General features: G+C 42.7%; 2 protein-coding genes and 1 long non-coding RNA gene across 10 annotated transcripts; 2 read left to right on the top strand and 1 right to left on the bottom strand.

Annotated features, from left to right (window-relative positions):
- The first annotated feature begins 9,577 nt into the window (after positions 1-9,577).
- Positions 9,578-16,982, top strand: LOC309639057. The gene is made up of 2 exons (XR_014251435.1): positions 9,578-15,460; positions 15,736-16,982. It is a non-coding gene; the product is annotated as an uncharacterized lncRNA (long non-coding RNA).
- A 25,257-nt stretch (positions 16,983-42,239) lies between these two features.
- Positions 42,240-113,840, top strand: RAF1 (Raf-1 proto-oncogene, serine/threonine kinase). 8 transcript variants are annotated; one of them, XM_082415700.1, is made up of 19 exons: positions 42,240-42,604; positions 76,865-76,949; positions 84,240-84,472; positions 91,545-91,657; positions 94,382-94,484; positions 94,776-94,933; positions 96,635-96,733; positions 98,390-98,543; positions 99,135-99,194; positions 101,660-101,687; positions 101,798-101,925; positions 102,277-102,394; positions 108,202-108,286; positions 109,058-109,234; positions 110,441-110,487; positions 111,668-111,786; positions 112,172-112,303; positions 112,439-112,573; positions 112,801-113,840. In XM_082415700.1, exons 3-19 carry the CDS (start codon positions 84,266-84,268, stop codon positions 112,942-112,944), a joined length of 2,007 nt encoding a protein of 668 aa, XP_082271826.1. In that variant the 5' UTR covers positions 42,240-42,604; positions 76,865-76,949; positions 84,240-84,265; the 3' UTR covers positions 112,945-113,840. The 8 variants fall into 8 exon arrangements, with proteins under 8 accessions (XP_082271826.1, XP_082271828.1, XP_082271825.1 ...); XM_082415699.1 differs by lacking the exon at positions 76,865-76,949 and having other exon boundaries at positions 42,241-42,604; XM_082415702.1 differs by lacking the exons at positions 76,865-76,949; positions 96,635-96,733.
- A 187-nt stretch (positions 113,841-114,027) lies between these two features.
- On the bottom strand, positions 114,028-142,218 carry MKRN2 (makorin ring finger protein 2). Its single transcript, XM_082415777.1, has 8 exons — positions 142,064-142,218; positions 128,288-128,416; positions 127,211-127,392; positions 126,061-126,365; positions 124,942-125,156; positions 123,161-123,271; positions 115,209-115,353; positions 114,028-115,030 (listed from the first exon to the last, which is right to left on the bottom strand). Exons 1-8 carry the CDS (start codon positions 142,087-142,089, stop codon positions 114,893-114,895), a joined length of 1,251 nt encoding a protein of 416 aa, XP_082271903.1. The 5' UTR covers positions 142,090-142,218; the 3' UTR covers positions 114,028-114,892.
- Positions 142,219-144,179: the final 1,961 nt, after the last annotated feature.

Raw genomic sequence — 144,179 nt, 5'->3', positions numbered from 1 at the left:
CCCACACCTCAAGGGATGAAAGGCTTGCTACCTCCCAAAGCACCTTGTACTGCAAGAATTTTTCTGCTCTGTGCTAAGACGCCTCTGTCAGTGAAGCTTAAGGCCTTCTTTCAGGAGAATAAATGACCCACGAGTAGGGAATGTTCCTGATAGTCCTGGCTATGTTATCTCAACATTCAGCTCTCAGCTCAGCCCTGACAGTAGCACCTGGGGCCCAGCCCTCCAACTTTGTCCCTCGTTTTCAAGATTGTTTTGGCTGTTCTGGGGTCCCTGGCATTTCCACACAAGTTTTAGGATCAGCTTGTCCACTTCTGCAAAGAAGCCGGTGGGAACTCTGCCGGGATTGCGTTGCACCTGAAGACCAGTGTGAGGAGGACTGTGCTTCTTCTTAGTGATGTATTACCTTCTTTTACATTTCGTTAGAAAAAAAATTGCCCCAAATCCCAGAACCAAAATCAACCACAGATGGTATTTTGGTGTGTTTCCTGTGAGTCTTTTTAGTGCATGAGTTCATTTATTATTATTTTGGGCCCTTTTCTCTTTCATATATAATAAGCATTTTTCCGTTACTACATACTCTCCCTAAGCATCATTTCCAGCCACTGGGTATTTCATGCTTTACGGAATAATCCCTCTATACTTAGATGATAATATCAGCAGCTAACATTTGTTCAGTACCTGTTCTGTGCTGGATGTGGAGCCAAGCACTTTGCATACACCGTGTCATTTCATCCTCATCACAACCCTGAGAGGCAGCACCTGTCCACGATCCCCATTGTACAGACAGGAAAACGAAGACACGGAAAGTTAGTTTCTGAGGTTTGGATTTCAAGCACTTGTGTATAACTTACTTTCCTCAAAAGGGAGCCTGGAGTGCACAGATAAGATAGTTATCAAATGAACAAACAGCATGCAGGGTTTCACAATAGAAACATGAACTTGTTGACTTGAGGGCAGTGTGGTTAGCCTTCCCTGTCGCAGCCTCAGTTTCCTCATCTGTACAATGGGGATCACAGCAGCGCCCACCTCACAGTGTGTGGCGAGGGTTATGTGAGATGATTGCATTTCTGGCACAGAGTAGAGGTACTTGATTCGGGCAGAGGCACATATTAGGGCCCTCAGGGGCAGGCAGGCAAACTCAGCCCGGTGTAGAACAGTGGGGAGCAGGGGAGAGAGGGGGCCGAGGGAGCCGATACCTGACCTAAGGGTGACTGCCTTGTGAAGATGTGAGTTCGAACTGCTGCTGGTGTCCTTGGGCTTTCTGGGCCCAGGTGTCAAAGGAGGGGCTCAGGTGGGTCAGGTTGTAGGGGTCCCTCGTGCCCTGGGAGAGAAAGCCCCCCACCTCCAGATCTCAGTGGAGGGTCTGCCTGCCCTAGTGTGCTGCCTCCCTGGGGCCCCAGCCCCCAGCCCTGCCCTTGGAACCCCTCACTGCTTCTCTGCCGAGCTACAGCTCAAGGCCAGTGCCTGTGGGGTCTGGTTACACCTCAGGCGTCAGGCAGATTCCCGGAGCCCCAGTCCAACAAGTGGTTTAAAAATAAAGCATTGAATCCTGAGTCCAGGAAGGCAGGGTTGCAAAGTGGGACAGTGGAGAAGGGCTTGGATGGGGTGGGCTTCTATCTCTGGTTGCCCTGGACACTGTACACTGGGTTTCTGCTGTGACCACAGCAGAGGAGGACACAGGTATGAGGGTATTTCGAGGCCATCCAAGCCAGCTTGCACTGGGAGGAAAAGAGGGAAGCCCAGCAGTGCTGTGGCAGTTGTCTCCTCCTGACACGGCCCCAGGAATCCTCCGTCTACTCCAGAGGACCCAGGCAGGACCAGAGATGGAGCCAGGGGATGCTGTTGACTGAGCCTGGGAAGCTGGGGAAAGTGCTTGACGTGGAGGCTGGGCTTTGCAGGGAAGATGTAGGGAAGGGCTTTGCAGGCAGAGGGCCCAGGGTGGGCAAAGGCATGGTGGAGTGAAAGGACAGCATGTCTGGGGGGCAACAGGTATCAGTCCAGCATGGCTGGGTAGGAGTGAGAATTAGTGGGCAAGATACCACACAGGGCAAATGGCCTGCTTTCCCCCAGAGAACCTTGAGAGCCGGAGTAAGGAGCTGGGCTTTAGCCTGAGGACAGTGGGGAGCCATTGAAGGTGTTTGAGCAGAGGAGTGGCATGGTGAGATTGCATTTTAGAAAGATCACTCTGGTGGCCCTGTGGGGGCCATGCGAATGAGCATGACCTCCAACTACGGGGAACATAATTGACCAAGGGCTGCTGTGCTCTGTGTTTGCACCGAGGCCATGCTTCCCGTGGGATGCTCCTCGCCATTGACTCAGAAGGCATACTAAGCAGGCCCTTTCCTGGGAGACACAGGATCCTCTGACAGTTCACTTTGGCTTGAGGACTCCCTGACACCTGCCGAACTCTCCTTAGAGTCTCCAGCAGACAAAACCCTTCCACCTGACCCTCCTTCCCTGTCTTCTTCCCCTGGGGCTAGATTTGCATCATCCCAGCCTTCCCCTCCCTCCCCTTTTTCTCTCCCATAGGCGTTTTCCCTAAGGACATCCTTCCATATTTCATCTCATCCTGTGCTAGCTTCTCAGAGGGCCCAGACTGATGAGATGAAACTAGAGGTGGGGCGATAGGAGCAGAAAAGAAGGGTAAATTTGGAGACATTAAGGTCTAATCCACAGTATGGCTGGAAGTGTGCGCCCACCGCAGCCCCCTGGCCTTTCCCCATGGCTGGCGTTCTTAACATGCAGCACGGCAGTCCTCTATGTCCATATTGGTCTTCTCAACTAGGCTCTGAGTTTGTTCGATAAATGAATGAATGATTAAGCAAGTGAATGAATGAATGAAGTGAAGGGAAAAAAGGAGTCTAGGATGATCCGGAGCTCCAGTTTGGGTCACTTGGTTGTAGCCAGTATTTGGTATTTGCCCGGTGTTTTTTCTGCCACTGCAATTTACCTTTGAAGAATAAACCTCTTTTGTGTGTCAGAGGAGACTATCAAGAGTGAAAAGACAACCCGTAGGACAGAAAGTTTTTGCAAGTCATCTGATAAGGGTTTAACATCCAGACTATATATATATATATATATATATATATATATATATATAGAACCTCCTACAACTCAACAACAAAATAAACCACCCAATTCAAAAATGAGAGAAAAAAAAGCAATGGAATTGAATGGACATTTCTCCAAAGAAGATGTTTTTAAAATAGCCAATAAGCCCAAGAAGGCAGGTTTTCAGTGGATTGGATGAGGCCCACTCACATTAGGGAGGGCAATCTGCTTTGCTCAGTATCATTTGTCATTAGGGAAACGAAAATCAAAACCACAATGAGGGGGCTTCCCTGGTGGCGCAGTGGTTAGGAGTCCACCTGCCAATGCAGGGGACACGGGTTCGAGCCCTGGTCCGGGAAGATCCCACATGCCACGGAACAACTAAGCCCGTGCGCCACAACTACTGAGCCTGCACTCTAGAGCCTGTGAGCCACAACTACTGAGCCCGCGTGCCACACACAAAAAAAAAAACCACAATGACATACCACTTCACACCCATTAGAATGGCTATTACGTTAAAAAAAAAAAGGGAAAATAACAAGTATTGGTGAGGCTGTGGAGAAATTGAAACACCTGTGCCCTGCTGGTGGGAATATAAAAAAAAATGGTGCAACCACTCTGGAAAACAGTTTATCAGTTTCTCGAAAAGTTACACATAGAACCCAGCAATCCCACTCCTAGATAGATACTCAAAAGAATTGAAAACAGGGACTCAAACAGGTATTTACACACCCCTGTTCACAGCAGCATTATTCACAGCAGCTAAAATGTGGAAGCAACTCAAGTGTCCATCAACGGATGAGTGAATGGATAAACAAAATGTGCTCTACACACACAATGGAATATTGTTCAGCCATAAAAAGGAATGAAATTGTGACACCTGCTACAACATGGATGGACCTTAAGGACACTATGTCAAGTGAAATAAACCAGTCATAAAAGGACAAATATTGTATGAGATATGAGATCCACTTATATGAGATACTGGAATAGGCAAATTCATAGAGACAAAAAGTATCACGGAAGTTACCAGAGGCTGGGAGAGGGTGAGAGAGGCGGTTATTGAATAATGGGTACAGAGTTTGTTTAGAGTGATGAGAAAGTTCTGGAAATGGATAGTGGTGATGATTATAAGACACTGTGAATTTACAGATGCCACTGAATTATACATGTAAAAATGGTTAAATGGTAAATTTTATGTTATGTGTATTTTACCACCATAAAACCCCCCACAAAAACCTGCACCTAGTGGATTCTGGGAGGGTCAATGGCACACTTGCTCTGGCGGTGGGTTCTGAGGGGCTTTAGCCAGTCGGCACATCCCAGTCACTGATTCAGGGCTGGGCATGTGGCAGAGGCACTGGCTGTCCCCCAGCATCTTGTCTTCCTTTTTCCCTTTCTGGGTCTCTCTGACACAGCCACAGAGGCTGTAAACCAACTAATCCAGGCTCAGCACTCAACAGAACCCGGTCACAAGGTGACGAGTCTCCCCACATGGACCTCAACCATCTCTCCCCTCCTTTTGTGCATGTGCTGCTCCCGCCATGGGGGGTGGGGCGGGGCAGGGGGGTCTGTTTCCTCAACCCCTGACTCTCAGATGGAATTGTGACTTACCTTGACCAATGGAATGGAGCAGAAGTGACATGTGACTACCCCAGGCCAAACCTTTAAGAGGCCTGGCAGCTTCTGCTTTTCCTAGTGGAATTCAGCCTCCGTGTAAGAAGTCTGACTGTTGTAAGCCCCCCTGCAGTGAGAAAGCCCAAGCTGGCCATTGGGGGAAGCCAGGCAGAGAGAGGTCTGGCCAGTCCCCAGCTTTGCAGCCACCCCAGCTGAGGCGCCAGACAAGCAAGTGAAAAAGCGTCTTCGACTTTCCAACCCCAGCAGACACCATGAGAAGCAGAAGAACCACCCAGCTCAGCTCAGACCATCTTGGAAAATGATGAAAACAATAAATTGTGTTGTAAGCCACCGACTTTGCGATGGTTTGTTGCACTGCAACAGATCATTGAAACAGAGATCTTTGCTGGATCTATTAGTCAGGGTTCTTCAGAGAAACAGAACCAGTAGGAGATACGTAAAGAGATTTATTGTAAAGAATTGGCTTGTGTGATTATGGAGGTGGAGAAGTCCCGTGATGTGCAGTCTGCAAGCTGGAGCCCCAGGAGAGCTGGTGGTGTAGTTCCAGTCTAAGGGCAGGAGAGGACCGATGTTCAGCTCAAGCAGTCAGGCAGAGGGAGAGTGAATCCTCCCTTCCTCCACCTTTTTGTTCTATTCAGGCCTTCAGGGCATTGGATGAGGCCACACTCTTTTCCAAAGTGGTTGATGAATTAAACTCTGGCATGTCCAGTAGCACGGTCACCTCACTCACACTCACCTTTTAATTTGGGCCAATGTGTCAGGCATATAATGTTATCTTGTTGTGTTTTAATTTGCATTTCCCTGCTTACTTAATGATGGTGGGCACTTTTAAAAACATATTTAGTATCCATTTGAATCTCCTCATTTAGGAAGAACTAGATCAAGTCTTTAAGTCCATTTTTTTCCCTATTGGGTTGTCTGCCTTTTTTTCTATTGATTTGTAAGAATTTTGGATGCATTTTGGATACTATCCTCTGTTTAGTATTTGATGTCTAGTATGTTATGTTTTAATTTTCTTCTCTTACTCCATGGCTTGTCTTTTCACTTTTTATGACGTTAAAATCTCTAATCTTATACTCAACAATCTCTTGCCTCTGATGGGATAAATGAGCAATGTATTACACTGATCTTGGGATTTAAAATGATGTTTTGGGAGAAGCTGATTTGCGAACTAAGTTCCCACCTCTCCATTCTTTGGCCATTAAATAAAGCTTGTGCTGTTCCAGTCTAAAAAATAATAAAATGAAATGAAATGATGCTTTGGAACACAGTATCACTTCTGTGATATTCCTGCCTAAATGCATAAGCTGAATTTCATCATGAAGAAATATCTGACAAACCCAGATCAAGGGACATTTTACAAAATAACTGATTCAGACTCTTCAAAAGTGTCAATGTCATACAAAACAAAGACAGACAGAGGAGTTGTTACAGATTAATGGAGGCTAAAGAGATATCATAAATGAATGTAAACATGATCTTGAATTTTCTTTTTTTTTAAAATAAATTTATTTATTGATTTATTGATTTATGGCTGCATTGGGTCTTCGTTGTTGCGTGCGGGCTTTCTCTAGTTGTGGTGAGAGGGGGCTACTCTTCGTTGTGGTGCGCGGGCTTCTTATTGCTGTGGCTTCTCTTCTTGTGGAACACTAGGTGCACGGGCTCAGTAGTTGTGGCACGCAGGCTCAGTAGTTGTGGCACACGGGCTTAGTTGCTCCGCAGCATTTGGGATCTTCCTGCACCAGGGATTGAACCTGTGTCCCCTGCATTGGCAGGCGGATTCTTAATCACTGCGCCACCAGGGAAGTCCTGATCTTAAATTTTCTTCGGTTACAGAGGACATGACTGGGACAATTGGCAAAATCTGAATAAGGTCTGCAGCTAAAACATTATTACTGTGTCACTATTAAGACACTATTAATGTAGCAATGTTAGTTTTCTGGTTTTGATAATTGTACTGTGGTTATGTAAGAGAATGTCCTTGTTTTTAGTAAACACATACTGAAGGATGTCTCCAACTTGCTTTCAAATTCCGGGGGGGAAAAGGTACTTACGAGAGAAGAATAAACTAAATATGGTAAAATGTTAACATTTGGGAATACAGTGAAAGAGATATAGGATTTTTTTGTCCTATTCTAGCAATTTTTCTATAAGTCTGAAATTATGTCAAAATAAAAAGTTTTAAAAAAATCTGTTTACCATAATAGCTGCTGAGAGCAGAGATTGGCCACGTGCAGGAACTACAGATTTCTGCTACAAACACAAACAACCCAAAAGAAAATGGATACAAAATTTAATGACACTCCAAATAAGAGGAAATCCAACTGGGCAGTAAACATAGGGAAATGTGATTGATCTCATTAATTATCAGGAAATACAAATTAAAATGACAATGAGATACCACTACACGTTCACCAGATTGGAAAAATTCATGTCTGCCAATAACAACTGTAGCCCCATGGAGCACTGGGAACGAACATCCGATGTCGGGTGGGAACATTTATTTGTTCAACCACTTCAGAAAATCGTTTGGCATTATCTAGTAAAGTCAGAGGTACACATTCTGTTGCTGGGCAATTTCACTCTGAGACAGCAGCACTGTTCAAAATAGTCCCAAACTAGAAACAGCCCAACGTCCATCAACAGGAGAATAAACTGTAGCACAGTCACATAGTGGAATGTTACCCAGCAATGAGAATGAATGCACTCCACCTGTACACAGCAACACAGATGGAACTTATGATATTGAGTAAAACCATGCGGTTTTATTTATATAAAGTCCCCAGACAAACCCAGAGCTATATTGTTTAGGGTGCATGTACAGGTAATCAAACCATGAAGGAAAGCGAGAAAGGGATTCCCGAAGCATTGGGAGAGGTTTATCTGTAGAGGTTGGAGTGTGATGGGGGAAGGGTGTTTGAATGTGTCCCAGGTGCTGGCAATGCTGTTTCTTTACCTAGGTGGTGGCTACCCGGGGTTTACTTTATAACTGTTTTTCAAGCTGTGAGTATATCTTGTATACTTTTCTGCATATTATATTGCACAATAAAAATGACTGAAATCAAGTATTAAAAACAAAAAATCTTTGTTCTTTGCTCAACTGAAAGTGCTATTACAGGGCATGGACGCAAGAGGGGGCTCTAACTGGTGAGCCTCCGGAAAGCGAGGTTTCCTGGCAACGGAGAAAGACATTGAGCGGGTCGCTTCTTGAGAGTGGGTAAGCAGTGTGTTCTGGCTCCTGTACCTGCCAGGTGGGCCCGAGGTCCGCTTCTGGCACATGAAGCGTCTCTGTTGGTTCTGAGAGCGTCCTTGACCTTTCCTGATGAGAAGGGCTCTTCTTCCAAAGGCAAGGGAGGGTCGGCAGAGCCCGGGAGGCTGCGCCCTCGCCTCGCGGAGCTCTTTGCCTGCTAGAGTCAGGTAGTGATATCCGAGGGCCTCGACTGAGGGACCTTCTCCAGAAAACTCCAAACACGCCGTAGTGTTTCCCTCAAAAAGAAAGAAAGAAGAAGAAGAAGAAAAAAATAACACAACAAAATACCAAACTGAAAAAATTAAGAAGGGGCTTTGCCCACAGCCTTCTAAGGCACCACGTCACAAAAAAAGACGGCTTTTCAAGATTTGGGTTGCGGTTGGAGGTTTTCTGGATTGTTGACAAAGCAGAAAGTTGTTGGGGTTTTTTTTTTCAGAACGTTTTAAAATAAATTAGTAGATAGGTACATTTGAAGCCAAGTGGGGGTGGGTGATAGTAACACATACAGGCAGAATATATTGTTAAGAAGAGCTTTCCCATACTTTGTCTCACTTGATTTCACAGTCACTCTGGTATCCCTCCATTTTGTAGATGAAGAAACTGAAGCCCAAAGATGTTAAGTGGTGAGAAGTCCAGAACTTTCCTCCCAACCCAGTTTACAAAAGAATAAATATTTAGTAGTTTATTTTTCAAGGGGAGAGGCTGTTAATTGTCTCTAATAACGTAATTAAAATTAAAACAGCAGGAAGATAACTTATTTTCTCCGTTAAATTAGCAAAACTATTTTAAATCATAATGCCTCACACTGGGGAGGCTGTCTGGAAACTGGCAGTCTTTCTAATACTTAGTTGCAGTGGAAACCAGTGGCCACTCTTTGGAAGAGCAGCCTGGCAACACCTAGCAGGAGCCATAAAAATGTTTCTGCCCTTCGATCCAGCAGCCCCCCCTTCTGAGAACCTATCTGAATAACATAATTTGAAATTTGGGAAAAGTGTATGTGCAAATATTGGTGGCAGCATTATTTATGATGGCAAAAAATTGAAAACACAGGGGAAGAGTTAGGTGGCCAAGAGAACAATCATAATTAAGTAACATTAGTGCCTCCATTTTTAAAATGATAATTCTGAAGACTGATGAGCCAGCATGGGAAATGCTGCTATGTAATATTTAAAAAAAAAAACAAAAACGCAGCTACAAAATGGCCTGGACACTAGTCAAGTTTGTAAATATATAACATCCCATTGGTGTGGGGTAGAAGTAAAGTGGGGGAAAGAAAAGAACATTAGGGAGGTAGGATTGCTTTTTTCTTTTCTTTTTTTTTTTAATTTATTTTTTATTTTTTATTATTTATTTATTTATTTATTTTTGGCTATGTTGGGTCTTCGTTGCTGCGCGCGGGCTTTCTCTAGCTGGAGCGAGCGGGGGCTACTCTTCGTTGTGGTACGTGGGCTTCTCACTGCAGTGGCCCTTCTTGTTGCGGAGCATGGGCTCTAGGCGCGTGGGCCTCAGTGGTTGTGGCACACGGGCTCAGTAGCTGTGGCACCCGAGCTCTAGAGCGCAGGCTCAACAGTTGTGGCACACGGGCCTAGTTGCTCCCGCGGCATGTGGGATCCTCCTGGGCCAGAGCTCGAGCTGGCAGGCGGATTCCCAACCACTGCGCCACCCGGGAAGCCCTTCTTTTTTTTTTTAATTTAATTTATTGAAGTATAGTTGATTTACAATGTTGTGTTAGTTTCTGCTGTACAGCAAAGTGATTCAGTTATAGATGTATTCTTTTTCATATCTTTTCCATTATTGGAAAAGGATATTGAATATAGTTCGTGTGCTATCCAGTAGGACCTTGTTGTTTATCCATTCTGTATACAATAGTTTGCATCTGCTAATCCCAACCTCCCAATCCATCCCCCCACCCCTACCCCAGGGAATGCTTTTTTCCTGTTTTGTTTTTTTCATAACTTTTTTCTCCCCATTCACTTCCACTCAGAGTTTACTTTTTCTTTTCCATTTTTTTTATGGACTATTTTTCTCATATCAGTTGGCAATGTAATGCTTACTTACTCCAGGAAAGTCAGAAAATGGAAGAACCATTGAAATACTCCACTCACAAAGAAACAATCTCTAGAAACACTTTAGAGCTGTGGTTCTTAAACTTGTGGTTTTAACCCAGTTTGCTGAGCCCCACGGGGAATTTCTGATTCAGTAGCTGGGAGTGGGGCTCAAGAATTTACTTTTTTAACAAGTTTCCGGGTGCTGCTGACGTTGCTGGTCCCCAGATCACACTTCGAGGACCACTGCCTTAGTGTGTAGCCTTATAAAGTCTTTCTATGTGTCACACGTCTAGATGCCTCACCAAAAAACTATGAACATTTAGGTGGTTTTTCCAGGAGCATTCTTGCCGCTAAATCTTTGGTGCATCCTTAATTATTAATTACCTGATTAATTAAGATTGTCATCATTATGAATTCATTATCTTAATTATTAAAATTATTAGAATTGTTTCCAAATCCAGAAGTGGAATCATTGGGTCAAAAGACCTGTGTGTTTTTCATGGTTTTAATATACATTGTCAAACTGCCACCATAGAATCTAATGTTTGCCATGTGCTGTGCAAATGTGCCATTTCATTTAATCTCTAAAATTCATTAATTCATTCAGCATATATTCATTGAATGCTATTTTGTGCCGGGTATTTTAGGGACTCAGAGGTGAACAAGACACAGCAATCCTATGAGGTAGAGACTATTACTATTCCCATTGTATAGATGAGGAAACTGAGACCCATGAGATGACTCGCCTATGAAGACACAGAGGGTAGTCGTACCTTGGGGCTGCTTCATCATTTGCACAAAAGAGTCACTGTCGGCTCTAGGCAGCCTCATGCTGCCTTGTTCCTCATGGAAGGGAATATTTTAATTTGGGGTGGCAACTCTTTTTCTGTTTCTTTTTTTTTTCTTTCCATCATGCCCTGGAAAAATCAAATGAGGAAACATCCTGGCATACAGCTTAGGAAATAAAGCTCATCCAACAGCTGCCAGGAATAAAAGCTAACAAAACTTTCTCAACTGAGTTTGATTTTCTACTCTTAAGAAATTAGGTAGAATTTGCCCCCTCTGATTCCAAAATTAGACTTGTTAGGAAAACTAACAAAAAGCATGATGGATGAGTGTGGACATGTAGCAATTCAGTGAGATCTTGTTTTTCACTTTCCTAAATGAACTCTATTTACAGCTGTTGATTGGGTAGCTTAGTGGTTAAGTGCAAATGCTTTGGTTTGACAAAGCAGAAAGTTTTATAATAAGTAAACTATTTTTTTTTTAACTCTTTAAGCTTCAGGTTCCTCATGTGCCAAATACGTCTAAGAATACTTTCTTCAGAGATCTCTATGTAAGAGCCAAAGGATTCAGGGGTAGTGATCACCATCTGTCCCCCTTTTAATTCATGAATCTGACCCAGGCAAAAACCAGGTGTTTCCTGGAGGCTGATACTGAACTACTGCAAACCCAACCACATAGTAGCCCCAACTGCAGTTGCTGTGTTGGATGTGGTAGCTTTGCTAAACATTAGACATAGCTCCAAGTTCATGGTATCCAACCATTGATCTGGCTTATACATTCTTTTACATCCCTAACAGGAAAAAGGACCAGAAACTGTTCACTTTTATGTGGGGCAGACAACAGTACACATTTACTATCCAGCTCAGCCTATGTTAACTCTCCTGCCCTCTGTCCTAACACAGTCAGAAGGGACTGGACCATCTGAACATTCTGCAAAACAGCACATTGTTCCACTCTATTGGTGAAATAGCGTGAAGAGGACTTGAAGAACAAGACATGGTTCCAGAGGGTAGTAGATAAACCGTACAAGAAGTCAAGGACTCTAGAAGATGGTCAGTTAACACTTCTAAGTTTCAGGGGCTCATCACATCAATAGTTTGGGGGGTTCAGTGGTCTGGAGCATGCTGGGACAACCCCTCCAAAGTAAAGGACATCCGATTGCATCTTGTACCTCCCACCATCCAGAAGGAAGCACAGCGTGCTGGTAGACCTCTGCAGGCTGGGGTCGGCGTACCTGATACTTGGGAATTTTTTTTTTTTTTAATTTTATTTATTTTTGTCTGCATTGGGTCTTCGTTGCGGTGTGCGCGCTTCTCATTGCGGTGGCTTCTCTTGCTGCAGACCACAGGCTCTAGGCGCGCGGGCTCAGTAGTTGTGGCACACAGGCCTAGTAGTTCTGCAGCATGTGGGATCTTCCCAGACCAGGGATCGAACCCGCATCCCCTGCATCGGCAGGCGGATTCTTAACTACTGCGCCGCCAGGGAAGTCCTGATACTTGGAAATTTTGATCCAACCTATTTTCTGAGTGACGTGGAAGGCCGCCATCTTTGAGCAGGTCCCGGGCAGAAAAGAGCTCTGCAGAAGAGCCAGGCTGTCCTGCAAGCAGTTCTGCCTCTTGGGCCATAGAACCTGGGAGAACCTATGGTATTAGAGGGAAAAGACGCCACATTTTTATGGCAAGCCCCGATGGGAACATCACAACCCAGATCCCTAGAATTCTGGAGCAAGGCCATTCACTCTGCAGAAGAGAATTATCACCATTTGAGAAAGTCCTCCTGGGGTGGGCCCTGGCAGAGACGGAGCACCTGACCATGGAACATGAAGTGACCCTGCAGCCCCAACAGCCCCTCACAAGCTGGGATCTGTCAGACCTACCATGTCATGAGGTCAGGTGGGTGTGACAACAATCCAAAGTCAGATGGCACATCTTGGATGGGGCACAAGTAGGGCAGAGGGTACAAGTAAGCTGCACAGGCAGATGGCCGAGACCCCCATGTCATCCACCAGCACTGCACCAACACATCCCCTTCATCTCACACCTGTGGCTGCATGGGACCCCCATGGCCACCTGATAAGGAGGGAAAGGGCCAAGCTTAATCCACAGATGGATCTGTTTGGTATGTGGGTAGAAGCTGAAAATGGAGGATGGCCACACTGCAGCCTCATTCCGAAGTGACCCTGAAAGACAATAAATAAGGTGGAATCTTCCCAATGGGCAGGGCTTTGGGCAGTGTATGTGGGCATCCACTCCGTGGACAAGAGAAGTGGTCTGAGGTCAGAATAAATACAGACCTCATGGGCAGTGGGGGAAAGAAGGAAGGATAAATATTAGAAGACTGGGGACAATGAGGTCTGGGAAAGAGGGATGTGTGTGAACCCACAGGGATGGACACAAAGTGTGAAGGTCTTTGCACCACATGTTGGTGTCCATGGAAAGCATTCATCATTGAAGAGGTATTAATCAACCAAGCAGAAAGAGTGATTCAGTTAGGTCAGCAGTCAGCTTCTGTCACTGGCCGCCCCAGCTTTGGCACAATAGCCGCATGAATGGAGGTTATGTGGCAGGGGTAGAGGCTCTGCATTCACTAAGAATGATCTGGCTACTGTCACTGGTGAATGTCCACCTTTCCAGCAACAAAGATTAACATGGAGCTGCCAACATGGCACCACCCTTCAAGGAACCCACCAGTCACTTGGTAGCAGGTTGATTACATTGGACATCTTCTACCAAGAAGCAATTTGTCTTGGGTGGGACTGACACATATTTTGGGTATGGGGTTACCTTTCCTGGTTACACGTTCTCGGCCAATCTAAAGATTTGCAGAGTGTTTGATCCACTGCCATTTGGTCTCAGAAAACATCACATTGGACCAAGGGACTCACTTTACAGCAAAGAAGGTGCAGCGGTAGACGTATGACCATGGGACCCACTGGACTTATCAAACACCACATTGCCCAGGAACTGCTGGTTTGGGGGAGGCTTTGGACTTTTGAGGAATTTGGGGCTAAAACGTACATCCAAGCCGGTCAAACTGGGCCCCCAAAAGATAACAGGTTTGGGGTCTCTCCCCAGCCCAGAAGTATTATCTCATTTCTACCCCACAGACCTGTAAGAAGGAGGTACTTTGGTTCTTAATACTCTCTGACTTGAATCCTTTCTCTCTTCCACACATGCAATAAATTCTTCCTGAAAGCTAATGTACCACCAGGCTCCCTTGAGGACCATTGCCCCAAAGCTGCTTCCCGCAGACCTCCCTGGCCTGCCTGGAGGCTTTCTTGGTCAATACCTGGCAAGACTTCCAGCCCTGTTGGGCCAAAGTCTCTGTCATTCCTTCCCCTTCCAAACATCTGAGCAGACCAAGAGGCTAGCTTTCTAGAGTCACAGGCAAGACATCCTGGTAGGAGGTAGGCTCACATTCAATTTCTCTTCTTCTCCCAGGAGGATTTTAGCTCTTTTCAATCCAGCCGTCTCTAGAAAACTCTATTCTGTGCCCCAAAGGCATGATCCGCAGAATACTGAGGAATGATAAGGTTCCTCAGTAACAACCACTTTCCTCTCGTCTCCTAACTGGATCTGGCTTTCCCGAGAGGTGGTGATGATGTTATTTTGGAGGCGCCGGCTGCACTCAGGCCGCCTTAGAATGCACTGTGTGGCCCCTGGCCTCTGGCTGAACTGACTGGTCCTCTGTGAAGACCATGTTCTCGCAGGCAATAGGGGTGAGGGAAGCAGTCAGGAACCTGAAAACCTGCCCTCCCCCTTCATAACCCCTTTCCCACCCCCCAACCCCGTTCTGTGGATGCTGTTGTGAAGTTTGTATATTAAAGAATTGTTGGGCTTCCCTGGTGGCACACTGTTTAAGAATCCGCCTGCCAATGTAGGGGACACAGGTTTGAGCTCTGGTTCGGGAAGATCCCACATGCCATGGAGCAACAAAGCCCGTGCGCCACAACTACTGAGCCTGCGCTCTAGAGCCCGTGAGCCACAACCACTGAAGCCCGCGGGCCTAGAGCCTGTGCTCCGCAACAAGAGAAGCCACCACAATGAGAAGGCCACGCACCACAGTGAAGAGTAGCCCCTGCTCACCGCAACTAGAGAAAGCCTGTGCGCAGCAACAAAGACTCAACGCAGCCAAAAATAAATAAATAAAATAAATAAATTTATTTAAAAAAAAGAATTATATTAAAAATGTTTGATAGGTCTAAAAAGGAAACACTTTAGCTAGAAAAAAGAGATGCAACTGAGGCACGAACTTGTGAAAAGACACTCTGTGTGGATGGGGCATCCTCTTCCACGATTCACCTTAAACCAAAACTGTGAATGGGTGCTGCCTACAGTACACAGAAGAAGCAGACCTAGGGATCAGCAGGTAGAAGTTAGAGTTATTCCTTTCCTCGTACTCCGAATGAGCCACTGGGAGAATCTGGGCTTCCCATCCTCACAGCTCTAGGCTCTGTAGGTCTTGAGGTCTGGGTTCCCAGCAGGGGGATGCTTCCACCAGGATACACAAGAATCCCACTAAACTTTCAGCTATAGCGGCTACCTGATTGCTTCAGGCTCCTTGTGCCAAGAGAGCAGCAAGCAAGAAGAGGAGTCGCCCTCCTGGCAGGTGAATTGACTGTGACATCAGCAGGAGACAGGGCTGCTGTTACACAACAGGACAGAGACAAATACATTCGACACTCCAGGTGACCCTCTTGAGTGTTTCTTGGCTCTTCTTTGACCAGTTTTGATGGTAAATAGACAGATGCAGCAGCCATAACTAAGATGAGCATGGTGACCAGGGTCTCAGACGTCTCAGGGATGAAGGTCTGGGCTGTCTGGCCAGGTAAGCCACCTTGACCAGCAGAGGAACCAGCTGATGGTTAGGGGGTCTAGAACGGGTAGTAAGGAGGGAGATAATGACCATACCAGCTGGAGTGTGAGAGCTGTAGCTAATTCCACTAACTGTAAGTTTCCCCAGAAAAAGAGATGGATCAGAATCCTGGAGATGTTCTCAGATGGTGTTAACTTATGAAGCAGGAGATCCAGATGGTATGGAACTGTAGTGAATGCTGTGGTGTGCATCCTGACCTCCCGTGGGACCGAGGCACCAGCCATCAGGGGTCTTGACCTTTAACGGATGGGACTGTCGTTTTTTTTTTTTAATTAAAAAAAAATTTATTTATTTGTTTGTTTGTTTTGGCTGCTCTGGGTCTTAGTTGCGGCACATGGGATCTTCACTGCAGCATGCGGGCTCTTAGTTGCGGCATGTGGGATCTAGTTCCCCAAGCAGGGATCGAACCTGGGCCCTCTGCACTGGGAGTTCGGAGTCTTATGAATGGGGCTGCCTTGTCTACATTTAGGACCCCTGCTTGGGGGCAGCTCCAGCCAATGAGTAGCCTAATCAGGGGTACAAGGGCCTGACCCCCCACCATCAATTCAGGACAGTTCGGAAGGTCTAGCCCACTCCCTTGCAGGTGGTGTTCCTGAGAGCCCTCTCCAGTAAAGCTCCTGCATGCAAACCTCCCTTCTCAGAGTCTGTTTTCCAGGGAACCTGGCCCAACACACTATGCACATCCTCAGCCATACCAGTTAATATCAAACTGTCATCAAGATGGTTGTACCAACTTACATTCCTACCAACAACGCCTGAGAGTTCCATTTGCTCAACATCCTTGCCAGATCCTGGTATTGTTAGGCTTTTTATTTATAGCCAGTCTGGTGGGTGTGAAATGGAATTTCATTGTGGTTTGAATTTACATTTCCCTGATGACTAAGGAGGTTGAGCACCTTTTCATGGGTTTACCGGCCATTTGAATTTTCACTTTTTGGGAGCAGCCCCAGCTCCTTTGCCAGTTCTGGTTTCACAGACCCCCTCATTTAGTGCTACCTACTAAGGGAGGGAGTGCAGGATTAAGCCCAAGGAGGACTTAAATGGCTTTCCTGAAGGCCAGCAATCTCAATGGATCCTTCATCCTCCTCTGACTTGACATCTGAGCGGTGTGAGATTTGCTGGACCATTCCCTCCTCCCATCACCTTCTGCTCTTGCCTTCCCTGACAGTGAACAAACCTAGCGTTCTCTGCCTCTCTGGCTGCCCGCTCTCTGTCCCCTCTGCAGGCTCGACCTCTTGCAAAGGCTTAACTATGAATTGTTGGGGCTCCTCAGGGAGTAGTCCTTGGCCCTGTTTTCATCTTACTTTGACCTTCTCTCTCTTTTCCAAATCCCCTCTCCACCCTTCTCCACTCTGCTGTTTTTGGTTTTTTTTGGCCGCACCACGAGGCATCTGGGATCTCAGTTCCCCGACCAGGGATCAAACCTACACCCCCTGCATTGGAAGTGCGGAGTCTTAACCACTGGACTGCCAGGGAAGTCCCCTCCACCTGGCTCTCTGCCTCAGGAAGCCGATTATATGGATACCTTGAGTGGGCTTGCTTGTTCTTTAATATTGGATTGGGTTTTAGTTATTGCTGCATAGCAAGTTATGTCACAATTTAGAGGCTTAAAAATGCCACCATTTTATTATCTCTCATGATTCTGTGGGTTGACTGGGGTCATCTGGGGTCAGTTCTGCTCCACCTGACGTCACATGGGGTAGTCCACTGGGGACTCAACTGGAACATCCAAGATGGCGCTCTCATGTCTAGCAGCTTGGTGGGGATGGCTAGAAGTCTGGCCTCAGCAGGACTGGGAAGCCTGAAACTCTGTCTCTTTCCAAGGCATTTCAGGGCCTCCCCATCTCCCTAAGGCCTTTCCCTCCCACAGTCCTTCTGGTACAAGGGAGCCAGACTTCTTATATAGCAGCTCAGGGTTCCTCAAACTGCAAAAGCTGTAACTGCCAGGTCCCCTTAATTCATGGGCCCCTAGTTGGCACTGCATCACTCTGCTGCCTCTGTTGGTTAAATAGGTCACTGGACCAGGCCAAATATAGCATGGGAAGGGACTGCACAAAGGCATGAACACCGGGAAGCATGATTCCTTCGGGACCATCTTTGGAGACTAGCCACCACAGTCTCCTGTCTCGTCCCCAAGCTCCCTCTCCTGTGCAGAATGAATGTTTTCCCCCACTTTCCGTAACCCCCAAACTCTCATCCTATTTCAGCCTCAAGGGCAGGCCAGAAGTCTGGTTTCTCATCCAATTGTTGATGAGGCACTTGGGCAAGGCTCCTCTTGATCTGAAGACCTGTGGACTAGAGAGAAGTGATCTGCCCCCACGTACCCAACATATAAAGATGAGACAGGAACTGCAGCACCACAATGTACACTCCCATTCAAAAGGGAAAACAGAGCAGTCACAGGTCCATCACAATTCTGAAATTCTTCTGGGTACAATTCTCCATGCTCCATGCTAGGGAATGTATGTTGATTGGGGCCCCGGTCTGCTCCCTGGGAATGGTTCTATTTGGCTCTTGGCTCCACCCTCTGAGTCATCCTTGTTTTACTTAAGAAATGGTTCATGTTTGCCTGATTGCTGTCCTTAGGCAGTTGAGAGTCACGGAGGCTACATTTTGTTTTATAATGTCTCTGTTCCTTTCTTTTTAAATTTTTTTTTTTTTTACCTTTTGACACCCTTCACCCATAAAAGTACATATAATGTGTGTACATATGTATACGTACCTTATATGGTTTTTTTAAAAAAAATAATTAATTTATTTATTTTTGGCTGCGTTGGGTTTTTTTGTTGCTGAGCGTGGGCTTTCTCTAGCTGTGGCGAGCGGGGGCTGCTCTTCGTTGCAGTGCGAGGGCTTCTCATCGCGGTGGCTTCTCTTGTTGCGGAGCCCGGGCTCTAGGCGCACGGGCTTCAGTAGTTGTGGCTCGCATGCTCTAGAGCGCAGGCTCAGTAGTTGTGGCACACGGGCTTAGGTGCTCCGCGGCCTGTGGGATCTTCCCGGACCAGGGCTCGAACCTGTGTCCCCTGCATTGGCAGGCGGATTCTTAACCACTGCGCCACCAGGGAAGTTCCTGTATTTTTATTTGACATATACACACACATGCAGTTGGCCCTCCATATGCACATGCTCTGCATCTGCAGATTCAACCATCCACAAACCGAAAATATTTGGGAAAAAAATTCCAGGAAGTTCCAAAACGCAAAACTTGAATTTGCTGCACTCCAACAATTTTTTTTTTTTTTCCTGCAAAAAGCTTTATTGTTTCCATTTGGTCTGCGGTCTGGGAGAGGACTCCAGGCTGGTTAAAAAGCTGCCTAGTGGCGGCAGGCAGAAGCCCTGGCACCAGGGGGCTGTCAGAGGGGTCGTCAAAGGCCGCTGGGCTCCGCAGGCTCCTAGTCGTTGAGGAAGGTGATCCTTTCAAAGAGATACTCGTCCAGCCCGACCTGGGAGCCGGCCAGCCTGCGGAGGTTAGTCAGGTGGTCGCCCTTCTTCCTGATGAGTCTCACCTCCTCATCCAGGAAGTGGCTCTCCAGGAAGTCACAGAGATGGGGTCTGCGGGGGTAGAACTCAGAGCATGCAGATCCAAGAGGGCTCGGTTCAGGTTCTTCTCCAGGACTGTGGCGACTTCCACAGTGTTCAGGTTTTACCCCACTCATCTTGGGACGGCTTCTGCGTGTCCTGGAAGCGTGTACGGCAGCCACGCCGGTTTTGCATCTGCAAGAGACACTCTGCAGCCTCGCGTTTCTCCCCCACCAACTTGCCCAAGAAGTGGTCCACGCCCTCCAGAGCCACGTGGTCTCGGTGGAACTAGAAGCCCAGAGAGAGCTGGGTGTGGGAGGCGCGCAGGCGCGCGTTGACCGGGTGGGTTGATGGCGGCCTCCACCGCAGGGAAATAATCCTGAGGAACGTGGGAGCTCCGCTGATCCTCAACAAGGAGAGAAACTCCGAATATGGCGTTGGTTGTTCCCTGAAGCCGAGGCTGGCTGAGAGGTTGGTGCCTAAGGTTGTGGCTGGGAAAAAAGTTAGAGGGTGGTTGGAGGCTGGAAGAAGGGGTATCCCTGGCGGTGTTCTGTCCAAACACTGTAGAGGCTAGAGACAGATTCCCGGGACTGCCGGTGCACTGCCCCTCCAACAAGCATTTACACAGCATTTACGTTGTATTTACAGCTATTTACATAGCATTTACATTTTATTAGGTATCATAAGTAATCCAGAGAGGATTTAAAGTATACGGGAGGATGTGCCTAGGTTATATACAAATAGTAGGCCAACGCGTATGTAAGGGGCTTGAGTATCTGTGGATTTTGGTATCCACGGGGGTCCTAGAATGAATCCCCCATGGATACTTAGGTACAACTATATAGATATAATACCTCTGTTCCTCTCAGTCCAGATTAGTAAAATGCAAGCTTTTGTGCATTTCCTATGTATCAAATGACCTGCTCCATTAGGCAAAAGCCACACTTAACATTTCTTTCTGAAACAGACCCTTTGGGCCACATGCAAGCGCTAAGGGGACACGCCTTCAGAGATTCTTAGAAGCCTGTGGTCTAGCTGAGAGGCTGTACCTACGCCATACCCTGAAATGCATCTGAGGTCTCAAGAAAGTCTCTTGTATCTGCATCCTTGATCTCATCTTGACCCGAAGGCCACATTTCACGGGAAGCACCCTGTATTTGATCTTTGCCACCAGGTTCCTTCCCTCCCCCAGGTTCTTATTTCCTTTGAGACTCTTTATTGGGCTGTAGATGTTGGGAATGAGAAACGGTCTTATTTTCCAACCTAACAAGCTTGAGGCAAGAAGCATTTCCCATAGATTCCTCTGGAATATGGAACAGCTCTTTCTTTAGCTCATCCTCTGTCCATCCCTCAGCTGAAGTGAACCAGTTGATTCTTTCAACATTCTGCCTTGAAATCTCCTCAGCCAAAGCAACAAGGCTATGAACTGTATTTTCTGTTTTCCACGTTATTACAGGGAACAGTTTTACTAAATTTTTCTGTCAGTACGTAAGTCGTGTCCCCTTTGGTCAGGCTCCCGTAACAATTTCTCACATTCTTCCACATTCCAATAACAATCTCTTCAAGGCCCCCTAGCCTCTGCCCATTGCCCTGTTCCTAAGCCAATGTCCCATGTTTTCACTGCTGTTTATTGGAGCGCCCGCTTAGATAGCAATTCCTGTATGGGCTGTCTATGGCTGAATAGCAATCACTCCAAAGTCTAAAACAGCGACAGTTTATGATCTCCCAGTTCTGTGGATTGACCGGCTCAGCTCCACATGATGTTGGCTGGGGCAGTGATCCTCCGGAGCCTCCTGCAAGGCAGCTCACTCACGTGGCTGCACCTTGGTGGGGACAGCTCGGAACCTGGGCTCAGCTGGGGCCCTAGGACACTGGGCCTCTCTTCGGTCATTCCTTGGCTTTCCATGCGATCTCTCCTGGTGGTCTCTTCAACAGGGCAGACAATCCAGACAAGTTTCATAAACACTGTCCTAGCTGTGCCCACTCCTCATCTGCCCCTGTTCCCGCCAGAAGGCTCCGACTCTACATCCTTCTGACAGAGCAGCTGTCTTATATGAGCCACCATTGACTGACCACTTGGGATTCGTCTGTTCTCTCCTGGGCTGAGCCCTGTACTCGGGACTTGACATGTATTTTTTCTCTTAATCCTCAAGGCCGTCCCTGTTAGAGATTGCTTCTTCATTTCATGAAGCTGAGAAATGTTGAGTGACTTGCCCAAGGTCATGGGACTAGACAGGGGCAGAGCTGGACTGGAATCCAGGTCCACCTGACTCCACAGTCTGTGCCCTCTTCAGTCCACTGTGCAGACATCCAGGGTCAATCAGTGAACCCCAGAACAAGGTCACCATTGGCTGAGGAGCTTCTGGACTCCTTAGGTATAATGTACGTACACATGATGAAGTTCACGAAGCACATGAATCTTCCATGTATAACCCAGTGATCTTTACAGATGTGCACCCCCAATCAACAAATACCCAGATCAAGATGTATAACACCTCCAGCTCCCTAACAAGCTCCCTCGTGCCTCTTCCCAGTCTATGCTCCTCTGACTTCTATCATCATCCATTAGTTCTGCATATTCTTGAACTTCATAGGAATGAAATCATAGCGGATGGGCTCTTTTGTCTGGCTTCTTAATGCTCAGCATCATATCAGTGAGATTCATTTTTGTCTGGCAGGTTGCGGTAGGTAGTCCCTTTGTCGTGCTGTGTGGTATCCATCGTATGAATACAGCACAGTTTATTTATCTGTTCTCCTCGCTATGGATATTTGGGTTGCATCCAGTTTGGGGCTATTATGAACAAAGCTGCTAGGAACATTCTTTTTTTTTAAAAATAAATTTATTTATTTATTTATTTATTTTTGGCTGTGTTGGGTCTTCGTTTCTGTGCGAGGGCTTTCTCCAGTTGTGGTGAGCGGGGGCCACTCTTCATCACGGTGCGCGGGCCTCTCACTGTTGCGGCCTCTCGTTGCGGAGCACAGGCTCCAGACGCGCAGGCTCAGTAGTTGTGGCTCACGGGCCCAGTTGCTCCGCGGCATGTGGGATCCTCCCAGACCAGGGCTTGAACCCGTGTCTCCTGCATCGGCAGGCAGACTCTCAACCACTGCGCCACCAGGGAAGCCCTAAGAACATTCTTGTACGTGTCCTTGGATGGACTTAAGCACTCGTTTGTTTTGGGAATGTGTGCAGGAGTAGAACTGCTATATGATGTGGTAGGTGTAAGTTTAGCCTTACTAGAAACTTCCAGTTTTCAACAGTGTCTGCTCTATTTTACTTTCCCACCAGCTATGGATGAGAACTCCTGTTAGCAGATTGAGAGAGAATTCACATACCCTAAAATCCCCTCTTTTAAGGTGTATAATTCGGTAGTTTTAGGATACTCACATTTGTACAACCATCACACTGATTCCAGAACATTTCATCACCCCCAACAATGCCCCATGTTCATTAGCAATCTCTCCCATTCCTCCCTTCTCCCCTCCCCACCCTAGCCCCTGGCAACCACTAATCTACTTTTTTGTCTCTATTTGCCTATTCTGGACATTTATGTAAATGGAACCTTACAGTATGTGGCCTTCTGTGTCAGGCTTCTCTCACTTAGCATAATGTTTTCAAGGTTCATCCATGTTGTGGCATGTATCAGTACTTTTTATTGCCAAATAATATTCTATTATACAGTGATACCACATTTTATCCATTCATCAGTTGATGGATATTTGACTTGTTTCTACCTTTTGGCTATTATAAACAATGCTGCTATGAACGTTCTCTTGGGTAGGCACCGAGGAGTGGGATTGCTGGGTCTACCTGGGTTTTATAGGATTCAGGGGAAAGACTCCCTGGTGAAGGAATTTCCAGCATGAAAATAGTCCACCTGTACAGGTGGGCCTCATCTTCTACTCCGCAGCAGACCATTCTCAGCTGGGAGGCATCCAGAATCTCTTCATGATCAATGGCAAAGTTAAAATCTAGATATCTTAGAGGTAGTGTGTAGAACATCCTCTCGGGATTATAAAAGAAGACAGACCTGAAGTCACAGTTCACCATTTCCTAGTTGTGTGAACTTGGGTGAGATACTTCTCTCAGCCTCAGTGTTCTTATCTGCATAATGGACACAAATAACTCCTATTTCACAGGTAGCTCGGCTTCTGGCACTTGGGTGCTGACCAGCATGAGAGGCATGGACCCAGTAAGGGCGAGTCCCTTCCCCCTTTTCCTTCCTTCAGTCAGTTCTTCATGTTCCTGAAAAATGTGCTACTCAGAGCAAAAAAATAACTTTAGGCAGGAACAGTGGCTCTCGACCCTGGCTGTGCATTCAAAGCACATGGGGAGTCTTTTTTAACGTATCAGTGGCCAGACCTACCCGCAGAGGTTCTGATTTAATTCATCTGGGTTAGTGAGCGGGCATTTGTTTTTCTTCAAAACTCCCCAGGTGATTCTAAGGAACATCCAGGGCTGAGAACTACTATACGAAAGGAATTACCTGTGTTTGAGAGGCTGGGAATAGGGATATGGTGACCAGCCGTCCCAGTTTGCCAAGAACTGCCCCAGTTTTAACGCTGAAAATCCTGCATCCCAAGAAACTCCCTCAGTCCTGGGTAAACTGGGCTACCCGTCAAGGAAATGATGCACAAATGTTGATTTGTGGAACTTATATTTAGGATTTTCTTTCAAGTGTCAGGTTTGAAGTCAAAGTACTTTTGAACTTAGGGAATCAAGAGCAGAAAGCTGCCAACTGTACCCCAGCACAGAGTTTGAAATGCACAGGAGACGGAGGACTTGGGGGGGAAGGGGTTAGTTAGGGCAGCACCTCTCAAACCTTGGTGTGCGTGAGACTCATTGCAGTGTCCTGTAAAATGCAGCTTCTGACCAGCAGATCTGGGGTGGGCTTGATACTGTTTCTAACAAGCTCCCAGGTGATTCCCATGCTGCTGCCAGGGACCATGCATGGAGGAGCGAGAGTCTAGAGAGATGTAACTTCTCTCTTACAACGAACGTAACCTTGAGGGAATTCCTTCTTCTTTCAGACCTTTTGATCTATCAGCTATAAAATGGGGATAGTAATACCCACATCACAGGTAACAGCCAGGAGGTTTCACAATAATTTAGAAGTGTGTTGTTGGGAAGAGTCAGTGTGCCTGGCGTGCAGTGGGGGCTGACTGGATGTAAGTCCTCTTTGCATCCTCATCTCCACCCAGCTTTAGCCTCTCGTGCTTGCAGGGCTCTGACTGGTTTCTTAACGGTTAGCAGAGTCCTTCATGGAGAGTGGGCACCTCAAGAACGGTTGCTGACGTGTTCAGAGAGATGCTGAGTAGAGGCAGATGACTGCAAGCCAGCGCCAGGGTGTGCAGCCAGCTACACCTTTAATCTAACCATTTGTATGCCCTGTGGAGGAAAACCTCATTTCATTTAGAGATGATGTTGGAGTCAACAGTTTTTATATCAAGGCAAAAAAAAAAAAAAAAAAAATTAAGAGAAAAAATTGCTACAGGGAGAAATTTTTTTCTTTTTTCTTTTTTTAATTGAGCTGGTAGTGTGGGCAATACAATTCCCTCCTTTTTTAAAAAAATAATTAATTTATTTTTGGCTGCGTTGGGTCTTTGTTGCTGCGCGCAGGCTTTCTCCAGTTGCGGTGAGTGGGGGCTACTCTTCATTGCGGTGCACAGGCTCTAGGTGTGCGGGCTTCAGTAGTTGTGGCTCACAGGCTCAGTAGTTGTGACTCATGGGCTCTAGAGCGCAGGCTCAGTAGCTGTGGCGCACGGGCTTAGTTGCTCCGTGGCATGTGGGATCTTCCTGGACCAGGGCTCAAACCTGTGTCCCCTGCATTGGCAGGCGGATACTTAACCACTGCGCCACCGGGGAAGTCCCAAAATTTCTTTTCTTAATTACTCTTGTCAGAAAGCTGATGTTGGAGGAACTGTTAGAGAAGGAAAGGACGAGACTCATAAATAGCCCTAGAAGCAGAGGCTTTGGAATCAGAAGTTCCTGGGTTTGAATCCTGGCTGTATCAGACACTGTGCTGCATGACCTTGGGTAAATTGCTACCGCTCTCTGACCCTCAGTTACCTCACCTGTGAAATGGAGATGAGGATCCCTGCCTAGTTAGCTGGTGCTGCTTCCCTCCAAACACCGGTATCTGTTACTCATCGCGCCTCTCACTGTCAGCTGCTGGGTGTCAAGGTTCCTCTGGGGAGCCAGGACCATTGAAGCAGTAGACCCATGGGAGCAAGGCTGCAGGCTGGCAGCCTGGGGCCAAAGGGCTCTGCAGGTCCTTCTTTTTATTGTTCAATTTGAGCCAACATTAAACCTTAAGGGACTTTTAATAAAATCCTGGGGTTATAGCTTTTTCAGAAAATGCATTGGATCTTAAAACACTGCAGCCCCTTCCAGCCACGATTTTGCACTCTCCCGATTGCCACAAGCCTTACCCCTTGGAGTACTGACAGCTGCTGACCTCCCCATGCCTGCTGGGCCCCTGAGGACCTTTGCTTTTGCATCTCCTTGCCTTCCCTCTACAATCTGAGGTGCCGGATGGTGGCAAGCTCTTCTGGAGTCCTTATGGTGTGCCAGACGCTGCCTCGAGCACTTTTAACACATTTATCCTCCTGCCCGGCCTATGAGGTAGATGTTATTTTTAGCCTCCATTCCATGAGTGAGGAAACAGGCACAGAGATGCTAGGTGAATTACCCAAGGTCACACAGCTGGGAAGTGGCGGTGCTAGGGGCAGTGCTCCTGAGTGTGTGTGCTGTTAGCCCACTACACACGCTACCTCTACCAGAGACGCTGAGTGCTTGCTTCTATTTGTTCTTCTCAAACTATTGTTTGTTTTCCTGATAATATAACAGATACAGGCTCATAAAAAAATAAACAGGAACATTTAAAGAAACAAGTAAAAAATGTCTCAAACTTTCACTCCCTGCCCCTCCCCAGAAGTAGCATTTGGGGGTCATGTTAGCAGATGGTCACAAATACGTGTTATACAAAATGGGATAATATCGTCTGCATGTAATAAAAAGCTACAATGATGAGAGAATTATCTAGCGCTCACACCACTGGAAGCCATTCAGCTGGGTTCAGATCTCCCAGCCTGTCCTCTGCCTGTGTGACCCTGGGCAGTTCAGCGAAATTTCCGTTTTCCCTTCTGCAAAATGGGAACCTCACAGAACAGGCCTAAAAATTCAGTGAGATAATAGAGGAGAAATGCTTAGCATGGTTCCTGGCAGCCAGTGAGTGCTCCCTAAAAATTCAGTTGTGATTAGGATTATTCATGGCTGACGGATGCTCCTTAGGTCGTGAACCACAGGCCACAGAAGAGCCACATTCTGGCCACGGAGAGAAGCAAAGGGTGAAGGCTGCAGACAGTCTGAGGGTTGAGGGGAGGCAACCAGCGTGAAAGCAAGGCCTGTGGTCATGACCTGGAGGCCCAGGAGCAGTTTAGAAAGTGAGGTGCGTGGGGGCCAGGATATGGATTGTGTACTGGGGTGAGGGGTGAAGGCTGGAGAAGCCGCTGGACTGGCCCTGTGATGGGGAGGACCCTCTTCCGTGGACTGAGTGCACTGGGTCCCCGGGTCTGGATAATAACCGAAGCGCGGAAAGTCGCCCTGCAGTCTCCTCCCTCCAAGTAAATAGGTGTTGCTATTCTAAGCAGGCCTGTGATAAAAATATACTTGCTTTGCTTTGGAAGGTTTTTTTTTTTTTTTTTTTAAGCCGTGAAAATAACAGGGCAGTAGGCTGACTATTTTAGGTTGGGGCCTTTGGCTGGCTTTCAAAGTCACAGCCCAAATGAGATCTATTTACGAAACAGGTCGCACTGCACACTTTGCACGCGTTGATCGTCCGGTAGAACAAGCGCAACTGGAGGCATCTAAGAGACTCTCGGGCCCACACCCGAGCAGCAGAGTTGGAGGAAATCGCTGGCACTGTTTATGCCAGACTGTAACAGCGAGCCCAGCGTCTCTCTCTGGGCCTCTGAGCCCTTCCCCATATGCCCGCCCCACCCCTCCCCCTCCCCCTCCCCCTCCCCTCCCCCCCACCCGCGAGTTCTCAGGGGGCGGAGCCAGCAGTCTGCCCCTCTCTCCACTTGGAATATGGGGAATGCTCCCCACTTTCTCTGTAAATCAGCGGGGTAGGCGGCAGCGCTGGAGCCAGGGAGGAGCCTGCCATCCTGTTGGGGCCTGCCATCTGGAACTGGGCTGAAATTTTCCACCCTCAGTGGACCAAAGGGTGCCTCTGGACACTCTGTAGGGGATGGCCTGAGATGGAGTAGAAATAACCTGAGCAGACTTAAACTTGAATCCTGGCCCTGGCCCTTGCAGCTGTGTGACCCTGGAAAGGTAACTTTACCTCCGTGATCTCTTGTTTTCTTATTAGTGAGATGGAGAGAATAAAGCAAATCTTACAGGACTGTAGGGAAGATTAAAGAAGATAATGTATTTAAAAGTATCTAGCATATATAGAGTGGCCACAAAATCTGGAAACACATAGGAATTTTCAGAATAAGTGGTTATTGATTATACATAATAAAATTCTCTATATTTCCAGACTTTAGGGTCACCCCACGGTGATAATAATTGCTAACACTTACATGGTACTTACCATGTGCCAGACACTGTTCTAGATGCTTTACGTATGTCAACTCATTAATTCTTCAAAACAACCCTATGAAGTAGGCATTACATCATCCCCATTTTATAGATGAGGAAACCGAGGCTCAAAGTTAAACCACTTAGGTCATACAGCTAAAAAATGGCAGAACCAAGAATCAGACCCAGGCAGTTAACCATTACACTTTAGTTAACCATTTGCTAGAGTTGCTTTTTCAAGTACCACTGATGTCTTGACACTCAGATAATGCTAATAGGTAAAAATAATGACAAGGACAATTATGATAATCATAGAGTCCCAACACTGCAAAGAATCTTAAGAGGTCACCCAGAGACTGTGGTCTTAACCTTCTGCTTTTCTCAGTCAAGAATACACTGAATATGTTTGGGAGGTAATTAGCAAATGTTTTTTGACTTTGCCCAAGCTGATAGGTGAGAAGTGGTCTCTCAGTGTAGTTTCTCTTATTATGATGGTGGCTATATTTTTATATGTTTGATTTATTTGCATGTTCCCTCCTCTGAATTGTCTGTCCGTATCCTTTGACTATTTTTCTGTTGGGTACTTGGTCTTTTCTTACTGATTTTTGGAGCTCTCTTTATTAAAGAAATCAATCCTTTGTCTGTGAATTGAGTTGCAAATATTGTTTCCCAGTGTGCCATTTGATCCTTGATTTTGCTGAAGGTATTTATTACTGTGCTGAAAGTTGACTTTTACGTGGTCCAGTGTCAACTTTTTCTTTTACAGCTTCTGGCATTTGTATAATGCTTAGAAATGCCTTCCCTGCACTGAACAAACATTTTATTTCACATGTTTTCCTCTAGAATGCCTCTAGTTTCATTCCTTAAGTTTAAATCTTTCAGCCATTTGGGGTTTATTTCAGTGTAATTTAAGGTAAATTACAAGGTAGAGATCAAAATCCCCCCCCTTTTTTCCAGACGGTAGTAGGAAAACATCACTTTTCTTCTATATGTCTGGCACTTCCACATTTATCATGGGATAATTTCTGTCCAGTTCTCCTTGGGTCCAATTTTAATAGGAAAATTTGACCTTAATTTGGCGTAGTTTCTAGGGCTGCCATAACAAAGTACCACAAACTGGGGGGTTTAAAACAACAGAAATTTATTCTCTCACAGTTCTAGAGGCCAGAAGTGTGAAATCAAGGTGTCAGCAGGGCCGTGCTCCCTCTGAGACTCTGGGTAGCATCCTTCCTTGCCCTTCTCTTAGCTTCTGGTGGTGGTTGGCAATCCTTGGCTTGTAGCTGCATCACCCCAGTCTCTGCTCTTGTTGTCACATGGCCTTCTCTCTGTATGTCTCTGTCTTCTCTTCTCCTAAGGATACCTATCATATTGAGGTAGTGCCCACCCTACTCCAGTATAACCTCGTCTCAGCTTGATTATGTCTACAAAGACTCTATTGCCAAATAAAGCCACATTCGCAGGTTCTGGAAGGTTAGGGCTTCAACATCTCTTTTGGAGGGATACAGTTCAACCCGTAACATTTGATTCCTCAAGAATATCTAACTCCCAGATGGGGCAGCTTAAAATTTAAAGAATAAATTATAAAGAAAAACATCAGAATACAGATGAAACACTTCCGTGGCTTAAAAACCTCCAAAACTACCACAACAATAACTATAACAACAAAAATCACTAAAAATAAATGAAACATCTTCAAATAGAAAGACTTATTTTTATTTATTTATTTATTTTGGCCTCACCACACTGCTTGTGGCATCTTAGTTCCCTGACCAGGGATTGAACCCGGGCCCCGGCAGTGAAAGCACTGAGTCCTAACCACTGGACCGCCAGGGAATTCCCATCAGCTTCAAAATAAAAAGCAAACAAAAGACTAGGAACAAATGTTTGCAGTCAGTATATAAGAAGTTAATTTCTTTATTGTAAAAAATAATTCACACATATTGATAAGAAAAAAGTGCCAATACCCCAATAGTCAAAGGTCACAAACAAGCAAGTCAGAAAACAGGGAATGTAGATGTGGGGAAATATTCACCTGCCAATTAATGGAAGATATACAACTTAACACAGTGATACAATACTTTTCTTTTTCTAATAACCAAAAGGGGGAAAAAAAAATCTTAGGCTGGCAAAGAAATGGTGAAACTGGCAATCTCACATGCCACCAGTGGCAAGACCCTTTTTGGAAAAGAACTTGGCAATACAGATCAAGGGTCATATAAATGTTTCTTCCAGTTGACCCAGTATAATTCTACTTCTAGGACTCTATTGTAGAGAAATCATCTGAAGTATGAAAAAAGCTATTTGAAAAGGTAGAGGGAACTCCCTGGCAGTCCAGTGGTTAGGACTCAGTGCTTTCACAAGCCGCTTGGCCTGGCCAAAAAAAAAAAAAAGTAGAGAAAAGGGATATTTATTGGATCCCTGCTAAATGTCAAGCTCTTTGCAAGCTTATCTCATTTAATTCTCTCCATAACCTCCCGAGGTCAGCATTCTTAGCGCCATTTACTGGCAACGAATCCAAGGTTCTGTGAGGTTAGGCCTTGTCCAAGGTCACACAGCCTGTAAGTGACAGGGCGGGACTTCCATGTGAGGCGATCCAGTTCTAAAGGCCCTGGGCTCGCGGCTCCCCATGGCTGCTTGGGAAGCAGAGCACCCCAGCTGCTCCCTAAAGCCAGCTCACCCATCTGCTGAATGTGGGAGGTGGGAGAGGGGCTTGCACTGCAGGGTCTCTAAGATTTCTCAAAGCTCTAAGCTTTTGTGAATCTATCTATTGCTGTAAGTAAACCTCAGGAAGGATAAATACAGAAATGAGTAAGAATTGTGCAAAAAATATTAGACACCCTTCATTTCCCTCTTCAGCTTCGGGACTTGCAGCCAAGATTAATCTTTGTTTTGGATTTTCATTGTGGGTATATTGGTGTTTTCTTAATTAAGATTAGCTACTTGCTATGTTTGAGTACCTATTTATTCATTGAACAAATATAGTGTAATGATTAAAAATGCAGGTTCTATATATGCGAGTTCCTTATAGTTGTATTGTGAATTTTCTCTTTGTTTGAAATTATATCAAAATAAACAGTTATTTTCTTAAAAATAGACGGGGGTGGGGTTGGACTTCTTGGATTCTGCCCAGAGCTCACCCGCCGTTAGCAGCGTGTCCTTGCCTAAGTTCCCTTGCGTGGGAAACAGGATGATCCTGGTACCCATCTCAGATTCAGTCACACGATTTGCTGCCATATGCCTTACGGCATTATGCCTGAGAGATAGTTAGCTCTCAGTCACTGTTAGCTATTGCTGTTGCTATTAATTTCCTTTCTGTGTTGACCGACTCGCTTTGGAGTTGTTTGCCTTCCGAAATTGTTTCTGAAGAAAGGCATTGACTTTCCTGATAGAGCAAATGTAGACTGGACACCAACGTTACGAGGAGTGGTCCGAGGAGAAAGATAAAACCGAAGTTGCCCAGAACCAGAATGAGGAAATGAACTAAGAGAAAACAATATCTAGAATTTTAAGTGTGCAAACCATATTTGAGGCTGAGAAAAGGGCTGCACACACAGGCCTGATTTCTACGAATCTGGTGTCAGAAGCTTCTAGTTAAGGTTGACCTCTGGTACCATCTCTCAGTCTTTCCCTTCTGGAGAGGTAGGTGAAGGGGTACAGGTGGAAGCTGAATACCAGAGGATCCCAATAAAAAAAGCCCCTCAGTTCCCACCTACTCAAAGTTAGGAGGCCAATGCCTACTTATAAAGGATGCAGATAGTGCTAATAATGTAATAATAACAATAATTCCCAAGTTCTCACAACGTGCTGGACCTAGTCTGGTGAAGATGGCCATTTAGGCTCTCCAGTATCAAACTGTAAATCCACAAGAGCCTTGGGGGTTGGCCAGATGAAGCAGGCCGTCTGAGGGCACAGAGCTGCAGAGGGCCAAAAGATGCTGGGTGGCTTCTCCCTCAGTGGTCCTTCAGTTCACAGACCCTCTCCCTCTGGAAGTGTGTGCGTAGCCTCCAGTGATTTCCATGTTCTAGGAGATTTCTTTTCAGAAAAAGAAAGAGAAATGACCTTAACTGAATGTCAATATTGCCAGAGAGGAAATCAACAGGTAATCACATGAGCATCTATTAGGACTCTATTACAAGTAATGGGAAAACTAGCTCAATGGTTTTAAGTTCAAAAAAAGGGAATACCATGCTGCATGGAACTGAAAAGCGCAGGTTTGGCTGGTTTCAGTGCTCAACAGAGGTCAGCAGGACCCTGCAGGACTCCAGGCTCAGCTCTGTAAAGGTGTAAAGGTAGCTGAGGCATCCCCAGCCTTCCCTAGCCTCAGAGTTCAAATCCAGGGGAAAACTCAGAAGATGTATATGGGAGCTTCCTCAAAAATCCTGAGATTCACTTTGATAGGATCCAGTTGGGTCATATGTCCATCCCTGAACCAATCACAGTGGCCTGGCTGAATCAACTGCTCTGGGAAAGGTCAGGCCCCGTACATACTATCATGTTTGAGTTGCTTGCATGTGGCTGTATTTCATTTGTTCCTTCCCCTCCCCCAACTGCACAGTAAGCCCCTTGAGGGCATGGACCATGCTGGGCATCTCTACATCTCCAGTGGCTAGCTCAGCATGTGGCCCCCAGCATGCTCAGTAAACATTCATTGAATTAAACTTCACTGGAGGTAATGGAGAATGAACTGGAGAACTGAGATGATTGTCCACATGATTTATGCAAAACAAAGCAACACAAGCACACCCGTGGTCCTGATTATCTGGCTTTCATTCTCCCTTTAGAATCAGCCAACCCAAGCCAATGAAGAAATTGTACCCATTTTAGACTCTGGATAATGGTGACAATGAAACAACCTGAAATTAAAGTTTTAGTCATCCAGTAAGTCTTGTTCCTTTAGATTTGCCTCAAAGCTGGAGCCACAGTTTCTCTTCTGTCTTAATGAATAGTGAAATTAGTGAATATTAAGCACCAACTGTGTGCTCAGTGCTACACTCTGGGGGATCAGGGTAGTAGAATATTACAAAAATAAATAATTAGATCCTTGTTCTGGAGATTGAGAGAGACCCGAGACACTTCCATTTTTTGAAGCTCCTGTTATTTATAGTTTTAAATGTAGAAATGCCAAAGCAGATATTAAAAAATGGCAGTGATGCGTTTTTTGTTTTTTTTTTTAAATAAATTTATTTATTTATTTATTTAGTTTTGGCTGTGTTGGGTCTTCGTTTCTGTGCAAGGGCTTTCTCTAGTTGCGGCGAGCGGGGGCCACCCTTCATCGCGGTGCCCGGGCCCCTCACTTATCGCGGCCTCTCTTGTTGCGGAGCACAGGCTCCAGACGCGCAGGCTCAGTAGTTGTGGCTCACGGGCCCAGTTGCTCCGCGGTATGTGGGATCTTCCCAGACCAGGGCTCGAACCCGTGTCCCCTGCATCGGCAGGCAGACTCTCAACCACTGCGCCACCTGGGAAGCCCCAGTGATGCGTTTTAAATGCTCATATTTAACAAATTGCTTTGTTGAATATAATGAATACGATGCTTTTAAATCATAATCCCGTTACAAGCATAATGCAAACTAATGATGCTCTTCACAAGATAATCACAATTTATTTTAAAACTTAAATCATAGTTGTAGCTGATTGTACTTTTCAAAGATGGCTGCAACAATATTTCCCATCGCATATGAGTTTCTGTAACCTTGTCAGTCCGCCTTCAAGAGATGGAGTCTGTGTTCCCTGCTGTTGAATCTGGGAAGGCTTGTGAATACTTCAGCCAGTGCAGTACACCATACGTGACCCTGGGTGACCAGGTCATAAAAGATGGTGCAGCTTCTGCATCGATTGCTGGTGCTCTGAGCTGCCAGGTAGGAATTCCGACTACCCTCAGGCCGCCATGCTGGAAAGGCCAGGAGGTGCTCAGGCAGACTGTCCTGGCCAACATCCACCCCCCCTCCCCGCCACACACACACACACACACACACACACACACACACACACACACACACACACACACGCCTTCCAGACATCCCCATGGATGTACCAGACATAGGAGTAAGGAAACCATCTTGGAAGTGGACCCTCCAGCCCCAGCTGGTCCAGCCCTCAGCCATTCAGATCACCTCTAGCCACTGGAGTCCTTCCTCCTGAGGTCCCAGAAATTGTGGGACAAGCCATCCCTGCTAGGTCCTGTCTGCATTCCTACGCCACAGAATCTGTAAGCATAACAAAGTAGATCACGTTTACACCCCTAAGTTCACAGTGACTTGTTACACAGTGGGGCGACTGGAATGGTAAGGCCCCAGGTTAAACCTGCATGATGCACCGGCAATTTTTAAGACCCCTCCAGGGCCTTATAACCCTGCTGGCCTCTCTCCAGGGTCACCTACATAATTTCAGGGGCCCAGTGCAAAGTGAAGGTGTGGGGCTCTCGTTCTTGAAGCAGGAAAGGTTGCCATTAAAGGTACTAAAATGTAGAGCTTTTTCCTTTCTCTAGACCTGTCATAGCGTTCTGTATCTGCTATTAAACACCGGGCTCCCTGAGGTGCGGTGTTGCTCACAGCGTGAGTGCAGACCCCAAGAGGGGCCCGCGTGGGCCTCCTGGCTGCAGGAGTCCATCCCAGGGCTGGAGGACAAGGATGGCAAAGGTCGCTGGGTGGGGTTGGAGACCTGGAGGCTGGGCAGGAAGGAAGTGCCAGAAAGGAAGGGAGGCAGGCATCCGAGAACCCCTGGGAGGCAGGAGACACGACAATGTGTGAGCGGAGGCTACACAGTCCTGGGTGCAGGCTCCGTTGTCCCATCAGATTCACTTACCGAAACACAAATTCAGAGATGAAATTACCAAGAATTTCAAGATTAAAAAAAAAAAAAGAATTTCATGGTAGAGACCACAGAGCATTAAACCCCAAGTGCTGGGCCTTCTGAGTGCAAGGGGCCCTGTGTGACTTCCCCAATCTCATGCCCATGCCGCCCACCCTGCCCCTCATGAACACAAGATAAGATGCTTTAATAAGGATGTCAGCCTCGCCCAAGCCCTGTGAGGTGGGCCTTATTATCCCCGTGCACAGATAAGAAAACCTCTCAGAAAGGTGTATCGGCTTGTTTGCCTGGCGCAGAGTCACACAGCCAAAAGGATAAGGAGATGGAAATTCATTGTCTGGTTCCAGACCTCAGGCCTTTTCTGCCAGTTGAAGCAGTGAGAGCCTGAGAAAAGGCAGCCCGATGAGGTATGGGGCTGAAGCAGGAAATGCGTAAAAATGCAGAGAAAGGACAGAACACTGAAGGTTGCAGGTGCCAGGGCCGGCTCTGTGGAGACGGGGCCCTGGAGCTGGGATGGAGAGTAGGGAAGAGCATTTCTAGCAGAGGGAATAGCACGAGCTGCTTTGCCACGTGCTCTGGTTTCCACAGGCCTGAGAGGAGAATGGTGGCCGGTCCTGTGACAGGAGACGTCAGGCAGAGGCAGAATTTCAACAGGAAGGGGATGGTGCCCTTTACCAAACGTCATAAAGGGCACTGAGGCCTGGGCTTGGGAAAGCCTTCTGGAGGGCGCGCTCAGTGACAAGGAGACTGTGGGGCTTCGTGGAAGGACGGGTGAGAAAACTGAGCCTGAGTCTAGACCATTTTTGGATAAATTTGACCCTAAAAGGGAAGAAAGAATTACGGTGGTAACTGGAAGGGGGAAAGGGACATTTGAAAGTACGGGCATTTTTCTTTTCCAAGACCTGGCAGACTTGTCCGTTGAGGGCAGAAATCAGGAAGTCAGGAAGAGGTGTGGGAGAGGGGATGAGGGGCAGTGCTCCCTGATCACCCACTGTGTGCCAGGGCACCTACTGCGTGCCACCTTCCCATTTCCTTTCTTCCCAATAACCCGTGAAGGCAAGTGTTTCTACTCCTACATCACCTGAGGGAGAGGCCAAGAATCACAGCAGTGAGGGCAAGGCTGGGATTTGATCACATATTTGCCTGATTTCAGGGCCCATGCCTACTCCTCCGTGCAGAGAGAGGAGGGGCTGGCTGTGTTTACCAGGGAGAAAATATGTGTTCTCCTCATCGGCTGCTGAAATAGGAATATGGTGGAAAGGGGGTGGTGAACAGGGCCTCCTTTGGGAGGTGGGTCTTCATCCGCAAGATGTGGTCCAGGGCTGGGAAGAAGAAGGCAGACGTGAGCCTAGGAGGTGGTGGGGGAGGCCCTTGGAGGCTGTGCGATGGCCACGCTCAAAAGGCAGGTGGACCCCCCAGCAGACACTGTAGGTGTGGCTGTGTAGTCAGGGCACCTTTTATCTCCAGGGCCTGTAGCTGAGGAGCTAGAGTAGAAAAGGATGTGGTCCTGGGAAGTGTGGAGAAGCTGGTCAGGCATCCAGGGGCCCAGGCATCCCGGAGGGCACTGCCTCAGGCCTAGCCCTGGAGTCCTGGGTGGTTGGTGTCCTGGTGAGGGTCACGCTGAGTTTGTGGGTGGGGGGGAGTGTGAACAATGGAGAAGGTGGTGGGGCTGCTGGGCACACTGTTGACCCCCTCCATCTCTTATTCCCCCATTTCCAGTGTGGACCATTCCATTTGACCTCCAGGCCTGTTTTTTTAAATTAAATTTTTGAGTGGTAACATGCAGACATGGTTCAACAATTTGAAACTATAAAACATTTAAGCAAAAAGATAAGAAAACTAAACAAGTAAAAATAAGATATACAAAAGAGGGGCTTCCCTGGTGGCGCAGTGGTTAAGAATCCGTTTGCCAATGCAGGGGACACAGGTTTGAGCCCTGATCAGGGAAGATCCCACATGCCGCGGAGCAACTAAGCCCGTGTGCCACAACTACTGAGCCTGCGCTCTAGAGCCCGCGAGCCACAACTACTGAGCCCGCGTGCCCAGAGCCCATGCTCCACAACAAGAGAAGCCACCACAATGAGAAGCCCACGCACCGCAACGAAGAGTAGCCCCCGCTTGCCGCAGCTAGAGAAAGCCTGTGCACAGCAATGAAGACCCAACACGGCCAAAAATAAATGAAAAAAAAAAAAAAAAAAAAAAGATATACTAAAGAAACCAAAGATTAAATTAAAAAGAAAAAACAAAAAAGTAACAAAAAAAAAGAAAAAGAAGGAAGTAAAAATTATAAAAAGGCAGTGAAAACAATTTTTTCCACTCTGGTACTTCATCTACTGGGATCCCACCCTCCCCCTAGCCTGTGATCACCATTGGTAGTATTTTGTGTGTCCTTCCCAGTTAATTTAAGCCTTTACCAGCAAATGTTTTCCTTTTCACAAAAAGTGGCATACAGTTCATACTGTTTTGTCCCTTGGTTCTTTTTCGTTTTCTTTCATTCAACAGTATTTCTTGGACATCTTTCCATACACACATCATTTCACACGTTTACAAGTCCCTCTGTAGGATAAATTCCCGGAAGGAGAATTTCTGGGGCAAAAGGTTTACGCATTTGTAATTCTGATATTGCCAGATTGACTTATGTAGAGATTGTTGCAGTTTATAAGCCCCAAGTAATCTCCGAGGGTGCCCAGGCCTTAATTGTTGCTGGTTTCCAAGATGACTGCACTAGGCTTTCCTGCATGTGACTCCACGGCGTGTATTATGGTTGACCCCCGAGGAGGCAGCTCCTTACCTCCCCGTTACAGACTGCCCTGTTATGGCCTGAGGGAGGTTGACTCTGGCCAGACATCCTTTGCCCTCCAGGTCTCCCCTTCACCGTTCTCTCTGGGCACTCCGCCCCGCGGAGGTCATCTCCCACCCAAGGGCTGCTTGCGGTTTCCCAAACATAAGTCACACCTCTACGCTTTGGCCCACATTGTTCCCACCTCCTGCCCTGTCCACCCTCCATTCTCAGTCTGGAAAATTCTGACTCTTCCTTTAAGACTCAGCTTCAAGGTTGCCTCTGCAGAGGCCTCCCTGACCCTCCCAGGCAGAACCGGTCACTGCCCCCTTCCCCCGGGTGCCCTCCCACAGAACGCGGCAGCTTCTCGCCATTCGAGCACATTTGGACCAGCTGGTGGGGTAACTGTCTGTTTACATGGCTCTGTCTCTCCAGCACCCAGCCCAGGCCGGGCCCACACGTCAAACTCATCTGTGACTAAAATTAAACTCGCTGGAGAGGTAGGATGGCATGGAAAGGGCACAGGCGTGGGAGTCAGGCTGCTATGACTCCATCCTCTGTCCAGTCCCCACTGTGCCAGCCCCAGCTCCCCCTCCTTGGCTGTGTTCTGACCACACTGGCCTGCACTCCTTTCCCACTCATGGCCCTTCACGTGCTATTCCGGCTGCTTAGAATGCTCTTCTCCCGGCTCTTTCTCACCTCCAGTGCCCAGCTTAACTATCACCTCCTCCTGAGAAAGGCCTTCCTTGGCTCCTGAGTCTAAAGGCACACGGCCCCCCATTCCTTCGTTCTCTGGTCATTCCCTTCACGGATTTACTACAATCCTGAGTCTCACGTGGATGTGTTGGTTTACCTGTTCGCTGCTTGTCTGCCCCGCTGTGACCCTAAAGCCCTTGAGGGCAGAGACTGCGGCTTATTCGCTGCTATGGGCCCAGAGCTAACATGGGGCCTGGCACATACCAGGCACGACAGAAATCTTCAGCAACTGGATGAGGAATGAACAGAGGAACGGGTCCTGACCCCCACTCCACCACTTCCCAGCTTTGTCCGTAGGTTAATTACCCTCTCTGAGGGCCTCTTCATTTGAAGATCAGGCCTTTTAAGTTGTGATGTGTATTGAAGATTGTGAAAAATGCCTGATTACATGAAGAGGCTCCATAAATGGTAGCTGTTATTTGTGAAGTTTTTCTTTCTTCTGAAAAAATGCACCCATTTTGGCCAGGTTTGGAGAACGTATTGCCCATCTTTCAAAAGAATTCTTTACTGAGGTGTAACAAATGTATAGAAAACTACACACAGCCATTTCTACATACATATGTATATCTACACACTCATGTAACCACCTCCCAAATTAAGAAGTAGAACATTCCAACACCCAGGAAAGTTTCCAGGTTAGCCTCCCCTCATCCCCTTCCCCTACTAATGGACCCCTCCCATTCTTTCCCTCTTCTCTTTGACCTGAGCTCTTGGCATGTCCCTTCTTCAAGCCGTTTCTGACTCATTCCTTTCCCCACTTCTGTTCGTCTTCTGAGACCTTTCCTAGTAATTCTAGCTCTCCTGACTTCTCCTACCACCAAACCAGAGGTCTGCAAAGTAGGGGACATGCAACCCAGTGGAGTGCAAGATGGCCCAGCAATTCCACTCCTAGGTATATGCCTGAAAAAAACTGAACACAGGTACTCAAACAAGTACATGTACACGCATGCTCATAGCAGCACTATGCACAAGAGCTGAAAGACAGAAACAGCCCAAATGTCCATTGACAGATAATGGATAAACAAACTGTGGTATATACTTACATACTCAGCCATAAAAAGGAATGAAGTACTGCTATGTGCAACCACGGGGCTGAACTTTGAAAACATTATGCTAAGTGAAAGAAACCAGAGCAAAAGGTCACATGTTATATGATTCCATTTATATGAAATATCCAGAACAGAGAAATCCATAGTGATAGAACACATAGTGGTGGTGGTCAGGGGCTGGGTGGGGATGGGAGGGGGAGAAACTGTTTAAAGGGTAAGGGGCTTTACTTTGGAGTGATGGAAGTGTTTTGGAAGTAGAGGTGGTGGTTGTATAACATTGTGAATGTACTAAATGCCACTGAGTTGTTCACTTTAAAATGCCTGATTCCGGGACTTCCCTGGTGGTCCAGCGGTTAAGCATCTGCCTTCCAGTGCAGGGGACTCAGTTTCCATCCCTGGTTGGGGAACTAAACTCCCACATTGCTGTGGGGCAACTAAGCCTGAACGCCACAACTACTGAGCCCACACGCCACAACTACTGAGCCTGAGCGCCACAATGAAAGATTCCGCGTGCTGCAATGAAGATCCTGCATGCTGTAACTAAGACACGATGCAGCCAAATAAAATAAAATTTTAAAAAATGGCTAATTTCATGTTATGTGTACTTCACCTCAATAAGTTATTTTTGAAAAAATGAAGTAGCCACTCTTACTGGTGAGCTGGGAAGTTTGAATGAGGCACAGACTCCTTCAACCTTCTAAGCTGTGAAGTGCTGGGCAAATACCAGCTGGGGGTGGCTGAAGAAAGGAATGGCCTAGGGGTCGACAAGTGTGGTTTGCTGCTCTGCCCTAAGCAGTAATGATAGGATGATAAGAGTTAACTATAATAATTACAGCTAACACTTCTATAATGTTTAATGTGAACCAGGCACTGTTCCAAGTGCTTTACATCTTAAACTCACTAAATCCTTACAACTCTTAAGAGGTAAGTGCTATCGCTTTTTCATTACAGATGAGGAACTGAGGTTTAAATGACTTATCCAAGTCACAGATGAGGAAGGGGCAGAGTCCAAATTTGAACCTTGGCAGTCCGCCTCAACCCCCAGGCTCTGTGCTAAGTGCTTTTCATGTTTTATCTCATTTAATCCTGTGAGGTACGTATTATTGAGACAGGCTGGGACATGTGATCTGGGACCTGGGACCCTTTACTGCAGTGCTTACACCTGGACAAAATACAAAGAAACTGTAAGGGACTAAAAATAACTGCGTGCATGCAGTTGGGGCAAATTATAGAGAACAAGATACAAACGACCAAAAACCCAGCTGCCACTTCGGAGGTGTTGGGAGCAAAAGCAAGGTACTGCGCATGCCCCCTGCACACAGCACTACCAAAGGGGTGGGCAGACCACCTAAGCCGCCCCTCCAGCCTGACCCTCGACCCGCCCCTACTCTCATCCCTTATAAGGAAACAGCTCGCCACCCACCTGGGGAGCGAGCTTGTTTTCACTCCCCCTTGCTGCAGCAGGGGCCCCGATAAAGCCTTGCCTGAATTTCTTGTCTGGCCTCTGATCAATTTCTATTGATTAAGGAGGCCAAGAACCCTGGCAGGTAACATCATTATTCCTAATTAAAAAAAAAAAAAAAATCCCTTCATGGTCCCTACATGTTCAATGCCTTCCAGTCTTTCCCCTGCATTTATGTATATTTCTGTGTATTTACATATTTATGTATTTATATATTATTTTATTATGTATTTATATATTTATGTATTTATATATAGGTCCACATACTCCTGTCATTATCTCCTCTTCTTCATCTTCATTTACCTCTATTTTTTAAATATTTATTTATTTGGCTGTGTCGGGTCTTAGTTGCCACAGGTGGGAATTTTCCTTGCGGCACATGGGATCTTTCATTGCGGCGCAGGCTTCTCTCTAGTTGTGGCATGCAGGCTTAGTTGCCCCACTGCATGTGGGATCTTAGCTCCCTGACCAGGGATGGAACCTGCGTCACCTGCACTGGAAGGTGGATTCTTAACCACTGGACCACCAGGGAAGTCCCTTCATTTCCCTTTATACTGTACATATTACTACCTTCATTTATTATTTATGTTTTCTTTGGGTTTCCCATCTCTGCAAAACAGAGCTTTTGATTACTGTTGACTTCCCAGTACCCAGAACAATGTGTGGTACATAACAGGCTCGCAATAAAAATTTAAATGAATGACTTGTACATGGTATTGGGTAGCTTTGTGTGCCTGTATTTGAATGAATAAAATCATTCTGTACATGTTCTACTTTTTAAAATTTAATGTCCTGGATTAAAAAAAAATCAGTACATAGATCTAGCTCATTCTTTTTAACAGATGGATATCCTGTACTGTGGACCTAGCACCCTTTATTTAACCTGTTTCCTATTTAATTAATCCACATTTTTTCCAGTGTTATCTCTAACACAAACAACATGGTAATAAACATCTTAGCAGGTGCCTTTTTGTGCGTATGTGTACCTATTTCTCTAGCATGAGTGCCTAGAAGTGGACTTGCTGGGAGGAATAGTATATGCATTCAAATGTCCATAGATAACGCCAAATTGCCCTCCCGATATCCATTCCTGCCAGCGCTGGATGAAGGTACACAGCAGGTTTTCACATATCTTGCACCAGATTGGATATTATCAGTCTTTTAAACTTTCTGCCAGTCTGACGGGGGAAAAGGAACCCTCACTTTACAGATGAGGAAACTGAGACTCAGAAAACTTTAGGGACTTTCCCACGTGATGGGCTGCGATTTGCCACTTGATGTGTCCGACTCCAGGGAGGACGGGCCAAAGGTGGACACGGTCCTCTATGCTATGCGTCCTCGGGCACGTCTGGTTATCTCTGGGCCTCCAGATGCCGGCAAGCTGGCCTTCCTCCCCTCGCCAATTCTCAGGCCCCTTTGGGACAGCCAAACCCTGGCCCTTCCCGACTGCCAATCCGGGGCCAGAGAGGACCCGCCCTACTGCCTTCACGGCTCCGAAATGGCGACCAGCGAGATGGCGAGGCCACGCCCCCTGGGAGGCGGGGCCTGAGTTCAGGCCAGAGCGATGGATACCCGAGCCAAGTTTGAAGTCAGCCGGCAGGCGGGCTCGCGCAGAAGCAGAGAGCTGGTGGCGTCGCAGGTCGGGAGGAGGAGCACCGAGTGGAGGGCTCGCTTGCCGGGGCCGCCCGAAAGCGTCTTCAGTGCGGGCGCTGGGGCCGCCATCTTAGATGGCGGGAGTAAGACGAGAAAGAGCGTGAGAAGCGAAGGCTTCCCTGCCGCTCTTCTTGGGCCCCGAAGAGGGCCAGCTGGCCGGGCTTTGGGGTGTGTGCCCTGAGGCGCGGAGTGCGAGAGCGACGATGCGAGGGCTGCCCGGGGCCCCGTCCCCTGGGCTGGGGACGCGCCGAATGTGACCGCCTCCCGCTCCCTCACCCGCCGCGGGGAGGAGGAGCGGACCAGACGCCACAGCCGGACGACTGGACACAGAGGCGGCCGGGCTCCCTCAGGTAGGCTGCAGGGCCGGGCCCGGGATGCCGGGGGAGCCGGGCGGCGGCGGGGCTGAGAGGGCCGGGTTCCCCGGAGGCCCGGCCAAGGCGGCGCAGACGGAGCGGCCCCGCGGCTGCTGGGCGGAGGGCCCGGGCCAGGCCGCTGTCACCCCGGGTGGCGCTGGGCGGGCGGGGGCCCTGGGGCCCGGTGTCATGGCCGGCGAGCCGAGTTCCCGCATCCCCACTCAGGTTTCCTTGTGTTTTGGGGAAACGTGCCGGCACCACCCCTGTACCCGGTGCATATTCCTTATATTTTGGCCACGGGAAAAACCGCCCAGAGCTGTCTCGGATCTGTGTTGTCACTCAGATGGCCTAATGTCTTTTTGGCCGCGGAGTGGGGGACCCGGGCTTGCATTTTCTCTCAAGTAAGTGACACCCTTTTCCGGAAGATGAGAGCAGTCGGGGACGGGAGGAGGAAATAGGTCGGTGCCCCACCACAAAGGCATAGGGGCCTCCCCTTGGGTCTCAGGACTCTGCGGGTACTTAATGAGACATTTGCGATGCTTATACTGACGATTGGCCCCGGGATGCTTTGGAATGAAGATCCAGGGCTCTTGTGTGTGAAGTGAGAGCCTCCAGGACGCTTCAGTTCTGCAGCTGCAGAGGCTTTGCAGAGCTAGTCGATGCCCAGAGAGAGGAGTTTGGACATCAGGAGAGGCGAGGCGGCTGTGTTCATTCATTGTTCTCTTTCAAGGGCTCTGGGTGTGCCTCCTGGTATTCATTCTCTGGTGGGAAGAATGCTAGGGTCTCCTGTGTCTCCTCGAGATGTGACCGGGTTCTAGAGGATCACCCAGTCTAAGTAGGGAATGGATTCAGCGCACGTTCATCATTTCTGCCTGATTCGTCCTCTCCGGGCTGAGTGGAGGGAGTCTGCCCTCTGTTAGCTCCCGAGGCATGAACACAATGCGCTGTGATTAGGATGGATTTACCAAGTGTCTTGGGAATTTGGAACAACTAGTTTTGCCTGGGGGAGTTGAGGAAGCTTGTAGACTGGAGGGGACTTTTGTGCTGAGGTTTGGGCTGATGAGTAAGTGCTCATCAGGTGAGGAGGAGGGGAGAGCATGCTAAGTTGGGGGAACAGCTGGTACAAAGGCACGGAGACGTGCAGGAGTTTGGGGAGCAGCAAGCAGTCTGGGGTGCAGGAAGGAAGTGGTGGGAGATTAGGGTCTGAAACAAAAGTTGGCTAGCTTGTGGAGGATCTTTGTTGAAGATAGTGAACTAGTTGATTTAATTGGGATTATTTTAAACGAGTGTTGCTAATTCTCTTTTCTTGCTGATAACTTTATTTCCTCCTTCTCTTGATGTTAAAGCTGATAGTAATTGCACAGATTGACTTTGTTAAACCCAGTTAACATTTTGATAAGGGCTTTATGTCAAATGTTTTGTACTTGCACTGTGGTGAACGAACTGAACTCATATTCCTAGGGATTCTTGCAAACGTTTCTTCTAAAGTTACACTTGCTAACAAAAATGTTGATTTTATAAATGTAGTACACTCTACTGATACTACATTTTCAGTGGCTGTTGACAATGTAAACCATGCTCCCCAGTCATTTAGAAATTGGCAGATGATATGAAACATCTGAAAAATTGTAGAATGCAAGTGAGTATTTTCAGTTAAGTAAATGTTTTATTTAGTAAACTGTTTCTTTGGATTGATTCCGTGGATTCCAATTCTGTTATAAAGTCTTTAGCTCTATGAACATAATTTTCCCCAAAGATCTGTATTGTGATTAATGTTTATGCTAAAGTGATTATTATGGTATTAACAGACTTCATCTAGCAGTTCCTAAATCTTTCTTGGGTTGTGATGATTATATACCACTGAAGAACCTTTTGGCTTGTTTTCACCCTTATCGCTTCAAGGGATAAGCTGTTGAAAATGCAGCAGAGACGTTTGACCCAGTTGAACGCTGGATACTTGGGAAAATTAACCTGTTACTCTTTCTGTTGTAAAAACTTATCTTTTAGGTATGTGGTGTTTGTGATGGTAAGTTGTAGTGGAACTGCTTAGTCTTGTTAAACTCTTGTCAGATAGTTTAAAAGATGTATTTCACTCAAGCCTTCTACTTTGAAGGCATACACATTAGAACATATTTTATGGGATTTGGTTTAGCAGAAGAAAACAGTGAGAAGCAGGTTAAGCTGGTCACTTATGATGAAAAGTATCTAAAAGATGAAATGCAGAATGGTTAAACATTAAGTATTGTATTATAACTGCTTTGAGACTGGTTGCTTTTAGTTTAAAACATGCCGTTTGTGAAATCCAAAGTAGGAGTTTGCTCTGAAGTTGAAACAACTTCTTGGAAGTTGAATTTGACTTTTCCAGAAGCACCAGATTATTTATTAAATGGAAAATATAATTAATAACTTGAAATTACTATTTCAAATAGCCTGTTAGTAGTAGATGCATGATTCTATCACATTTTAATTCCAGATAAAACTTTGTTAATAACCTATTGCCTAAAAGTAGAAAAATGTTACATGGGAGAGTGCTTTTGTTTGCATGTTAACATAGTAGGCCATACATAATAATCCTGGTTTTGGGAGAAGCTTGTTAGCCAAACAGCATGCCTTAACGTTGACTTGCAGAAGAGAATTTTAAATATTGCCTTTGAAAGGCAGTGGACTAATGTGACAGCGGGACAGGAGTTAATGAAACCACAAAATCGAGCTTTGATTTATTTATTAAAAGGTCTTCTGTTTTTTAAATTGTGCGTGTCATGGAAGTCAGTTCTCCATAACAAATGTCTGTAGTTGGAAAATTGCTCACCTTGGCTAAATTAATTGGGAAATGAAAGAACACTTGGGTTCATTTAGGATAAGGTTGTTTAGGATTTAGGTTGGGGTGTGTGTGAGAGAGTGTGTTTATATTTATGTATGTGTCTGGATGTATAAGAATGCTTATTTGCTAAACTGACCAGGTTGAAAATGTGATACTAGATATTTGTGTTATAATTCAGTTAGTATTTCTGGTATAGGGCTTAACTACCTTGCCTATAATACTCAGGATAGTAATGTCTGGGTATTTTATTCTTGCCTTAAAGTTGTGAGTAAAAATTCCTTAATTACATATCAAAGTTTTCATCTTTAATTTTACAGTGGTTGAGTCATTCTGTTCCTCCTTTTCTCCGAGAATACTTGTGTAGCTCGCAATGATTTTAGTAGTTAACTTCAGATCTGTTAGCATTTCTTCTAAAACTACTCCTAGAATGTCAGTTTAACCAAGGAAAATGGCAGATGGGTGTTGTTCCTTTGTTACTGGTTTTGGCCCAAGCTATCTCAAGTCTCTTTGGCAAATCACTCAAGAAGTGTGTTAATTGCTTCACATTCCAATCAGTGTACATAGTTTTTCTTGAGGAATACTTGACACAGAGTTTTATTTTTAGATCAGATTCTAAGGGATTTTACTGGGTGGGGATTAACAGCCCTAAAACTAGTTTGGAATCAAAACCTTTGTGATTTAGAAATTGTTTACATTTTTGGTTAATGAATGGGAAGCTGCAGGCAATGACAGTGTTTTAGGGAACCAAATATGTCTAATTGCTTCTGAGGACCCTTGTAGACTATACCGATGACATCTTTCTACCTGTTGGGTTTCACTTACTATCATCCAGTAGCAAGAGTAAGTACATCTTTACTGTTGTAGTCAAGATGTTGTCTCCTGTTTATTTTCTTCCAACCTGCTAAGGAAGGCAAAAGTAGTCTGATTTCTTTGAAGCTACTTCTTTCTAGGCATCATATTTGGACAAAGTATTTACCTTTTTCCACCCATAAACATTTCTGATGGAAGAATCAGGCCAGTTAATGTTTAACTATGTTAATAGGTCTTTAAAGTTGTGACATTCTTAATCTGGGTTTTATGGAGGCATACTTTTCAATCTCAGATAGCTTTTAACATCTGTCCTTTAGCTAGGTTTGGGGTAGATGAAATACTGAGTTTTCCTTAGAAGAACATGATTCTTGTTCTCTGTGGCAAATCTCATTAGGAAGCTCAGAGCTTTTGGGAGAGGCATTTCCCTGGATCCAGATAGATCATTCAGAAAGGAACTCCCATTTGCATTTAAGAAAGTTTGTTTACAGTAGAAAAAACTAGAAAAAGTTCAAATGTACTACAATAATAAAATGATTAAGTAAACTGTGGTACAGCCACTTATGGAGCCCTATGCTTTTCATTAACTATGCCGTATATGAAGCATCTATGACACGGGAAATGCTATATCCGAATGATTACAGTTGTGTTAAAAAACAAAACATAATACAATGGAATATTATTACTCAGTAATAAAAAGAAATGATGTACTGATACATTCTCCAATATATATAAACCTTGCAAACATTATGTTAAATGAAAGAAGCTAGTCAGAAAAGACCACATATTGTATGATTCCTTTTATATGAAGTGTCCAGAATAGGCAAATCTGCAGAGAAAGTAGATTAGTGGTTGCCAGTGGCTGGAGGGAGTGGGCAATGGGCAGTGACTGTGACAGGGGTTTCATTTTTGAAGTATTGAAAATGTTCTAAAATTGATTGTGGAGGTGAATGCACAACTCTGTGAGTATAATAAAAGCCATTGAATTGTACACTTTAAATGGGTGAGTTGTATGGTATGTAAATTATATCTCAAGTTTTTAAAAAAAACTCAAAACCTACCCATAGGAAGAAAACACATGTAGATGTTAACAGTGGTTGTTAAACAGTAGAAATACGGATAATGTTTCTCTTTATACTCTTCATATTCTCTGAATATATTGTTTTATAATAGAAAAATACATATAATAAAGTTAAATTCTATTCATGGTGTGGGCCCTTATGTCCCTCCAAACATTCAGTCACTCTCAGATTACATTGACAACTATATTTTTGAGCTTCTTTCACCTGTTTTCTACTTCCTCCAGATTAGTTAAGGCTTTTATGCTGTATTTGCCTTGACTGTTGTTAGAACCTCTGAATTGAACTCCTTTTTCTTGTTTCTTCCCTTTTCACATTATTGCCAGATTCACTTTTTAAATGTGTAGAATCTTAAAAATTAAGTTTTATTAATTTTTTGTATAGATAATACAGTCACATGCTACAAATTCAAAGGATACAGAAAGTTATGCTGTGCAGAGTAATTCTGCTTTCCCCTTTGTTTCCCAGATACCCAGCTTTTTTTCATGGAGGGAAATATGTTATGGGGTTCTTATGTATCCTGTTTTGTGATGATACAAGAATATACAAGTGTAGATGTGCTGGCCTTACTTCCTTTGGCAGATTGTCCAGGAGTCTCCATTGCTTTTCAGACTAAGCATACAGTTCTTGCTTCTATGTCTTGCTAATGTGGATTCCTCTTACTATCTTCAGTGGAATTCAGAAGCCATTTTTTTTAGCACCTAAGTAGGTGCAGCAGGCTAGTGTGGTGGAGGGTGAATTAGGCAAGCTCCTGCCTTCAGCGACCTTATCTAATGAGGAGAGAGTCACAGGATTTCCTCACTTTTATCTGTTCCTCTTTTAAGAGTCATTTTGAACACCATCTTCTAAATATCATTTCCCGATCTTTTTCTCTTGTTCTCACTCATTGTTTCCTTCTTTGAGCCCCACCTTAAAACCCTTACATTTATTTTTCTTATGGTCTTTATCATATAGTCATTTGTGAGCTTATCATCCCATTAGGTTATCAAGTCAAACTAACGCTTTCTAGTCAATGTGCAAGTCCTTCTTTATTGATATTTGTGAAAAAGTTTGAGAGGCTGAGGGATCAGGCCTGTGTGCTTTGGTGAAAGCATTGAATCTAAATTACCACATTTAATATTAGGTTTTATAATAAGACCTTTTATTTAAACTTAACACAGTTTGTGTATGTACTTTTTGGTACCATGCACTGTAGACTTTATATGTATTTATTGTGACGTATTGATATTTTATTAAAGTATTTGTTTACCTCTCATCTTTTCTCAGAGGACTGTATCTTAATCATCTTTGAATACCCAGAGTTTAGCACAGTGGCTGGCCCCCCTGATTTCAGTTCAATTTGTTGAATGTAAGGTGCTAAATGATGTTTATTGAATTGAATTTTTTGTGTAGATGTCTTACATCTATGGCTAAACTTAAGCTCCTTAGAGCTGAGCCATGTCTTGTTTATAAATCTCTAGTTCTTAAAAGTTTCTCTGGATTATGTAATAAACATTAATTGCATGAGTAGAGATTCACAGGTAATCACCTGTGGATTTAGTTCCTTCCGACTGCCCACCACACACAAATGCTTACAATTAAAAGGGTATACTACTTACTAAACTCATACGCAGAACTTTGTAACTTAGGACATCTGTTGAAGGAATTAGCTTGTTTAGCTTTCCCTTCTATTTTGCTTTATCAGTAGAGTGCTCTGGGTTCTCACTGCCAGCTCCTTGAGGACATTTGCCTGCTTTGACAGCTTGCTGACTCATTGGTTCAAGCCACTCTTGCCATACTGGCTATTTTCTTCTGCATTCATAGGCTTTATACGTGGAGGAAAGTTTTAGCCAGAGAGAATGAGGGGATAAATGATACTCTTCTGCCTTCCTTGATCTTAGTCTGGACTGGAATTAGAGAAGTGTGAATGTGAGAATAGATATGTCCTTCATGACTAGTATTTATCTAGCTGTCTGACAATGCAAAATGGGCCCTTTAGGCTTTTTTTGGGGGTGGCGGCAGTGGTGGTGGTAACTTATACAAAATATAAAATATACCATTTTAACCATATTTAAGTGTATTATTCAGTGGCATTAAGTGCATTCATAGTGTTGTGCAACCATGACCACTAATCTTTTTCCAGAACTTTTTCATCATCCCAAACAGAAGAACCCTGTAACAGTTATACAATAACTCCCCATTCCTCCCTACCTCCAGCCTCTGGTAAACTCTCTTCTACTTTTATCTGTGAATTTGCCTAGTCCAAGTATCTCGTATAAGGGGAATCATACAATATTTATAGTTTTGTATCTGGTTTATTTCACTTACTGTGTTTTCAGAGTTGGTACATATTATACTGTGTGTGAGAATTTTATTCCTTTTTATGGTTGAATAATATTCCATTATGTGTGTGTGTGTATATGTATGCTCCCATGTGTGCACACATAAAATATTTTATTTATCCATTCAATAGTTGATGGGCTTTTGGCTTCCACCTTTTGGCTTTTGTGAATATTGATACTATGAACACTGGTTTACAAGTATCTATTTGAGTCTCTGCTTTTATTTCTTTTTAGTATATACCCAGGAGTGGAATTGCTGATCATATGGTAATTCTGTTTAACTTTTTGAGGAACTGCCAAATTATTTTCCACAGCAACTGAACCATTAGATATTCCCACCAGCAATGCATGAGAATTGCAATTTCTCTGTATCCTTGCTAACACTTGTTATTTTCTGTTTTTTGATAGTAACTGTCCTAATGGATGTGAAGTGGCTCTAGGCTTTTTTCTTACTGCTGATTAGATCGAATGGTCAAACCAGAAGGTTAGGAAGTTGGCTGTATTTGCATCTGATGGACTTTTTCCTTCTTTATGAATGTATTTGTATACAATGTTCTTGAAAGAGATAAGTTAATTACACAATTAGTGACTCATTTTTTGAAAAAAAAAGTGTTTTGGTAAGCTGGTACATATAGTTGTTGTAGTTACCTTCTTTGTACCCTCATTTCCCCCTGCTTTTTTTTTCTTTAATTTTCTTGGCGGCCGCGTGGCATGTGGGATCTTAGCTCCCCAACCAGGGATCAGACCCGAGCTCCTTGCATTGGAAGCGAGGAGTCTTAACCACTGGACCGCCAGGGAAGTCCCTACCCTCATCCCCTTTTAATCTAAAATGTGTTCAGTTAACCTGTAAACGATGATTTCAGTTAATCCTGGGTGGTAAGATATATTAAGTGAAAAAAGTAGGGTACTAAAATACGTACCATAAGATTCCATTTTTATAAAGAAAAACATTTACATGCGTCTATTAAAATGCTACCCCTTCAAGTTCAAATATTACAATGAAATTATTCTTTATTGTCTATCTCTTCCTCCACTCGAACTATAAGTGACCTTTTCACGCTCCGAATTCTTATAGTTTTCTTAAGAAGTTACCCCTCTCCCCCCCCCACCCATCACCACAAAAAAAAAGCTGTCACATCTTGTTGTAGGCCTCTTTGTCATCCTGAAAGCTCATAGCACATAGTCAGTCTCTGGGAAATGATGATTTTTTTCTTTTACTTTAAAAACTCTTGGAAGGCAAGGGCTGTCTTTCTGAACTTTATATTCTTCGAAGCAGCTAGCAGTTGAAATAGATTCTTAGAAATCGTTAAATGATAGTGTTTCTTATACTTTTCCACTCAGTTCTCTGCCAGGTTGCAGTATACAGAGAGGCATTCTGGTTCTTTGGATTGTATATTTCAGTACTTTTATGTGGTAGATAGTGATTCAATATCCATGGAAAAGAATTAGGATAAATATTGTAATTATAGCTTTTCTCCATTAATATTTTATTCTGAATTTAAGCATCTAATTTTGTGCGAGGTACTGTACTGGATGATGGAGTATAACAAGATGTAGGAAATGCGTATAGTTCTTTTCCTTAAGGCATTCAGACTTTGGTGTATAATTACATAGGTTACATTTTCATATTTGGTTTTTTTGCTCCTGTGGCAAAGTAGCTGGGTATAATTTAGGGCTTTAATGAATTAATGGTCTAATTTACAGAGAAAACTTCTGCACATGTCCTTGTTTTAAGAAAATTATTCTTGAAAAGTTGATTTAAAATATTTTCTGGGAAACAAGTGATACTATCAGTTTTACAGGTATACCTTATTGTAGTTGTAACTAGTTCTTAAAACAAGCAAGGTGATTGATTACCTTTGGGGGTATCATTGAAGACTAGGGAATCTTTCTGTGTATGAAAGCCATTGACTCCAGAAGGAATTGTAGGAGAAATGGCCGAATCAGATGGTTACTTGTTGAAATAGCTTTGGCAAGGTTGTAAACCTGGAGGAGTACCTCCTATCTTGAGGATAAATCTCAGTGTCTGCCCAATTGAGAGATGCCAGTGTGCAGAATAGTGGATTCACTTATTTTATATTTCATGTCTTTATTTTTGAGGAAAGTAATGCTGTTTTTTAAGTCACTTGTTGATTATGCAGGACTTGCCACTAAAATTGATGCCTTTTATGTGGAACAGAAATTATTGGTACAAGGTTAAGTCAGTGTTTCCAGGCATTAACTTATTAGCAGGGTGAGATGTCTGCATGGTTTTTATTTCCTCTCCTTCCCCTTCCACTGACTAGGCGTTTTTTACTTCGTTATTACCCAGCCATCAGAATGATCATTCCTAAACCATATTTTATTTGTGCATTGTATTGATATATTTTCATGCTTGTGTTAATGGTTTTACTTTGTAAATGGCTCTGTTCATTTAAAAATGAGCAGTTGCTGCCTAAATGAAGAAGCAATGACTGATTTGGAGATGAAAAGTAAAACTTGGGTTAAAAAAGAGTTCAGACAAAGTGACTTAAAATGAAAATAATGAAAAACTAAGAGTTAAAAATAAAATTGGCTCCAGATGTCTTTCATTGTGGAACTGATTGCTTTAACATAATTGTTTGAACTAGCTGATTAACTTGTTTTAAAATTAATTATCCTTTTAAAAAGTTAGACTCTTTTCTAAACTTGGGCAGCCCTGCTTGCTAACTATTACAAGGGTAGAGTATCACATTTTTTCATGTTCGTGTATGCTGGCCAGTCATCTGATGAAGTTACCAGTTTGTGGTCAGAAATTGAGAAAGAGGGGTGAGGAAACTCAAAATATTGACACACACACCACCTTGCAGTGCATCAGAGTGCCCTTTTGAACTGGTTGGGAAACTGTAGCTAAGCCATTTCCAAACTAGACATATTACTGTTTCCTAGCTTGGACAAGATGACATTTTATTTAAGTGTTTGAGTGTTTCTGTTCAGCAGAAACTTTTTATGTGCGAGGGTGGGTTTTTTCCAGTGTTGTGTGACCGACTGAATTAAAACGAAACAAAACAAAACACTTAATCCTTAAAGGAAGCTTGGAGTAATCTTGAAAAATTGATCACCCAGTCTCTCAGATGGACCAAGGCTGGATTGAACAAAGGGATGAGCTTAAAGGAGAAATGAAGAGTGAAGAGTCGCATTATAAATACGTTAAAATATGAGTAGGAAATTCCCTGGCGGTCCAGTGGTTCGGACTCTTGCTCTCTCACTGCCCAGTGTTCAGTCCCTGGTCAGGGAGCTAAGATCCCACAAGCCACCTGGTGCGGCAAAAACAAACAAACAAAACAACCAAACAAAAAACGAGTATTCAACTATGTTTTTGCCCTGCCAAGAAAAGTGTTTTAATAATGCAGGCAATTTTAGCCACCATTCCTCATACTGAGTATATGTTCTTGTGAGATTTTGATTGCAGTTGAAGAAAGTGAATCTATTCTTTTGTCATTCTCAATTCTCCCAAGCCTTATAGTTTGACCATCTCACAATTGAGTGTGATTGTTTTGTCTAAAGATACATTTTTAAAAAAAGGTCCCTAAAGATAATAGCTTACCTTTGTTGATTTAACTACTATATGCCAGGTTCTTCTGAGAGTTTACCTTAATTCATTTAATCTTCCCATCAGCCTGAAGATGTAGGTACATTGTGATCCTTATTTTAAAGAGGAAGAAACACAGAGATAGATGGCGTAAATACCCTAAGTATAGACCATCTACTTAAGGAGAGATTAAAGAGAGAGAGATTTTCTGGGTTAGTTTTGACTTCATCCTACATCCTATGAGCACCTTAGAATTTAAATTCTAGATGTGATGCAAACTTACTGTTATTGTTAGGTTTCTGGGAATGCCGTCTGCCTTATAATTTTCTTTATGACTTAAAGTAGTTCCATTTCCTTCTTATAGGCCTTATATGATTAACCCCACTTCATCCCTGTATTACTTCTTCATCTAAATTATAAATTTATTGAGGGCCAGGATCAAGTCTTAATCAAATTTGCCTCTTCCATGTACTTACTTTTCATAAATCCTTCAGAGGTATCCCTTCTGAAGAGTTCTTTCCTAAACTTTTTTTGACTTGAGTAGAAATAATTACTTCCATTACTTTTTTTCTGTAAGATGATAATCCCTTTGTTATGACTTTGTATGTGAAAACTTTTCTTCAAATCTTACATATTTAATTTAGGGATTTAGTTTAAAATAGCACTTTAAGAAATATTCTTCTTGGGGCTTTCCTGGTGGTGCAGTGGTTAAGAATCTGCCTGCCAGTGTAGGGGACACCGGTTCAAGCCCTGGTCCGGGAATATCCCACATGCCATGGAGCAACTAAGCCAGTGTGCCACAACTACTGAGTCCGTGTGCCACAACTACTGAAGCCTGCGCACCTGGAGCTGGTGCTCTGCAACAAGAGAAGCCACCGCAATAAGAAGCCCATGCATTGCAATGAAGAGTAGCCCCTGCTCAACACAACTAAAGAAAGCCCGCATGCAGCAATGAAGACCTAATGCAGCCAAAAATAAGTTAAAAAAAAAAAAAGTATTCTTCTTTCCAAAATGTGTTTCTCTCCACCACTAATCAATATTTCATAAAGTTCTAGGAACTTTTAATCACTTGTATAAAACAATTGTGGGCTCACACTGAAGCCTTTAATCTAAAGTTTGGAGTGATTGGGGATACCCGTCTAATGTTTTATCTTAAACATTTACCATTTAATGGGGACACTTCCCTCTCTGGACAGTCTTCTGTGCAAATTTTGCCAGTTCTTAGGGGAATGTTTAAGATGCTTAGAATTTTATATGATAGGTAATACTCTGAAGAGTGAGCTTAGTGGAAAGATTTCTGAAATGATTTATTGGCTTTTGTAATTTTAAAGGTTCATTAGACAATTAAGTAATCAAAACTGAGTAGATACAAGTCTTTGGAATAGTGTTAGTGTTCTGATCAGAATGGCTGTTGGAGTTATTAAAAATTAATGAACTAAGTTTATTTCATTGCTACCATTTCTCCTACTCTATACTCTTAGCCTGTTTTCAAATTTTCTGATTTACCAGGAAGATACAGAGTTAGAATATTTTAATTAACTGATAAAAATATAAATTGACATATACTTCAAATAAAGTTGTATACCATATATAGTTAATAGAGCTACTTCTAACTATTTTAAAGAACAGTGAAATAGGGTATTATACTTGTCTTTTAAGCATTGTCACTGTAAGTTGTACATAGCATTTGGTTTATTTCACTTTGATAGTAAATCTTGTCTAATTTCTCCTATCATGGGGAAAAAAATAAGCTTTTTGAGGAAATGATAAATCCAAGCAGAGAGAGAGGTATTTTCCAAAAAGTTACATTGGTTAATTGTAGGTAATTTAGGAGCGTGCCGATGTTACTCACAGGTTCCAAGTTATAGTCTAATGGGTAAAGCATCTGGAATTATTACTCCATGCAGTCTCTGCAGAGGATCTCTGGGAATATGGAGACAATCTGCAAAGATCAAATGAACAAGATAGCATATGGCCAGTGTTATTCCCCCAAGTAATGTGAGAGCTAAACAGTTGATCTGTATTTTGGAACCTGGGACTTAATTTTGGAACACAGTACCAGTAGCGGTTAAGAGCTTTAGGCTTTGAACTCAGAAAAACCCAGGCTGGAGGTTTAAGGGCTATCTAGAAGAGTTCCTGATTGTTGTATATCATGATAATAGGGAACATTTACTGTCTTAGGCCAACACTGTGTGTTTCACGTGTTATTTAATTCTCACATCTTACAAAACATGCTGAGTAGAGGAGAATGAAATACAAGTATATCTTAAGTTTAGGTGTCATAAGTCAAAGGCTGTTTAAAACTATAGGCACCGTAGTGGATTCAGGTCAGTTATAGCCAGTCGTAGTCTTTTAAAGCTCTTGCTACCAGTTCCTCCTCCTCCTCTCTCTGCTTTCAAACCAAGGAGAAACTCACAGCAGCTAGGTAATATTACAACAGAATTTTAACTCTAGGGCAGTGCCCAGGTTATTTTGATGTATAGGAATTCTTTTGTATTGACTAATCTTCAGAAATAGTGAGTCATGGTTTGTAGTTCAGCAGTCTTCTAATTACATGGAGATTTTATTTTATCTAAGCTGTATTTATTACCAACTCTGGGGAGAAAAATTTTGGATTGAAGATAAAGAAGAATGACTTAAAGGCAATTTACAAGACCGGTGCTCTAATAACCCCTGAGCTACAGAGCTGTAAAAAGCAGTTTAGACTTCATTATGTTTGTTTTAAATCCTTATCTATTTGCTGCAGATTATAAGAGTTAGCTTTCTGAATAAAAGATTATATATTTCATACATTCTCTCTTCTGTATCATTTAGTGGATAAGAAGAAAGGTCATGTGAGAAAAAGCATTAGTAATACAACTGCTCTAAGGTAATTTGAACTAAATCATTTATTATTTAGAAATGATGTAAAAATCTCTTAAATATGAAGTAAATTTGAATTGCTTGTGATATATAAAACTTATTTTCCTTTCTTCCACATACAGGTCCGATGCATTACTTATAAACAATAAACAGTAATTATTTCAAAGTAGTATAATAGTAACAATGTTAAATAATTATTTTTTGTGTTTTAAATCAGTGTGTTAAAATAGAGATGTAATTTAAGAGTCTGAGGACCTGAATTGTTTTGCTTCCCTTATTGTCACTAAATCTTTTGAACTTCACATTTTCTTTATCTACAAAGAGGAATAATACCTGCTTTTAGCCTGTTTAATTCTAACAGCACTATGAGATAGTGTGGAGAGGAATAAACTGTAAAGTTCTGTAAAATTTTAAGCTGTCCTGTTTGAAGTAAACTTTCTGCAATCAATCTCAGCCACAGAATGCATTGCTACATTCTCAGGAACTAGATTTTAGGTAGATTAAGAATTTCTTTAAAATCTCATTTAACGCCAAAGTGCTAGTTGCCATAGGTGTTTTTTGCTCTACCACTTTAATATTTTTAAGTGAAATAAAAGATAGCAATATTTGAATAAAAACTCAAAAGTGCGGGTTTTTTTAAACTGATTTTAAATACTGATTTGCTGAGGCATTTTGAAGAAAATTCAAAATGTCTCTGAAAATATTTACATTGTGGTGTGTGTGTGTGTGTGTGTGTGTGTGTGTGTGTGTGTGTGTGTGTGTGTGTGTGTGTGTGTGTGTTTCCCTAGTCAGGAAGGGATAGTAAAATTTATTTGGCTGTTTGGCTTGGCTGAGGTAGGGAGAGGGTGAAACAAAGTCAACCTTAGCCCCAAGTTTGCCCAACTGCTTCTTGACTCTTTTAGGCAGAAGTTTTAGGACTTTTTGATTCTTGCACACTGAACTCCTGAAGAGCTTCCTGAATTAATCAGGGTTGTTGTAATTGGTTTTTCTTACCATGGTCCAAAGGCGTCTAACCCTTCAGCCCTTTAACCCTTCGGGAGAGTAACTGTGACAAGACAATGGATGAGGAATGTTGAGTGAGTGCTCTGCTGAGGTATCTCCAGAAGTTGATAGAATAACATTTCCAGTCAAACATTTATGCCTCAGATTAGGCTTTAAGGTGGTAGATGGACCTTAAGCATAGGACTCAAATCGCTTAAAAAAATTATACCCTAAATACTGGTATTTTCATAATTGTGATCTTATCAGATTTGACTTGTCCTGGGGCTCTTTAATAGTACTTTGTACGTGTGCTGCTCCCTAACAAGCTTGCACCTGAAACAGTCTTGCTTTCAAAATGTTTTTTATAGCATCTGGTAAACTAAAAAAGCAAAAAACAAGACTCTCCCAGCGTAATGAATCTCTTAATAATTACTATTTTATTAATCTGGTGCTATTTATTCATTTTTAGAAATGCCTCTGAATGCAGCAATTCATTGAAATTATTGCTAGAGCTGGGTCACAGGGTGAGAAGGCTGAAATGAATGTGTTGCATTTAAAATGCCTTTATCTCAACCTGGTATTCTGGATTTTGAGTTTAGAATAAACTATTCAAGTGTCCTTTGTAATATCACATCTCAACAGCTTGTTAGGAATTGTACTAGGAAATAACTTGATTTCTCTAAAATTTTTAAACAATTCAGTTTTCACAAACAGTGTGGCCCTTATATTTACTACCCTCTTACTTTGTTTGCATATCTAAGAGTGTTCCTTTCTGCTATAACCAGTTTCTCAGTCACATGGTGTTTTGTGTAGATTGGGGCATGAGGATTGTGGAAAGAGTGCTCAGAACTCTGCAGACTTTGGAAATACAGTAGAGCTTTTTGCCTTAGCTGAGAGAATGTTTGTGACTTCTCTGTTAGTGCCCGCGAGTTGAGTGGTAGGTACTGTGCTCTTACTGCCCATTTGATTTGTTGCCTGATGACAGTAGTGCAGTATTATGGGGAGGATTTGTACCTTGCTTTACCAGTGTTTAGACTTTTAAAAAGATAAACTTCTTTCTTGAAAGTGTAAGATGAAAATTCTGTTCTCTTTCTTCAGAGCTTTCTGCTTGGCTGTCCTGGTGCATATTGTTCATGGAAACCCCCAGGAATGTGTTCTTGATTTTAAGAAGTATGAATTTGCTGTAAAAGCTGAGTTTTTTTTAACATTCCTATATTGTTGACATTCAACAGTCGCTTGTTTTTTATTCATTGAGAAATCGGCTTCATCATTTACTAAGATGGAGACTTATTTTTAGGGCTACAACATTATGGCCTATGGTATTTGGCCCATAGCAAATACAGAGAAAGTGGTGACTACTGTCTGATTCTAGAATCATTTGCAAGCCTGATGTGAAAATGTAGCAGTTTTCCCAGATTTTACCTTTTGCATGTTCTGAAATTGCTGAAAACTAACAAAATTTTAAGTTTGTTTTTCTCTTTAATTTTGCTGATCAGTTTCATGGTTGACAACTTATGTATATGAAGAATATTTTATTTTTATTTTATTATTATTATTTTTAAAATTAATTAATTAATTTTTTTTGGCTGTGTTGGGTCTTCGTTTCTGTGCGAGGGCTTTCTCTAGTTGCGGCGAGTGGGGACCACTCTTCATCACGGTGCGCGGGCCTTTCACTGTCGCGGCCTCTAGTTGCGGGACACAGGCTCCAGACGCGCAGGCTCAGTAGTTGTGGCTCATGGGCCTAGTTGCTCCGCGGCATGTGGGATCTTCCCAGACCAGGGCTCGAACCCGTATCCCCTGCATTGGCAGGCAGATTCTCAACCACTGCGCCACCAGGGAAGCCCTATGAAGAATATTTTAGATTACCATCCAAGGATCTAAACTATAATTTGGTTATGCTTAAGAACGCATTCTTGTTTTGAGACATGTACCCCAAATATTTGTTATTCTATTTCCTTTAAGCTGAGCAACCCCCTCCTTCCACCTGAAATCCTCTTTCTACACATTCTTTTGCATTCTACATGATCTTAGGCATGTTTAAAAACACACTTCTACATTTCTTTAGCAGGGGCAATGTGGTTTAAAACCACTTTATTTCCAGTAGTGTATATTTAGGACAAATGAATGTGTGTGTAGGTGGAACATGTTTGCAGTTTACTGTGACACAGCGGGTGAACAAGAATGGTGCTTCGTTTTATTTTTAAATTAAAACAACTATGAAGAAAAATGCCAAACAATACTAGTAAATCAAACTTTGGAAATACCTCAAGCATAGTAGAATTACATAATGGCTTCAGCTGGCTCTTATCAGCTGGTTTTTGTCTGGGATTTGTCTGATGGAGCTGCTATAATGAATTTAGCTGACTGCCAGCCAGCAGTTAACACTGTGCCGATTCTACAGTTGCAGAATTCCACAATTGTCAGTGTTCTAGTCCTAGGGTGTAGCCCCTCAGCATAGTGTGGTTCATAAATGACTGCACTGATGATTTCTGTTAGAACTCAGCACCCATTGGACCCAGGTGCCAGCTTTTGTTATTCATTCAGGATGTGTCGTAACGGCCAGTTGTATGCTAGACACTGTTAGAGGTGATGGGGTTTTTAGGGTAAACTGAACTTAGCTTCTTGGAGCGTACTATCTAGTAGGGTAGGCAGACAATCATTGGCTAGGCAGATAGCTAATATAATTTCAAAGTATTATATTAGATGGTAATAAAGTATTATGAAAACAACAAAGCTGAGTAAAGAGAGAAGAATGATGGGGAGGGGCAGGATACACTTAAACAGGATGGTCAAGGTGGTCCCCTTTGAGGAGTGACATTTGTGTGGAAACATGATTGACAAGAAGTGACTAACAACGAGAAGGCCAGTATGACAGAAATAAAGTGAACAAGAGAGAGAAGGGTAGGAGATAAGGTGGAGAAGGAAGATAGAGGCCAGGTCATCACGTAAGGCCTTGTAGGTCATAGTTAAAGAACTTGGGTTTTATTTTGAGTGTGATAGGGAACCAGTCACACTTAAAATAAGGATTTTAGTGGAGCAATAGTGTGACCAGATCTGTGTTTTAAGGTCTCTCAGTAGAGAATAGATTTAGAGGCTTTGGGAGTGGACATTGTGACTCCTGGTGTAATCTAGGCAAGAGAAGATGGTGCTTTAGGTTAGATTGGTTGGGTTGGGTTAAAGTAGTTGGATTTTGGAGGGTCTGACAGTACATGATGGATGATTAAATGTGGTGGGTGAGGAAAATACTAAAGGAATCAAGGATCATAACTAGGTTACTTTATTGTGTGGATAAGCACTATTATTACCAAAAATAGTAATATAGCTATCATGTGGTAATAGCTGTCATGGATTAAGTGACCACTATGTACCAGACAGTGAATTTTTCATAGTTTGTAGTTTTTCATTTACTTCTCATAGCCACCTCTTAAAATATAGTTGTGCTTATTTTACAGATGAAGAAATTAAGGCTTAGATGTTTTTTGCCTAGGTTCACACAGCCAAAAAGGTTACTCATCAACAGGTCTCTGACTTCAAAATGCAAGCTCAGTTTATTTAGTCATTCAACAAGTACTCTTCTAGGAGTTAAGTATACAGAGGTTATCAAAGCTGAGTCACTGTTCTCATGGAGTTTAAGAATTTATAATTTGGGTGTTAAAAAATTTTACCGTAAGAGTCTATACAGTTTTGTGGACCAAGTGTGTAGGAGGACCTTGCTTACATGAATGTTGGATTTTTGGTAGCCTTAATCTTCTGGAATGTAGCTTTGACCATGCACATAAGCCTGTCCTGAAGCCTTTTCATTACTCAGTAGGCTAGGGCCTTTCTAGCCTAGTAGGTTCTTTCTCTTCTGTTGTGCTCCTTGATACACAGGCTTGATTATCTCTCTTTCTCATATCGGGTTGTCAATAGCAAATGCTGAGGAGTAGGGGAGTCCATAGAGGTGTAAATACTATCAAGTCAGAAGTGGCAATGGCAACCAGAGTGTAAGAAATACCTGAAGAATAGAAAGGAGACACAGAACTCTGTTGTCTGTTACATTCATTATCATTATTGTTTTGAAACTTTTCCATCAAACTACCAGTAAAATTAGATTAAATGCCTACTCTTTAAACCTGAAAGTTCTTTGAAGTCATGTTTTATGCCTGATGATTTTTGTTGCTCTTTGGTTTTTGAATTTTACTTCAATTTTACTTCAAAACAGGTGTATTATAAAAATATTTTAAGATATTAGTTACTTTATTAACCTCCCTCACTCAAGTCTGAGTAAAATTGTTTTCTTAGGAAAATATACTATATTTATATTCCATAGATAACCAGAGGTTACTCATAGTAACTTATAAATCATTAAGAGAAAGTTGAAGTATAGTCTGTTTGGAAAGCTAGGGAAGGATCTTCTATATCAGAAAATTTTAACATATGTTAGATTTTCATGGCACTAGAATCATCATAATGTGTTAGAGCTAGAAGGATCATTATAGGTCGTCTCTTCCAACTCCATATTTTGCAGAGGAGGCAGGTAACTTGAGGTTATGTGGGTTAAATGAAATAGCATATAAACATCTGTGTGCTCAGGGTGTTGCCTAGCTCATAGCAGATGCCTAAAAGATGCTGGGTTTTGTTTTTCTTTATCTGTCAAGTCTGTTCCTTTTATATTTTCTCATATTTCACTTTCTGGAAATTTTATTTTCCTGGTCCTAGAGATAGATGTGTTCCAGAGAAGCCACTGAACAAGAGAACATCTGGTATCTTGTCCCCTGCCTGCTCAGGTATCTTCCCTTGAGATTTGCTGAACAGAGCGACAAGGGCTTAAGAAGACCCATGTTGCTTGCCTGATTGGTCACGTGTGTGTGTTTTATAAACAGTGGCAATGTTTGAGAAGCTTGAATTTAAATGTGTCACCTGAGTTTTGATTGTACCTTTAAGAGTATGTACAATAGGTCAATTTAAGGATTTCTCTAAGCTCCTTCCTTTAATCCCTTGATCTTGGTGATTGTCACCTGTAAACCGGTGAAGTGAACACCTGTTAACCAGTGAAGTGAACACCTGTTGTTTGTTTCTGTTTCCCCCTTTCATTGTAACTGTATCCCATATTTTTCTCTGAGGAACTGTCAGCCCTTATTACCTAGCCATTCATTTGAGCCATTTTAATGAGATTGACCCCATCTCTAGCTCTAGTGGAGAGCCTGATTAGCTTAAGTCAGTCAGTAAAGGCCAACCATTTGGACATAATGATTTGTTCACAGTGACTCACTGGAGGCCAGTGAGATGTGAAGTCATGTTTGGGGCTCCTTACTCTGAAGAGCTTCCCTGGGAAATGCTGTTTACCTGAAGGCATTACCAGAAAGTTCCAAAAAGCAAAACTTGAATTTGTCACCTATCGGCAACTATTTACGTAGCATTTACATTGTATTAGGTATTGTAAGGAATCTAGAGATGATTTAAAGTGTATGGAAGGATGTGTGTAGATCATATGCAAATACTGTGCCGTTTTATATAAGGTGCTTGAGCATCCTTGGACTTTGTTATCTGCAGGGGGTCCTGAAACCAATCCCTTGCAGATACCTAGGGAAGATTATACCACATTTTAGTTATTCATTCATCAGTTGGTGGGCATTTGGGCTGTTCTCTACCTTTTGGCTATTAGAAGTAATGCTGCTATGAACATTCTGATGTCCTAAGGTTCTAATAACCTGCAAGTCTACCCTGAAGTTCTGTAATTCCAGTCTGCAGGAGAGAGAGAAGCCTGATGATTTTTGTTGCTCTGGACAGGCTTCTGAAAGGTTAAAGAATAATTTATTAGGTTTTACTTGGAAATATTGAAATAGAAGTAACCAGAGTTTTTTTTTTGGCTGCACAGTGCAGCTTGCAGGATCTTAGTTCCCCGACCAGGGATTGAACCTGGGCCCCCTGCAGTGGAAGCACAGAGTCCTAACCACTGGACTACCAGGGAATTCCAGGGAGGATTTTTTTTTTTTTATATAACATTTGGAGTTCACAGGGGTCCTGAGACTCCAAGCCAGTAGTAGGTCTGATTTAGTCCTTCGTACCTCATTTTTAAGATGAAGCCACAAGGTCCATGGAGATGCATGGGCTTTCCCAGTGCCTCCAAATTTAGTATCGATGACTTTAATGGTGTTTTTACCAGTAATGATCAACATGCTATCTTTTTTTTTTTTTTTTTAAATGACATGGTAGGTTTAGGCAACTATAAACATTCTTTTTAAAAAATTTATTGTGGTAAAATATACATAACATAAATTTACCACCATGTACCATACACATAATATAAATTACCGCATAGTTCAGTGATATTAAGTACATTTACAGTATGTTGCACCCATCACCACCATCCATCTCCAGAACTTTTTCATCATCCCACACTGAAACTCTGTACCCTTAAACTCCTCACCCCACTCTCCTCTCCTGTTCCTGCCAACTACCATCCTACTTTCTTTTTTTTTTAATCCTACTTTCCTTCTTTATGAATTTGACTACTCTAGGTACGTCATGTAAGTGGAATCATACAATATTTGTCCATTTATGACTGGCTTGGTTCACTTAGCATAATGTCTTCAAGGTTCATCCATGTTGTAGCATATATCAGAATCTCTTTGCTTTTTTTTTTTTAAATCTGGCTTGCTTTTTTTTTTTTTTTTTTAATTAATTATTTTTTGGCTATGTTGGGTCTTCGTTGCTGCATGCGGGCTTTCTCTAGTTGCGGCGAGCGGGGGCTACTCTTCGTTGCTGCACGTGGGCTTCTCATTGTGGTGGCTTCTCTTGTTGTGGAGCACCAACTCTAGGCGTGTGGGCTTCAGTAATTGTGGCACATGGGCTTAGTTGCTCTGCGGCATGTGGGATCTTCCCGGACCAGGACTCGAAGCCGTGTCCCCTGCATTGGCAGTCGGATTCATAACCACTGTGCCACCAGGGGCGTCCAGAATCTCCTTGCTTTTTAAGGCTGAATGATACTTCCTTGTATGTATATAGCATATTTTGTTGTCAATTCATTGGTTAATGGACACTTGGCTTGCGTCCACCTTTTGGCTGTTGTGAATAACACTGTGAACGTGGGTGTGCAAATATTTTGAGTTACTGCTTTCAATTCTTTTGGGTCTACATCCAGATGTGGACTTGCTGAATCATATATTCAATAGTAATTCTAATTTTAATTTTTTGAGGAACTGCCATACTGTTTTGTGTAGCAGCTACACCATTTTACATTCCCATCAGCAATGCACAAGAGTTCCAGTTTCTTATATCCTTGCCAACACCTCCCTTCCTTTCTTTTTCTTTCTTTCTTTTTGATAATAGCCATGTGAAGTGCTGTCTCATTGTGTTTTTGATTTTCATTTCCCTAATGATTAGTGATGTTGCACCTCTTCATGTTCTTCTTGGCTGTTTCTTGTATCTTTTTTGGAAAAATGTCTGTGCTGATCTTTTGTCTGTTTTTAAATTGTGTTGTCTTTTTTATTATTGAGTTCTAAGAATTCTTTCTGTAGTCTATAGAATATTTGTATTCTAGATGCAAGTCCCTCATCAGATACATGATTTGCAAATATTTTTTCTCATTCTTTGGGTTGTCTTTTTACTTTCTTTATAGTGTTCTTTGGAGCAGAAAAGTTTTTAAGTTTGTTAAAGTCCAGTTTACCTTTTTTTAAAAAAATATTTTGTTTACTTATTTATTTAGCTGTGCTGGGTTTTAGTTGCGGCATGCATGTGTGACCTAGTTCCCTGACCAGGGATCGAACCTGGGTCCCCTGCACTGGGAGCACGGAGTCTTATCCATTGGACCACCAGGGAAGTCCCTATCTGTTTTTCTTTTGTTGCTTGTGCTTTTAGTGTTATATCTTAAAAACCACTGCCAAATTCAAGGTCATCAAGATTTATTACCCCTTTGTTTTCTTTTAAGCGTTTTATAGTTTTATGGTTTTAGCTCTTAACATTATTTAGGTCTTCATCCATTGGGTTAATTTTTGTATATGCTCTGAAGTAGGGGTACAGCTTCATTCTTTTGCATGTGGATATCTGAATTGTTTGGCACCCTTCTCAGTTGTGTTCTACCGATCTATATGTCTATCCTTATGCCCGTTCCACACTGTTTTGATTACTGTAGCTTTGTGTAATAAGTTTTGAAATTGGGAAGTATGAGTCCTCGAATTTTGTTCTTTTTCAAGATTATTTTGGCTGTTCTGGCTCCCTTGAATTTCCATATGCGTTTTAGCGTCAGCTTGTCAATTTCTACAAAGAAGCTGGCAAAGAAGCCTATTCTATTAGGGCTTGTATTGAATCTGTAGATCAGTTTGGAGAGTACTGCTGTCTTAACAGCAAACTTGTTTTTACTGCTTTGGACATCCATGGACCAACATTCTTATACCTCCTGAGTTTATCTGTTCTCTCAATTTCAAATCAAGTTCCCAGCTTGGATCCTTGCTCCATTCAGTTGTAGTGGGTTCTAAAGGGGCAGGATCATGAATATAAACATATAAACATCGCTGCTCAGGGCTTATTCCTATGGGTGAAGGAAGGATGTTCTCAAAAGAGGAGTGTGGGATTGGGAGACAACATAGAGTTGTCCACCACACTTTTCACTGATGGAGGCAATGTATGTAGGCAGGTTGGAAAGGCTGTGGAACACTTAAGAAAGTATAGCGACATAGAAGCCTTGAGATACATCCATGGTTGGAGCAGGAGGAAGACTAGAAGCCAATAAACAAGGTAGAGGAGATATAGTTGGAGACAGAAGAAACCCCTGGAAGTGCAGTATAATGAAAGTCTCTTTAGGAGGAAGAGAGAAGGAGCATTAGGCTGAGAAACACTCTAGATTTGATTACTAGGATTTTATTGATCAGACTTGCTTAAAAGCCTGATAGATAAGTAATGGCAGAGTACAAGGTCATTAATTTAAAGAATGTATTGTCTCTGCTAGACTAGTGTTTCACCACTTCAGTCATTCAAGTATCATCTTCCTAACTTTTACTAGAACAGAGAACCATCTATAGTAGTGCTTATTTAATATTTTCTCTTAAATAGCTCACTGTTTTATTTTTTTGGCCGTGCCGAGGCTTGCAGGATCTTAGTTCCCCGACCAGGGATCCAACTTGTGCCCACTGCGGAGTCCTAACCACTGGACTGACTGCCAGGGGATTCTCTGGAACTTTAAAAAAGGTGAAGTAGTTTGAGGCTGTTGAGTTATAGAGATAAAGGCTAGGTGATAGCCTCATCCTAAATTGCAGGAGCAAAGCAGGTGCAAGCTTCTTTGCTGGAAATGTAGTGATGTATCAAGGGTGGATGGTTGTGACTCACTCTCTTGTGTTGACTTCTTTTGCACTGAAATGGAGGGAACTATGTTATAAGCACTTCCAAAATACACAGTCAAAATGAATTCAGAAGAAGCTGCCAGGAGAATAGGAATCACATATAGTACTAGATTCCTTTGCTGCTATTTTAATAAAATAAAAACAGTATTAATTTGTAGTTAGATATTAGGGTCTGTAGTGGCTTTGAGTTTGAAAATGATATTTTTTAATTAAAAAGGGAGATTATGAAGTGTTATAGAGGTATTAAAGATACCAAACTGATAATCCTTCCTTATCATAATCTTTATCTGATTGATTTAGTATTATTTTATGTCGTGTCCACAAATCCTCTAAAATTATTTTTGTAAACCATGAGTAATGTATGGCCCATGCTTTGGGAAACCCTACACTGCTAGACTGACTATTCTATTCATGTTGATCAACCACCCAGAATATCTCAAGACCCAGCACAGGTCTCACTCACTCCTCTACAAGGGAGAATGTGCTTAAGGGGTATAGGATCATGTCATAAATTGTACCGATGTTTTCTTAGGTCAGTCTCCCAAGGCAGTATAAATAAAAGCAAAAATAAACAGGACCTAATGAAACTTACAAGGTTTTGTACAGCAAAGGAAAGCACAAATAAAACGAAAAGATAACCTACAGAATGGGAGAAAATATTTGCAATTGATGCAACTGACAAGGACTTAATTTCCAAAATGTACAAACATCTCATACAACTCAACAACAAACAACCCAATCGAAAAATGGGCGAAAGACCTAAATAGACATTTCTCCAAAGAAAACATACAGATGGCCTATAGGCACATGAAAATATGTTCAACATCGCTAATTATTAGAGAAATGCAAATCAAAACTACAGTGAGGTACCACCTCACACCTGTCAGAATGGCCATCGTTAAAAAGTCTGCAAATAACAAATGCTGGAGAGGGCGTGGAGAAAAGGGAACCCTCCTACACTGTTGGTGGGAATGTAAGTTGATGCAGCCACTATGGAATATAGTATGAAGGTGCCTTAAAAAACTAAAAATAGAGTTGCCATGTGATCCAGCAATCCCACTCCTGGGCAGATATCTGGATAAAACTATAATTCAAAAAAATACATGCACCCCTATGTTCATAGCAGCACTATTCACAATACCCAAGACATGGAAACAACCCAAGTGTCCATCGACAGATGAGTGGGTAAAGAAAATACACACACACACACACACACACACACACACACACACACACAGTGGAGCAATAAAAAAGAATGAAATAGTGCCATTTGCAGCAACATGGATGGACTTAGAGATTATCATATAAAGTGAAGTAAGAAAGAGAAAGACAAATACCATATAATATCGCTTATATGTGAAACCTAAAATATGACACAAGTGAACTTATATACGAAACAGAAACAGACTCACAGATAGAGAACAGACCTGTGGTTGCCAAGGGGGAAGGGGGTGGGGAGGGATGGAGTGGGAGTTTGGGGTTAGCAGATGCAAACTATTATATATAGAATGGATAAACAACAAGGTCTTATTATATAGCATAGGGAACTATATTCAATATCCTGTGATAAACCATAATGGAAAAGTATACAGAAAAGAATGTATATATATGTATAATTGAATCACTTCATTGTATAGCAGAAATTAACACAACATTGTAAGTCAGCTATACTTCAGTTAAAAAAAGGAGAGTATAGGATCATGTAGAACTTTAAAAATGTGAGCTGTTTCCTTCCATCCCTTCTCTCCCTCTACTTCTCTACCCCCCCTTTCCTCTCTCCCCTCTCTCCTCTCTCTGTCTCTGAAGAAAAGAAGAAAAGGCATCGTCTAGGTGAGTGTTGGTGGTGGTAGTTTGAGATTGCTAGAAAGGGTCACAAAATTGTGGATTCTTGTCCTTGATGCACAGATGTCATCCAGAGATTTCCCTCCAGTAACCTCTTGGGGATTTTGTTAGTTTCTTTCTCGTGTTGGATGCCCTTTTTCCTGTATGCCATCTCTTTCTTGATTTACTCTTATTCATGTGACAAATCCCTTGAGACAGGGATCGTGAAGGGTAAAATATTTTTGGTAATGAATGGCAGAAAATATCTTTCTTCTACAGTAGTTTTGCTGATTATTCTACATTGGAAATACTTTTCCTTCAGAATTTAGACGACTTCGCTTCACTATGTCTTCTAGCTTCCAGGGTTGAGAAATTTGAAGCCATTCTGATTCCTGATCCCTTGTATTTTTTTTTTTTTCCTGTAGAAGTTTGTAGAATTTTCTGTTACCCCATTATTGTAAAATATAATGTGATAGGCATTTGATGGACTACATTCTGATAATTCCAGTTAATCTGATAGCTGAAGTCATTCAGGGGTGTGTGTGTGTGTGTGTGTGTGTGTGTGTGTGTGTGTGTTGCCTGTGTGTTCTGGTCTTTATCATACATGTTAGAAGCTTTCCTAAAATGTCTTGTAATCCTTGGCAGTCTGTCTGTTTTTAAAAGGACAGTAGGACAGTAGTAAACAGCTGATTGGAATGCTTGGGTTAGGCTTGCTGTCTTTGAGCTTCATTATAAGGTGGGGGAACTAATGTCAGTTTCTTTGAGCCTGGTTGCCCAGCTATGGAAGAGGCTGTTTGGTCTTTGTATTTAAGCATTCAGTTAGCATAGTTTTCAGAATAGCATCCATGCTCTCAACTGTACCTGAAATTCCCCAGTCTAGAGACCCTCCCTTTTACCTTTTCCAGGAATAAAGACCGGGGCCACCTTTTTAGAAGGGTTTCAGAGAGCTCTTTGGGAATTAGGCTGTTGAGTTCTATTTTTCTTCGATAGAGTATAAAAAAACACAAAATAATCTCACTAAACACCTAACCTGCTGTTGGAAAGCTGACCTAATGTGAAATTCTTAAAGTTACACCCACTGGTGTTGCCTTTATCAGTCGGTATCTTTACTCTCTCAAACTTTTAGAAACCTTTGTGACTTCTAAGAAAATGAAACAACACAACCTTCCTTTTCCTGGTTAAACTTACCTTACTCCCCCGCCTCAAAAAAAAAAAAAAAAAAAAGATCAGAGAAAATAAATAGCAACTAGTTGCTTCAGCAAATAAGCTTATCTTAAAAACAAAAATTCACCCCAGACCAATTTTAAAATATTGAAAACATGACAGTAGCAGCACTCATCCGTAATTCTTATCTTTTGACCCAGTAATCTCACACCTAGTTGTTAAGCAAAATACCTGTATATCTGAGGTGTTGATTTAGGGTTCTCTGTTAGGATAAATAAGGCACAGCATTGTTTTTAAGATGTGTTCTGATTTCAGAGATTTTTAAATCTGAAAAAATATGTGACTTAAAAATAGGTTAATGATGCATATATACAATGGAATATTACTCAGCCATAAAAAGGAACGAAATTGAGTTATTTGTAATGAGGTGGATGGACCTAAAATCTGTAATACAGAGTGAAGTAAGTCAGAAAGAGAAAAACAAATACTATATGCTAATGCACATATATGGAATCTAAAGAAATGGTACTGATGAACCTAGTGGCAGGGCAGGAATAAAGACACATGTAGAGAATGGACTTGAGGACACGGGGAGGGGAAGGGGTAAGCTGGGACGAAGTGAGAGAGTAGCATCAACATATATACATTACCAAATGTAAAATAGATGGCTAGTGGGAAGCTGCTGCATAGTACAGGGAGATCAGCTCCAGGGAGATCAGCTCGATGCTTTGTGACGACCTAGAGGGGTGGGAGGGAGGCTCAAGAGGGAGGGGATATGGGGATGTATGTATACGTATAACTGATTCACTTTGTTGTACAGCAGAAACTTAACACAACATTGTAAAGCAATTATAGTCTAATATAAAGATATTAAAAAATAGGTTAAGGATGAATTACATCCAACACAGTGGGGTATGATTAGACAAATGACTGTGAAATATTTAAAATTGGAAGGAGAATAATGTAACATAGGATGTGGATTGAGACTGCAGTTGTGCACATGTACACATATGGACAAGGATGAAGGCCGCAATTAGCCCCAAAGACACCATTGCTAAATAGCAAAAGGTCCATAGCTCAGCTAGCAGGACTGCCCCCTTCATGTGATTTAGGAGAATCCCCTTCTTTTAGGCTGATGCTGTCTGTGTACGAGGCACATTGAGGCATAGGCTCATTTTCTACCCTCTCATTTCCTATGCTGAGTGTCCTTGTTTAAGGCAGAAGCTATAATAATATCAGTGTCAGGCACAGTGCTAAATGCTTTACAAACATTGTTAACAATTTTCATGACAACCCAATGAGTATTATTATCCCTTTTTACAGTTAATCCTTCAGCGCAGACATCTTTTGAATTCCATAATTGTGTGTCTACTGCCTACGTAGTTTATTTGCAATATAGCAGCTGGACTAGTCCTTTTAAGATCTTAGGCAGATTGTGTGTCTCCTCTGCTCAGAGCTTTTCAGTGGCTTCCCATTTCACTCAGTAAAAGGCAGAGTCCTTACAGCGGTGACCTACAAAACAGTATGTTAACCACATTGTCCCTCCTCCCCCAGCTGTACTCTCACTTCACTGAACTCCATGATCTCTTTGCTATTCCTTGTACACAGGACACTCCTGCTTTAGGGTTTTCACTGGCTGTTCCTTCTGCCTTGACTGTCCCCCCCAGCTACTTGCAGGTCAAACTCCCTGACTTCTGATCTCAGCTCTTACCTCCTCAATGAGGCCTACTCTGACCTCATTATGTAAATTGCAACTTGTCTCCTTTCCCCCAGCACTTATCATCCACTATCATGTTATATAATTCACTTTATTGTGTGTCCTCCACTGGAAGATATGCTTCTCCTGAGATCAGGGGTCTTTGTCTCTAATTCACTGAATTAACCCAAGCATCTAGAGTAAAGCAGGGTCTGGTACATAATAGTTGCTCAGTAATGTTTATTGCATGAGAGATTGAGTGAGAAAATTGGTGTGGGGGAAGTTAAGCAATTTGGCAAAAGGCCACACAGCTAATAAATGGTGGAAGTAGATTTTGAACAAATATTCATGTATTGTGCTTCTAATATTAGAAGATGATATCCAAAAAATGTTTTGTTAGGATGAATAAGGTTATGGATAACTTTTCTCCTTTATTCCCCTGCCCAAATTTAATTATATCGTCTTAAAAAGTATAATAAAAACAAATGACCAGAGTGGAAGGAAAGAGCCAGTATCAGGAAGCTAGAGCAGGTAGCCACAAGGTTGAAATCTGGCACCTCATCTGAGCAACAGCCTGTCTCACAGATGCACTGATCTTATCTGCCTTAAGAATAAAGAATGATGGTGTAATAAAGCTCTGGTAAAACTTGTGAGTGCTTTTGACCTTAGATATTCTGTCAGTAATCTTGGCTCTCTAGCTTACTGTGTAATCTTGGATAATTTTATTTAACTTTTGTGGTCTTCAGTTTCTTCATCTCCAAAATCAGGATAATAGTATCTTTCATAGAGTTCTTGGGAGGCTTAAATGAGATATCATGTTTAAAGAACCGATACTAACATAATGATATGTGAAGAATTCAATATTATTATACATGCTGTAGTATGTACTCAGTAGTATTGTACATACTGAAATGTCAAGAACTCAGTAGCTGCTAGCTAATATTACTATCATTTTTACTATTTAGTTGGTACAGAATTTTAAGGAATTATTTGGTGACTATATCTTGTTTCCTAGTGAGTTTTGGCAGATGTCAAAACAGAGAGCAAACCACTATTGTTATTGTTCAGATAGCTAGTCTTTGTTAGTATTTGTGTTTTTCATGAATGCTTGCTTGGGGTTATAATTTTATATTACATATTAAAATAGCCATTTTCCTTAAGAATTTACATAAATTTAAATATTTAATGTATTATGGATTCTGCAGCTACCATCACGTTGGTTTTGAAATCTTGGTTGAATAACTCCTGTGAGTCAGATGTCCTGCTAAGTTCTGGGGAAACAAAGGAGAACAAAGAGGCATGCATGTACTCTATCCTCAAGGAGCTTATAGTCAGGTAGGGAGGCAGACATGTAAATAAATAATTACAGTTCGGGGTGGGAAGGGCTATTAATAACATACATGTGAATAACATAAAGAACAGGAGGGAGTGGTAAATTCTTTATGAATAGGGAGCAAAGAAGGGAGGCTTTATGGGGAGAATTTTACCTGAAGAACATCACAGAGGACCCAAAGCCTCAATAGAGGTGTATAGAATTCTACTCAGGGGCTGCCCTCAAGAGCAGACTTCCAGAAACCTACTTTGTACCTTTTAAGGTTCTCATGCTATACAGAGACTGGATCTCTGACGATCCAGAAGAGAAGGTTAAAAAGAAAGTTACAAGACTGTGAGTGAGTATAATCTTTGTTGTGTGCACTTTGGAGAAGGGTTTAAATTGGGAGTGGAATCTACATTAAGTTCAGTGAAATAGATGTAACATCACACTCTTATTTGGTATTTTCTTTTAAAAGCAGAAAAGAACAGGAAATAGAAGACCTTACAGCAATAAAAAGATCATTATAAGAAGTGATAAGTGAAAAGGTAAAGAGGAATGGCTATTTTGAGAGAGAATGAAATGCTGGGACTTCTACATAGGATAAAATAATTTAGTAAATGAGACGTCATAGTGTGAGAACCATGGGTATATAAGTTCCATGCCTTAAAAATGTCATATTTAAAAGTTAGTGAACCATATAACCTAATCAGCATTAGAGAATGGTCTCAGGTTACTGTCAGTGAATCCATTAAAGTAGATATCTTCACAGTAAATTTGAATGATAAATAAAGATACAAAATAACTAATGGTACCTGAGAAAAGAATGAAAACTTAACATACTGAGTTTTTTTGAGTCTACTTGGCAATGAAATACGTGAAAACTGGAAGAATCACATGAAGTAGCAGAAACGACTATTTTTTTATATTGATCTTTTATTTTTTTTGAATTTTATTTATTTTTTTATACAGCAGGTTCTTATTAGTTATCCATTTTATACGTATTAGTGTATATATGTCAATCCCAATCTCTCAGTTCATCTCATCACCACCCCTCCCACCCCCCACCCCCCCCACCGCCAGTTTCCCACCTTGGTGTCCATACGTTTGTTCTCTACATCTGTGTCTCAGTTTCTGCCCTGCAGACCGGTTCATCTGTACAATTTTTCTAGGTTCCACATACATGCGTTAATATATGATATTTGTTTTTCTCTTTCTGAGTTACTTCACTCTGTATGACAGTCTCTAGATTCATCCACGTGTCTACAAATGACCCAATTTCATTCCTTTTTATGGCTGAGTGATAGTCCATTGTATATATGTACCACATCTTCTTTATCCATTCATCTGTCCATGGGCATATAGGTTGTTTCCATGACCTGGCTATTGTAAATAGTGCTGCACTGAACATTGGGGTGCATGTGTCTTTTTGATTTATGTTTTTTTTGGGGTATATGCCCAGTAGTGGGATTGCTGGGTCATATGGTAATTATATTTTTAGTTTTTTAAGGAACCTCCATACTGTTCTCCATAGTGGCTGTATCAATTTACATTCCCACCAACAGTGCAAGAGGGTTCCCTTTTCTCCACACCCTCTCCAGCGTTTGTTCTTTGTAGATTTTCTGATGATGCCCATTCTAACTGGTGTGAGGTGATACCTCATTGTAGTTTTGATTTGCATTTCTCTAATAATTAGTGATGTTGAGCAGCTTTTCATGTGTTTCTTGACCATCTGTACGTCTTCTTTGGAGAAATGTCTATTTAGGTCTTCTGCCCGTTTTTGGATTGGGTTGTTTGTTTTTTTAATATTGAACTGCCTGAGCTGTTTATATATTTGGGAGATTAATCCTTTGTTGATTTGTTTGCAAATATTTTTTCCCATTCTGAGGGTTGTCTTCGTTTTGTTTATGTTTTCCTTTGCTGTGCAAAAGCTTTTAAGTTTCATTAGGTCCCATTTGTTTATTTTTGTTTTTATTTCCGTTACTCTAGGAGGTGGATCAAAAAAGATCTTGCTGTGATTTATGTCAAAGAGTGTTCTTCCTATGTTTTCCTCTAAGAGTTTTATAGTGTCTGGTCTTACATTTAGGTCTCTAATCCATTTTGAGTTTATTTTTGTGTATAGTGTTAGGGCGTGTTCTAATTTCATTCTGTTACATGTAGCTGTCCAGTTTTCCCAGCACCACTTATTGAAGAGATTATCTTTTCTCCGTTGTATATCCTTGCCTCCTTTGTCATAGATTAGTTGAGCATAGGTGTGTGGGTTTATCTCTGGGCTTTCTATCCTGTTCCATTGATCTATATTTCTGTTTTTGTGCCAGTACCATATTGTCTTGATTACTGTAGCTTTGTAGCATAGTCTGAAGTCAGGGAGTCTGATTTCCTCCACCTCCATTTTTTCCCCTCAAGACTACTTTGGCTCTTCGGGGTCTTCTGTGTCTCCATACAAATTTTAAGATTTTTTGTTCTAGCTCTGTAAAAAATGCCATTGGTAATTTGATAGGGATTGCATTGAATCTGTAGATTGCTTTGAGTAGTATAGTCATTCTCACAATATTGATTCTTCCAATCCAAGAACATGGTATATCTCTGCATCTGTTTGTATCATCTTTAATTTCTTTCATCAGTGTCTTATGGTTTTCTGCATACAGGTCTTTTGTCTCCCTACGTAGGTTTATTCCTCGGTATTTTATTCTTTTTGTTGCAGTGGTAAAAGGGAGTGTTTCCTTAATTTCTCTTTCAGATTTTTCATCATTAGTGTATAGGAATGCAAGAGATTTCTGTGCATTAATTTTGTATCCTGCAACTTTGCCAAATTCATTGATTAGCTCTAGTAGTTTTCTGGTGGCATCTTTAGGATTCTCTATGTATAGTATCATGTCATCTGCAAACAGTGACAGTTTTACTTTTTCTTTTCCAATTTGTATTCCTTTTATTTCTTTTTCTTCTCTTGATTGCTGTGGCTAGGACTTCCAAAACTATGTTGAATAATAGTGGTGAGAGTGGACATCCTTGTATTGTTCCTGATCTTAGAGGAAGTGCTTTCAGTTTTTCACCATTGAGAATGATGTTTGTTGTGGGTTTGTCACATATGACCTTTATTATGCTGAGGTAGTTTCCCTCTTTGCCCACTTTCTGGAGAGTTTTTATCATAAATGGGTGTTGAATTTTGTCAAAAGCTTTTTCTGCATCTATGGAGATGATCATAAGGTTTGTCTTCTTCATTTTGTTAATATGGTGTATCACATTGATTGATTTGCATATATTGAAGAATCCTTGCATCCCTGGGATAAATCCCACTTGATCGTGGTGTATGATCCTTTTAATGTGTTGTTGGATTCTGTTTGCTAGTATTTTGCTGAGGATTTTTGCATCTGTATTCATCAGTGATATTGGTCTGTAATTTTCTTTTTTTGGTAGTATCTTTGTCTGGTTTTGGTATCAGGGTGATGGTGGCCTCATAGAATGAGTTTGGGAGTGTTCCTTCCTCTGCAATTTGTTGGAAGAGTTCGAGAAGGATGGGTGTTAGCTCTTCCGTAAATGTTTGATAGAATTCACCTGTGAAGCCATCTGGTCCTGGACTTTTTGTTGGAAGGTTTTTAATCACGGTTTCAATTTCATTACTTGTGATTGTTCTGTTCATGTTTTCTGTTGCTTCCTGGTTCAGACTTGGAAGGTTATACCTTTCCAAGAATTTGTCCATTTCTTCCAGGTTGTCCATTTTATTGGCATAGAGTTGCTTGTAGTAGTTTCTTCGGATTCTTTGTATTTCTGCGGTGCCTGTTGTAACTTCTCCTTTTTCATTTCTGATTTTATTGATTTGAGTCCTCTCCCTCTTTTTCTTGATGAGTCTGGCTAATGGTTTTTCAATTTTGTCTATCCTCTCAAAGAACCAGCTTTTAGTTTTATTGATCTTTGCTGCTGTTTTCTTTGTTTCTATTTCATTTATTTCTGCTCTGATCTTTATGATTTCTTTCCTTCTACTAACTTTGGGTTTTGTTTCTTCTTCTTTCTCTAGCTCCTTTAGGTGTAAGGTTATATTGTTTATTTGAGATTCTTCTTGTTTCTTGAGGTAGGCTTGTATAGCTATAAACTTCCCTCTTAGAACTGCTTTTGCTGCATCCCATAGGTTTTGGATCGTCAGAAACGACTATTTTAAAATGTAACATGAGGTGGAATTAGCACACACATGGAGAGAGTTCATTGGTAGAGCTAAGAAAGACAATTTAAGACTAGATGGATCCTTAAAAAAAATTTATCATTCAAGTACAAGAAGATGTCTTTTGTGTGGATAAATGCATTTGGGAAATCAGTGGAAGCTCTGGTAGGAATTCTGGGCTTTAGAATTACACCAATTGCTTTCAAACTTAGTAGTGTTCCACACTAAGGAATACATTTTATAATGTGTGTGTACCTGAATCAAAGATTTCTTACTATGTGGTTATATTGTGCTCTGCTTTATTTTTTGACAAAGCTGGTCATGACTCACCAAAATGATTTTCTGAACACTTACGGGTCATTCTCCACAGCTTGAAAAAGTGCTGAGTTACAGTCTAGGAAAGAAAGAGACTTGAGTTTTTGAAGTCTTCCTTAAAGAAGCTGGCTATTAAGAAGGTACTTATTCTGTCCTTGTTCGAAACATATTGGGTGCTATTTTAGTTATACAGTAGTTCCTCCTTATCTGTGAGGGATACTTTCCAGGATCCCCAGTGGATGTCTGAAAGTGCAGATAATACTGAACTCTGTACTATTTTATTCTATACATATATACCTATGATAAAGTTTAATTTATAAATTAGGCACAGTAAGAGAATATCCGAATTTCCAGCATCACTACTCTTGCACTTTTGGGCCATTGTTAAGTAAAATAAGGGCTGCTTAAACACATGTACTGCCATACTGAGACAGCCCATCTGATAACCCAGAAGGCAGCTAAATGACTAAAGGGCAGGTAGAGTATACTGTGTGGATGTGCTGTGGACAAAGGGATGATTTACATCCAGGCAGGAGGGAGTGGGTTGGTGTGAGTTTATATCCCAGGCAGGAGGGAGCGGGTTGGTGTGAGTTTTCATGACACTACTCAGAAATCAAAAAGCTTAGAAAAGCATGCAATTTAAAACTTAGGAATTGTTCATTCTGGAATTTTCCATGTAATATTTTCAGACCGTGGTTGACCACTGGTAACAAACTGCAGAAAGCAAAACTTTCTAAGGTGGAGCACTACTGTACCAACCAAAAGGGCCCAAAGAAGGCAACTGAAATGGATCTCAAGATTCAGGGGTTTGGTCTTTGACTCTTCCTTGAGTCCCCTTGCTGCATAATTCAGGGCTGTGTGTCTTTCTAGTTTGGTTATTTTGTTTGCTCCCAAACTCAGTACTATTTAGAATTTATAAACCACTTTTTAACTTAGATGTAGAAAAGGTATCATTCTCTAACTTTCTAAAAAGGAATATTCATGTAGAGAATAAATGAGGTTGAATGATTATGAGAGGTGAACTATGATAATAAAAACAGACATTTTGATATAGAAAGATGTAGCTTTGAAAAAGAGTTCAGACTGTAAAAAATCATGAATTACATGGCTGAAGTGAATGTTTCTTCAAACTCCAGTGTGACAGGATGAAGCATGAAGTCAATAAAAGGCAAACTTTGGTGAACCTATGGAACCTGCCAGCTTCAGAAATTATGCTAGAAAAAATAAATTTAGAGAAATTCTGATCTACTCATGATTGACAAATGTTGAGTGGGTAACTACAGAAAGCTAAGATATCTAGCAATTAATGAGTTGTCCCTTTTTCTGTCATAAGATATCTATCCCCTGGTGTCTTTCAGAGACTGAATCTGGGTTTAAGCCCATTGTGGCAAATCTTTAATGGAAGAGGGGTGGAGGAAGCAAAGTAGAGTAGGATCTAGGCTTTTTGATTTCTGAGGTGCTCTGTAATGGGTGTGGTTGGAGGAGAGGAGGTCTGAATGCAGAAGGAAGCAGCTTGAAAACCAGTTGAGCCTAGCCTATTCTAGAGTGTTTTAGAATATCCTATTCTAGAACAGGCTAGAAGAATTCACGTTAAGTAAATTGTAGACTTCCTAAATTTATAGAATTTTGCTTTCATAATAAGTGTGAAATTATGAATATGCTGTGTCCTTTCTGGTAGAACGTAAATGTGTAGTCTGTTGAATACAAATTCTCAGGCTGTCTCACCATATATAACTATAAACATATAAGTGTTTAAGGTCAGCGAACTTTTGTCATAATAAAGCTACTGTTTTGTGCATGTGAAGAGTTATTTTAAAAAGATTACTTTTTAATCATTGGACAGAAATGAGCTTTTAAAATTAGATTCCATATAACTTTTTGTTACCAAAGTTATCTTTTTTTTAAAAATTGCTCTGAACACGAACAATTTCCTCTATTTATTTGTTTATTTATTTATTTATTTTTGGCTTTGTTGGGTCTTCGTTCCTGCATGTGGGCTTTCTCTAGCTGCGGCGAGCGGGGGCTACTCTTCGTTGTGGTGCACGTGCTTCTCATTGTGGTGGCTTCTCTTGTTGTAGAGCACAGGATCTAGGCGCGCGGGCTTCAGGAGTTGTGGCTCACGGGCTCTAGAGCGCAGGCTCAGTAGTTGTGGTGCACGGGCCCACTTGCTCCGTGGCATGTGGGATCTTCCTGGAGCAGGGATCAAACCTGTGACCCCTGCATTGGTAGGCGGATTCTTTTTTTTTTTTTTTTAATTTAATTAATTAATTAATTTATGGCTGTGTTGGATCTTCGTTTCTGTGCGAGGGCTTTCTCTAGTTGTGGCAGGCAGGGGCCACTCTTCATCGCAGTGCGTGGGCCTCTCACTATCGTGGGGTAGGCGGATTCTTAACCACTGCACTACCAGGGAAGTCCTGCTGTATGGTTTTTAGAAGATGCTTCTTTCTTGTTTTTAGATGTGAACCCTTTCTTGTTAATTGATTACAGAGTACCTTGCCTTAGAGCTTCCTATGATAAACAGGTCAGTCCTGGGGCAACTGGTAGGGGCCTTGGCCTTTCTGGGCTTGTCTGCTTATGTAGGCATGCCTTACAAATAGGATCCATCATTTTCTACGAGTGAAATGAAAAAGGTTGGGAGGCACTGCCTTAGTGTGCTTCTCAGCCTGTAAGTGGTCTTGATATAGACATGGAAAATTAAAAATTATGAATGATAAATAATCAGAAACTTGAGAATTAAACTGGATTTGCATTTATTTTATCAGTTTTTATTAACAGTTATTGTAGTATGTTCTCTACTAAGCACCAGCACTGTTATTTTCCAAGTGCCTACAAAACTTAGCATTTGTCATAAAATAACTATGATCTTGGACTTAGTCTACAGTTAAGTCTTGTAAGTGGGTTCTTTAACCAATAGATTGTAATACAGTCTTCCCTCACAATTAAATACAGAATGCAATTTATTGCAGTTTGTCTTTTGCTGAATAGTAGGTATTTTTTAAAGGTGTACTACCAACTGGAGATTTAATTCACATTTACTAGTTCTTGACAGGTCTTTTCTGTTAAAAAAAATTATATTTTTTGCAGCATTATTCTGGCTCCTAGCTGAATTCATTTAATAAATATCTGAGTGCTTTGTGTTCCAGGTACTCTATTAAGGGCTAAGAATACAGCAGTGAACAAGATTGGCAGGAGGTACTGGCAAGCTTGGCATGGAGCAGAAAGGGGATGGGAGGTACTGAACAAAATCTGTAGACAGTTAACATTAGTGGTAAGTGGCATGAAGAAAATAGGGTTATTTGATGGCGGTAGGGGAGTGGGGTCTTCTGACTAGGGTGGAGAGAGAAGGTGTCTCTAAAGGGGTCTTTTAGGTGAAGACCTTAATGATGTGAAAAAGCCAACTTGCTTGTTTCTGGAGGTTTTCGCCTTCTAGATGAAGGGAACAGAAAGTTCAAAAGTGCTGAGGTGTGAAGCTTGGCATGTTCAGAAAGAAGTTTAGCTTTTATTCCGAGTCTTATACAGGGGAGGGAAATGATAAGTTGCATTTTTAAGATTGCCCTGGCTGCTTCTATGAGCCACATCATTTCAGGCTAGTGAGTTGTTCAAAGGAGTCTTCCTCTTTAATTGGGGAAAAAGGTCTAGGGAAGAGAGAAGCTTGTAGATGCCCCTAAAAAGTGACCTCATGGTAATGAAGGGATAGAGTTAGGAGTGTGTTGGGGCTTGGGTAGAGGTGCCAGAAATGGGAGGCAGTGCGTCATGGCCCTGCCACTTGAAGGGTGTAGGATTTTGTCCTGCCCCTCCCCTTTGCATAAATAAAATAGGCTTATAGATGTTTGTAGTAAATAGTAAAATAAAAAAGCAAAAAGTAAGCATATATAAAAAGTAAAAATTTCCTAATCATCTTGCTGAAATATTGGTACTTTATTATTCTATATTTTCTCACTTCTTTATTTTTATTTTTTAAATTAAAAAAAAATAGGTTTGTGTTACTTTTTAAAAAAATAAATTTATTTATTTTACTTATTTTTTAATTTTTGGCTGCATTGGGTCTTCATTGCTGCGCACAGGCTTTTCTCCAGTTGCGGCGAGCGGGGGCTACTCTTCGTTGTGGTGCACGGGCTTCTCGCTGCGGTGGCTTCGCTTGTTGCGGAGCACAGGCTCTAGGCGTGTAGGCTTCAGTAGTTGTGGCATGCGGGCTCAGTAGTTGTGGCGCACGGGCTTAGTTACTCCGCGGCATGTGGGATCGTCCCGGACCAGGGCTCAAACCCGTGTCCCATGCATTGGCAGGCGGATTCCTAACCACTGCGGCACCAGGGAAGCCCCTCTCACTTCTCTGTGACTCTAGATTTCCCTCCTTCTTTCTAGATTAGTATGAAAGAGGTTCAAACTACATTTGTCATTTTTTATTTTGTCTTGGGTAGCTTTTTCCACCTTTGCACATACAGATCTACTTTACTTATCACGTGGGAATTAGTATGATTTGTTTAATTCCCTATTGTTAAGTATTTGGTCTTTTCCCCAATTTTTTAAGGATATGAACAATGCTCTAATGAAGATGCTTATACATATATCTTTATACACTTTCCTTATACTTCTGTAGGATAAATTCCTAGAGTGATATTGAATTACCAGATCAGTCTTTAAGAATGTTTCAAAACTTTAATAGTTTTTTACCATATTCTCCTCCAAAACAGTTGAGCCAAGACTCTGAGAGTAATGCCAGGTAGTGGTCTTAAGTCTCTAAACTTCTCTAGTTTTCTCAGCTGTCAGCTAAGAATAGTTAATATCTATTGTCCTCTTTTGCTTCAGGCATGTGATGTGAGAAAGAGCATAGTACATAAATGCGTATTCAGACAGAAACTTCTGGTTAAGAACAAGATGTTTGGATTAACTCTAGGCCACTTTAGCTCTGACTAAATGATTTCAAGTGTCAGTGTTATATATGAGAAGGTTAAGGGCTTTGGAGTCAGATAGAGCTGCGCAATTCTGAATCCCACCTCTGCCCGCTAAAGCTCGACTGTAAAAATAGGGATGTAATTCCTACCTAGAGTATCCTCTAAGGATCAGGTTGGGTAATATGAGTGGGATGTATGCAGTATATACTGTTTCATAATAGTAGGCACCTAGTAAATGGTAACTATTGCTAATAATGCTAATAATAAGATAAAACAAGTTTCTGAAGGAGTAAGGCTTGAGAAGGATGGGATTCCCTGTCAACCTCACTGTTTTCTACAGGAGGAAATAAATACCTCTCACTTCTGCATGGTTGCTGACTCCCAATCAGCATCAGGGCATTGCACGTCCTCACTGCAGAGTATCTGACTTATTGTCATTGTGTGACTATCTATGGACTTTCATTACAGTGTTCTTGTTGCCCGATTAAAACATTTGATTATTTTTTGTTAGGTAACTGTCTCTCCTTGCTTCGGTTTATAAGCTTTGTTTCTGCACTAAAACTGAACTCCAAATGTTATGTTGGAAAGTTCATGTACTTTAAATATAAACAGATAGAGAATCTGGTTAGTTTACCTATCAACTGGGTGTTCTTGGGCAAGTAGCATGGTTTTTCTGTGCCTTATTTGTTTAAAAAATAAAGGGTGGTTGGAGGAAGGGATTTAAAATCTTTTGGGGTCCTTACACAGATTAAATGAGATTATATATTAAGTGTCTAACATATCCTAGAATACTAGTTTCTTTTTCTTCTTCAAAGGCAGAAAGTTATGGCTTACACTTTTTTTTAAAAATTTCTCATAGTACTAATGTGTTACTCATACTCAAGTGTAGTTGCTCATGCTTAATACACAGTAACAAAAGAAGGAGAGAAGTGGAATTGAAAAAGTATTGGGTTGACCAAAAAGTGCTTTCGGTTTTTAAGTAAAAGTAAAAGACACATTTTTCATTTTCACCAAGAACTTTATTGAACAGTGTATTCACCGTTTTGTTCCACTACCTTCTGCCAATTTTTCAGGCAACTTCATAATTCCATCTTCCCAAAACTCTTTATATTTTTGAGCAAAGAACTGTTCCAGGTGCCTTTTACAGTCTTTCAGGGAATTGAAATTTTTTCCATTAAGAGAATTTTGTAAAGACCTAAATAAATGGAAATCTGAAGGTGCAATGTCTGGTGAATACAGCAGATGAATCAAAACTTCCCAGCCAAGCTGTAACAGTTTTTGCCTGGTCATCAAAGAAACATGCAGTCTTGCATTATCCTGATGGAAGATTATGCGTTTTCTGTTGACTAATTCTGGACGCTTTTTGTCGAGTGCTGCTTTCAGTTGGTCTAATTGGGAGCAGTACTTGTTGGAATTAATCGTTTGGTTTTCCGGAAGGAGCTCATAATAGAGAACTCCCTTCCAATCCCACCATATACAACATCACCTTCTTTGGATGAAGACCGGCCTTTGGTGTGGTTGGTGGTGGTTCATTTTGCTTGCCCCACAATCTCTTCCGTCCCACATTATTGTACAGTATCCACTTTTCATCGCCCGTCACAATTTGTTGTAAAAACAATGTTTTCATTACATTTAAGTAGAGAATTGCATGCGGAAATATGGTCAAGAAGGTTTTGTTTGCTCAACTTATGTGGAACCTAAACATCAAATCGATTAACATAACCAAGCTGGTGCAAATGATTTTCAGTGCTTGATTTGGATATTTTGAGTATGTCGGCCATTTCCCACGTGGTATAACGTTGATTGTTCTCAGTTACTGCCTCGATTTGATCGCTATCAACTTCAACTGGTCTGCCCGACTGTGGAGCATCGTCCAGTGAGAAATCTCCAGCACGAAACTTCACAAACCGCTTTTGACACGTCTGATCAGTCACAGCACCTTCTCCATATACTGCACACATCTTTTTTGGCATTTCAATTACATTTTTACCTTTTTTGAAATAATAAAGCATAATGTGCCGAAAATGTTGCTCTTTTCCTTCCATCTTCACCATTAACATGGCTACACGAAAATTCACCAATTTTGATAAGTCTTGTTTTAAATGCACGCTGATATGACAGCTGTCACATACAGTCTAACAAAATTGTTTCAAATGAAGTTAAAGCCAACTAAGTGCTATTAGAGCCATCTTATGGAAGAAACCGAATGAAACTTTTGGCCCACCCATTATTAGAATAAGAAGTCAAGAGACCTGGGCTTATAGTTCCAGGTTGGCTTTTAACTGGTGGTATAACCCTTGATGAGTCTTTAGATCTTTAATTCCCATTTTGCTAATTTTTGAGTTGTCTATGAAATATTCTATGGAAATATACTAAAATAGAAGTTTTCTGAGTAATTTATTTAAGCAGAAGATGTCACCTACAAGAAAGCCCACATACTACTGTTTTCACAATTACTCTGTATATTGTATTGTTGAGTTAATTACTTTTGTTCAAGAATTCTAATTATTTGTCTATTTATTTATTTATTTTTACCAGGTTTAAGTATTGTGTAAGCTGCATCAATGGAGCACATACAGGGGGCCTGGAAGACGATCAGCAATGGTTTTGGATTCAAAGATGCGGTGTTTGATGGCCCCAGCTGCATCTCCCCTACAATAGTTCAGCAGTTTGGCTATCAGCGTCGGGCATCAGATGATGGCAAACTTACGGACCCTTCTAAGACAAGCAACACTATCCGTGTTTTTTTGCCAAACAAGCAAAGAACAGTGGTACGTGAACATTCCTCTCAGAAAATGTAGCTGTCCATCACCCTATAGAAAGTGTTATGGATCGTGTTGCCCATCTTATAGGCAGGCAAGGTACTCACTGTCACTTTGAGTCGTCATTCATTTTAAAATTTTATTTTAGGGTTTTGTAGTTGTACCTGTTTTGTTTTGTTTTTAATTGAGGTATAGTTGATTTACAATATTGTATTAGTTTCAGGTGTACAGTAAAGTGATTCCGATATTTTATATATATATATATATATATATGTATATAATTTCAGATTATTTTCCATTATAGGTTATTACAAGATATTGAATAGTTCTCTGTGTTATACAGTAAATCCTTGTTGCTTATCTATTTTATGTATAGTAGTTTGTGTCTTTTAATCCCATACTCCTAATTTATCCCACCTTTCCCCTTTGGTAACAGTAAGTTTGTTTTCTATATCTGTGAGTCTATTTTGATTTTGTGTATAGATTGATCTGTATTATTTCTAGATTCCACATTTAAGTGATAATCATGTAATATATGTTTTTTCTGTCTGACTGACTTCACTTAGTATGGTATTCTTTTTTTAAGTATTTATTTGGCTGTGCTGGGTCTTAGTTGCAGCACGCGGGATCTTTAGTTGCGGCATGTGGGATCAAGTTCCCTGACCAGGAATTGAACCCGGGCCCCTTGCATTGGAAGCTCGGCGTCTTAACCACGGGACCACCAGGGAAATCCCAGTATGATATTCTTCAGTGGCAATATTTCATTTTTTTTTATGGCTGAGTAATATTCCATTGGTGGGCACTGGGGTTGTTTCCATGTCTTGCCTATTGTAAATAGTGCTGCTATCAACTGGGGTGCATGTATCTTTTCGAATTAGAGTTTTCATCTTTTCTGGATAGATGCCCAGGAGTGGGATTGCTGGATCATATGGTCACTCTAGTTTTAGTTTTGTTTTTGTTTTTAATAAATTTATTTATTTATTTTCGGCCGTGTTGGGTCTTTGTTGCTGCATGCAGGCTTTTTTTTTTCTAGTTGTGGTGAGTGGGGGCTACTCTTCGTTTGCAGTGTGCGGTCTTCTCATTGCAGTGGCTTCTCTTGTTGTGGAGCGTGGGCTCTAGGGCACGCGGGCTTCAGTAGTTGTGGTGTGTGGGCTCAGTAGTTGTGGCTCGAGTGCTCTAGAGCTTAGTAATTGTGGCGCATGGGCTTAGTTGCTCTGCAACATGTGGGATCTTCCTGGACCAGGGCTCGAACCTGTGTCCCCTGCATTGGCAGGTGGATTCTTTAACCACTGCACCACCAGGGAAGTCCCTAGTTTTAGTTTTTTAAGGAACCTCCATACTCTTTTCCATAGTGTGTGCACTAATTTACATTCCCACCAACAGTGTAATAGGGTTCCACTTAGGGTCTTTGTTAATTGGCTTTCCAGTTGCAGATTTTATTGCTTTATGTTCCTTTCACACCTCTTGCTTTATCCCAGCTCTTGGCCTTCATTCTGTTGTTAGTCTTGCCTGGAATGTCTTCTTTACGGACATTTCCTCTAAACAGATAGTACATTCTTCTTTTTTTAATTTTTAAATTTTTATTGGAGTACAGTTGATTTACAATGTTGTGTTTGTTTCAGGTGTACAGCAAAGTGAATCAGTTGTACATATACATAGATCCACTCTTTTTTAGATTCTTTTCCCATATAGGCTGTTACAGAGTATTGAGTAGAGTTCCCTGTGCTATACAGTAGGTCCTTATTAGTTACCAATTTTATATATAGTAGTGTGTATATTATATATAGTAGTGTGTATATTTCAATCCCAATCTTCCAATTTATTCCTCCCCCCCTTACCCCGGTAACCATAAGTTTGTTTGCTACATCTGTAACTCTATTTCTGGTTTGTAGGTAAGTACATTTGTACCCTTTTTTTAGATTCCACATATAAGCAATATCATATGATATTTATCTTTCTCTGTCTGACTTACTTCACTCAGTATGATAATCTCTAGGTCCATCAATGTTGCAGCAAATGGCATTATTTCGTTCTTTGTTATGGCTGAGTAATATTCCATTGTATATATGTACCACATCTTCTTTATCCATTCCTCTGCTGATGGACATTTAGGTTGCTTTTATGTCCTGGCTATTGTAAATAGTTGTGCAATGAACATTGGGGTGCATGGATCTTTTTGAATTATGGTTTTCTCCAGATATATGCCCAGGAGTGGGATTGCTGGATCATAGGGTAGCTCTATTTCTAGTTTTTAAAGTAATCTCCATACTGTTCTCCATGGTGGCTGTACTAATTTATATTCCCCCCAACAGCGTAGGAGGGTTCCCTTTTCTCCATGCCCTCTCTAGCATTTATTGTTTGTAGATTTTTTGATGATGGCCATTCTGACTGGTGTGAGGTGAAAATAGTACATTCTTAAGGGGATATATTTCAAAGTGTTCTTTGAAAAATTCCCTTAGACATTTCTGGTGATTAAAAAATTGTTTTGTTCTGAATATTAAAGCAAACTGTTCATTTAAAATTTTTTTGATATTACAAGTATATTGAAGGAAATAAAATTACCTAGAAAAAATTATTTTGGTAAATTTCCTAGGCCTTGTGGCAAAGCTGGAGGTAGCTTAAAAATCACAGCTCTTTTCCAAGGGCACTGGACTAGCCCGTTATTCCTGCATAGTTTCTGACACAAAATCTCAACTTTTCCAAAAATTACTGCTCAAAAAGTTTCTTACTATACTGGGAGGAGAAAAAAAAACACCTGGTTGAAACAGAAAAGCGAAGTTGTGCTAATTTTGCTTGGCGTGGGACATTTGAGAAAACCTTCCTTCAAAACGTCCACACCTCCGCCTTTCCCACCCTCTGTTTTTTGTGTAAAAGCAGTGCATTGTGTTTATTCTGTGTACCTAGGCGAGGCAAGGTTCCAAGGTTGGCAAGTACAGTCCAGAGTTTTCTCAGTTTGTTTCTAACAGTTCAACTCTCTCCACTTTACTAAAACTTCCTTTATGCTTCTTTTGTGACCCTAAAGAGCCTTCCAGTTATAGTGTTGTACATTTAGGTACATTTTGAACTGAAGGCAAAACTCAAAGGCATTTTAAAGTGTGAGTAAATTTATTTTTGTTCCCTTTCCTAAAAATGAAAGTTTAATGGCTGGCAAAATAAATAATAATAATAATCCCCTTATATTTCAACAGTAGTCTTTCATTTGCAAAGTGATTTTTACCCATTATTTTCTCAATAATTTTCTTTCTTACCTTAAGTGGAGAGCCCAGGTGTGAAGCCTGAATGTGATGGGAAGCTGAAGATCATCTGGTGCTTCTTCTGGGCTTTACTGCCACTGTCTTCTCCACCCCCATCTACCAGTTTGCCTTGGAAGAGTGGGAAACTTAGTTTGGCGTAATAATTAAGTGTATGAGCCTTGAAGACGACAAGGCCCAAATTTAAATCCCTGTATTGCCTTTTATAAGCTGTATCATGTAAACAAATTACATAATATTTTGAGCCTCTGTTTCCTGACCTTTATGAAATGAGGCTCATGCTGACTACAGTGGCTAGTTCATAAGTAAAATGGCAGTTATGATTATTTCTGAGTGTTTTCTATATCTGTGTATACTTTTAAAAAAATTTTTAAAAATTTTTATTTTTGGTTGTGTTGGTTCTTCATTGCTGTGCATGGGCTTTCTCTAGTTGTGGCGAGTGGGGGCTTCTCGTTGCAGAGCATGGGCTCTAGGCACGTGGGCTTCAGTAGTTGCAGCACATGGGCTCAGTAGTTGCGGCACATGGGTTCTAGAGCGTGCGGGCATCAGTAGTTATGGTGCGTGGGCTCAGTAGTTGTGGCTCACGGGCTCTAGAGCGCAGGCTCAGTAGTTGTGGCACATGGGCTCAGTTGCTCCACGGCATGTGGGATCTTCCTGGACCAGGGCTCGAACCTGTGTCCCCTGCATTGGCAGGTGGATTCTTAAACACTGCATCACCAGGGAAGTCCGGCATTTGTGTGTCCTTGACAGCCTTCATTTGAGCACAACTGGTGGTTGGGGATGACTGATTTGGAAGCTTGACTTCTCCGACAGCTTTTGAGAAGATTCTGTCAGAGAAAGTTAGTTTCTTCTGTTTCTTTGACCAGAGATGGACTGTGTGTCTCTGGAAGAACCACCTTCTTTCACTAGGCACCCAGCTTCAGGGCAGCATTGAAGGAAGAAGGAGTCATTTGCTGGCCAGCATGGCCAGTCAGCTGTTTCTAATCATCCCCAGGTTGCTTCACTGCTGGAGCCCAGAATGACTATCATAATCACTTAGTGGGCTCCAGAGATTAGTCACATTTAGCTGATTACAACCTGTGTCCATGGGGAGTTGTAAGAGAGAAGAGTGATAGAGAGGATCTATGTCTGATTTAAATAATTTCAGAATAATTAGTAGTTGCTTGTCTTTTGAATTTTTCTTGTCATTTGTTTTGCAAACACTCTTTGACTAACTGCTGCTGCTAATTATTATTGGATGAGTGATTGGATCATAGCTGAGGCCCATTAATTACCACTGGAATCACCCGAGAAGCAGTTTAAAATACAGATTCCTGCGCTTCATTCAAGATGAACTGAATCAGATGGATGTGTTAGAGGGGGCAGACCAGGAAAATATATTTTCACAGGCTCCTCAGGTGATTCTAATATCAGCCACATTTGGGAACCCCACTGGATTAGAGGATATTTAAAGAACTGTCTAGCTCTTGGAGCTGTGACTTTTAATGAAGATTAAATAGCACAGATATCACTTTACAGTTTTCAAAGTACTACTGCACAGTATTTGATACAGGTCATGATTCTGTTAATGTGAGTGTTTATTTACTTTTCATTGTCCTCATTCTTGGTGTATTCATAGTTCAGATCATTCTCTCTCCCTTTACTTTGTTGTTTTGTGTCTGGAAGCTGGAAGTTAGTGGGAAATTTCTAAGGGTATCACTGCTTCAAGAAACCTTTAAAATAAACTTGTGAAACACTGTAAATGAATATTTAAAAATTTTAAACCTTTAAAATAAGTACACACATCACTCACCTCCCTCTGGGAAGGGGCTGGGTTGGCCATTGTCAGCTGTCACACTTTCACCCAGTGGAAGGACTCTACTTTGGGCAGTTTTGCAAGCACTGCTAATCTACATTCTTCTCTCTCTACAGCCCGTACTGAGTCTAGTTGCCTTACTTTTTGATTAACTTTATTGGCTTTAAAAACAAAATGTATAGGGCTTTTATTGAAATGCTTAAGGGCTTAGGTGAAATTTTTATATAGCTGCCATTATTAGCACCCTGGCACTCACAGTTTATGTTAGGCTTTTTAAAAAAAATTTTAAGATTTATTTATTTATTTAATTTATTTTTGGCTGCGTTGGGTCTTAGTTGTGGCATGTGGGATCTTCATTGAGGCATGCAGGATCTTTTAATTTTTTTTATTTTTAATTTTTTAATTAATTATTTGTGGCTGCATTGGGTCTTTGTTGCCGCATGCGGGCTTTCTCTAGTTGTGGCGAGCAGGGGCTACTCTTCGTTGCAGTGTGCGGGCTTCTCGTTACGGTGGCTTCTCTTGTGGAGCACGGGCTCTAGGTACGCGGGCTCAGTAGTTGTGGCTCGTGGGCTTAGTTGCTCTGCGGCATGTGGGATCTTCCTGGACCAGGGATCGAACCTGTGTCCCCTGCATTGATTGGCACGTGGATTCTTAACCACTGCGCCACCAGGGAAGTCCTAAGGCATGCAGGATCTTTCATTGCAGTGTGCAGGCTCTTTGTTACAGCACGCAGGCTTCTCTCTAGTTGTGGGGTGCAGGGTTTTCTCTTCTCTAGTTGTGGCGCACAGGCTCCAGGGCGTGTGGCTTCCAGAGCCCGTGGGCTCTGTAGTTTGCAGCACGCAGGCTCTCTAGTTGAGGCGCGTGAGCTCAGTAGTTGCAGCGCGCGGGCTTAGTTGCCCCGCGGCATGTGGGATCTTAGTTCCCTGACCGTGGATCAAACCTGTGTCCCGTGCATTGGAAGGCGGATTCTTTTCCACTGGACCACCAGGAAAGTCCCTCTGTTAGGCTTCTGAGTGCCTGCTGAGTTTTTGAAGATTGGGTACAGGGGGATGTGAAGGGGCGTATACTGCTCAGGCTGTCTGGAATGGGTGTGCACATTTATTTAAACTAGCAGTGATGTTTGTCCTGACAGCAGGGCAGAGGCTTTATTTCCTCCACTTCCTGCTTGCCCTCCCTAGTGTGAAGTGCATGTGAGATGGAATTTTTGTTAGGAAGATCAAGCATTTTGTTGAAAATAGGTTGAAATACAAAGTTTTGATCAGAAGAACTCATGTTTGTTTATAGATTGGGTTGGCTTATTTTCCTTTCTGGTGGATATTTATGCTTGCCTGAACATTTCATTGAGTCAAACAAATTAGAGATGTAGAAAGGGAAAGTTGATCGTTTCTCTCTCCCAACCACTTTCTCATAGGGGTAACAGCTGAGTGTCTATCTTTTCACACTCATACAACATATATAAACATATATAGGTTCCCCACCCTTTAAATAATCTTACTCTTTGTATTATTCTGAAAAATATTTTCCCCCAGTTAATATGAACACCCTCTGACGAGTCATTATAAGTAATATATTAGCAGCACCGTGTGACACATACAGGTGTTCTGTACTTTATTCAAGCACTTACCTATTGCTGGACATTCTGGGTGCTTCCTCTGTGTGTGTGTTTGCCATTATTGTTGACCCTTGAACAACTCAGGGGGTTACGGGCGCCAACCCCGTGTGCACTTGAAAATCCGAGTATAACTTATAGTCAGCCCTTGGTATATGTGCTCTGTATCTGCTGTTCCATATCCTCGGATTCAACAAACCACAAATCATGTAGTACTGTAGTGTTTCCTATTGAAAAAAATCCACGTATAAGTGGACCTGTGCAGTTGAGAGCCGTGTTGTTCAAGGGTCAACTGTACAAGCAATGCTGTCATAAAATCTTCTACATATACCCTTACAGACTGGTGGATTGATTTCTGTATTCACCTTTCCTAGGGATGTGCTTGTGCAGCCTGTGTTGGTTCTAAAGGTGGTCCTTTGTTTGTAGGTCAACGTGCGGAATGGAATGAGCTTGCATGACTGCCTTATGAAAGCTCTCAAGGTGAGGGGCCTGCAACCAGAGTGCTGTGCAGTTTTCAGACTTCTCCACGAACACAAGGGGTAAGAACTCAAAAGTCAGCCAGCTCTTCCTTCATACTAGTAAGGATTTCCTAGCTTCAAATAATAACTGTTTCCATTTAAAAAAAAATTGTATTAGCTTCCTATAGAATAGTGAATATTTGAATACCCTTGTGTATAAAGAGACAATTCAGAAAAATAAGATACCAAGAACTTGAAAATTTTGCTTGAACATTGCATTGGAAGATAAAATACATGTTAGTTGTTGGATAGTGTTTCCATAGAAGGAAACAGTAATGTCAGATGGTATGTTTCTTGAGCGCAAGATTTTTGTGTTTGCTATAATGCAGTTAACAGAGTGGGTACTCAGAAAGTGTTTCATTATTATTTATAGTTAAAGAATACTGTCTTTAAGAGATTAACTTTTATAATTCACTCCTTTTTATTCAGTTAATATTTACTGAATCCCAGCAGTTTGACAGACACAGGGCTAAAAGATGCAGGAGAATTTCTGCTTCAAGGAGGATCAGTGTAGTTCATCCTATTCCTAATGGTGGTAGCAAGATAGAGGCATTGCCTCAAAAGTCTAGGAGTAATACCCCATAGCATCAGAGCCATCTGTGACTATCTGTTACCTGTTATTGTTTCCCCCCAAATCTGGGATAATAACCTTAATTTTACCTTCTTGGAAAGTGCTAGTTCTGTTATTGATCTTTAGCTTACATCTTCTATATTTCAAGGGGCTCCCCAGTTTGAGAGAGTAGCCTAGGGAATGAGTACTCAAAATGTTGCCAAATCTTGGCTCCCTGTTCACTGATGCCGAATAAAAATAGGGAGACAGAGATTTGGAAGATAAGAAATAGAGAGGCTTTTTATTTTCTTTGCCAGGCAAAGGGAAGACACAGCAGGCTAGCGCCTCAAGAACTGTGTCCCCCTGTCCTGGGGAATTACAGGGGGTCTTACAGGTGGAACTGGCAGTCCAGGGTAAGTGATAAGGATGAAAGTGGTGAAGGTCTTGTATTCTTCTTCTTGCAGTATTTTAAAACAGTCACTGTTGGCATCAGGCAGCCTGGTAATTGGGTCCATTTATCTCTGGGTTATCAGCGGGGTGACCTTCTTTATGAAATGTAAACAGCTACAAGGGGTGATTTGTCACAAGAGAATGCAGCCAGAATAAATGCCAGGTGCAGGGAACAATTCATATGGGATCAGAGAGTAATTAGCTTTGTTTAGCTTTGTGAAGGACAAGTCTAAGTACAAGTGTTTGTTAGTAGTAACAGCTAAAGAATAACCAAGATTGCTTAACTCTTTCAGGCCTGTTTATGCTGTTTCCCCAGCCTGTTCATTGTTTATTTTCCTTATTTATCAGAAAAGTTTCATTTCTATTTTTGCTGCAACAAAAAGGGTGAGCATAAATTCATCTGTTTATGTTATTCCTCTCAGCTTAGGGGGCTTTTTGCTGAAGTGCAAATCTTTGAAGCAGATGCCAGTTTTATGTGGGTACAGTCCCAGGTTGGTCCCCAAGCCAGAGCATAGTGCTCCCTAAAGACTAGAGAGACTCTGAGACAGTGAGGGGCTTGTCCACGGCTGCATTTATTTGGAGCTACCCTAGGTTCTCTTTTGGATGGATGGCACCTCAAGACTGATCAGGAAACAGGACTGACCCTCTCCCTCTTCATTAGGGCAAAACAGGACTTTGGAGTAATGTTGGGTTTCCCAGACCTTGTATAGGGAATTATATTAAGGGATGGATTATTTCCTGCTATATAATCAGAAAGATGGCTCTAATAGGCTTCTCGTAGGTGAAGGGAGAGGTTAGAATGGTGCTGTATATGTGGTGTTCTCTCCCTACCTGAGAATATTCTTCCGTCAGGAGATGGGCCAGATAAACTAGATAGGCATGAGAAAGGAACTGGGCATTAATTTTTACTTAAATGTACCTATTTTTCTGTCTTGTTTAGGCACAGAAAGAGTGGTTTCAGAGTAAATTTTAAGACACTTAAGTCTTTCATCAATTTATATGTATAGACTCTGCAGACAGTTCTACAGATTTAAGCCCATTCTTCATAGAAAAGTGCATTTTATTTGTGATTCCTTTCTATTTATGTATTTTCTAGATTGAAGTAGGCTAGTGAAGATTAAATTTTGCTACTGTAGCAATATTTATAACCCATTTTATAGGATTTTAGGATTTTTATAGGATTTTAATGTTATAAAGTCCAATTTATTGCATATTTCCTTTATCATGAGATTGTTTTATTTCATTGTTTAAAAAAAACTTTATTCTAAGAGTACAAGCTTTGGAGTCTGACTGACCTGGATTCCAAATAGGCCCTTACACTCTGTGTGTGGCCTTGAGCAAGTTACCTTCTTAGAGCCCCATTTCTCTCATTTTTAAGATGAGGATAATAATGCCCACTTCATAGGTTTTTTTTTTTTCCCCCCATATTTATTTTATTTGGTTGTACTGGGTCCTTAGTTGTGGCATGCGAACTCTTAGTTGCCGCATGCGTGTGGGATCTAGTTCCCTGACCAAGGATCAAACCCGGGCCCCCTGCATTGGGAGCACGGAGTCTTACCCACTGCGCTACCAGGGAAGTCCCTATAGGTTTGTTGTATGAATTAAATGTCAGTGTTGTATGGGATTTAAGTTTTGTGTTTATGTAGCATGAGCTAAATGGTAGCTGTTGTTATTACTGGTATTCAACTCTTTCACCTAATTTAAATATTTCCCTTTCATATTATGTTTTTTAAAATCCTCTTTAGTAAAAAAGCACGTTTAGATTGGAATACTGATGCTGCCTCATTGATTGGAGAGGAACTTCAAGTAGATTTCTTGGATCATGTTCCGCTCACAACACACAACTTTGTAAGTTGCAGATCTCTTCTCTCTTTGTGTATGTTGAGTGCTTTGGCTGGCACAATAGGAATTTCTCAGAGATAATAAGTATATATGTTGTTGGATTGTTTAAAGCTGTGCCATTGTTTACAGTAAAGCAATTTAGGTGTCATTAGATCACAGATGTACTTCAATTTCTGTGTATGAATTTTACAAATGTTGGAAGTATGATTCTTCATTCCGATAAAACCTCTTGGGGGTCAAGAAGGAAATTATTTTGTTTTTTATTCAGTATAATTTACACCTGTGTTCTTGTTCCAGGCTCGGAAGACCTTCCTGAAGCTTGCCTTCTGTGACATCTGTCAGAAGTTCCTGCTAAATGGGTTTAGATGTCAGACTTGTGGCTACAAGTTTCACGAGCATTGTAGCACCAAAGTACCTACTATGTGTGTGGACTGGAGTAATATCAGACAACTCTTGTGAGGCATTGTTCTTTTTTCAAAGAATATAAGGGGGCAGGGAGATGTAAACCTCTTTTGAGGATGCATACTGTATATATGACTGACAAGTCTGGGTTTTAGACTTATTAAATGAATTATCATCATCTGGAAACGATCTACTTTAGAAACAGGACAGTTCTGAAACTAGCAAGTTTTAATGTGGTATATAACACTCTAAAACGAGCTGGTAGGAGTATTACCTGTCAAGTAGAGATTGATATACTGTGCTTCAGTAAGGCAAAGAGCAGAGGGATATGAAAACCCCCCCAGATTTTTTTTTTTACTAGGTTGCTAGTAGACACTACTCTGTCTACTTTTAAATAACACTGAACAGACCTCTGTCATCGAGAAGGAGCAGAAAGTGTGGTTGGTGCTGTTTTCTTCACCTCAAACTAGAGAAAACATTAGTCTTAAAATGATATTACAGTAAACCTTAAAAAACACATGTATTGGGCTTCCCTGGTGGCGCAGTGGTTGAGAATCTGCCCTGCCAATGCAGGGGACACGGGTTCGAGCCCTGGTCTGGGAAGATCCCACGTGCCGCGGAGCGACTGGGCCCGTGAGCCACAATTGCTGAGCCTGCGCCTCTGGAGCCTGTGCTCCGCAACAAGAGAGGCCGCGATGGTGAGAGGCCCGCTCACTGCGGTGAAGAGTGGCCCCCGCTTGCCGCAACTAGAGAAAGCCCTCGCACAGAAACGAAGACGCAACACAGCCATAAATAAAATAAATAAATAAACATAGAATGATCATTTAAAAAACAAACAAAACACATGTATCCCTCAGGAGACAAACCAGTTACTAAAATATATTCCATATACACAAACTGGTTTCTTTAGTAAGGTTTAAATTAAAAGTTACATATTCCAGAGAACCTCTTAAAAACTATTAACAGGGATATGAAAAGTCAAAGATGAACTTTTATCCTTTTTTGAAGGTACTAGAAAAACTAAGGGAGTGTTATCATTAAACTACCATGGGAACATCTTTTTTGCTTTCGTGGTAGTCACATGTTGCTTTTGCAAAGAGAGCTTGGGTAGCATAAACAGCACAGACTTTGGAGTCCAGCAGACATTGGTCAAAATCTCAGTGCTGTCATTAACTATCTGTAATCCCCTCTGAGCCTTAGCTCACTCATCTGAAAAACGGGGGTATTACCATGGTTGCAGTGTTCTTTTGAGGCTTAACTAACATGTGAACTTATCGGGCACCAAGTGCTCATCTCATGGAGGGAAGATGCCCAGTTAATGTTAATATCACTTTTCCTCTTATTTATGACTTTTGGTGCTGAAGGTGATCTATCCTTCATATTTCTGTCTTTTCATTTGTGCATTTCCAAGACAGAATGTTTCTGAAAAGCTCTACGTGATTTAGGTTATAAAATGCCCTACTCTAGCTTAAAAAAACACATTATTTTGATATGGCTGGACATTGGGCCAGTATTTCCTAGAAATGCACACTAGAGACTCTGTGCTCATTGGCCGGTCAAGATTGTTCACATTCTGTAGTCATTCAAACCCAGTCACTTGGGTAGCCCCTTACCCTGGGTAGCCGGAAATGGTCCAGGAAAATGTGACTAGGAAAAGTTGAGTTTGAGTAGCTGTGAGTTTGCAAGGCCAGGCAGGCTGACTGTGAAATTAATACTGCAAGTCTATAAACCAGTCTTCTTCTGATTTCATTTAGGCTGTTCCCAAATTCCGCTGTTGGTGATAGTGGGGTCCCAGTACTGCCTTTTTTGACAATGCGTCGGATGCGAGAGTCTGTTTCCCGGATGCCTGTTAGGTATTTTTTTTTACCTACTGCTTTTCTTTTGGAAAGTTGTATTAAGAGTTCCCTTGCGTTCCCTCCTCTCTCTGTGTAAACCCTTTGCTGCTTCTGTGGAACTCAGCATTGGCGTTAGAGCAAAACGTAGAACTTTTTCTCTGTGGTCCTCTAGTTCTTAAATTCTGGAAAGTGACTCTGACTACAATTTATTCTATTATCCTAGCATGTCCCTTGTATCTCATTACATTTTAAAGAGTTTGAGATTTTGCCTTCCTCAGTATGCAGTGAGCCTCAGGGAAAGCGTCCCAAAACGATATACACTGATTCGGTAAAAATAAAACCCTCAACTTTGAAATGCTTATTATGGCCTTGCATTGCTGAAACCATGGTATTGGATTGGCCAAAAAGTTCGTTCGGGTTTTCCCATAACATCTTATGACAAAATCTGAACGAACTTTTTGGCCAACCCAATATTGAATAAACTGCTATCTTGAAAAGAATCTAATTAGATTTTTAATATAAATACCTGTTTTAATGTGCCTGTGAGTTTGCACATAATTTGTCTTTACTCTGTTTTCTGGCTTTAAAATCAGAGTTTTGTTGAGTCCACATGCCTTACTGTTACACGTGAATTTGGAACCTAAAATAAATCTACATCTTTGTCCAAAATATCTGACTTTAATTTATATATAATCATATAATATTTACTGGCCTTTGTAAGACTGTCATGGAAATTGTTAAAGGCAGTATATCTCAGAGCAAGGAATTTGTACTGAAGTGATATCTGTATATATTTGTATATGATTTTTATTTTTCTTGATAATTTGAAAAGCAAACCTGACCGAAAAACTGTACTTGCTTCTGAAGATTTAGGTAGAAGAAACCAGGCCTCTGAAGGCATTAATGTTGAATTGCCTGGAAAGGCAATTGCAATAGAGCAATTTCTCTTAGAAAAAAAGTCTTTTATCTCTTGAATCTATACATGGTGCTACTTGAATCTAAACAAAACTCCGAGTAATCTTTGGAGCAAATAATGAGAATGTTAAACTTAATGTGTGTTCCCAGATTGGTTGGTGGGAGAGTGGCGTTGGGTAAAAGAAGCCAGTGATAAATTTCAGTTAGGTATTGAAACCTAAAAACTGAATTCACATTAATTGATTTTGTGAGCTGTTTATGGGGGGAGAGAATGCACAGTGGATAAAATGCTGGCCTGTTTGCAGCTATGCTTGGCAGATCTAACCGTCTATTAAAAAATCTTCCTTAAAGTTTTCTAATTTAGTCTCTAAATTAACCTGGGCAAGTTCCAACTAGCTTTTGTAGGGGGTAGTATTGGTTGACAAATGCTAATCTGTTCTTTCCCAGAGATGGTCTAAAAATTCGGAGTATCCTGTAGAGGTGATTTATTAAATAGAAGAAAACTTATAACGTATCATTTCTTTTCACGTGACTTCAGAGCACATATATTATTTACTTTTTAAAAATTTGCATGCAAAGGCATCTAAACAAGAAACATTTTAAATGGTGCATATTGAAAGAAAGGAACATTTTTGTCAAAGTTTGTAGTATAAGTAGGGTTTGCCCCCAAGTATCTTAATGAAATAGGTAGTTGAAAGACTTTACCAATACAGAGGCCTGAGTGTCAACCATGGAATTTTCTTTCTCCTTCTCACCTAGTTCCCAGCACAGATACTCCACACCCCACGCTTTCACATTCAACACCTCCAGCCCCTCCTCTGAAGGTTCCCTCTCCCAGAGGCAGAGGTCGACGTCCACACCTAATGTCCACATGGTCAGCACCACCTTGCCCGTGGACAGCAGGATGATTGAGGTAATAGGGTCCTTTGCGGGTGGTGAAGAGTGTCAGTTATTCGGCTGGGGTTGACGGTTGTGTCAGAGAGTTTTGGGTTTCAAACCTGATAAGGAATGTTGCAGCACTTTGTCAGGTCTCTGGACTTTTTGATTTCTTATTCACTACATCTTGAGACTAGCTTAATTAATCTGGTTGGTATATCATTCAAGTGGAGAACTGAAATTTCCTGAAGAAATGTTAACATTTGAACTGATTCTTTCCATGTTAGATTTGAATAGGATTTCAGTGAGCTAGTGAATAAGATACATAAAGAGTAGTTTCTTTTTCATGTGGGAAAGAAAATAATAGTGATAGAGGACTACAAACTCTCTGAAAGACTTTAAGTGATTTTATTTAGAAATAAAAGGGTGGAGTCACAGGATTTTAATAAGCAGGTATTTAGGGAGATATAAATGCGCAAAGCTAGGGTTTTCAAACTGCTTTTTCTTTTCTTGGCTTTATTGTATGTTCTTTTGGTTTGCTTTCTAGTTCATCTTTATTAACAACTGAATACACTTAAAATACTTCCTTTGTTCTTTATTCTTCTTATTTCTCATTGCTTTGGACTAGAATAACAGCCTGAATGCTTCTCCCAGGGCGTGGTCCAGACGATTTTGTTTGAGGGGAAGAGTAGGTATTCTTCTTCATGCCTTTGCTTTCTTGTAAAGTAGCAGGATTGCTAAGACTGTCAGTAGCCTATCAAAAATGAAACAATCACTAAATTTTATGTTTCTTGTCAGACTTGGTCTCATGTTTTCTTTTTTGGCAATAGCATATTTGGGAGTAAAAAAATAACTGTATGTAGTATTGCTGATAGGTGAAATCAGTTTCTCAAGTGAGATTTTGAGGCCAAGGGTATTAAAAAAAATTTTTTTTTAATCATTTTCAACTAAAGACGAATGCTAGATTTGTTTAGTTGTTACTCAACAGCATCACTATTCTATTTATATTTTGTTTAGAAACAAAATGTGTCAGTTTGGTTGGTATGCCCTGAAAATCCTTTGATAAGCTTTTATCAAAGACAGCTGTGCTCTATCTACATCATGAATTGTTCCTTGAAAAACCTCAGGGCCACCCACTACCTCACGCACAGCTTACGTACCTCACTCAGACCTCACATCATTTTCGACATACTTGTCCTACCAGTGAGACGTGGGAGGGACTCAACAAAAGAGTTGGCTTTCGAATGTGGGGCCTAAACTGGTCATTTGGGGGCACTTTGGTTATCACAAGATTATTGTGAGGGGGTCATGTATATGCACGCTATGAGTTTTATTGTTTCTATTGTATTGTCACTAGCCCTGATAATAATACAGTAATATACCAGTTACTTTTCTTCTGATATATGATTTAGTCCTGTATAAACACTCTGATACTTAGAGGGAACATGAAAAGTGAAAATTCTTTAAGTTTTATTATAGAATAACTAGCACATTTGTGGTGCTTAATCCTCTCTGTACTTTAGAAGCAGACCAAATTTTGATTCCTGTTTTGTAAAAATTACATATGATTCAGCATTTTAAAAGTACACTTTCTTGCTTTGTTTATTAAACCATCTTAGTTCTCTTTAACTAATATTTAGATTTTGAGATGATGATAAATCAGTCCAGCTGTAGAAACTAGCACAGAATTAAGTATGAGGTATGTAAGTGGATACGGGGAAGAAAATTATGACGACATTAAGAAAAAATCCTAGTGCATGGGAATGTAATTCTGGTCAGTAAAAATACATTGTGCCACGCTTTGACTAAAAACAAAGAATAGATTAGTTGAATAATAAAGCTACAGCTGCTAAATATTCTACTGAAATTCAAGTTATTTTTGGAGAAAGTTTTGTCTACCTGGCAGTCATCCTGTCATACTTAAAAGCATGCAGGTTCCTAGGTTTCCCGCCTTCCCTCCCAGACTTACTTAAATCAGTCCTAGTGGGGTGGAGGGGCTTGGGAATCTGTATTCTTAAACACCTCTCCTGGTGATTCTGAAGACTGGCCAGGTTTGAGAACCCCAGAACCAGACTTTATTGGCAAATTCTGAAGATGTTTGGGTGGGGCTGCGAAAGTGGGGGAGGGGCAGCTTGGCCTGTGATTCTTCTTATCTCTTGTAAAGATGTCATAGCGTGTGAGCATTCTGGTAACAGTTGTGTGAAAAAAAGGATCCTGTCTTTACTGTGGTTACACAAAGAAAACAGAGTAAGACTTCCAAGAGAAATAATCCTTTTTGAGGATATGGGGACCAAGTATTTTTCTATTATTGTTATTTATATATTCCAAGTGAGGATTTATAAAAATGAGGATTTAGGTCTCATGGAGCGCCCTGTGATTTAAACTGTTCCAACTAAACAGTTTAATAAATTCTAAAGGTAGCCTTTGACCTCTCACCTGAGTAGAATGTAACTAGTTTCAGAGCTTACCCATAAGATCTGAGGAGCATTTTGTGATGAATGAGCTCATGGCTGAGATCCGTGGGTGGTGATTTTTAGTTCTTTTTCTGCCACCTACTGGTTGTGTGACACTCGCCATGTTCCTTTATCTGTTCACATGTGTTTTCTTATATGTAAAATGTAGGTTTTAGATTAGGGGATTTATGGTCCTTCCAGCTTTCTATGATATTAGGTTTGGATAAAATATGTAGTCGTGGTGCTTACCCATAGCAAATCCAACTCCTAGAGGGGTAACAGTGAACTTGCCACTGAACCCCTCATTAAAAATATTTTATTATTATTTTTTTGAGCTTCAGTGGAGCAAGATCCCCAACCACTGGAAGGAGCTCAGCGTGATAGTGACTTTGCCAGCCTTCCTTTAAAGAGTATCAGTCTGCAGTGTGCATTGCTTTCTTCAGAGAAAAAAGAATGCTGCTTTATTGTGTATGAGAAATTAGCGTCAGTCCTCCTAATATTTGATGATAACAATCTTGGAGATATTGACCACAGACATTTGATGAATTTAATCAAAGAAAAGTTAGAGTATGTAATTAGACCTTTTGTGTTTTAGAGATTTTATAATCCACTTTGCTCCTGTAAATCCTTCTCCCTTTCCCTCCCCCAGAGAACATCTTTTCTAGTGCAGAAATTGACCAGCTTTCCTTTTCTGTTTCAGGATGCAATTCGAAGTCACAGTGAATCAGGTACTTGTCTAAGTCATTTAGCAAATAGTCATGGGCTTTTTCTCTTTATGCTGTGCATCTTCTGTTGGCTTAGCCATGTGTGAATTCTGTTTGTCTTGTCTATTATTAAGCCTCACCTTCAGCCTTGTCCAGCAGTCCCAACAATCTGAGCCCAACAGGCTGGTCACAGCCCAAAACCCCTGTGCCGGCACAGAGAGAGCGGGCACCGGGATCCAGCACCCAGGAGAAAAACAAAATTGTGAGTATGGTCAACAGTACCTCCTGCATGTTAGGGTTCAGTAAGAAAAGCTTAGTCAGAAATGAGAATGCCTTTAATTTTAGGGTTGGGGGACTCTAATTAAATGAATACATTATAAATGTCAATGCCATTTTTGGCATGCTTACATTGGAAAACTTGCTGCTTTGTTGCAAGGCGGGGCACAACTAAAACGGTATTTTCTCAAAAGACAAAAACTGGAATTATAGTTAATATGTCTATCTTTAAAAGATATGGGAATGGATGGAGTTGGGTTGATCTTTTCTTTGACACCCTTGTTAAACAGTCTTTTAACAGTCCACAGAGTATATCAGTGATCTCTGCTTGTTTTAGAGGCCTCGTGGACAGAGAGATTCAAGCTATTACTGGGAAATAGAAGCCAGTGAAGTGATGCTCTCCACTCGGATTGGGTCAGGCTCCTTTGGAACTGTTTATAAGGGCAAGTGGCATGGTAAGTTTGGGGCCCCCTCCCTTTACTACCAGGGTGAAGTCACGTTTCAGTCCAGAGAGGGCCAGGCAGGCTCACAGCAGCACTCTCCAAGGGTACTTGATTGCATGTGAAGATTGAACTTAACGGTATCTCAGTGACATTTCATACTGTTCTTTCTAAGACTCAGCAATGCTATAATTGGTATGAAAAAGTTTTCAGGATAATGAGAAATTGGTGAAGAGTTGAGCACCATAGTGAAATGTCACAGTCTCTTATAAACTGATTAAACACAGTGTGCGCCTGGGAGGAACATGCTTTGAAGCTCCTTAAATGTGTTTAAGAGGCTGTTGCTATTAGGAGGGGCATGGATTCTGGAAACTTAAAACTGGAAAGGACCTTAGAGATTTTACATGCCAGAAAACCAAGGTCCCCAAGAGGGGGAACTAACATACCCATGGTCAAACAGTTGGGCACAGGAAAGCCAGGAGCCTCCTAAAACAGATTTTCTTTGCTCTGCCCTGGGATTGGTTGTGGGAATCTCTATCAAACAGGAATGCACAGACTTAATTCTTGAATCTGTGGGGAGTTGACATTCTTATTTTAATGGAAACACTTTGTCACTTGGAAGAAACTTTCTATTTTAAGGTCTGTGGCCAAAGCTTCTGTATTTTGTCAACATACTTAACATTTCTGTCAGGTTTTTAATGCCTCTGGCTTTAGGATGTCAGCCAGAAAATAGAGTATTTTCTTGAAAATGCTACATGTTCCCCAAAAGACATCTCTTCTAAATTCAGATTTTAATAAAGCAAACAACAACAACAAAACCACACACAAAACCTAAAGTGCCTAGATGCCTGTGTTTCTACTTTGGACGCCACCATATTTATCTTTATACATAAATGGACAAAGTTATGAGCGTAAAATACATTAGAGCATTAAAATTCAAGTTGCTAAAAACTGAGGAACACTGGGTTTTCCACTTATAACTAATCATCTGACAAATTTCTCGTTCTTTGCAGGAACTGGCAAAGGACTGAACATTTGTAGATACACGTAGGGTGACTCCTTTTCTTTCAAAAATTGTGTCTAATATACTACTGGCCTGCCTCCTGGGTCACTGAGAAATTATGCTGTTGCAGAATATTTTCTAAATAGATGTCATAAATGTCTTGGTGATCCCTTAGAAAAGAAAAACACAATTTTGTGAGATTGAGTGCTTGTATCTGAGACAAGAAGGCTGTAAGTAATTGCAGGAAGTGGAGCAGAAAACACTGCTTTTAATGCTTCCATTAGGAGCATTTTATCATTTTTATCCGTTTTGAAGCCTCAGCTAAAAGCCAATACATGCAGTTTAAGTTGGGCCCAAATTTAAGCCTCCTCTGATTGAGCACTTTTATTTGGGGGTTCATAGTTTTTCAGAGCATTAGATTTGCCACAGTACTGCCTTGAGCTTGCGTTTTCTCTGAATCTCGAACTTTTAGATTATGGTAAGGAGATGTATTTGCTATAGTGTTACTTCCATAAAGACAACTGTTAGAATGTAGATAACATCTAATGCTTTAAGATTCTACTTTTTCTAAGTTAAGAGTGTCAAAAGTCGGAGGAGCGAGGAGCAGTGGACTTTTAGCCCCTCAGAAAGCAAGCCATGGTCTGTGAATGAAGAGGAAAATGAGAGGGTCAAGGAAAGCATAATTTCTAGATTGAGTATTTTGTGCTATATTTGCTTCCTTTTTTTTTCCCTGTTGCTTTTCTGATTCCTATATATAATAGAATATTTTATTCAATTTCTTAAAAATTACAGCTGTTTTGGTGATCCCCCCCCCCCCCCGCCCCGCTGCCGCCCCGATTCTGCCCGTCGGCTGTGAACAGAAAAGGTCTTAAAGCAGCCAAAGCGGAGGCCTCAGATCCGTGAACTAAGCGCACTTTATGTACAGAAGAGACCCTTTGGGCCCAAGTGCAGAGTCTCCTTTTGAGCATGAATTTGGGGTCTGATTTGGCAGCCTCTGCTAATTACAGACAACATATTAAAAGAGATGAAGATAGCAGTTGAAGCTGTCAGACTGTTAGCAGCGAGGTCACTTACAGCATGAGAAGAGGGCAGCAACCCCCTCAAGAGCAGATCCCCCAACCTGAGAACGCTCTTGGGCCACAGTGTGAAGTCAGCAGCCTGGTATAACCATGTATAGGGATCCCCAGCCCAGCCTAAGGCTGAGGTTTGTCATTTTGACTGAGTCAATAAGAAGTGGAGGAATGGTGTTCATTCTGTTTCTGTTCTGGAAAGCAGGGGTGTGTATAATAAGTTTTAGACAATCTCAGATGATTAAAGCAGGGAAATTAATTGGTGTTTAAAAAGGTAAAAACATTTGAAATTCACCAGTGATAGTAGCTCGCTCTTCTTCAATGGTAGATGAATAATATTAACGTAATATCTTATTAAAAACATGATAACCAATAGCCATGTATCTTAACTTGCTTGTACTACATTTGCCTCTGACTTTACTATGAAGGGAAAGTAAGAAGTTCTGGTTTGAGTACTTCATGTAGTTATTAAGCAGTGTTACTGAATGCCTATTGCACGGAATGCTGGAGAGGTGGACTTGGTCATGATGTGCTTGGCCCCGAGGACTGCTGAGCAACTAAGTCCCCGGTATTCCCTGCTAGAGGCTGTGCCCACTTCCAGCTCCAGAGCTTCAGACAGACAGCTTTTCAATTCATAACTTGCCTTGCTGACAGTTGCATCTTAGAATTCACTCATTTCTTCAGCCAGTGTTTCCTGAGCATTTTTCTAATACCGAGCATTTTTCTAGGGGCTAGGAATGAAGCCCTGAGCAAAACAGATAAAAATTCTTTCTCTTATGGAGTTGATATTCTGGTGGGGATAATAACCAAGAAAAGCAAATTAGATAGTGTGTCCTAAGTGCTAAGGAGAAAAATGGAGGAAAGCAGGTATAGAGCGGCAGGCCTGGTTCATAGGTTTTAGTAGACTGGTTAGGGAGGAATCTGCTGAGGAAGTGGCATTTGGGAAGCAGCAACAGCAGATGCAAAATGGGCCACTCACCTGGCCTGTCCGAGGAACTCAAGGAGGTCTGAATGGCTTTAGTAGGATGAGCGAGGGAGAGGCTCATAGAAGTGAGGTCTGGGGTGTGAGGTCTGGGGTGTGGGTTATAGGGTACCGTAAAGACTTTGGATATCATTTGGGTGAAATGGGGGTCTCAGATTGTGCAAGATCTTTAGGAGGTTTGGCCAGCCTTGGCCTGAAAACCAGAGTGATAGGGAGCTCATGAGTTACCTGAAAAGTCATTCTAGCTCTGGGCATTTCCTACCAGTAGAAAACCGTTCTGTATAGGAGTTGAAATTGGTTTTCCTATGGTGTTTGCCCATTGTTCCTAGCAGACTGAATCGCTGGTATGGCAGTCCTTGGAGGGTACACGTACAAATGAGGGTGTGCTGTAACGCAGAGTATGGTCTCTGGGTTTCAGTAAGAAAGTGCGCATAATCTGTTACCATAACTGTTAACCGTGAGCTGCCTGGCCTCTGGATCCCTACGGTGCTGTGGGCTCTGTTTTTAGTTTGACCCTGTTCGGTCTTCCCATCAGTGACTTGCATGACTCAGGTATTGTGGATGACTTGCACAGCGGTGTCATGCAGATTTGGATAATAGGATTTGGATTTAGAAAGATGGGAGGATATGAAGTGTCTATGATGATAGAAGAAAGAAAAGATGAACTTTTAACAGGAGTAAGTCTTGTTCAGGAGTCCAGAAAGTAGAGGCTAGAGGTGGAAGACGTTCAGCTGACAGCAGGTCAGAGCGAGTCACTGTGAACAGGCTTTGGCTGCTGATGGGTCATCTGCGGTCTGAGGTTGCATTACTGATCAGGTCCAAAATGGGTGACGCTGAGGGTGAGTTCAGCGACGACTGGAGCATGCCCAGAGAAAAGCTGTGAGAAAGGGAAGGGCTTGCAAAACTAGGCTCATGAACTAGAAAGCAACCCCTTCTGAGGGACCATCCAGCATCTCCCCAAGTCTTTCTTCTGCATCCCTATCTCCAGCCTGTCCCTTTAAACCCCCATCTATTGCCTGGCCGTCTCCTGGCCCTTCCTCTCAGTTGACTGCCACATTGAGTCAGTTCACCTTCACAGGGTTTCTTGCCTCCATCTCCTTTTTATCCCTACTGTCACCCACGTGCCTGCGTTGCACCTGCGTTCCTCCTCCCTGGCCTCCGTCCTGTCCTACAGGTGTCAGATCACATGCTATGTTAGAGTTTCCCAAACACAACTTGCCGTTTCTCTCATCCCCCTTACCTCACCTTTGTTCCTGGTGTACCAAGTCTAGAACAGCCCCTTTCTTTGGCTTATATCCCATTTCCTTCAGAAAACTTTTCTATATCCTCTTTGCCAAGATACTTACTCCCCTCCTCTGTCATCCCCCGCCCCAATCCTGTCTTGGCTCAGACTGCTCCAGAATGGGCACTTATGCAAAAGACTCTTGTCCCTCTACTCAGTCATAAGGAACTTGAGGTTGGGGCTGCATAGTTTACCAGCTCCATCTTCCTAGATATAAGGCAGCCCTGAATATAGCATGCAGCTTTGCCATCCAAAGTCAGCAGCACCTTCCAGGCAGCCCTGGGCCCTCAGTAAGTTCATGCACCAGTGAACTGGATAAGAACCAATTTGGAAGCTGCCGCTAAGTGGGGATTTTAGCTTTAGATGATGCAAACAGAGATCACGGGGCAACAGTTAGGGACCTATCATAAGAACCATCTCTGTACCATTTGGTGCTCCCCAAAAGTGGAATGAGTGCTCCAGCAGGCTGCAGGGGGGTGCTGTCAAGGGCACATGCTCAGTTGTGGAGGAACTAAGTCACCTCCAAGTGCCACTGAACTTAACTCCTACTTTGTTTGATCATTGTATTTAGTAAAGTTACTTGTCATGAAAAGCTGAGGTCCTAATAGGGCTTCAGGTAATTTATTATCATTACAACTATTATAAGTATGACATATCACTTCTAAAGTGGCTTCTAAATCGGTAGCACCTAGAAAGTAGAATTGATCTCTGGATGTTTCTGAAGTTATATGAAGAGGCTGGTTTTACTCACAGTGATTGACAGTCAGTCAGTAGTCAGTATTTTAGTTAGAAGTACAGCTATTGGAATCAGACTAGGGTTCTGATCCTGGCTCCAGCACTTTTCTTTTGGCTATATGACTTTGGCCAAGTAACTAAACTTCAGTTTGTTGCTTGTAAGATGAGGACAACAGTATTAACGTCATAGAGCAGCTACGAGGATTAAAGGAGGTAATACCTGTGAGAACAGACAGTGCCAGGGTATAGTAAGCAACCAGTATTAATCATTAGGATTACTTTCTAATGGCATTGAAAGCCGAGAATTTGTACAAGGGAGCTTCTCCCTTGTGAAATGTGGCTGCTGAGTTTAGCATCAACTGCTTACTAACTGGCCTGCTTCCGGGCCCCATCCTCCTGGCCCCGAAGACTCAGTATTTGCTGGGCCATTCATATCCACCTGCTGATGTCATCCTCACAGGCCCAGGTTGTGACCTGTCACACATGACCTCACCGCTGGGGATGCCAGGCTTGACAGGAGTAGTTTAAACCAAGCTGGTTCAAGGCCTGTGGGGCGGTATTTTAAGGATAGTAGTATAATCTAATTTTTTAGGCTACTTGATAATTCAGAAATTTGCATAGTATTTGTTCCGTCTGTGTAGGTATATGATTTTTGAATAAGTGATTAATTATATCTTCCTCAGAACTAGTGTACATGAAAAATAACAAAGTAAGATCATTCAACTGCACTGACTGTAAACTAATTTGCAGGAGACGTTGCAGTAAAGATTCTAAAGGTTGTTGATCCCACACCAGAGCAGTTGCAGGCCTTTAGGAATGAAGTGGCTGTCCTTCGGTGAGTAGAAAGCTGGCCTGTCCCTTGGTGTGGCAGGGGCGGGGCGTGGATGCTGGTACAAGCACTGCAGAGGAAGTAGGCTGCATGACATGACCTGTCTCTGAGGGCTGATGGCTGGGACCAGTGGTGAGTGTTCACTGTGGAGTCCTGTGGTTGAAACAACTCCCTCATGAGTGAAAAGGAGCGGAGGGTTTCTTCCAGCTTATGCGCTTGTTAAGCCTTTAGAAGAGCCCCCTTTGATGAGCATACCCCCTTCCACTGCCTCAGGTCTCTGGGCTCACTACGTTGATAGAACAGCCCAGGTTCTGTCTCTGGGTTTTGTTTTGACGTAGGGAGAGATGGGTTCTATTTTCACATTTATTTCCAAGAACTCTTTATGCCTTAATTTGGACTTCAAAACCGTCAGCTTTTAAGTCTTTGAGTCACTGTTGAGACTTGTAGGAATAAACTGAATAAGGATGGATTCCACAGATGAGGGGTCCTTGTGACCCCTGTGGGGAGATCGGTGAATACATGCTGATGGAAGAGAACGTCCTCTGTTCGATCCAGGCCAGCACTGAGGGCAGCGACGGCAGCCCCTTTGTCAGCTCACAGCACCAGCTGGAGCGTCAGCAGTCCGCTGTGCTGGCTTTGCCAGCGCCTGGACTGTAAGCATGGGTGGCGTCAGCAGCACGCAGGGTCTGGTCGGAGACCGTGGGAAAGCAGACGAGATCTCCCCGTTCTGCAGCAGCGGCAGGTGCAGAGCCTTTTCTTCTCTCCTCCCCTCTCCAGCAAAACCCGGCACGTGAACATCCTGCTCTTCATGGGGTACATGACGAAGGACAACCTGGCAATTGTGACCCAGTGGTGTGAGGGCAGCAGCCTCTATAAACACCTGCACGTCCAGGAGACCAAGTTCCAGATGTTCCAGTTGATTGACATTGCCCGGCAGACGGCTCAGGGAATGGAGTGAGTGAATGGCCTGACGAGTAGAAAATCTGGGGTCCAAGGATCAACTTGTCCCTAAATCAGAACCAAGATTAGGAAAAGCCAAGCCTGTTAAGTGACTTCTGTGATATTTTTGCACAGCTGGAAATGAACCTGTGTGCTGGGCCAAAGGAACGAGAAATTCAGGTTTATTGCCCAAGCTGAGGCTACCCCCTTAGGGATCAGATTCAGGTTACAGCAACTGCCCTCAAAATTCAGCCAGACACCCAGCACAGTGCGGGTCGCCACCTTCTGGTGGGCATCGTGTCTGAGGTGTAGCGCATCAAGTGTGCTTATTCCACGTAAGGGTTTGATCAGATGTCACGTTCTGTGTACTTTTTCCTTTTGGAGAATGCTTAAATTAAGGTGATCCATAGCACCTCCATTAAATACTATCGTTTTGGGTCTTTGTGCTTGACACATTTCTCTGTGAAAGGGGTGTGCGTATGCGTTTCAGTCTTGGCTAAGCCAGGGCAGTGCTTCTCAAACTTTTCCTTTGAAGTACCCCTAATGTGGAACAGGGGGAACTCCTCATACCCCCTGACGACTAGAAACTTAACTAAAGCTGTGCTTACAAGTGGTTTATAAAATCTCATGTTGTACTTTTAAAATTCATATGGAATTTGCATTGTATACGTTTTCAGAAATGACTAGTTATTTTTTAGAGATGAAATTCACTTATAAAATTCACCCCTTTAAAGTGTACAATTCAGTTTTTTTAGTATATTCACGGAGGTGTAAGCCATCACCACTGTCTAATTTTAGAAGATTTTCAAGATACTAGATGAAGTCTTTTGTGTCTGGCTTCTTTCACTTGGCGTGTTTTTGAGAGATTCATCCATGTTGTAGTGTGTGTCAGTACTCCATTCCTTTCTGTGGCTGAAGAATATCCCATTGTATATACAGCGTTTTATTTGTTCATCAGTTGATGGATATTTGGGTTGTTGGAATTACTTTTTGAATAAAACTGATGCCTTTTTAAAGACCTTCCCTGTTCGCGCTGTGGCCTCACTTTCAGATGTAACTCCTGACGTGGACCAGGCTGAGCCAGTGCAGGGCCAGTCCCCAAACGTGACTTCTCAACTAGGAGTCAGGCCGTCAAGTGGTTTACTTCTTAGATGTATTTTGAAGCTGCTTTCTACCAATATCTCTCAAACTGGTTTTAATAGACTTATTTTCCCTTCACAGCTATTTGCATGCAAAGAACATCATCCACAGAGACATGAAATCCAACAGTATCCTTTGGTGGTGGTTTCATCTGACTGCTCAGTTCTAAATTTAGGACACTTTTGAAGTTTACCTCAGCAAAAGTGACTCTGGAAAGAGTTCCATAGAAGTTGAGATACCTGTTTGGGTTATGCTTGAAACCGGCCTAATTTTTAAATGCTATTTATTACTAAATTTAACTTGGGGGAATGGGCCTTTTGTCTTTTATGCTATTTTCTAGTTTGTGGACTGTATATCTGGTTAGACAGTAGCTTCAAGCCAAAAGTTGCAAGATTTTAAAAATTACTACTTAAAATTGTCTTTCTTGAATGCACAGAAATGGTTTCCTTAGAGATTACTGTTGGAATCAACCCTTTCCAAGACTTAATGTGCTTTTACGGAAGGGGAATGAATAAAGGTGTTTTTCATGCTGTAGGGTGTGAAATGTAACAATTTTACGTCTGCCTCCCTCCCCCAGCCTTTCTCTTTGAAAGGAGTATGGCATTACAGCCGCACTTTGCTTCTTGGCCAGTGAGAGGCACAGCAGTTGTGTTGGGTCACATGATGGGATGTGGCCTATTTTGGGCATGGGTCTGAGACATAGGATACCTTTTAGTGGTGGGTTTTGGGGGACCAACATATTATACCATGAAGGCAGACACCACCGATTTTAAGGGTATGAATTACTGGGCATCAGCAGATCACACAAGTCGGCCTTAAACCGCCTGGCTTCTTTACTCAGAACTGAGGTGTTTGGTTTTGATTTCGAAGTCACCAAGTGGTACCTATCCTGTGAGAAATGCCTTCAGGCAGACAGCATTCAGGACTCAGGGTGTTTCCATTAGCCATTAGAGGGCAGGATGCAGGCAGAAATGGATGTAAGCAGTCAGCAGGCCATGCTCAGAGTCTTGGGGCGTAAGGCACCTACGTTATGTGGGAATGTCACAAGGCCAGACACCCGGCTCCTAGGTGTGTAAATGGAGGCAGCAGCAGCGGGGGGGCAAACTGGCTTGTTGTGGCTGGAGCCAGAGAATCTGGTACCCAGAGCACCTCCTGGAAGGAGCCGCGTTCTAAAGCACTAGCAAATCCAGTGCAGCGAAGGCTGGGGCAGATGGGAGGCCGAGAGATGGTGCTAGTAAGAACTTTGGGAAGTTTTTCAAAAGTAGCTTGACCATTCTTTTAAAACCAGAGTCCTTAACAAGCATTGAGATATATTTCTCCATGAAGGCCTGACGGTGAAAATTGGAGATTTTGGTTTGGCAACAGTGAAGTCGCGCTGGAGTGGTTCTCAGCAGGTTGAACAGCCCACCGGCTCCATCTTGTGGATGGTGAGGCGGCTAGGCTCCCTCTAGCAGGGTACAGGGCCAGAAGGGGTGATGGGAGATGTGTATGCAAACTTCAAGTATTTCTCTACATTTCCCCGACCACCTCAGTAACACCTTTAGTGTTGGCAGCCCCTGGGCAAATTTGGGTTTCCTGAAGGAAGCTGGCGATGAGGAAGTGCTGAAGCACAGCTCGGGGGAGTTAGGTGATGGGGAGTGCTGGATCTCAGAGACAGGATTCCTGAGCTCCTTTGAGCCTGAGAGTGGGAGCCCTTTGGGAAAGAGCTACAGCAGGGCTGAGGAGAGGAGTTTCATACCCAGCCCAAGGGACAGCCTGGCTCCTGCATGTCTGTGGGGCCCAGATGGTGACAAACGCACTTTGTCCCCGTAGGCCCCAGAGGTGATTCGAATGCAGGACAATAACCCGTTCAGCTTCCAGTCCGACGTCTACTCGTACGGCATCGTGCTGTACGAGCTCATGACGGGGGAGCTGCCCTACTCCCACATCAGCAACCGCGATCAGGTGCGTCACTGGCGCTCAACGACCCGCTCACTGTGGAAGCCCCTGGGCTCTGCCTGTCTGAGCAGCACAGGGTGAAAGGTGCTGCTTTCACGGTTGTTCATCCACCTGTTCCCTCAACTACTTTCTTTCCCTTAGATCATCTTCATGGTGGGCCGAGGGTACGCCTCCCCAGACCTTAGTAAGCTGTACAAGAACTGCCCCAAAGCAATGAAGAGGCTGGTAGCCGACTGTGTAAAGAAAGTTAAGGAAGAGAGGCCTCTTTTTCCCCAGGTAAGACTTGGCTCAAGGAGCTAGAAGTGATTAAAGCAGGAGTTCTTAGTGATACAAACAAGGAGAGAAGTTTCTTGCTTTTTGTTCTATAGGGAGGGACTTGTGTTCTCCACAAGATGATGCAGGTGGGGTGGGGAGAGCGGCCTGTGTCTTTGGGCCAGATTGAAAGCTGCTGCTGCAGAACGCCCCGCCTCCCGCCGTGAGACCATTTTATGGCCTCGTTTCAGATCCTGTCTTCCATTGAGCTGCTCCAACACTCTCTACCGAAAATCAACCGGAGCGCTTCTGAGCCATCCCTGCACCGGGCGGCCCATACCGAGGACATCAATGCCTGTACGCTGACTACATCCCCTAGATTGCCTGTCTTCTAGCTGACTCTGCACCTGCACTCAGGCCACCAGGTGGGAAGGGAAGTCAGCAGGCATCACCTTTCTGCGGGGACATTGCTCGTCTTCAGAGAAGCTGCTGCTAAGGACCTTCTAGACCACTCACAGGGCCTTAACTTCACGTTGCCTTTTCTACCCCTCTGGCCCTGGGAGGAGGAAGCCATTCACAGTGTTGGTTTGTCCTGCTCACCCGCAACCCCTGTGCTCATGAGCCGAGCCTCCTTCAGATGCACCGGTGGCTGCTGATGGCAGTACATGATCTGGGGCCCCAGCTGTTGGCTAAACGAGTATTTTTAGGGCAAGAAAAAGCACTCAGAGGGGAAATGTAGGTAGCAGGCAAACCAGCCGTGACGTGGGGACATGTGGATTTTGGAAATCAGCTCCTACGAGGAACGCTTACCACAGAAGGAAGGACGGACTTCCTTCAGAGATACGTGGTGTGGCACCAAACAGGTAGTTTTTGCACATAATGCACCAAACAGCCCAGGACTGTCGAGACCGTGGCAGCCTGGAGGAGCCTGCTTTGGTACTATGGACTTGACTTGACTTTGGGGACACTTCCTTTTCTTGAAGGTCTCTAGTGCTTTGGGATGGTTTTCCAGAAGAGGTGCTTGGCGTGCCCCTCCCAGTCTCCGCCCTCTCAGGGAGCAGTCTTCCAGGGAGCAGTCTTCCATTGTGCTGAATTTGTCTTCCAGGAGCTGCCCCTATGGGGCGGGCCCCCCCCCCCCCCCCGCCCACCGCCAGCCTGGTCCCTACATCATCATATGCAAGGAAGCCAGGAACACAGGTTTTCTTGATAATTTGGGTTTAATTTTGTTTTTATTGCGCCTGACAAAATACAGTTATTCAATTTGTTATTTTAATAAAATAAATTAAATGTAGGTTTAATGGCTGTTTCCTCCTTTTAAATCCTGAGCTCACAGCTTGAACTCCATTTGTTCATGCCTTTGGGAGCAGAACTCAAGAAACAGGAAATGGGCCCAGAGCCTCTGCTGGGAATTGAATTCAGCCTTTGTCACCCTTCTTACTCCTACTCCAAATCAGGTAAAGAGTAGACTTTCTTCTTCAATAAAACATTTGGTGTCTACAGCTGTCTATAAGAATAATTTAGGCTTGGAGTTCCTTAAGTTCTAATGTTCCTTCAATTAAAATCACTACTGATGACAGAAGACTTGTACTCAATTCTCTTCAGGACCAGAAACTGTTCTTTACAGATAAAAACACACATGAGCCCTCGGGGCACAAGCCAGCAGGTGAGAGTTTCCCCTGGAGGCATGTGTGCAAGATTACTCTGACTGTGACCCTAACACAAACCGTAAAAGAGGGGCCGTATCTCTGCTTCCTGCTACTTCAAGAGCCCCCACCCCCAGGTAAGAAGGTTTATTTATACCTGTCTGCTGAACGTCCCGCAGCAAGACTTCTCCCCTGATTTGGGACACTGCAGAGCCCTAAGTCAAGTTTTGTGCTAAGGTGTGCAGCGTGGTTTTTGAAAAGCAATATACAAATCCAGTGTTGACCACACTATTTCAGTATACTAGGGAGGTTCACCACACAGGAATCCTTTGGTAAGATAAATGAATCTGCTGCTTTTAGGGGCAGCTGCACGGTCCTCGAGGACGGGAGCCAGGCTGGTCTGAATCAATCAATCAATGAAAACTCTGGCTGGTCAGCTGGCCCCCCTGAGGAGTTTGAGGTGCAACTAAGATAAATAGCAACTAGAGAAGCAGCGATTCCATATATGCGTTAAGGTTATTTTATATCCTCACTCTTCCCACGGCTGTAATAATGGAGTGGATGAGACCAAGGTTAAATACAACCCCACTCAAATCCAAGTGACACGCCACCCCAGGCTGCCGTGAAGGAAGCTCTGCACACCCTGGCTTGGGGAAGGCTCGGCTGGTGGAGCCGAAGACGCAGGGCGACCACCTACTCTTCAGGGTTCTGATGACTCCACTCCGGAGAGGTGCATGAAGAGGTCCCCAAGCTCTGTCACGTCGACGTCTTCAGTGTTGTGGACATGCTGGCTCTCTCGGTTCTCAATGAAATCCCAGAGCCGCACTGAATTAAAGAACTGCAAAACAGCCACCAAACATGCCTGGTTATTGCTAAAGGCAACGTGAAAGCTAAGTAGCTTCTATTTCGTTTGCCTACCACACGCCCTTCTGCCAAAGCTACAAGGAAGGGCCAGGAGCAGTCCCCGGATATGCCTACAGGTGGGTGTTCCTGACAAGAGATGGCGAAGTCCTTACCCTCACGGTGCCTTCAGAACTGAGCTGTTTCCGAGGTTTCTCTGGTTCTGCTAGCCGCCCATCAGGGTAAGCATGGCGGTAAAGGCATTTGCTTCCAAATGGGCAGGTCCCTTTGCCTTGCTCAAAGTATTTACAAGCTTTTTTCCTGAAAAGCAGAAAGAAAAGATCAAAAGAACAGCGGGAAAATCTGGGGTGCAGATGAACCACTGTCTTCCTCCATCCCTACCAGAGCCAGGTCAGCCTCAGGTCAGAGGTGCTGAAAATGAGGCTCAGAAAGGCTGGATGCCGATTTCCAAGCTGGACGGTACTTGCACCACGATATGCTGCCTCATGTGGAATTTAACGTGCACGGGGCCCCCACTGTGTTTTGAGCCTGCAGTGCTCCAGAGGCCTCCAGGGGCAGGTAGGCCTGACCATTCCTCTGGGCCAGCTGTCTGGGCTCCAAGGTTCTGAAGCTGGGCTACTTGCCTCAGCTCAAAGTCCCAACAGGAGCTTCACCCAGGAAAGTTCCCCTTCCTCTGGCCAGCAGTGATGTCAAGGTGACCACAGGAAGCCTTTATTTAGGAGTCACAGGGAAAGCAGCAGGCTTTAGCAGCTGCCTAAAGTTACAGGTCTCATTCCAATTTTCCTTGGTGCCCACCCTCCAGATCAGGGCTTCTTAACTCTATACAGAACCCTTCTCGGAACAATGTTTTTAAATTCATAAAAGAAGACATATAGGTCTACAAAATGCAGTTATCAGAAAGTTAAAAAGATTTTCCCCCCATCTTCAGTTTCTAGCTACAGACCCCTATGTTACAAACCCCTGCTCCTGAGGAAACTTAGAACCAAACAGAGAACCGAACAGACAATTCCCATTCCTTCTTGCTGAAATGAAATTTGGCTTATGTAATCATAAGTGATCCCACGTTGCAGAGGAAGAGAAGCCAGAAGGGCGGGGAAGGTGCAGAAATGAAGCCAAATCCCAGCAGAAAGGGCAGCCTGCCGTGGGGATGGGGTACGTGGTGGTGGCAGACAAGGAAGGGACCTTCTTGACGTCAGTGTTTCCTGTTTTCTCAGACAAGGGGACGACGGCAGAGATGGTGGTGAAAGCCCCTGAGGCAGGCCTCAGAGCAGCACAAAGAAAAGCTCCCCAGCAGCTGTCCACTTCCACCAGGTCTGACTCAAGCACAGGTGACTGGGGAGTGGATTCGAGCAGAGGTCTGTGGACCAGACGCCATCCATGGCCCACTGTCCCCAAGGTTCTGAGCAGATCTTCAAATGACCGCTCAAGTGGCGAGTTCTTAACAGGGTCTGCGGGACACTGGCTTTAACAAACTCGTCAGGTTCAAAACATTATTCTCTGGTCCCCACCCCAAAATGATTCCCCCGCCCCCCCCGAAGCTTTATCTGGTTACCAGGGACATAAGCCTACAGATCACTCCGACTCCATCTTTGTTCTCAGCGCCCACATCCAGTTGTTACTTCTGCCTACAAAACACCTCCCCAGTCGACCATCCTCTCGGTTCCCACACCGTTGACGCGTTCGGGGCACCATCCTCTGTTGCCTGCCATGGTCCAGTCTCAATTGGCCTCCCTCCCACCAGGTTCTACTCTCTTCACACACCTCAGAGGAGCTTCCCCAAACAGTTTGTCCCTTGTCGTCCTGTTCTTCAAGACCACTCAAGGCCCCTTCAGACTTGTGCCTGTGTCCCTGTAGGTCCCACATCCTTCGACACACTTCTTTCAACCCCAGGGACCACGCCCACTGCTCCCCAAACACAAAATCTGCACCATTCTGCATCCATGTCATCCCATCTGCCATCCCAGCCCCCAACCCCGACACACGGACTATTCATGCTTCAGGGCTCAGGGTCCCATTCCCATCCTGCTTTCCCTGACACTCCCAGGTGGATCCCAGTGCCTTCTCTATTGTGACATCTGGCTCGGGCCTCTCATGATGAATCTGTCACCAGATAAGCTGTATCATAATTGTCCTTTTGTAATTTCCCATGAAATTTCTTACTGAATTTTACTCTATATCCCACATTGGTGTTTAGCTTGAGGGAACCTGGCCTGCAGCTCAGTAAATGTCTGTGGAATGCATGAAAAACACTGTCATCAACAGAAAGCAAGGCCAGGAAGACCCAAACAGCAATAACGTGACTTTTCAGACAACTGCAGCAGAGCTCCTTTCTACAGGCTGGACCCCTCTGCCTTGCCACTCCTGCCCTCTGGTGGACACACAAGAACATCGCAGGAGGTAAAAATGGTAAAACAAGAAGATACCAAGCCTTTAGTAATCAATATGCAACTTAAAGGATTTAAAAAGATAACGTACAGTTTCGCTTTTAGTACCCTTCCTGCAGATGAACTAGAAATACAGACACTATTAAAAGACCTGAACGCACTGGAGAGTGAACAAAAGTAGGATTCTTCAAGAGATTAGACACCTGGAAGAATGGAATGGCAAGAGACTGAGTTATCTTTTTAAGAAAAAATAGCACTTAACCTAGAGCAGGCTCCAGGCAAGTATCTACGCAGGGTGGCTAAAACTCCAGTGGAAAAATCAAGTCTTTCCGGCCTGAAGAACAAAAAGAGTTGGTGGAAATCAACCATTGGAAGCGAGGAAACAGTCCCCCAAAGAAAAGGGCCTGAGAGGGACCCATCCAAATACTGCATACTAACTCCTCCCAAATCCTGGACCAGCCCCTAACCCACACATCAATGCAGCAGGCTCAAGGCAACTCAGCTAAGGATAAAAAAACTGAACTGAGATTTGACCTGCTGCCCAAGAGTTTGAGTCTAAACAATTTCTCTGCCTATTACAACAAAAACATTAACGTTTTATAAATGAACCTAACAGAATCCAGAGTCTCTACAAGGTAAGATTTACAGTGTCTAGGTTACAATCCAAAATAACTCAATGAAGAATCAGTAAAATGTGACCCATTCTTAAAGGACAATCAACAGAGTCTAACTTCAAGATAACAAGGATTCAAAGCAGCTACTATACATGTGTTCAAGAACATGAGCAGAGAGGAAAAAAGATTGGAAAAAAAAAAAAGAACAGAGCCTGAAACTTATAGGACAATATAAAAAAGTCTATCACCTGTAATTAGAATCCCAGAAGAAAAACAGGGTAGTAAAAAATGTGATGAAACAATGGCCAGAATTTCTCTAAATTTGGTGAATAATATCAAATTCAGAGAAAACCAAGCAGTAAAATACGAAAAAACTCACTCCTAGGCAAAATATCAAACTGCTGAAACCAGGATAAAGACCCAGAAAAATGACATACTACAATCTGAATCACACACGACTTCTCATCAGGAACTACAGAGGCCAGATTATACAGTGGAACGACATTTGCAAAGTGCTGAAAGAAGAGGGGGGAAAACCCCAAACTATTATCTCAGAATTTTACTCATTGAAAGAGGAGGCAAATATGTGAATAAGACCAATTAGACCAATAAATTCAATGAAAATGTCCTTCAAGAATGGGGGGAAAAAAAAGCTATTTCTGATAGAAAACCTTCAAACTCATCACCAGCAGATCAGCAAAATGTTAAAGGAAGTTCTTGAGGCTGAAGGGCAACTGTATCAATTGGAAGGAATTACATACCAAATGACAGAGCATTGGAAATATTATATATGAGTAAATATAAACTTTTTTACTCTTAAAAAAATACACAAGTTTTAAGGCAAAAATTATTACCTTGTGAGGTTCTAATGCATGTAAATATTACATCCCATACATTAAAGTTGCAGGATACAAAATCAATATACAAAAATCAGTTGTTTTTTCATATACTAACAATGAAGTATCATCAGAAAGAGAAATTAAGAAAACAATACCATTTACAATTGCATCAAAAAGAATAAAATACCTAGAAACACCAAGGAGGTGAAAGAGTCATACACTTGAAAACTACAAGACACTGATGAATGAAATCAAAGACGACACATAAATGGGAAGATACTCCATGCTTATGGATTAGAAGAATTCTGTTAAAATGTCCATACCACCCAAAGCAAGCAATCTCTACCAAGATTCCAATGGCATTTTTCACAGAAATAGAAAAAAAACAATCCTAAAATTTGTACAGACCCACAAAGTCCTGAACAGCTAAAGCAATCCTAAGAAGAACAAAGCTGGAGGCACCGCACTTCCTGATTTCAAATTAGTTTACAAAGCTATAGTGATCAAAACAGTATGGTACTGAACCAGACACACAGATCAATGGAACACCATAGAAAGCCCATAAATAAACCTGTTCATATATGGTCAATTAATTTACAACAAAGGAGCCAAGAATATGCAATGGGGAAAGGACAGTCTCTTCAAAAAATGGTGCTGGGAAAACTGGACAGCCACATGCCAAAGAATGAAACTGGACCACAATCTTGTACCACACATAAAAATTAACTCAAAATGGATTAAAGGCTTGAATGTAAGACATGAAACCATAGGCAACAAGCTCCCTGACATCTGTCTTGGAGATGATTTTTTGGATTTAACACCAAGAGCAAAGGCAACAAAAGCAAAAATAAACAAGAGGGACCACATGAAACTAAAAAGCTTCTGCAGAACAAAGGAAACCATCACAAAATTAAAAGACAGCCTACTGAATGGGAGAAAATATTTGCAAATCACATATCTGGTAAGGGGTGAATATCCAAAATATACAAAGACCTCATACAACTCAGTAGCAGAAAAAAAACCCAAACCCAATCAGATTTAAAAATGGGCAGAGGAACTGAAGAGACAGTTTTTCAAAGAAGACACACAAATGCCCATCAGGCACATAAAAAGATGCTCAATCTCACTAATCATCAGGGAAATGCAAATCAAAACCACAATTAGATATCACCTCACACCTGTCAGAAGAGATACCTGCACCCCCATGTTCATTGCAGCATTATTCACGATATCCAAGATATGAAAACAAGTTGTTTAACAGATGAATGGATAAAGAATGTGTAGTGTGTGTGTGTGTGTGTGTGTGTGTGTGTATATACACACACACACACACACATACAAATGGAATATTATTCAGCCACGAGAAAGAAGGAAATCCTGCCACTTGTGACAACATGGATGGACCTCGAGGGCATTATGCTAAGTGAAATAAGTCAGAGAAAGACAAATACTGGACGGCATCACATATATGTGGGAATCTAAAAAAAAAAAACTCATAGAAACAGTAGAAAAGTGGTTGCAAGGGTGCAGGGAAAATAGGGAGAGGTTGGTGAAAGGGTACAAACTATCACCTATTAAGATGAATAAAGATAAAACATAGTGACTGTGGTTGACAACACTGTATTGTACAACTGAAATTTGCTAACACGGTAGAAAAAAAAAATTTGTGAGGCAATGGATGTGTTAATTAGCTAGATGGGGGACTCCTTTCACAATGTATATCAAATTACCATGATGTACACTTTAAGTATTTCATAATTTTATTTGTCAATTATACCTAAATAATAAAAAATTATATTATTACCTTGTGCTGTTCTAATGTATGTAAACATAATGCATATGCATTATATCTGTAGCACAAAGATGGTAATGAGAAAGTAACTATATATTATATAAGGCAGCAGGAACATTAATTGTGACTAAAATATTAGGAGTATATTGTAACCCCAAGAAAAAACCATTTTAAAAAAAGAGATAAGCTAAAAAGCTGCAAGTTAAAATGGAATTCTAAACAATATTCAAAATAGCTAACACAGCAGAAACAGCAGAGGTATCCATCAACAGGGGCACAGACCAACCGGTAAACAGGCAGCCCTTGCTTTGCAAGGTTCGGATCATGTGCTATGGTCTGAATGTTTGGATCCCCCTAAAATTCATATACTGAAATCCTAATGTCCAGCGGGATAGAATTAGGAGAAGGAGGACAGCTAAAGCCCTCATAAATGCCATTAGTGCTCTTATAAGAGACCCGGTGAGCTCCTTCACCCCTTCCACCACGTGAGGACACAGTGAGAGGATGCTGGCCCTCACTAGAACCCGACCATGCTGGCACCTTGATCTTGGACTTCCCAGCCTCCAGAACTGTGAGAAATAAATGCCTGCTGTTTATAAGTCACCCAGTCTGCTGTTAATCTGGAACAGACTGATACACCATGTACGGTGAGTTGAATAGTGGCCCCCAAAAGACAGGTCAAAATCCTAAGCCCTGCTACCTGTGAATGTGACCTTATTTGGAGAAAGGATCTTTACTGATGCAGTTAAGGATCTCAAGATGAGATCATCCTGGATTAATGGGAGGGTCTTACGAGAGACCCTTACACGAGTCAGAGGGGAGAGAAAAAGACACAGAGCAGACAAAGACAGACTGGAGTTACGCTGCACCCAGAAGCCAGGAGAGGGGCCTGGAACAAATTCTCCCTCAGAGCCTCCAGGAGGAGCCACCCTTGCCCACACCTGGATTTTGGACTTCCAGCCTCCACAAGTGTGACAGAACAGATGTCTGGTGTTTTGAGCACCCAGTCTGTGGTAATGTTACGGCAGCCACAGGAAATGAATCCACCATGGTTTCGTTAAGTGCCACTGGTCCCCCAGCAACACGGTTCAAATTTCTGTCACCACAACACACAACTGTGAGTGACCATGTGAAGCACACACTGTCAGCTCTTCAGTTCAGTCCAAACCACCACAGGAACAACACATGTGCACCATGGTCAGTGACTGACCATCTTAACTCTCCTCCCAAGTCTGTCGGTGAGTGGTCACTGTGCATCCGTTATTCAGTGGAGCTGTGTTGCCTCCTTGTTTCCCAGTGATACACCCACAAGACATTTTACAAAAACGGATAACTGAAAGAGGAAACTGGCCAACAAAGATAGAAGTGCAGCAAAGAAATGAAAAGTGGTAACACTGGAAGTGAAATCTGAATCCTCAACCCCTCCACCATATTCAACGCATCAGCAAATCCATCCCAGTTCTTCTAAACAGATACAGAATTCGACCACTTCCCATCACCTCCATGCCTCCTGCCCTGGTGCAAGCCACTGCCGCATCTCGCCTGGACTGTTGTAACAGCCTGACTGGTCTCCCCATTTCCACTTTTGCCTCCTCTTTCAATATATTCTCAGTGGTTCAGCCACAGTGATCCTTTCAAAATATATATCAGATCATGTCGCTCCTCTGGTCAAAATCGTATGACAGCTGCCCACCTCAGCCAGAATAAAAAAGCTAGTCTATCCAATGACCTACAGAGCCCTACACAATTCACCCCACTCCCCCTGTCCTCGTCTCCAGTGTTCTCCCCACCTGCTTCTCTCGTCCAGCTCCTCCTCGCTGTTCCGAACAAGGCAGACACACTCCAGCCTCAGAGCTTTCTCTGCAGTGACAGTTCCCTCCCTCTGGAGTGTTCTTCTCAGTCACATGGACATGGCTCGCTGCCTTGCCTCCTCGAGGTCTCTGCTCACAGGTCGCCCTACTGTGTCCTCTGGGCTCCAATATGGAAACTACAATCCCCTCATTTCCTATCCCCATTCCCAGGCTTATTTCACTCCTTAGCCCCACCATCCAATAAACATTTTCCTATTTTCTTGTTTGTTTCTTATTATTCTTGTTTATTTTTTCCTTCAGTAGAATGTGAACTGTGTGAGGGCTGGGATTTTTGTCTGATTTGTTTAATGCTCTATCCCCAGCAACTAGAAAAGGCCTATCAGATAGATCTTTCATCTCTATTTGTTGAACGAATGATCAGAGATAAAAAGGCTATCTCAGCACTACAAGCAGGACTTCTAGGGGATACTGCTCAGCTTAAGAACCGTTAAGCAAGTCCACTTCACCACGGCCTTGCTTGCTCACCTCTGTGTCCCCAGAGCCCAGCATGCTGCCCGAGAGAAAGAAGACACTGAGTGGCCTCCCCACAGGGGAGGCCCTGCATGAAGCAAAGACAGAAACAAAAGCCAGGCCCGCACCAGATCACGCTTGAGCGCAGAGCACTTACCCCATTCCCTGTTTGAAAGCTTCAATCAACTCGTTCTTTTTATTCTGATCTTCTACCCAATACACACTTGGAATTACAAACTCTGATATCACACGGCACTCTGGACAAGACCTGAAATAAGAATCAGGTTAGTAAGGGAGAGATTCAGTTACAAATCCTGTGCACACTCCACCACTAAACCTTGTGCTCAAATGCATGACCGCTCCAGGTGTTTGTTTCCCACCCCGGAATTCTAAAAGGTACAAACGCAATCCTCTAACCGAATTTACTGCTGAAACATGTTCTTCTCAACAATAAAAAAGACAACCTAATTTTAAAATGGGGAAAGGATTTGAGTAGGCATTTCTCCAAAATGGCCAATAAGCACAGAAAAAGATGTTCAGTACCGTTAGTTATCAGGGAAATGCAAATCAAAACCATACTAAGGTATCACTTCACACCTGCTAGGATGGCTAACATCAGAAATCAAGACAACTAAGTGCTGGCAAGAATGTGGAGAAACTGGAATCCTCCTATGTTGCTGATGGGGATGTAAAATGGTTCAGCCACTTTGGATGGCAGTCTAGCAGTTTCTCAAAATGTTAAACACAGAGTTTCCATATGCCCAGCAACTCCATTCCTAAGGGTATACCCAAAAGTTCTGAAAATAGTATTCAAACAAATACACAAATGTTCATAGGCACACTAGCCATAATAGCCAAAAGGTGGAAACAACCCAAATGTCCATCAACTGATGAATGCATAAACAAAATGTGGTCTAGCCATACAACAGAATATTATTTATAGTCACTATAAAAGGAGTACTGATCCATGCTACAATATGGGTGAACTCTGAAAACATGCTGAGTGAAAGAAGCCAGACACAAAGGCCACATATTGTATGATTCCATTTATATGAAATGTCCAGAACAGGTAAATTCATAGAGAAAGAGGAGATTAGTGGTTGCCAGGGGCTGGAAAGAGGGATGAACAGGCAGTGACTGTAGGTAGAGGTTTCTTTTTAAGATGATGAAAATGTTCTAAAATTAGACTATAGTAACAACAGCTGCACAACTCTGAATACATTAAAAAAAAAACCCTCTGAATTGTACATTTTTATCTCAATAAAGCTGTTATTTTACCATACGAATGTGTAACTTCAGGCAAGTTACTTGACCTCACCATATCTGAGTTTCCCTATACATAAAATGAGAATGATGATCAAGGGTCTCTGAGAGAATTACGACTTAATGTATGTGAAGTTTCTGACAGTACACAGCACGCAGTAACTTCTCACTATGACTTAGCTTTTCTCCCACCCCACTGTGGAATTTAAGGATCCTATGATGTTATGTGTAAGTTATCTCTCAATAAAGCTGGGGGATAAAACCCTGTGTTGGCTCACTGAGTACATCCCATGTTATCAGACATAACGTGAAATGTGTTACATGCACTATTCCATTTAGTCCTCAAATAAGCCCTACGTTACAGATTAAATAAAAAAAGGCAGTCGGCCTACGGGCGGACCACCAGTAACTGTGCCAGAGTCAAATGGGCCTTCTCACACAGAGGATCCCTGCTGAGTGTCCCCCCAACACCCTAAATGCCTGGCAGGAACTGTCACCCGTGTTTTAAAGGAAAAGGCAGTTGGGCTCAGGGAGGGTCTGCGACTTGCTCAAGTCCCTGCTCAAGGACTCACCACTCACCTGTGGAGGACAAGAGAAGGCTTCCCTGTGGATGGAAGCAGATCCCAAATCAAACCTTCTCCCAGATTCTACAGGTAAGACCCCTGCTGCACTTACTTGATGATTGGGTTCTCAAACTGCTTGGCGCACCTCCACTGCCGGATGCAGGACAGGCAATACGTGTGGTTGCAGCTGGAGAGGATCCCGAACCTCCGCTCCGAGGCTGACGCCTTCTCGAGGATGACCTCCATGCAGATGCTGCACACTTTGTCCTGACTCGCCTGGAAGGCAAAGGCCTTCTCCATCTCGTGTTCGAACGTTGACATGCAGATCTGAAGCACAGGGAGGGAGGAAGGAAACCTTTGGTTCTGGGCTGGGGAGTGGTGAGAGCCTGGAGTGACTGCCGGCCACACAGTACAACCAGGATCGGGAGGGAATGGGGACTGTGGCTGCTTCAGGCAGGTCCGGCCACGCCCTGCATTCGGGACACAAAGCTCTCTCAAGACCACCACTGGCTTGCCCCCCTGCTTGTCGGCACTGCTCCACGGTCACTTCCAATTTAAAGCCGAGACCAGAGGCCCAAGAAGATTAGAGGGCCACTGTGGGGTCAAGGAGGTCCCAAAGACTGGGACCCTGGTCTCCTTGCCCCTCTGGGTACCGCCTTTCCCAACACCAACACCAGAAATGCCAAATAACCCTTAATCTAAAACATCAGGCTGACAGGCCAGGGTCAGAGGTCAGCAGCATCACTTCTTCCTACGAGAACCAGTTACTGAACGAATCCCTTCACTCAGGAGGCAGGTGAACAGAGCATGTCCCCCGCGCAGCACCACGCATCAGGCACCAGAATCAATGCAAAGGACCTAGGACCCAGGCCCTGGCACAGTGGACGCACACTCAAGCCGAACCCACAGCACAGCACCCGGATGTCATGTCCCTGGGGAGGAGGGAAGCTCTAACCTGTGCTCACCTGAACACCCGCCGGGAGACGGCAGAGGGTTCAGACAACCTCCACAGCCCTGTGCTGAGCAGAAGCCTGCACAAACACGGGAGCCTAATGACCTGCAAGGTCCCTTCCGACACTGAACTCCTCAAATTCTCCAGAACTCGGCCTGGCTGGCCAGGTACAGAATGCAGGTATTACTGGCAGAAAGATGCTTACAGAAATACCGATTTTGTCACTTAGTGCACTTCAAATTCCTTAAAACGACTTCACATAAAGGCTTGCAACTGTACCTTCTCGTGAGCTTTCCTTTGCTCTGGGTCGAACGGGTGCAGGACTTGTAACCTACAGATTTCACAAACTTCCCCATGCAGGTAGACACAAGCATCCCCAAATCGGCACTCCCCGGCAGCTGCGTAGGGGCACAGCTGCTGCTCGCTGCTGTAGGAGCTGCTAGCTTCTACGTTGTCGAGACCACTCCTGATTGCTTCTAGGTAGGAATGCGGCTTCAGCTCCGGGCTGTTCTGCGGGTCGCTGCAGCCTCCAGGATTACTCACCACACTTGGGCAAGTCTTTTCTTCAGCCATGCCAGAGAGATCTTAAAATAAAACACACAGCACACACACACACACACACACACATGAAAACTGGCCCAACCTTTCTGGTAAGCAATCAGTCAAAACCTGACAAATTAACCCTGACTTTGGGAATTTCACTCTTGGGATGTATGGAAAAAAACAGGCCAAGAGGGGAAAAATAAAAGGAAAAAATGTTCAGAGTGATATTAGAATCATAATAAAAAACAAAAAAACATAATTGGCAACATAGGGAAATAGCAAAGCAGACCATGATATATTTATATAAAATAACACTAATGTTCCTTTTTAAAAATGGCAAGTATGGAAATCTCAACACATGGACCAGTTACACTTAAAAAAAAAATTTTTAAAGAAAACAAAGTATAAGTCAAAAGGAATTCAGAATGAGGTCAATAGAATACAGTGGTTTCCTTTTTACCAGTGAAGTTACCAATCTTTTTAAAGTGAAGGAGAATGAAAATCTGGAGCAAGTCTCTGGGTCCTGAGGCCAGAGTCAGACTGTCCTTCGGCCACCCACCCGCTTCTCACACGGGAGCTGCTGCGTACCCATCACGCTTCTAACATTTTCCGAGGGGATGTAGCTGACGGGATGGACTTATTGTGTGCTTAGGATGGGATCTGCCTATCACGTGCTGAGCATATGATGTTACACGTCAGGACACGAGCAGAGACGAGGACACACACGGACACGAGGCCTAATGCGTCATCTGAATGCTCTGCAGCCAGATGAAGCCTGTTCTCAGGACCGTTCTGGGTGTGAGGTTAGGACCCCCTTTGACAAGAGAAGGCCAAGGAAAGCAAGAGTGCTGTTCAAAAAGGCAACAGAAGGATTCTGCTCACTCACTTCGGTCTCTAAGTACCAATGTCCTCTTTTCACGTTTCCCAGGCTCATGTAAGTTAGTTTTCACGATTGATGCAGTGAGGTCAGAAGGAGGGTGAGGACTGTGGAAACCCAGGGAGGGCACCCCGTGGGGAACAGTGCCCATGGCCCCACCAGCTGCAGCAGAGGGCCTCGTGTGATCGTATCTGAACAAAACACACAGCAGATGCATTACGGACACACCACACGCACATACCTCCCGCATTCCCCAGACCTGGAACATCCCTCCTTCTGCTCAGTCGTTTCCCGTATTTTAATGGATAAAAATCTCATCAATTAGTAAGAACTGCCTGGCAATTCAGAGTGAGTAGTACACTGCTGTCTATCACCTCCACTTAAGTGGGACAGATGTACCGCCCAGACCACACAAAGAGAGCCCGACGGTTCCGGAGATGCTGACTGACTGGCTTGTCCTGGACTGTCTCTTGGGGGCGCCCACTGGCAGGGGGAGGGCAGAGTGGGCCAACTTCCCACATCCCAGGCAGCACAGAGGAAGGACTGAAGGGAGCTCTGCAGCCCAGGAAAGCAGATCAGCCCTTCACGACAACAGCACAGGAACAGGTTCTGGAATGTTCTCCTGTCTAGAAGTTACAAAACTTGCCTACAGATGTCAGTAAAAAAGGAAGATTCTACATGCTCATAAATGTTCATTGCAGTCATAGCAAAAAACTGGAAGCCCCTTAACTATCTAATACAGGGATAGTTAATAAAATGATGGTACGTCAACGTGATGAAGAATTATAAAGTTACAGTTAAGACAAAGCAGCACTGGAAGGAGCTTATGACATGGTAAAAAAAGGCAAGACAGAAAATCTTAGGTATACTGTGAGGGCAAATTTATGACTATAGACTCATAAGAAGAGGCATGAAAAGTGACTTTGAAAAATTAAAATTATTTTAACGGTACTAAATTTGAGGTTTCAAAATTATTTTTGTAACATTACTTTTAAACTAAAGTTTTCCCATCATCAAGACCCAGGATTTAAATTCCTGAAGGTAGTGAACTCAGTGCAACAGCTGGCGACAGAAGCGGGTTCTTGCCTGCAACGAGTTCCGTAGGCGCAACAGCCCTTCTGGTAGTATTTGCAGATGGTAGATGGCTTGCTGTTTGCCAAGTCATGTGAGAACAGGCACTGGTTTCCTTCCCGACACACACCATGCATAAAATACCTGATGAGACAAGCAGAGGCATAAAACTTTTAGAAGCACACTTTGCTTTGTAAAGTCACCAAATTCTTGAACGCAGTATATAGACACACACTGTGCATATACTATGTATCAAGGCTCTCCTGGGCACTGCAGGTACACTTATGTCCTTGTCTCTAAGACAGTGATTTTAGATGCACCACATCTATTTCAATGACAGCTCTTCTGGAAGAAAAATGATCCCATGCATTTCTGTCTTAAGATATATCCTCTTGATTTAAGATATGCCACATATGTAAAATGTGAGCCTCATGACTGAGAAAATGCACACTGAAAGGCTGCTCTGTTCTCATGGATTTTAAAGGGTATGGTTGTAAAGGAGTCAGAGACCTGGGCTCAAGATCTAGCTGTGCCATGTGTAAGCAAGTCACAAAACCAACTTCCCTGGGCCTTCCTACCTTTACCTATAAAACGAAAATTACACTGCCTACTCTACTATAAACTGTGGTGAGGCTCAAGTAAGATAGTGGAGCACCAGGAGACACATATAAGAATGTTCCACTAAGTTGTCCAATTCTGGCCCTGAAAGAACAACTGGGAGGCATTCTAGTTCTGTCCAGCCAGAGCAGAGAGGCCTGGCTGAATACTCAGAGGAAACTGTAGAAGGACATGCCTTGGCATTAAGGGTAAACAAGTCCCCAAATAGATTTTAGACCTGCCCTAATAAAGTTTTTTAAAAAAAACAAGCTTCAAAACGATCTAGCTGATAGCAAATAACTTATTGTCAGCTAAAACAAACTTTAACATTCTTTGAAGGAAGACAAAAAAATCCAAATGCTCAAAAACACTCACAATGTTCAGCATCCAATCAAAAATTACTAGACATACCAAAAAGCAGGAAAATGTGACCCATAGCCAGGAGAAAAATTAGTCAATAACAGGAATGACAGATGATGGACTCAGCAGACAAGGACTTTAAAACCAGCTATGACAGGCTATCATCAAAAAATCCACAAACAATAAATGCTTGCTTGAGAGGGTGTGGAGAGAAGGGAACCCTCTTGCACTGTTGGTAGGAATGTAAATTGGTGCAGCCACTAACGGAGAACAGCATGGAGGTTCCTTAAAAAACTAAAAACAGAGCTACCATATGACCCTGCAATCCCACTCCTGGGCATATGTCTGGAGAAAAACATGGTCCAAAAGGATACATGCACCCCAATGTTCATTGCAGCACTGTTTACAATAGCCAAGACATGGAAGCAACCTGAATGTTCATCGACAGAGGAATGGATTAAGAAGATGTGGTACATACATACAATGTTAACATTCTCAGCCATAAAAAAGAATGAAATAATGCCATTTGCAGCAACATGGATGGACCTAGAGATTGTCACACTGAGTGAAGTAAAGTCAGACAGGGAAAGAGAAATATCATATGATATGGCTTATACGTGGAATCTAAAAAGAAATGATACAAATGAACGTATTTACAAAACAAAACAGACTCACAGACTTAGAGAACGAACTTATGGTTACCAGGGGGGAAGGGTGGAGGGAAGGGATAGTTAGGGAGTTTGGGACTGACATGTACACACTACTATATTTAAAAAGGATAACCAACAAGGACCTACTGCATGGCACAGGGAACTCTACTCAATGTTATGTGGCAGCCTGGATGGGAGAGGAGTCTGGGGGAGAATGGATACACGTATAGGGATGACTGAGTCACTTTGCTGTGCACCTGAAACTATCACAACATTGTTAATCGGCTATACTCCAATATAAAATAAAAAGTTAAAAACAAAACAAAAAACCCCAGCTGTTACATATATGTTTTATATAACCCAGCTATTACAGATATGTTCTATATGCTGAAGATTTTAAGGAAAACACAAAAATAACATGGGAAGAAATGGACGATATAAAAAAGAACCAAATGGAACTTCTAGAAGTGAAAACTACAATACATGAAATGAGAATTACATTGTAACGGCAGATTAGACACTATATAAGAAAATCTCAGAAAACTTGAAGACAAAGCAATAGAAACTATCCAAACTAAAGTACAAGAAGAAGAAAGAGAAAGAACAGATTTTTGCTTCCAGCTTTGGAGGAGCATGGAACCTGCCCTTCCACTGTGAAAAACTAGAAAACAGAACAAAATATATGAAACAACTGCTTTCAGACATGGACAAAAGGCAACACAAGACTGGCCCTTGAAGAGAAGGAGAACAAGGGAGGCGAGCCTGGCTTTCTGCCTTGAGGCATATTTTGGACCTTGGTGCAGGGAGGGGAACGCCAAGCAGAGCACTGCTGTCTTGCTGAGGTGAAGAGACAGAAACTGGAGTTCAAGGAGGCTGAGGAAGCCTCTTTAAAAAGCTTGTAAATAGAATCACACATGCACGATCAATGAACTTTTGATAAACGCTGTCAAGGTAATTCAACAAATGATGCTGGACCCAGTATCTATATGGAAAAACAAAAACCAAAAAACCTCAAACATTACATGTCTGCGGATGTTCCCCAATATGAATGAAGTATACAACATAACCTGCCATGTATCCTAGCCAAAAACATTTAACTTGAATCCAACAAAACTTCAGATCTAACTTCTAGTTTATAGGAAATACAGGGGGATTGGGAACAAGCTAAAAGACCTCATGAGGAAGCAACCAGATAAATACAAAAGAAGAGGCAGTATGTGGGCCAGATCTCTTTACCAAGGAAGTGTCATGGAAAAAAAATAAGGCGGGGGGGGGGGCCTGGGTTTGGAAAATGATTTGGTGGTTTCTTAAAAACTTAAACATAAATTTACCATATGACTCAACAATTCCAGTCCTAGGTGTTTACCCAAGAGAAATGAAAACATATGTTCACACAAATATGTGTATAATATGTGAATGTTCATAGCAACATTATTCATAATAGTCAAAAGGTGAAAACTCTGACAATTCCATCAACTGGTGAACAGACAGATAAAATGTAATATATCCATACAACGGGATATTATTTGGCAATAAAAAGGAATGAATAATGATACATGCTACAAGGATGAGATGCAAACACATTATAGTAAGTGAAATAAGTTAGACACAAAAGGACGCATGTTGCATGAATCAATTTATAAGTAGTGTTAAAAAAGGGGCAAATCTATAGGAACAGAATGGTCCTTATAAAGACTATTATACAGCCTATATAGGCTACATATAGACACAGTCCCTACATATGGTATGTAAATTATACTTCAATAAAGCTGTTAAAAGAAGAAAATTTAAAAAGGAGGAAACTGCACTAGATTAGTAGACAGAATATAAGGTATGTAATAACCAATGCAATATTTGGCCCTGGATTATATTCTGGTTTGGACAAACCAGCTGTAAGAAACATTTGTGGGACAAATGGGGAAATCTGAGTACAGACTAGGTATCAGATAATTTACTGACATGGAAAGTTGAAGATGATTAACTGAGAAAAGCATATTATATAACAGAATATACAGTAAAATGGTGTAGCCACTATGTAAAACAGTACAGCGGTTCCTCAAAAAATTAAAAATAGAATTACCACATGATTCAGCAATTCCACTCGAGTATATACACAGAAGAACTGAAAGCAAAAACTCAAGTATTTGTACACCCCTGTTCATAGTGCATTATTCACAGTAGCCAAAAGGTGAAAACAATCCAAGCGTCCATCAGAGGATGAATGGATAAACAAAATGTGGTCTACACATACAATGGAATATTACTCAGTCTTAAAAAGGAAGGAAAGTCTGACTTGTGCTACAACAGGGATGAACCTTGAGGATGTTATGCCAACTGACGGAAGCCAGACACAGAAAGACAGCACTGTGTGATTCCACTAATGAGAGGAGCTTAGAATAGTCAAATTCACAGAAAGAGGGAGGAGAATGGGTGTGGTCAGGGTTTGGGGGAGGCAAAATGAGGAGTTAGTGTATAAAGGGGACACAGTTTTAGGTTGGGAAGATGAAAAGAGTTCTGGAGGTGGATGGTGGTGATGGCTGCACAACAGTGTGAACGTACTTACTACTCCTTAACTGAACACTTAAAAATGGTTAAGTTAAATGGTTAAGGGGCTTCCCTGGTGGAGCAGTGGTTGAGAATCTGCCTGCCAATGCAGGGGACACGGGTTCGAGCCCTGGTCCGGGAAGATCCCACATGCCGCGGAGCGACTGGGCCCGTGAGCCACAACTACTGAGCCTGCGCGTCTGGAGCCTGTGCTCCGCAACAAGAGAGGCTGCGATAGTGAGAGGCCCGCGCACCGCGATGAAGAGTGGCCCCCGCTTGCCGCAATTAGAGAAAGCCCTCGCACAGAAACGAAGACCCAACACAGCCACAAATAAATAAATAAATAAATAAATACAATTAAAAAAAAATGGTTAAGAGAATAAATTTATGTTATGTACATTTTACAATTAAAAAATTTTAAAACAGCACGTACAGTATGCTCTCATTTTGGTAAACACTAACTACACACACGCACACATCTGCATTTTAACAATGTGGAAAGACAGACAATAGCCTTTTTAAGAGTGGCAATCCTTGAGGGTAAGGCATATGGTATTTTTTTTTTTAACATCTTTATTGGAGTATAAATGCTTTACAATGGTGTGTTAGTTTCTGCTTTTTAACAAAGTGAATCAGTTATACATATACGTACATCCCCATATCTCCTCCCTCTTGCGTCTCCCTCCCACCCTCACTATCCCACCCCTCTAGGTGGTCACAAAGCACCCAGCTGATCTCCCTGTGCTATGCGGCTGCTTCCCACTAGCTATCTATTTTACATTTGGTAGTGTATATATGTCCATGCCACTCTCTCACTTTGCCCCAGCTTACCCTTCCCCCGCGGTATTTTCTTATTTTTGTTGATCTGTACTTTCTAATATTTCTACCATGAACATATACTGCTTTTGTAATAGTAAATGGTTGCTTTATTAGTTTTAAAAAATTATGAAGGGCTTCCCTGGTGGCGCAGTGGTTAAGAATCCGCCTGCCAATGAAGGGGACACGGGTTTGAGCCCTGGTCCGGGAAGATCCCACATCTGCTGCGGAGCAACTAAGCCCGTGCGCCACAACTACTGAGCCTGCGCTCTAGAGCCCATGAGCCACAACTACTGAACCCGCACGCCACCTACTGAAGCCTGCGTGCCTAGAGCCCGTGCTCCGCAACGAGAAGCCACCGCAACGAGAAGCCGGTGCACAACGAAGAGTAGCCCCCGCTCGCCACAACTAGAGAATGCCCGTGCATAGCAACAAAGACCCAACACAGCCAAAAATAAATAAATTTATTAAAAAAAAATTACAGTAAGTATCGAATACTGGAGAGAGTATGGTTTAAAAAAAACACATAAATGCTCAGTACAATACCTATCTCACAGTGGGTACCCCCAAAGTTCAGCTCTTATTAAAGTTTAGTAAAAAATGCTGCCGATTAAGCTGACAGTTACAAGAGGGACCTGTGCCTTATCACAACGCACGCATAGGGCTGAGGAGTCAGTCCATGGACCGAGGCAGAGAGAAGGGGGCGCGGGCCCAGGGGCCGCCCAGCCAAGCAGTCTACAGAATGCCCGGGTGCCGATGGGCGGGAGGAGCAGGCGCCAGAAGCACACAGAAAGGCAGGGAAGGGAGGCCCCATGAGGGCGCGGCAGGCCTGCTGAGACAGATGGCGGATCAGGCCTGACTGGGGCAGCTGGAATACTGATGAGTGCGCCTCCCAATAGGGGACAAGGGGCCCAAGTCAAGCCCTGAGACACATTAAACCCCCTTCCTAGGCCTCTTGCAGAAAGGCCACTGGAGCTGCAGGGCGAAGACAGACAGGAGAGGCTGGAAGTGTAGGTGAGAGGAGCCCGTCAGGAGGTTGCTCTGTAAAGGGGCTTGTTCTGTGAACCCATGTTTTAACTTAAAAAATATACTATGGAAAGCCTCAAACATACACAAAAGCAGACAGTGGTAGGGTAACTCCCAAGATGTTCCCACACCAGCTTTCGCCTTATCACCTCCCAAGCACTCTGGTTTCACCCATTTCTCCCCTCTCCCGTATGTATGGCTGTGACAGTTTATCTTTTTAAAGAGGGATAACACATACCTCTTGAATGAAGACTCTGGGGCAAGGAGGGCCCTCCCTCCCTCTGAACAAGTATGTTATCAGAAATATATGAAATGAGCAAAAATACAACAGCTCCAACGAGCAGTACCATCAGTACTCTGTCTAGCACTTTCACTTCTTTATCTCACTTAATCCTGATACTACTCTGAGGAATATTAGCTCTATACCCATGGTGCAGACAGGAAAGCTGAGGCTCAGAGAGGTGTGATGACTTAGAGAAGATCTAATTGCTGAGTAGGGGACCTCAGCTCCGGTCTTCCCAAGCCCTGACCTTTTCCCATCAAAACTGATTTTCCTGTCACTCTGCCTCTGTCCATACCGTGGCCCCTTTCTACAACACTGTACCCCATCTTTCACTGTACTTAACTGTGATAACCCACCTTCCTTCAAGACCAGCACGAGTCCTGGCTGGACCAAGAAACCTTCCCACCCCTCCAGCCCACAGTGTGCTTTCCTGGCAGCTCCACGGTATAGTGCTTCCCAACTTGGGGCCCCTGACCCAAGAGAGCTGGTGCTCTTGAACACATGGTTGGGAACATCTGTTAACACCATACACAAAAATAAACTCGAAATGGATTAAAGACCTAAATGTAAGACTGGAAACCATAAAACTCCTAGAGGAAAACATAGGCCGAACGCTCTTTGACATCAATCGTAGCAGTATTTTTTTGGATCTGTCTCCTAAAGCAAAGGAAATAAAAGCAAAAATAAACAAACTAAACATAAAAGCTTTTGCACAGCAAAGGAAACCATCGACAAAATGAAAAGACAACCTACTGAAGGGGAGAAAATATTTGCAAATGATTTGATAAGGGGTTAATATTCAAAATATATAAACAGCTCATACAACTCAACATCAAAAAAAAAACAAACAGCCTGATTAAAAAAGATGGGCAGAAAACGTGAATAGACATTTTTCCAAAGAGGACATGCAGATGGCCAACAGGCACATGAAAAGATGCTCAACATCACTAATCATCAGGGAAATGCAAATCAAAAGCACAATGAGAGATCACTTCACACCAGTCAGAATAGCTATCATAAAAAAGAACACAAATAACAAATGTTGGTGAGGATGTGGAGAAAAGGGAACCCTCCTACACTGTTGGTGGGAATGTAGATTGGTGCAACCACTGTGGAAAACAGTACATATGTTTCCCAACCAACTAAGAAGAACCACCACATGACCCAGCAATTCCACTCCTGGGTGCATAAAAAAACCCTGCAAAACACTAATTTGAAAAGATACATGCAAAACACTAATTTGAAAAGATGCATGCACCCCAATGTTCACAGCAATATTATTTACAATTTCCAAGATGTGGAAGCAACCTAAATGTCCATCAACAGAGGAATGGATAAAGAAGATGTGGTATACGTATATACAACGGACTACCACTCAGCCATAAAAAAGAATGAAATCTTGCCATCTGGAGCAACATAGATGAACCTGGAGGGCATTATGCTAAGTGAAGTAAGTCAGACAAATACTGTATGTTATCACTTATATGTGGAATCTAAAAAATATAACAAACTAGTGAATGTAACAAAAAAGAAGCAGACTTACAGATACAGAGAAAAAACTAGTGGTTACTGGTAGGAAGAGGGAAGGGGGGAGGGGCAATATAGGGGTAGGGGGTTAAGTAGAACAAACTATTAGGTATAAAATGAGCTACAAGGATATATTGTATGACATGGGGAACATAGCCAATATTCTATAATAAATATAAATGGAGTATAATCTTTAAAAACTATGAATCACTATATTATATACCTGTAACTTATATAATATTGTACATCGAGTATACATCAAGGGGAAAAAAAAAAAAAAAAAAAAGCCTGGGAATAACTTGAGGAAGACGCAGCTGGAACATCACTAAATGCGACAGAACACAGAAAGCCTAAACCTAACCAATTATGTGGTTCTGCCTGGAACTGGAGAACGGTTGACAACGTTCAAACATTAGGAAACAGAGTGGACTCTAAGGAAGGTCAGAAGGCCTGGACTGTCCTTCCCAGAGAAAGGGTACCAGAGAACATGGGTGGCAATTTGTGCTGCACCTCGGCCCTACAATGGGCCTGGGAGGCTGCTAGGCTGCTGAGCTGGAGGCCACAAGTTTTTAAGCCCTTCCCTCCCTCCTTGCTCCCTAAGCACACTTCTAACTTTCTCCACCTATCTCCCCAAAAGCAGAAGTGCTGACCAGGCCCAGCTGACAATTTCTTTTCACCCAGGAAATGTTAGAAGGGTATTCTACTTCATATGTCAGTGTCTACTGAGTTTGGGTAGCATGAGCCATCTCTAAATACACCAACAGAATCAAATTTCTGAGCCTTCAAAGATGACTGGACCTGTGATGTAAGTGACTATACTAAGGTGGTGTCCTACAGGGTCTTTTCTAGGTGGTCAGTTATGCTTTTCCCAGGCAACACCCCCTGGGAGTCTTCCACTAAATCAGAGATTGTGTAGTAACTTGCTATAAGGCTGCTGTAGATTTACTTAAAAAGAAAGAAGGCTCAGAATCTGGCAAACGAAGGGTATTCTTGTTAGAAACTTAAAAAAAAAAAAAAAAGTCTATATGAAAAGAATCTTGTCACAATACTGATTTTAAAAGTATGCAGAAGAGTTAATAGAGCAGGTCTGAGTCTGCTTACGAGGCAAGGCCCTGCTTATAGCACCTGAGACTTGGCTGGTAAACAGTTCCCTACACTGATATAAACTGTCTCTAAGTGATGAAAGTGGCTCACTGTGCCTATACTGTGTACAATGTGGTTTACGCTGAACATCTGCTTTCCTTCTGGGAGCCTGGTCTGGGTACATGCTAGGCAGAGGGTGACCGTCCAGGGCACTGGATCTCTAGCGGGCTTCGCTGGGCACATGCTGCTGCTGCATTTCTGCTGCGGGAGGAAGAGTGTGCTGTGACCCTTTATGGGAGGAAGTGAGGGCAGGAAGCCTGCACATGGGCTCCTCCAGATGCCGCCTGAGTCCTCCTCCCTTGCGATCCACCTGTGACTCCTCACTACTCACTGCGGTAAATCTTAGCCTTGAGCACGACTATGCGCCAAGTCCCATGGGTCACTCTAGCCGATCACTAGCTGTAGGGGGGGTCTTGGGATCCTGGACACGGAAGTTTATTACGCTTCTAAGCAGTTTGGTAATTCTTCTTGAGAAATGCTACTCAACACTGTGACATTATTCCAATCATCCTCAACTATGGTAATCTTTGAAGGTATGAAAGTAGAAAAACAAAAAAAAAAATAATAAAATAAAGAAAATCAGTGCCAAGAGCCAAATCCAATTATCAGGATTAGTAAACTCATAAAGAGTGGAAGAGAACAGGTTCAAACTGGTTACATAAACAGTTTCACAAAAGAGAGATCTAACAAATACTTCATTAATAATTTCTTTTGGAGAACTAGACAAGATTTCCTGAAAGAATCAGGGTAAGAGACTACCAGAGCTCCTCTACCAGATACTACCTGTTAACCAGGCGTGCAAGAGGAAAGACGTTCAGTGGTGGTCCTGCAGATACCTTTTATAATTCTACCATCTCCCGTAAGTCCCATTCAGAAAACTTGCCTTCCAAACTGCACTAATTATCTTTCCCATCAAAAATCCAAAATATTTAACCACCACCTAAAGCTTCCTAGTTTTGTCACTTATAAGCTGGTGACTTCATGCAAGCCATTTCACTTCTGTAAGTGACTGAGCTGAAATTTTAAAAGGTTCAAAAATAACTTCTAGGCCACCATCACTGCCTTCAAGAAAGGTGAGTGTGAAACAAGTGTTATAAGAGGTGGAGCCAGCCAGCCCTATTTCTGTAGCATATGTCACCACTTCCACTCCCCAGTGACAAACACAAAACTCCCTAGAGCGCATCCTGCCTGTCCTTCGGGGCATCTTTGCCATCCGCTTACAGAGATTCCTCAGCATCTAGGTTATACTAAGCTTAATCCAGGCCTCTTTCATGTTACACCCTGTAATAAATTTCCAACTGCTCACCCTTCCCTATGGCCAAACCATCCCTTATATCTTCCTAGAGGGAAGACTGAGACTCGAGCTGGGGAGGAGTGTGGGCTGTTGCTAGTATGAGGGGGGAAGTGCATGGCTGGAGACTCAGAGCAGGGAGATTCTTTCTAGGGGACACTCCAAAGTCATCTGTTATCCTGGGTGACCCCGAAGACCGTTTCAGATGGTGTGGCTATTATATGCTGCAAAGGATATGAGGTTCACTACTGGCCACAGAACGGCCAGCAGCTCTCACTGTGCCTGAGGGCTGAACCAAACAGAATCAATCTGGTTTCTTGCAGGTCTTTCAATGGTGCCTGCCTCTAGCAAAACACTTTTGCAAATCGTTTCCAGGTATATGGGTAATTTGCATTCTCAGTGTCACCTTCCTTTATGTTTTCGCACATAATTTCACAGACTTAAATTTTATGGCTGTACTGCTTGTGACGAAAGATCCATCAAGGGGGAACACAGCTAATGCGAGGCATGGTGGGAGGCTTGAAATAACTGATAAGAGGTGGGGATGAAATAAAGTACAGTGTAGTGGTTAAAGGAAGACTCTGAGGTCAGAGAGCTTCCTGTGACCTTGAGCAAATTATTTAAATCTCCAAACCTGTTTCCCCATCTGTAATATGATATAATTGTACTTCACAGACTGCATGTCAGTGTTTAGCCTAACACACCATAAATGCTCTTAGGACGGTTAGTCGTTGTTATCTAATCTCTTAACCAACGCTGCTGGTTAGGCATTACTATCCCAATTTTACAGATAAAGAGACTGTGATACCAGAATCAGAATCCAGAACTGCCCTAGTCTGGAGCTCAAGCTCTTCCTACCACTCACTGGCCACAAGATGCCCCATATTTTGTGACTTTCAATGAGTCAAAAGCTCTAGGCCCGACTCTCAGGAAACTGTAATTCTAGGTCTTGTACTACTGATTATAAAACAAAGGGACCTCTATCACGTTGAGGAGGAGGACAAACAAACTGGTTACCAAGCAATAATAAAGGCCTGCACCAGGGCTTTGAAAACAGACTGGAAGACATAGGGAGATGGTTTGGAAAAACCATCAGCAAAAAAGGATCCCCAGATTGAGATTCTGGATAGGGTGGAATGTCAAGAAATCAGGGGAGCTGACTGATAGCACAACTGTGTGAGCGGCCATTCTTGCATTCCAGGCAATAAATATGGAGTGTCTTTGTCATTAAGTCTGGGAATCCTAGCATTTCACATCCATCTCTCTGAGAGAAATAATTCGTATTAGAATGGAAGCAAAACAAACTCTCTGTCCAGCTGACATTCAGAATAAGCAAGTATATCACGTCCCACAGCAAGGAAAACAAACCAAAAAACAGTTTGCACCCTGACATAAACCAAAAACAGCAGACCACCCAGTTTAGATCTGGTCCCCCAAATAAATCATACCTGGATTATTTCATGTAAGTTACCAATGTGTGGAGATACGACTTCAGTGAATAAGATAATCAAGTGAGAAAAGCTTTCCCATCACGAGCACACTAACGTAAACCTGGTACTCTTGGTAATATGGCCGTTTTTCCTGTTTAAATATGTGTTCTGTTTTTTATTTGGCGAGGCAGCCCTTGTGAGGTCCAACTCCTTCACATCCCTTTGCAAGTGACCTTTACTTTCCTTATGGTTTTGGTTGAGTTTTCCTTTCATATGAGCATATTAAAAGCTTTGAAAATTCCTGTAGTAAAGAAACTTTCATTTAGCATTTCTGAAACTTATCTGGGAGCCACAGGGTCTACAAGGGCATAAATTCTGATGCCACATATCTGCCACCTGGAAGCTGAATAACCTTGGCAAGCCACTTCAATGCCAAGGCTTGCTTTTACGATCTGTGGAATGGTGCATGTTGCTGGATTACTCGCGACACGGCTGTAAAGAACCTCAAAGAGCACCCAGCACACTGCAAGCCCCTGCGACGAACAACAGTTAGTACTTAACAGAACCGGTCCCCTCCCGGTGTTCCAACCCACTCTAGTTTCTCTGCACCAGCTTCCTGCAGGACACCCCTACTGGGGAAAAACAGAATTAAAGCTTTTAGGTCAGGCCATCTCCTAGCGTAGAAGGAAAAAACCCAAGATGATCCTAATTTACATGTTTGTTCCTGCAGTTAGATGTGAATTAGTGGCAAGGTTCAAGCCTGAGCATAAGGTTTCCTTATCTGCAAAATTAAATCACCACACAGAGCTGAGATTCAATTACAATGCATCATACAAACGTGCACAGTTATGTGGCCGCATCTTAGGAGCAGCAACCAGAATTTGCTATACAGTCCACAATGACTAAGAATATTGCTCCAACAGGGGGAACTTTATACAAATAAAAATAAACATACACAAAGGTCTTCACAAAAGACCTTTTATCACAAATAACCTAGTAAAACTCTCTTCTATAGACACTTAAGTGCAAGTTTCTGACAACTGCTAAATATACGTCACCTAGGCCTTGCGTAAACTGGCTGAACAGTTAATATAGACTAATACTAACAGGAAACTTTTTACATTACACTGTCTCAACTATTCACACTAACGAAGAGAAGTAACAACACAGATGATAATTAAATAAACTGCTCATTACACAATCAAACCATACAACTGTGGGCTGGTTTTTTTCCCCCCTAATCAATGTTTCCCACACAGACTTAACTGAAACCAATTATTAAAAGAAAAATCGTACTTTCCAGGTCCAATTAAGACTAGGATCCCAGTACCTTCAAGCCACACGCTTAGCAAGGAATGAGGGTGTTACTCAGCAAGTTATTTGTATTTAACAGGAGCAGTGCAGCCATCCAGCTTTGAATTTTCTACAACCAGCCACCCATTAATGTTGCACTTCTCCACGGAAATGGGTCTCTCAGTAAGATGAGAGTCTCAACCTCCGTTAGCCTGAGTTTCGTGCACTGCAAAATAGGAATAATGTCTGCCTTGTAGTGAAGACTGGTGACGAGTATAAATGACTTGGGAACATGCGGGGCAATGAACAAACTTCCAGTAAATGCTATTTTCCACACAGCAATTCTTAACTCGCTAACTCTGCAAGTTTACGCTGCATCGGAATTCTCCAAACTCTCAGGAAACCAAGGCCGCTTTCGGGGCCCCAGCTTCTTTGAGGCCCTCACCGACGATTAACAGACTACACCTGCGTGGTATCTCCACCTGTAAACCATCTCCTGGTGCCCCTTTACTCAACTCCAATTCACCTCCTCCAGCTAAACCCTCAGGGCCAGGGGCCCGCCCCCCAAGGCCCCACCAGCATTCCTTCCTTCCAGCCGCACGGGCCACCCCTGGAACTCGCGGCACAGCCGCCCGCGCTGGCTTCGTCCGGGTGTCGCCACGAGGCTCGGCCACGCACCGCCGGGTCCCAGGCTCCGGCCGCCGCGCCCGCCCCGCCTAGGGAAGCCGGACCCCGAACCGGGAGCCACTTTCCACGAACCCGCTCCGGCTTGTTTCCCTGGCGCAGGACTGGGGCGCACCCGGGGAAGGACCTGCGGGGCCGCGCACTGACCTGCAAGTGACCTGTTTGGTGCTCATGGCGGTCGGGTGGAAGGGCCGCCGTCACGCCGCTGCCGCCTCTCGCTCTCGTCGCCGCCTAGGCCTCGGCCCTGCCCACCCCGCGCGGCCGCGTCACGCCGGCGCACGCCGTCGTCCCCGTGCGGCACCTTTGTAGCGCCGGCAGCAAACCTCGCCGCCGTCACAATTGGTTCCGCCCCAGGGGTGAGGCTGGGCCGACCCCCAATCTCGGGCACTCCTAGTCCGGCATTTTCAAACCTCCTAGGCGGGGCCTGGCTAGCCTCCCAGTCCTGCGGGTTTTATCCCGGGTGCTGACTATTAGTTCCTATGGGTCGGCCCCTTTCTCCAACTGCATTTCTTAGCGGCTTCTCACGGCTTAGAATTACCTCACCCCTCCCGAGGCCAAGCTCCCGCCTCTCCTCTGCGCACCTTAATCCCAAGTACTCCTACCCACCGAAACCCTCCCTAGGCCCCTTTCTCAGACCCAGCCTCAGCTGTTTCCGCCAAGCCTCGCCTCCCACTTAAGGAATTCCTTAGCCCTCTCCAGGGCAAAATCCAAAGATTTTGCTCTTTTTCAGAATCTCCATTCCCACCCCAAGTTTTAGACCTCATTTTCTTTCCTGGCATTCCTCAACTGTTCATCTTCCATTTCCTCTGGTGGAAACCCCAAAAGACATTCGTGACATTTTCCTCTGGTTGTCTACATCCTGCAGATCCTGCTTCCACACCCGTCTCCAAAGCGTCCCTCCTCCTCTCCATTTCCACCGTCATGGTTCCTGTCTAAGCAAACGGCACTCCTTGCCTGGGCCCATGCACTGGCCTCTTAACTGGTCTTCTGGCTTCTGCTCCTGCCCTTTTCTAGTCTGTCACACAAAACCTGTTTTTTAAAAAATAATAATAATAATTAATTTTACCTTATTTATTTTTGGCTGCGTTGGGTCTTTGTTGCTGCACGCGGGCTTTCTCTAGTTGTGGCGAGCAGGGGCTACTCTTCGTTGCGGTGCGTGGGCTTCCCATTGCGGTGGCTTCTCTTGTTGCGGAGCATGGGCTCTAGAGCGCAGGCTCAGTAGTTGTGGCTCACAGGCTTAGCTGCTCCGCGGCATGCGGGATCTTCGCGGACCAGGGCTCAAACCTGTGTCCCCTTTATCGGCAGGCGGATTCTTAACCACTGCGCCACCAGGGAAGCCCACAAAACCTGTTTTTAAAACATAAATTGGATAATGTCATTCACCTCTATTAACCTCTCAGTAGTTTCCCATTGCTTTTTTCAAAATTTCTTTTTTAAATTGTAAAAACTTGAGATATAGCAAACTACAGGGAAGTGCACAAAATACATATATACATGTGAATTTTTACATATGTATACACTCATGAAACCACTAACTAGATCAATATAAAGAACTTTATCAACACTCCAGAGGGCTCCTTTATGCCACCACCCAGTCAATACCTCCCAATTGTTCAATTGTTTGAACAATTGTTTCAACTGTTCTTGACTTTCATATAAATGAAATAATTCAGTATGTACTCTCTTGTCTTTCTTTTGACCAACATTCCGTGAGATCTACCCATGTTGTTACATACAGCTGTATGTTGTTTTTACTTTGCTGTAAAAATATTGTCTTCTGATGAATGAGCATGGTATATACCTCCAATTACTTAGACCTTTTGAAATTTCTCTCAGAAACTTAGGAAGAATATTGGAAAATTTGTAGTTTTCAGTGTACAAGTCTTCAACAACTTTTATTAGATTTATTCCCAGGTACCTAGATGAGTTTTTTTGATAGTTTTAAATGATATTTTTAAAAATGTCCTAATTGTTTGTTGCTTGCTCCGTCCTACACTCATGTATTAATTTTAATTGTTTGTTGTTTTGTATTTTCTACACACACAATCATGCCATCAACAAATAATGACAGTTTCACTTTATTTTCAACCTTCATATCCTTTATTTCTTTTTCTTGTCTTATTGCACTACTGAGAATCTCAGTGCAAGTGTAAATAGAAGTGGTAATAGTGGACACCTTGTTCTTGAGTTCATGGAAAGTATTTAATATTTCATCATTAATTAGCCCTAGAGTTTTTGAAACTATCCATTATCAAATTAAGGC

Source organism: Balaenoptera physalus (assembly GCF_965194825.1).
Source record: "Balaenoptera physalus genome assembly, chromosome: 11".
NCBI lineage: Eukaryota > Metazoa > Chordata > Mammalia > Artiodactyla > Balaenopteridae > Balaenoptera > Balaenoptera physalus.
The sequence above is the reverse complement of the archived record's forward strand: the minus strand, read 5'-3'. Positions and strand labels throughout refer to the sequence as shown.

Coding starts and splice junctions, on each gene's coding strand:
- RAF1 (XM_082415700.1), top strand. CDS start 84,266: ATGGAGCACATACAGGGGGCCTGGAAGACGATCAGCAATGGTTTTGGA. Junction 94,934..96,634: donor AGTAATATCAGACAACTCTT/GTGAGGCATTGT, acceptor GATTTCATTTAG/GCTGTTCCCAAATTCCGCTG. Junction 99,195..101,659: donor GATTTTGTTTGAGGGGAAGA/GTAGGTATTCTT, acceptor TTTCTGTTTCAG/GATGCAATTCGAAGTCACAG.
- MKRN2 (XM_082415777.1), bottom strand. CDS start 142,089: ATGAGCACCAAACAGGTCACTTGCAG. Junction 128,417..142,063: donor ACCAAACAGGTCACTTGCAG/GTCAGTGCGCGG, acceptor TTGTCTCATCAG/GTATTTTATGCATGGTGTGT. Junction 123,272..124,941: donor TTTGAGAACCCAATCATCAA/GTAAGTGCAGCA, acceptor TTCTTATTTCAG/GTCTTGTCCAGAGTGCCGTG.